The 121896-nt window shown below is 40.9% G+C and overlaps 3 protein-coding genes and 1 pseudogene across 5 annotated transcripts in view; 2 read left to right on the forward strand and 2 right to left on the reverse strand.

Annotated features, from left to right (window-relative positions):
• Tat (tyrosine aminotransferase) overlaps positions 1-797 on the reverse strand; it is a 10797-nt gene extending 10000 nt beyond the window's left edge. The window contains exons 1-2 of the mRNA XM_020176137.2: positions 641-797; positions 1-70 (exon numbers count right to left, since the gene is read on the reverse strand). The exon at positions 1-70 is cut by the window's left edge and continues 177 nt beyond it. Coding sequence (XP_020031726.1) covers positions 1-58 — 58 coding nt within the window. The 5' untranslated portion in view covers positions 59-70; positions 641-797. The remainder of the gene's footprint in view (positions 71-640) is intronic.
• A 29881-nt stretch (positions 798-30678) lies between these two features.
• Positions 30679-50223, forward strand: Marveld3 (MARVEL domain containing 3). 2 transcript variants are annotated; one of them, XM_020176140.2, is made up of 3 exons: positions 30679-31161; positions 33599-33747; positions 48424-50223. In XM_020176140.2, exons 1-3 carry the CDS (start codon positions 30764-30766, stop codon positions 49059-49061), a joined length of 1185 nt encoding a protein of 394 aa, XP_020031729.2. In that variant the 5' UTR covers positions 30679-30763; the 3' UTR covers positions 49062-50223. The 2 variants fall into 2 exon arrangements, with proteins under 2 accessions (XP_020031729.2, XP_020031730.2); XM_020176141.2 differs by lacking the exon at positions 48424-50223 and adding an exon at positions 38169-40035.
• A 2348-nt stretch (positions 50224-52571) lies between these two features.
• On the reverse strand, positions 52572-121281 carry Phlpp2 (PH domain and leucine rich repeat protein phosphatase 2). Of its 2 annotated transcripts, none has more exons than XM_020176125.2 (19): positions 121127-121281; positions 114024-114313; positions 102580-102713; positions 92591-92781; positions 83157-83282; positions 81125-81279; positions 78343-78489; positions 77737-77967; positions 75948-76150; positions 72927-72987; positions 71489-71584; positions 70104-70259; positions 67312-67512; positions 64702-64864; positions 63692-63822; positions 62977-63087; positions 62027-62221; positions 60405-60636; positions 52572-57263 (listed from the first exon to the last, which is right to left on the reverse strand). In XM_020176125.2, the coding sequence occupies exons 1-19, from the start codon at positions 121223-121225 to the stop codon at positions 56109-56111; spliced, it is 4077 nt and encodes a 1358-aa protein (XP_020031714.1). In that variant the 5' UTR covers positions 121226-121281; the 3' UTR covers positions 52572-56108. The 2 variants fall into 2 exon arrangements, with proteins under 2 accessions (XP_020031714.1, XP_073911818.1); XM_074055717.1 differs by having other exon boundaries at positions 102580-102716.
• Positions 112267-112385, forward strand: LOC141417739 (small nucleolar RNA SNORA51; annotated as a pseudogene).
• Positions 121282-121896: the final 615 nt, after the last annotated feature.

The following is a 121896-nucleotide window of genomic DNA, read 5'->3' on the forward strand; positions in this document are numbered from 1 at the left end:
CATCCAGAACAGAGGCCAGATTGCCATTGCCATTCGTCTGAATCATGTAGGGGTCCATCACTAGCAAACCCTATGGGGAAAGAAGGAGGTCATTGTGAAGTCTAGGACAATGCACCATGGGGTGGGAGGCTACATGGACCTAAAGAGAGATGACTTTGTAGGATGTATCTTTCCTACTCTTTCTTATGAATAAGGAGAGTTTAAGACGTTTTGCTGAGATGGAAAATAAAGCAGGAATCCATTCTACGATATTAACAGAGAGAGTTAGGTTGAATACTTATTCACCGTACTGTTACATATAACTATCATCCCCGCAAAAGCTTAACAAGGCTCTAAGTAAAACGAGGGAAAGTAACACAAAGTCGTTCAACAACCAAGACACCGGTATTCTCCTCCTGTCCACACAGAGACCCCAAGAAAGGGTCTCCCTAATGCTTCAACACTCCATGTCTTGCCCTCCTAGGGAACCAAGATGAACCACTCCAGATGTTATAAATGTAGTGTTAATATTTCTCTCGTTAGAGTAAAGACTTATTCCATAGGCATCTCACAGCTCTGGGTGGAAAGAGAAGCCAACATAACAGAAAGAAAAACTTAAACTCCAATCACCAACACAGGATCAGCTGAGGCTTGGATTTACCTTTCACGGACAAGAAAAGCAGCCTCCAACCAGCCAAACCTGAAAGCTGAAAGCTCACCAGTTCTTCTCTAACAAGTTACCATGACAATGAACCCAAGCTCAAATCCTGACTCCTGAAATAGTCTCCACTAGTGGGCGTTAGGTCTGAAATTTTCTGCTATTGGCTGGGGTAAGAACTAAGTCCTTCCCTAGGCCTCTTTCCTCCCCTTTCCTTTCCACTGTACAGTCTCTCACCCCAACCCTACGCAGCCTTCTAAAAAGGACTTTCCTCTCTTTAAACATTTGGAATTCTCTGTGTTAACCCCTTCTAGCCACTTGGTAAGATGTTTGAGAATATGCTTGAAGGGAGTTATGACTACAGTTGATCATTTTTATTATTTTTTTATAAACTGGGCATGGTGGTACACATCCATAATCCCAGCTACTCAGGAGGCAGAAACTGTAGGATCTCAAGTTCAATCCAATCTAGGCAGACATAGCGGGGAGACCCTGTCTCAAAAACAAAAGGGCTGGGGGCATGTCTCAAGTGGTAGAATGCTTTCCCAGCATGTGCAAAACCTTGGGTTCACTCTCCAGTGTGCAACTTTTTTGCTATGAAATAATCTATTACAATTTCAACAGTACAGAAATGTATAAAGTAAAATGTGGGAGCCCTTCCTTGCACCCCTCTACTTGTACACGCCATTCTTGTTCCCAGGAGTAGGCAGGGATAAATGTTTGGTTTAATATGACATATACTGTAAGATTTGCTTAAGATATGCAACTGTAATCTGCACAAAAGTTTGACCGTGCTCTAAGTAAAACCAAGGGAAAATTCTACCCATTCACTAACATAAATAAATGATAGATGATAGATAGATAGATAGATCTAGATACATTGATATGTCCGTATACACATAATTTTATAGATTTTTGCAACACATATACTCTGTTCTCTGACAAAATGGTTTTTGTTTGTTTGTTTTTTAATATCCTACATCTTGGGCCCCTTTCCTTATCAGTCCACAAAATTTTGGATACCAGTTATGACAAATTGGGCAAGTTGAAATAAAATGTCACTCAACAAATACCTTCAGAGTTCTGGATTTCTGAGGAAGCCAAAACCTGTGCAATTTTATCTTTATTCAATGTGTGAATTCTCTTTCATTTACCCGCTAGCGTTTCTGGGGGACTAAGATGTCAGATGGGATCTCCACAACACTAAAGCAAAGCCTGAGGTCCACAGCAGGGATCCCAGCATGTCCATGAGACTAGGAAAAATACCATCCACTACAGGTCAAGACCAGACTCAGTGACTCCCAGGGCTCAGATCCTATCTGCTTACTGCTTGGCACACACACAGTTGTTACACGAGTTCTTTTCTCTCCATCTTCTTCTCACTGATTTCAGCCCCTGGTGGGGCTGAATAATCTTCTAGTTTTTTTTAGATCTTCCATCTCTTAGCACTTTCCAGAACTTATCAAATGCATCCTCTTCCCCACTTCAGTGAAGCAAGCAGTTAGCACCTTATTTTACCAATGGAGGAAAAGTACCACCAGGTAAGGGCAGGGAGCTAACCCTTTCATTCAAGAATTCTAATGATGGAAGCCCTGACCTCAATAACCAGAGTTGCTCTGGCTCAAAAAGGTAAATGCATAGCCTTCTCTCTGGAACACCCAAAGACAGAGAAGGAAAGGCTTAGGCCAGCTCTGGCCTTTGGCACCCTATGCCAAAAGTGTCCTTGTAGACAGAAACGTACACCATAGACTGGGCAGGACCACGCCTAGTGGAATCAGTAACAGAGAGAACACAGTATGGTTTCCAAAGCACATAGATGTTTTTATCAATCTTTAACATTTATTTTTTATTTGGACAACATGTGTACACATGTACAAAGTACCTACTGGGAAAATCCTCTTTTATACTTCTATTTGATTTACAAAAACAGGACAGCAAAACAACTTATGTCACTAGTGTTATACAAAAATAAAACTTATCAAATGATTGTAAAGACCGGTATCTTATCAGTGTTACAGAACCATTCAACCACTGTGAAAGAACTTCTCCATCACCCAGAGTTATGGGGACTGGGCTAAATCTATCTGCACATTGACAAACTAATATATTTATCAATTTAATGGACCTTAAAGCCAGGGCATCATTCCACAATGGCAAAGGACTTTCTTCTTCCCTAACCCAGGAGAGGAGAGATATCTTAACCCTAAAACTATTAAATTTTCCATAAATGACAGCTACTTACAATATTAAGTAAAACAGATTTTCTTTCTTTTAAACACCTGTGATAGTATTTCAAATTTTCAGTTTGGTTATAAAAAAAAAGGAAAAATTACTATCCTGCATTTGTATTTTCATAAATTAAATCCACGGTCTTTTTAATATAAAAAGTAATTGTTGGGTGGAGACATGACCCAAACAATGAAAAAAAAAAAGTAATTGTTTCGTAGTTTTAGTTTTCAGCGAACTCTAGTGGATCTGTTTGAACCATATCTTGATATAGTACATCTAATTAGAATGCCGGCTCCTGGTTTGTGACACTGAAAAATAGGATTTATCACAACGAATAAGAGTTTGAGTTTATATGTTACATTACCACCACATATAAGAGCACATCCAGTGTGCAAAGGCCTAAGTTTTGCCAGGTGAGAAGACTGTTTCCTACATGCTTTTCCTCCCCCTGCCCATGTGTACTGGAGACACTTAGAAAAATTAACAGCGTTTATAACCCACTACCACTTTCGCACATTGCTGTGTTCTAAGCATATATTGCTTTCATTTTCCCAACAAAGTTAGGATCTTACTCTATATACATATTTTTTAACTGAGATTTAAAAAAACTCCTTTTTTTTTTTACCATTTTGAAGTTTAAAATTCAGTGATTTTAGTACACTCACACCTTGTGCAACCATCACTGCCAGTAAATTCCAAAACATTCTTAATATTCTCAAAAGAAAACCACACACATTGAACAGCTACGCCCCTCTCCCACTCTCCTCAGCCCCTGAAAATCAACAATCTACTTTCTGTCTTTACAGATCTGGCTATTTCTGACATTTCAAGTAAACAGAACCATATAATAAGTGCCTTTTATGTCTGGCTTCCTTTACTTAGCAAATATTTTCAAGGTTCATCCATGTTATAACATGTATCAAGACTTCATTGCTTTTTATAGTTAACTAATTTTCCATGGTTTAGATAGACTGCATTTTGTTTGTCTGTTCCCAGTTGATGGACATTTTGACAGGTTCCACTTTTTGGTTATTTTGCTATGAAAATTTTTAAATAATATCATGAATATTTTCCCATGTTCTGAAAAACATAAAATAGAGAAGAATTAGGATTTATTGAATAATTTTACTATTGTTACATACAATGAAGAGTTTAGTTTTTATGATAAGTAACATTGCCAAGGAATGCTAGTTCACAAACATTGCTTTATATACATATCTTATTATTTGCTTAAGATACATTTATGTACTGACTGACTGTGTTGAAAAGAATAAGCTTTGTTTGCTTTGTAAGTAAAGAATAATACATCCTAATATAATAAATTCCAGTAGGGATGTTCATAAACTGAACCCTGCTGGCATGGTGATATGTAATCCAGGCACTGGGGAGGCTGAAGCAGCAAGGACCTCACATCCCAGACTAGCCTGGGCTACATCGGGAAATCCTGTCTCAAAAATCCACAATCCACTTCATAAAGAGAAGCATCTTTAGTCATTTACTGTGTGTTCTTCCAAGCATTCTCTGTATTTATTGAATACTTATACACTGGTTTTGGGTTGCTCAAAAATATATGTGGTATATATTTGGTCTATAGTTGCATGGTCTAATTTTGTACCCAGTGGTCATAACTGACCTTTGACTCTTGAAATGGGGCTCACCAGAATTGAGATGTTTTGTTGATGCAAAATACACATCAGATTTTGAAGACTTAGCATAAGCAATATTGCAAAGCAGCTCATTCATAACTTTATGCTAATTACATATTTCAATATTTTAGATATATTGAGTTAAATAAACTGCAAAAAATTAACTTCATCAATTTCTTTTTATATTTTCTCTTTCTTTTGAAATTACTCCTTCTAGAAAATGGGAATACTAGGTGATTTGCATTCTATTTCTATTGGGAAGAGCTATTCTGCAGCTTTTTTCTATCGTTGTGCTGGGGTACATGGTGGCATTTACAAAAGTTCTTACACTGTATCAAATATATCATAGCTGAATTCACCCCCTTCTTCATTGTTCTGTAGCTTTTTAAAAACAATCTTAGTAATGTGCTGTGTGGACATTTCCATTTGCATACATCAAGAGCAATTTTGTTGCTTTTAATAGCTACATGATGTTTGTCTATTCCATTCTTGTTAGACATGGGACAGCTTTCATTTTTCCCTATTGCAAATAAAGTAGATAGAACACCCTTGTGCAACTACAATTAGAAAATTCCTCCTGTCACTTGTGGAATGTTTCTTAGAAATGGAACTACAATCCAAATACTAATAGCTCTTCCAAATTGATCACTGATAGAGAATAGGAAGAAGAGACAATACTAACACATTCTTCTTTTGTTTGCTCATTTGTTCATTTTGTTTCATTTTGCTGTTTTGAGACAGGGTCTTTCTATGTAACCCCAGCTGGACTTGAACTAGAGATCCTCCTGCCTCGGCCTCCTGAGTGCTGGGATTACAAGCAAGTACCACCACACCCAACCTACAAATATGTCTTATTTTGATAATCTCTTGGAGTTCATACCATTTGTCAAGACAACATACCTTGGCTAACAAATAACAGAAAATTAATGGAGTGTTACTGTAGAGGCCTCCAGGTGGATTGTCTCGGACGTGTTAAAAATTATCCAGTAATATGTGTTAAAGCATGATAACACAGACTTTATTTAGGACCATTTGATAGACGTAGGAACCACAGCAACTGGATTTTGCAGCAGGGAAGAGAGATTGTACTCGAGTCCCAGTATATCATGTATACATGAGTGGGAGTTTGTAGCCAAGGAGCAGAACAGGGGTCAGCGGATAGAAAATAACTAAGAGGAAACAGGAGTAGGAGGGATGCTAGGCAAACTGACCTAACAGGATCCTTATTGAAACAGACCAAGGTGATCAGACCTCACCTAGGGGAGGGTAGAGGATGAGACCTTGAGAGTCTTAAAATGACTTGGCAGAGCTCTGCTCTAAAACTGGATTTTGCAAGGAAGTCCAAAGATGGGGCTAGAGAAGGTTCAGGAGCCTGACTAAAGTCTGATCAAGCAGAGAATCTTTGTCAGAGGTCAAAACCATTCTTTTATTGGCCTTTAAAAGTCTTAGATCAAACAAGAATGAGATTTTTCTCAAAGTTAGGCTACTGTCACTGATTTCTGTCACTCAAGGCTAAGGCTCCAAGGATCCCAACTACCCATGATACCCAGGGCTAACACTCCCTCCCATGTACACATTCAGCCTGTTGGCTCTGTGACCTGTCACCACCTGTACATTAAAACAGCCTGAGAGTATTCAACTGTTCATCCCCTGCTCCCAAGGCAGCAGCAGTGTTAGCATACCTTTGTCTCTGGTTTTCCCTTCCTTCTCATTGTTTGGCCCTTGAGGTATTGGCTTTTTATTTTAGGAACTCAGATAGGCATTTTTATTACATCTTACCCAATGCTTCTGGATATTTTTGTGATTACAATTTCTCTTTCAGGTTATTCTGTCCTCAATATTGCCCAAAACTGAAGTCTTTCTTACTAATTTTAAAGGTCACTTTACCTTGTACTAAATTCCTATGTCTTCCTGAACCTGTTGATATACTCTATTCCAGAATATTCTATTTTAGAAGGATCATTTTTCAGTTTCTTTTTTTTGAAATAGGGTCTCTCTGTGTAGCCCAAGGCTGGCCCCAAACTCAAGATCTTCCTGCCTCACCCTCCCAAGTGCTGGGATTACAAACTGGGATTACCGGCTTTTACAGTTTTTAGATGCACTGGCAGGTTATTTTCAGAAAGTCTAGTTACTTTCCTATCAGTAACTGTTTGAAAATCTCAAAAATTTTTTCTAAAATAACCTTTGCCAACTTGATTGACTAGGAACAATGGGTATTAAAGCAGCTCTGTTATTTCTGACCCTGTCATTTTATGGAGGGTGAACATTTTTCATGTTTCTTGGCTCTTTGTGATTTGTGAACTATCTGTTCATGTGCCTCACCTAGCTCTCCACAGGGGACTTCTGTTTTTCTTAGATGAGACCTTGGTCTAGGGCCTGACTGCAAGACAGCAAAACAGCTGCTTTTGGGTCCTCTGTCTCAACCCAACTGGCTGAAATTCAGGTTTACAGATCAAAGAGCAGCAGGCGCCACAGGGCTTTGGTGGGTGGTCCTGCAAACAGTGCCTCTGACGCAGAATCTGCAGGGTTGAGGAGGGTGGGCGAAGGGTGAGGGGAACTGCATCAGGAGGTTGTCACCTTGGACACACCCACACCTCCGCTTGGGTGGCCAACACCACAACATACATCCCCTACATCCGTAGGGAAAACACACAAAGCAAACATGTTTTGGGAATGACAGTCTTCCAAAGCTAGTGTTTTCCCTCAATAGAAAGCAGATGGCAGGCGGAAGGAGGGAGAATGACCCTACTCTGCTTAGAGAGTTTCATTGGTACCAAGTCAACTTGACTGTGGGGCAGGGCCCAATAAATGCAGACATGACAGGCTACACCAATAGCCATGGTTAAGACCCTGAATTTAAAAAACAAACAACTGCCAGCCATAGTGTTGACTACCTCAAGAGGCTGAAACGAGAATGGCAAGCTCAGGGCCAGTGTGGAACAAACCAAGACAAAAAAAAAAAAAAAAAAAAACAGCCAAATAACTTCCAGGGAGTTCTTTGTGAAGAATTAAACTCTTGTGTTTGCCATAAAAAAGTATTTTATATTTTTAATTATAGTATTAAAAAAAAGCATTCAATTTACCATGATTACCGTTTTCAGCACACAATTCCAGGGGTATTAAGAGCATTCACATTGCTGTGGAACAGATTTCCAGAACTTTTTCATCTTGCAGAACTGAAATTCTGTAACACTAATTCCAATTTCCCCTCCTCTAGCCATTGGCAACCACCTTTCTATTTTCAAACAGAAAAGTTCTCTTTTTAAGATAATTCTACCACTTGGAGATAATCACTGGTAATCACTTGTCCATATTAATATTTTAAAACTTACATATTTTTCTAGGTTTACATCCATCTATATTCTTTATATCCCAGAGTTTTATATTCTGTGGGTCTCATTTTGGAATATATTGTGAGCATTTTCCTAAGATTATAAAAGTCTTTGTAAAGCTTCCTTTTTAATAGTTGACTTTCATTTCTATAAACCTGTTTCCATGCCCTTCCTTCCTCTGCTCATGCACACTGGACATCTGTTCCATACCAAGTCCTGGTGGACACACAGTGCTTGAATCAGCTCATCCAACCTTCACGTCCCCCAGAAGTAAAGCCTGTCTCGCTCCACCTACACTTGGACAAAACCTGAGCCCCACACGTCATCAGTGGTGAGTTGGAGTCCAAGCCTTGAAACCTAGCTTCCAATCTCACTACACAAACCCAAGTCTGCCTCTCTTTAGAGGACAAAGTGGGTTGAGAAGCACAATTCCTTCTTCCCCAAAGAATACAAAAAGTGAAACCAACAACCATGTAAGTAAATGCAAAAATGATACCTGTTGAAATTGCTCCAGGAACCAGGGGAGGGGAGGATGAAGCAGAATGGTGGAGCAGTGAATTCATGTAATATATTTGATACATTGTAATAACTTGTATAAATGCCACAATGTATCCCACCCAGCACAATACAGGGAAAAAAAAAAGTGAAACCAAGAAGGAAGAGTCAACCAGGACAACCCTTAGAAAAACAATGAATTAACTCTGGGCACTGGTAGTTCATGCTGTAATCCTAGCAGCTTGGGAGGCAGAGATCAGAAGGATTTTGCTTTGAAGCCAGCCTGGGCAAATAGTTCAAGAGACCCTATCTCAAAAATACCCATCACAAAAAAGGGCTGTCGGAGTGGCTCAAGTGGTAGAGCACCTGCCTAGCAAGCGTGAGGCCCTGAGTTCAAACCCCGCACCCTTTCCACCAAAAAAAGTAGCTGGCATTACAGGTGTGTACCACCACATCTGGCCCATTTTATTTTTTTCCGAGTTAAACAAACAGAGCTTTTGTAGTTTGGTCAGCCCTTGCATTTTATTCCTTACCCTTCCTGGAAATATTGTGTGAATGCTGGCACCCAAAATGGACCCTAGATCTTAGTGGAAAGATTTAAATAGCTCTGTAAATAAGAGGAGGATATATAGATTATAGATACAAGGCATATGCAAAGAAAGGGAGAGAGAGAGAGAGATTGATTGAGTCTCCTCTCATCAGGCCTGATTTCAGAGCAGTCAACTAAGAGAATGGTTTAAATCCTAATGACAGAAAACAACAAAACTTTTCTTTCTCCTACTGATGTTTTTTGGAATCCTGGGCTTAGGAGTCCAATCCTAAGCTTTGTGCTCAGGCTGGCGTTTGCCCTGCTATGAGGGCTCTAAGCTACATGATGGGGCTTTCCATGAAGAAGAACATCTGCTGTACCATGGCCCCAACCCTATGCCTTAGTGGGTAAGGCAAGGTCTGCCTTTGTACAAGGCAGGTAGGTGCACAGCCTGGCTTCTTTATGCAGAAAATCCTGGGTTGATCTCTATGGTCTGCAGTTCTGAAGCTTGCACTTGGCCAAGAAGCATAGGCTGTTCCAAAGGTTAAAGGATTTGTCACTTCCCTCCCCCAATAAGGCCTTAGGTCTCTCCTCACCTATTCTGCTGGCAACAAAAGCCAAAGGTGGTGCAAGTCAGCAGCCTTTATCCAAATTCACAGCTGGGATCCATAAAAGAGAGAGGACCATTGCAAGGGGGGAAGGGGTAAAACCACAGTAAATTAGCCAAGTCTGGAACATCAAGTTCCTACAGGACCATGAGCAAAACAAAGATGAGATGCAATGGGGTGTCTGGGGTTTGGGAAAAGGGGCCCAGAGCGCACACCTCTTTCAGGTGGGAAGACAGAGAATGAAAAAGAACAAGATAGGATAGGAGGAGTCAGGCTTTTCCCAAGTCAAACCTGAGGATGTGGGACTGTGCCCACTTGTCCCTGAAAGTTCTTCCACAGCAAGTTCTGCCACCAACTTTTATCCACAAACTCATTTAGCAAGTGTCTATGAGCCAGGCTGTGCTCTAAGTGCTGGAGATACAGCAGTGAAGGAAGCAAATCAAGCCCCTGCATTCATGGGGCTGACATTCCCATGGGGGATAAGAAGCAATGGGTCAAACTATGATGGAGGAGTCGAGACTGAAGAAAAATGGAGGAGGCGTGAGATTAGAAGGGTGTACTTTGTGTATGATCTTAGGATGCCCCTCCCTACACTGCAATGATGGTCAATGGGAGAAGGAGATTGCAGGAGAAGATGGACTTTCTGGATGTCTAGGAGAACAGCACTCCAGGCAAAGGGAAGGACAAACACCTTGAGGTGTTGTAACCGGAGTCTTAGCCCAGAAGTCCAACTCTGTGGGTTCCAATAATGTCAGGTCTAGTCTCTGGTCCCAAAGAAAGCAAAGGAGAGTGATGATGAAAAGGCAGGTAAGGATTAAATCAACATAGCTATTCTGAGAAGAGGGAGGATAAGCACTTCCCCCCATCTTAATGGTACTGACAAGTGAACTCAAGTGCAACACGAGTGAACCTCAAGTGCGTTAGGCTAGTGAAAGAAGCCATTCACAAAGGGCTACAGACAGGGTGGTTTCATTTCTAGGATATTCTGGGGAAGGCAAAATTATAGGAACAGAAAACAGGTCAGTGTCTTCCCAGGAGCTGGGAGTGAAGGAGAGATGACTCCTAAGAGACATGGTGGAGTTTTGGAGGATAAGGAACTAGTCTATCATGATTGTGGTGCCACCTGTAAGACCACAGACACAATAAAACTGTAGAATTCTACATTAAAAATAGTGAAATTTACTGTATGTATTTTATACCTTAATTTTTTTTAAAGAATAAAAGGTCACCTCCAAAAAACCGAATTTGTGCTGAAAAGGTTTCCTTTTTCTGTTTTAGGATCCCATCCAGGATACAATGTGATATTCAGCACCAAAAGTGTTTTTAAGTTATAATTTTATTAGGTACTTATACACCCTTATTTCTAAAATATGTAAATATAAAAAAGCACAGTGTTTTTTTATATTTTTTTAAGTTGCCATATTTTTTAAGTTGCCATATTTTTAAGTTGCCTACCTCCATAAGACCTCTTCCCTGCCTCAGTCTCCTGAGTGCTCAGACTATAGGCATCCACTAACACCCAGCTTCTGAAATACTAATGTGAAAAATGCATATCTTGAAATCAATAAAACACGCTGTACATATTCTATTTACTGTCTATATGCTCCATTAGAATGTTGATTCCAGGATTTTTGCTTTTGTTCCATGACATATCCTTGATGCCTACCATACAGTAAATGTTCAAAAACTCTTCCTTGAGTAAATAAATGAACAATAATGCTGGCACCAGTGTCAGGCACTGTTCAAATCTCTTTCCTTAGATTAGCTCTTTGAATTGTGTTGAATATTTTATGAGAATTTGAAATAAATTAGCAATAACCCAGAAAGTGCCCAGCTATACTTTCTAATACCAAGCCTGGCAGAACATAAAACTACACAACTGAACAAAGAAAAAATGATTACCATCTTTAACAGTGAACTGAAAATTTAGAAATAGTAATAATTTTATTCAACAAATATTGATGAATCCCCTTGCCATTTTTGGCACTTCTGCAAGTTCTGAACACTTCCCTTGTGTTATGTCACCCACATGAGTTCATTACTTCATGTTACTTCATCTGATTTTCACACCACCATGAAGGAGGCTCTGTGATAAGGCCTATTTGGCAAATGAGGAAACCGGAGCACAGAAAGATTAAGGAACTTGTTTCCAATGATACTTTTCAGGTCATTGGAGGGAGTTTAGATCCAGAAAGATTAAATATCATACTCAAATTAACTTCAGTTAATTGGGCTATTTAGATTCTTGGTTGATGAACATCAACAATTGAAAGGAAGGCAGAGCTGACATTTCCTGGTTGGTTTGTTTTAAGGCATTAGTTTTGGATGTCCTCACGGTGACAAGCATTCTGGTAGATGCTGGGTGGAGGCAGGTGTCCCGGATGTGGAGGTCAGAAGCTGGTAGACCAGGGACCATCACCACGGAGGTCTATGGAAATTTCAGAATGAGAGTGGAAGAAGAGAGGGGCTTTGTCCTCCCTTGAGCTAAACCTTGAAGGAGTTTCAATTTGCCAAGCACACAAGCAAAGGTGAAAGGTAGACTTACTGAAGGCCTCCCGCCAGGTAGATCTGAAGCTGGCTGCCTTCTTTCCCTTCCCTTTGAAATGGCTTTCAGTCCCCTGGAATAAGAGATTCAGCTTTAGCTCCCTATCTCTGCCAGTGCAAATATTGAGAAATACTCAGCCCAACGACCTCACTGTTGCACCTTATTACATATGTCACGGGGGTGGATCTATCCCCACCGCCCCCTGCAAATGAGAATCAGCTGGCTAAGGCAAGGCTAAATCCTGGAAAAAGAGAAGAAGAATGAGGGGCCATCCAGGGATGCAGACAGGGAAGAAAGAACCAGAAAGAGCAACCAGAGGTTGATTCTGCAAAGTTTCCTGTGCACAAAGAATATGTATAGATGGTGACAGAATACTGCCAGATGCCAGGGATAATCAATAACTCCAAGGAATGTGAACGCCAGCTGTTCTGAGGTTCTCCCATGAACTCCTGTCTCCTTTCCTTTAAAAATATGCTAAATAAAATAATAGCCCTAGGTACACACACATACATATTTCTGTGTTTTCTCAATGATCACTCTGCCCAAATGATCAATACATTTGCTTACAAAAATCACCAGACTTTCTGCTCTATTGATTTAGTTTTAGTAAGGTCTTGCTTACATGTCAGTGAGTCCTAACATGAAAATTATTAACCAGTGATTATGGAGCTTGTAAATATTTGATCCATGTGCTCTTGGCCATGCTTTTGCCACAGTGGGGACTCTTGGAAAGAGAATGTCTGTTTCTTTTCATGTTTATGCATTTCCAAGGGCAGGGACCATATTTATTTAACTTGTTTTATACAATGTGAAACAGTGCCATGCACCAGAGGTTATTTAAACAATCCAGTTTAATCAACAGGTGGATGGTTTTTTCCCAGAAAGGGTTAAAATACATCACAGCACATTACACATCATGATTTTTAATCTGAAAACAAATGTGCAATAATATTGCAATATTGATTTATAAGTACCAAGTGATCCTATCAAAGTATACATCCTAACTCATAAAAAAATGACATTGTTTTACTATATCAGGTATGCTGTTGAGATCCTCTAGCAAATTGTGTAATTCTTCTGTACTCTTCAACTTCAGAATTTATCACTTCTGTGTCCTTATACATTTCATTATTTGATAAGTCATGGTTCTCCAGATGAACCAATAGAAGAGGTATATATCCGTGCATACATAAATATAAAGTTTATTAAAATAAGGACTTGGTTCACATGGTCATGGAAGTTAACAGGTTCCAAGATCTCCAGTCAGGAAGACTTAATTGCTTTAATAAGTCTACCAGTTCAAATGCTAATCTAATTCAGAAACACCCTCACAGAAACAATATAATGTTGACCAAATGTCTGGAAATTCCATGGCCCAATCAGGTTAACAAATGAAATTAACCATCACAATCACTGTCATCATATTTTCCTTTAATTCTTCAAGCGTGGTTTCCTTTGGGTTGTTTCTTTTTTAACATAACGATTTCTTTGAAGTCTTTGTCTGCTAAGTCCAACATCTGTGTCCCTCAGAGATAGTTTCTATTAACTGATTTTTGTCCTGTTTGTGGGTCACACTTGCCTGCTTATTCATGTTTTATAAATTCTTGTTGAAAAGTAGATGTTTAGTAGATGTAACAATTCCAAATTCTTATTTTTCTCCTCCAGGCGCTATTGTTATTGCTATTTATTGTTTGTTTAGTGACTTGACTGAGCTAATATACAATCTTGTCTACCCTGCAGAGTACACTCACTAATATCTATGTAATTTCTTTACATTTTCAAGTCTGGCTTCTTGTGGGTTGAATCAGCATAGCTTCTTGTTCAGACGAAGAGTGGTCAGAGCTGTGTCAAACACTTTGAGACTTTAAGGGTTTTTTATTTCTTCTACCAGTGAGCTTCCATTTGAATTGAGGAACACATTCAAAGTTCATATGGTTTACAAATCTGCCCCATCTCTCTTTCCAGCCCGTTCATGTCACCTCTTTATGTGCACAAAACTTTACATTGTCCATGGACAAATAGCAAGCCACTCATGCACAGATCACCAGTGACAGATGGGAGTCTCTCAAGGCCCACTATGTCTCTCCCATTTCCTGATCTCCTTGTTAAATTCTGTTGGTCTGCTTCTTACCCCAACCCTCAGGATAACTATGACATTGGCCTTCTTCATTTTGTTTGCCACTAAAATCACTCCAGATTTTTAATCACACTCCCAGGCACAGGTTTTTTCCCAGGCTCAGCTGCTTCTTTTAGGGTATGGCCACTGTTGGGATTACCAGTTAAGAGAACTGAGTGAAGAGATGAGAGTAGCCTCAGTCAGAATACCATAATCTCTCACTGCTCATACTGAGGTTAAGCAGCTTTTCCCAAATAAACACTTCTCAATTTGGTATATGCTAACAAATATAAGTGTCGATTTCTAGAATCCTCAAATGGTTGTTTTAATCATTTTGTTCAGTTTAGTGCTGCTTTGGAGGAAGGAATTTGCCATTCTGCATTTCCAGAAGTCCTGGTCCCTTCCCTTTCATACTTAATCTATCACCCAGTTCCATCAAATCTACTTCCTAAATGTCTCTGGAACCAACCCACTCCTTCTCCTTATCTCCCCCATCTCCTCCTAACCCTAGCTACCATCCATTGAACTATTTCTGAAGTGCTTCCTGAGTAATCTTCGCTCATCCTAATCTGTTTCTGTAATACAGAGTAATATTGACCAAAGGTATTTTCTGATCATGTCACATTTCCATCCCTCACCTTTACATAAAAATTTCACTGTGACATGTCACAATGAAACTCCCTATATAACTGTCATAAACTAATAAAAAAGTTTTTCACTGACTTCCCCTTGTTCTTTCCAAAGAAGCAGCTACAATGACCAAAGAGACCCCAAACACCACAAAGATCACTAATTTCCCAACCTTCTGTGATTTCCCATGGTCACACAACAGGGAGTGTATTAGTCTCTTAGGGCGGCCATAACAAAATCCACAAAACTGGAGGCTCAGCCCTTGAGAACCCTCCCTTACAGGAGTTTCTCTTCTCTTTTCCTCTCTGCTTAATAAACCTCTGATCTTTCACTCACACACAAAGTCCACAAAACTGAATGGCTTAAACAACAGGAATATATTGCCTCACAGTCCAAGATCAAGGTGTCAGCAGGGTTAGTTCCTTTTGGGAACTATGAGAAAGAATCTGTTCTGTGTGTCTCCCCTAGCTTCTGGTAACCAGTTTGCTGGCAATCTTTGACATTCCTTGGCTCGTACATATGTCATCTGTCCTCCTCTTAACATGGAGCTCTCCCTGTGTGCCCATCTGTGTCCAGAATAGGGATCAAACAGCAGTGTTAGTGCAACAAGATAAAATGACAGAGAATTGGAGTTCTAGTCTGTCTGTTGACCTTGAACAGACTCTTCTGGTTTCCTTACTCCTGAAATAAGGGAGCTGCTACAGGTGCTGTCAAAGCTTCTTCCTATTGATGTCTAAATAGCATTTCTATGAAAAGTCTTAAAACATAAATTACATTTTTGACTTTTAAAAAAACCCATCAACTCAAAAAAGATCTTGCTATGGTTTATAATTTGAATGTATCCTCCAAAGACTTGCACACCAGAAACTTGGGCCCCAGTTTGGTGCTGTTGAGGTGGTAGAACCTTTAACAGGTCGGGCCTTGTGGTAAGTAATTAGTTGTGGGCGCACTGCCTTCAGAGAGGATTCATGCTGTTCTCACAGGGCTGAGTTCTCACGAGAGCAAGTTGTTACGAAGTGAGACAATCTCCCATGCTTGGCCCCTTGTGCACAGATTCCCCTTTCAACTTCTCCACCATGTTTCATGCAGTTGGTGGGGAAGAGGAGGCTCACCAGAGCTGGTATCATGCTGTTTGAACTTGCTAGCCACCAGAATCATGAGCCAAATAAACCAAATAGAATATTATATTCTTAATATTAAAGCAACCCAAGACAGACTAAGATTAATTTATTGAGAGGTCTGTAGTCCACAGAGGCTCGGTACAGAAGAAGCGGCATCACTGGATCTGGTTTGCTAGAAGGGCTGCCCTCACACATAGTGTCCCAGAACCCAGTGGCTCAGGGCTGGGATCCTTCTCAGCCTTTTTCGGAGTTTCATCACCCAACCCAAAATGCTTATTTATTCAATGTTGTGACACTGTGATTACCTCCTCGACTAGCCCAAAGGAACGGCCAAACATAGATTTACTTTTGAAATTTAATTTGGTTTTGCAAAGTTGCCCATATCTTAAGATAATGCTACCCTTTCTGACAAAGACGTAAGCAAGAGCAGATGGGAACTGGGTACCAGAACAGCTGGAGGCAAGAATTCATGAGGACCACTCAAAGGACTATTTCTAGGAAATTATAAATTGTTATTTTTATTCTCACCTTGAGCTATTTTTGTTTGTTTTTGGTGATAGTAGGGGTTGAACTCAGGGCTTTGTGCTTGCTAGGCAGATTTTCTACCACTTGAGTCACTCTCCTGCAGTTTTTGCCATGATTATTTTTGGGATAGGGTCTCCCTTTATGCCTAGGCCAGTTTCCTGTGTAACAAGGATGATGACAGGTGTGTGCCATCACCCCGAGCTTGTTTGTTGAGATGGGGTCTTACTAACTTTTTGCCTGGGCTGGCCCTGAACCATAATCCCCCCCATCTCCGGCTCGGAGTAACCAGGATTACAGAATTAAGTTGTTGCTTCTAGCCTCTCCCCTTGATCTATCTATCATAAAGCACTTTCACCATAGCAAGCCTGTAGGATGGGAAGTCAAAGTTATTGGGTACAAATCAACATTATTTGGAATAAGGGTGGTTGATTTGTGGGCAGTTTCTTGTAGTTGCTTTTGTCTCTACATTTTTCCCTATTTTCAAATGTTTCTACTATAAGTCTATGATAATTATAATGATAATAATGACTTTAAGAGAGGAATAAGTTTATTCCTTTGTTCAGTACATATTTATTAAGCACTTAATATATGCTAAGCACTGTCATCAGTGGAGCTTCCACTGGGGCTGATGATGTTATTAGGAATAATCTATTCCTAATAGATTATTTGTACCTCTGTGTCAAAGTTAACTTTAAGTAAATTTTTGAGAAGGGGATGTAGAGATAGAGATTGCAGCCTTCTGGGGATAACACGTGTTCTCCAAACAAGGAAACAAGGTTGAACATAAAGGTTCAAAGGTGCTAAACAGCCCACTTCATGTCTAGATTGGACTGGAAGCTGGGTTTTAGAGTCAAAGTTCAACATTTCTTAGTACAAGTCTACCTTTTGTATTTAATCATCTCTTTTAGGACATTGTGAAATTTATTTTGGGCATCACCAACACCAGAGTACTTCTGGTCAAGGTAGGGCTGAGAACAGGGCAGGGCATACAGCTGATGCCAGCACAGAGAAAGCCAACTGGCCACACAGAGCAGTTGATGCAAGCACTGTTCCCTTGCAAGACAGTGGCTTCACAGAGTCATCTTTCAAGGCAGCTTGAGATGAAAGGCTGGAGGGACCTGTTTTGGGATGTTGACTATGCGTCATTCCTAACATCTGAAGGCTCAGAGAACTGCTAGTTTTCTGTAGCAACTCCTGGACGTCATCACTGGAGGATACTAGGACATGCACAGAGCACTGGAAAGCCCAAGAACACAATTAGTTACACAGGGCTGGGATTTGTCATGACCATGTTGCAGACACGGGTCCCCAGAGGGAAAACAAAGTGATAAGCTCATTGAGACACAAAAAGAATCGTATGCTCTGCTCCAGGAATCCTATGCCTAGGAATTTATCCTAGAGAAATAACGTAGTGGGGAAGGCAGGGACTATGTTCTATAGTGGTTAAATTCATGGACTTTGATATTAGAGAAACCCAAGTTTTGAATTCAGTGTGTGCCCCTTAAACCTACTATGTGCCAGGGATGGTAATGTACACTTATAATTCCAGTCTTGGGGAGGCAGAGGCAGGAGGACTGTAAATATAAGGCCAGCCTGAGCTACATAAAAAGACCTTGTCTCCAAAAAAAAAAAAGCCTACTATGTAATCTTGGCCAAGTGACTTAACTTTTATTTCCTTGCCTGAGAAATGAAGACAATAAAATTTCCTACTTTACATAGTAGGAAATTGCAGAAATTGTGTTACTCAGACTTTTGGTCTCTGTAACCAAATACCTGACAATGACATAAGGGAGGAAGGATTGATTTGTGTCTCAGTTTCAGACCACAGATCGTGGCTCTGTTGATCTGGAGAGGCAGAACATGCTGGTGGTAGGAGCACATGGCAGAGGCTGGTCAACTTGTGGCGGACAGGGAAGCACAGCAAGAAGATGCTTGCACTAGCTGGCTTTCTCCTCTTCCTCTTTTATTTTATTAGGGCCCCAGCCTATGGGATGGTACCCTCCCCATTCATCGCAAGTCTTCCTCCCTAAGTTAATTTTCTCAAAAAACACCAACACAGACACACCCAGAGGTGTACTTTATAACCTCCTAGGTGTTTCTCAATCCAGTGACGTTGGCAATAAAGATTAACCATCACAATTTCACTTTGTCAACTTGATACCCAAACACATCTCCTGGGGATGATGGAGTGGCTCAAGTGATAAGAGCACCTGCCTAGCAAGTGTGAGGCCCTGAGTTCAAACCCCAGAAAGAAAAAGCAACCAAACGTATCTTCCTTAAACCATAACATTCCACTGTTTAACCAGCAAAGGCACAGCTCCAGCTCATAATTCAAAATGCACTCAGTCTATCTCCAAGAGTCCCCATAATCTTATCAGTTCCAATATTGTTTAATTCCAAGAATTCAAGGCAAGCTCCTAGCTGTGAGTCCCTGTAAAACCAAAAGGAAATTACATACTTCCAACATATGAGTAAACATTCCCATAACAAAAGGGAGGAATAGGGGTCATAGAAAGAGGGATCAGACCAATGAAAGATCAACACCCAGCAGGGTAAACACTGAACTCTGTAGACCCATGTCTGGGTTGTGAATGACACAGTGGTGTGAGCTACAGCCCACTTGGCTTCTCCCTTGGGTTGGCTCCATTCGTTGCCTATGGCTTTCTTCAGCAGATAGTCCATGTTCCTGGCATCCCTAACATCCTGTGGTCATCACTACAGTTTAGGGTTCACTCTCCCAGCCTCACACATCACCCTCTCAGGGACTTCCTGAAGGAATCCTGACCTCACCACGTATTACCTGACCTTCCAGGCCTTTCTTCGAAGTCTGGGTAGAAGCCTCCATGACCCTGCAACTCTTGAATTGTGCATTCCTGCAAAATCAGCATCACATGGGCAATGACAAGGTCAGCCGCCACCTTGAGCAGTAGCCATGCCCACTGGCTACAATGGTTTCTGAGTATCTGAGCACTGATTTTTCAATAAAATGAATCCTGGGAAAACAACTTTCTAGGTGGGCCTGTGCAAGCAGGGTACCCAGGCAGCCCTCTCTTCTCAAGGGAAAGTTTTTTAATGAGTTTACTTTTTTGTACCCTTGAGCCAGTGATGGGTGGAGTCTGACAAATTCCTGAGATGCCCTCAAGGCATCTTTCCTATTTTCCAGTGAAAATTTCTTGGCTTCATTTTAATGGCTCTAATCTTCTTAACAACCATACCTTCCTTGGCCCCAACTTTAAGCATGTTCCTTTTCTGCCCTAACTGCATGTTTGCCAAATCTTTCTGCTCTGCCTTTTGCTCCTAATTCTCAGTGTAAACCTGGCTAAAAGAAGCCAGCAGTAACCACACCATAGCCTGAATGATGGACTGTCTTGACATTTCCTCTGCCACATTTATTAGTTCATCACCTTTAAACTCAGCTGCCACAGAGTCTCAGAACATGAGCCAAAGGTAGACAAGTTCTTTGCCACAAAGTAATATGAATGGCCTCTAATCCAAATTCCAATAGAGTCCCGTTCCCATCTGAAATCCTATGAGCACAGTCTTTACTCTTCACATTCCTATCAGCATTCTGGTCTTCTGAGCTCTCACCAGAATCACGCATTGAGCTCTGTTCACAGCATTAAGGTTTTCTCTAGTCTACACCTCCAAACTTTTCCAAACTCCTCTTGCAAACCAGTTCCAAAGGCTTCTGAACTACATTATCAGGTAAAAATCACAGCAATGACCCCACTTCTCTGGTACCAATTCTCAGGAATTATCTATTTCAGCACAGTTTTAGAAATTTCAGACCATCATGGCGGGGAGGATATGGCAGAGCAGGCAGCTCACATTGTAGTGGCCAGGAAGCAGAAAAGGAGAATACCAACAGTAGCTGGCTATCTTCTTTTTCCTCTTTTTTTTTCACCCAGGGCACCCAGGCTAAGGGATGGTGCTGGCCACATTCAGGGAAAGTCTTCCCTCCTTATTTAATCCTCTCTGGAAATGGCCTCATGGACACACCCAGAGGTATACTTGATGGATGAATCTCCTAGGCATTTCTCAATCCAATCCAGTTGACAATCAAGATTAACCATCACAGAAATACATGAAACAATACAGTAAAGAGCAGAGCTTAGAACCTAGTATATAGCAATCTCAATAAAGAATATATATTGGTGGCTGACTTGTGTGACCAATAGGACATGTGGAAGTGATGGCACATGGCTTCCAAAGCAAAAGTCAAAAGGATTTGTAGTGCCCACTTCAGTCTCTTAGATCTCTTATTGTATGAAAGCCATGTTGTGACAATACTCGAGGAGCACTATGGAGAGGCTCAAGGGTACAAGAGTGAGATCTTTTGACAGTGGCAATATGAACCTGTCCTCTCATGACTGTCTCCTTTTGAGCAGATTCTCAAGTCCCATAAAGCCAAGAGGACAGCACTTTAGCCAACTTCTCAGCTGCAACCTCAAGAGAGACCTAACCACTCCCAAGTCAAGTCACTCCTGAATTTCTGACCCCACAGTGCAGTAAATAAAATAATGACATCCCAAAGATGTCTGCATACTACTCTCTGGGGCTGTGAATATGTTGCCCTTATGTGGCAAAGAAAACTTTGCAGGTATGATGAAGACAGGACTATTACCCTGGATTATCTGGGCATCCCACACCTAGTTACATGGATACTTAATAGATAGAAAAGAGCAAAGAGTCAGAGATGTGTTACAGATGACACAAGGGAGTTTTAAATGACGTGGCTATGAGCCACACCTGTAAGTCGGAAAAGGCAATGAGTGAATTCTACCCTGGCACCTTCACAGGGAACAGGCTCTGTCAGCCCTTTGATTTTGGTCCATAAGACTCCCTGCAGACTTCTGACCTTCAAAAGTATGAGACAATTTTTAAGCTAGTAACTTTGTGATAATTTATTTCAGCAGCAATAGGAAACTAATACACACACACAAAGTATTAGCTTAACAAATAATTATTGTTTTAAGCTTCAAAATTTCCAGACAATATGTTATGCAATATTAGATACTACTCCATCATTATTCATAATACCTTTAAACAAAAGCCAAATCCTAAGACCTTGACTTCTCTGGATTCATTCTCAACCAACCTATCTCAACATTCCAGAACAAAAATCTAACTTGACATCAATCTTCAAGCTCAGGAGCTCCCCTGGGTCACACTGTCACACTGCATTCTAGAAATGCTTATGTCTCCCAAGGCTCCAATTCCAAAATTGCCCAGAACCTTTCAGTTGGCCATGCTACCTGCAAGAGATCAATCAATTTTAGAACTGGTTTGCAATTTTACCAGTCTGCCTTTCCTTGGCCAAAAATACTTGAATGTTTCCCAGTTCCTTTGAGCAGTTTCCTATATGGCTGCTCCACTATAATGAGCCATAAGTCTTTGACACCTACTCACTATGAACTTGTACAAAAGTCCTACTTACAACCATTTTAAATAATGCTTTGATAAGAGAAGGGGTTTCTCTGGCAAAGGGGTTTTGGGAGCTACTAGCTAGTCCTGAGGGTTCATAGCTGGGAAGCCATTTCTGTCTTTTATAGACCCCTAATTTATATCCTTCATCTTGAGCCTTATAATTATACTGAAGTCTCTTCTTTCCAGAAAAATAACCTTCTTCCATTCTCAATCCCTCCTGGTGATAGTCTTCCTTTCTACCAATCTTCTCTTGAAATTGATTTGGCCAAGATCATTGACAACCTCCAAACACAATTGACACTTCCAAATCTTGAACTTTTTTAGTTTCTCTGTAATAAAAAATGTATAGCTACAAAAGTCTGAGATTCACTGCTTACCTGATATTCACAGAATATTGTTTTAGTATTTGTAGATCACTGAGTATTTGATACCCAGTGACTCATTGTTCCCTGACAATAATTATCAATAATTATCCTTGTTTAAATAGCTCTCAAGTCCTCTTTCTGTCCTCCATATCAGAGCCTCAGCTAGGACCTGATGTCCCTCCAGAACATTCTGGAATGTTATATCTATAACTAATTTAACCAAGGTACTTCTCTGATTAAAAGCTAGTATTTCCTTGTCTGCTCCAAGCTCTCTGAGGACAGGACTGTCTTGTTCATCTTATTCAAGTCATAATTATATCCCAAATGCCCAATAAATGATTAACAATGACAAGAATAATAGCTAATACATTTATAGTATTCATATATGCCAGGCACTGTTCCAAGTGTCTTACAAAGGTTGGTACAATTATCTCTATTTTGCAAATAAGGACACTCAGGTACAGAAAGGCTGCATAACTTCCCACACTCACCTATGTACTGTGGGAAATTCAGGAAATTTTTAACTCCAGGTGTTCCAGAGCACCTGTGATGAAAGAACTACATACACCCAGGTGGAGATGGGTGAGGAAAAACTCAGACTGAGAAAGGGAAGCTGGAAGTGGTCCTGGCTCCTCCTGCCAGCCTAAGCCTGCACTGCCCTCTGCTGGCTAGCCCTGCCTTCCCCGTAGGTTTCCTTTCCCTTCCAGAACCTCTGAGAGGAACCCCCACACCGCCCCCCCAGTATCCCCTGGTGTCTGAGGACTGTCCCTCACAGGGGATGGTTGAATGGAGCACTCAAAGGATCAAGCTAGAAATGTAGATTCTACTCCCAAATGCAGTAGAATGAATGCTCCAAGTCCAACAGAAGTGTTCATTTTCTAAAAGACAAATTTTTATTTGGATCTGTCTTACATTAGGCTCTCCTCCAGGACAGAAAATCAAATGCTAATTTACTGCCATGGCTTGGCCATGGTTTGTCTCAAAGGTCCATATTCTGGAAGCTTGGTCCCCAGTGTGGAGGTGCTGGAACCTGTAAGAGGTGGGACCTCTTAGTTTTATTGTATCTAACGCTGATACAAGATGCTATGGGAAAAAATCGAAGGTCTCTGTCACCTTCCTGAGGACACAAAATTAATCTATCAAAAGTAGTGTTATCTATTCAATGATTACTTACTGAGAACCCACTATGTGCCACGCATAGTGACAAAGAAATAACCCTGGGAGGTAAACACCTCAGAAATAAATGCTCACTTTCAAATTTTGAGATCAACAGATGAAATGCATATTTCCAACTGAACTTTGCAACAATTCAAACAAAGAGAGGCCAACCTGAGCTTCTGTCATCTTTTGCAGAGTAACAAATCACCCTCAAACTTAGAGGTATCAACAACCTTATATGATGCTCAGGAGCAAGGAAAGGATATGGGTGGAAGGCTTGTCTCTGCACCACAAGGTGAAGAGATCTGGGCAAAAAGACTCCAAGCCCAGATGCTTCCATGCCTGCGGTTGGAACCATCAGGGGCTCCTTCGCAGTTGATGCTAGCTGCTGGGTGAGATCGTGGCTGGAGTTAATGGACAGATGCCTGAACATGGTTTTCCATGTTTCCTGGATTCCTTACATTTTGTGGCTGCATTCTAGGTGGAGCACCCTCAGAAATGTCAGACAGAGCCATGACACCTTTTATTTTAAGCCTCACTAATGCATCCTGTTGCCATCTATGCAGGACCAGATTCATAGGGTTGAGACCCACACATTGCCTCATGCTTACAATGGGAGCTACTCTAGATTTAATGCTTTCCTGTGACCATCCTGAGCTTATTAATATCTGAACAAGAGACTCACATTTTCATTTTGCACTGTGCCCCACAAACTATGTAGCTAGTCCTGATTCTATTCGTCCAGGTGGTCACAAAGGTCTGCCCAGCTCACAGGACAGGGACATTGACTCTCCCTCCTGACGGGACAGGATTAAGGTTCTGGAAGAGCACATATACTGTGGTGGACTTTTTTAGAAAATGCCATCTGCCATGAAATTAAGACATAACTGAACCTTTAAAAGACTTTCATCCAGCCAGGCATCAATGGCTCATGCCTGTAATCCCAGCTACTCAGGAGGCAGAGATCAGGAGGATCATGGTTCGAAGCCAGCTGGGGAACACAGTTCATGAGACCCTATCGCAAAAAACCCTTCACAAAAATAGGGCTGGTGGAGTGGCTCAAGGTGAAGGCCCTGAGTTCAAGCCCCAGTACTACAAAAAAAAAAACAAAAAAAACTTTCATCCAACTTAATAAACTTCCCAGCTTCCCACAAAGATATGCCCAAGTCCTACCTGTTCCACAAACTCTCCTAAAGAGAGGCAAAAGGCAATGTTGATCTACCTGTATGTCCATTCAGCAAATTCTGACTATGTGCACATCGGGGGAGGATTTACACATGCACTTACAGAGGCAGAGATGCTGTTCTCAAAAGGGTTGAGGGCTCTAGTGATGGTGTGAATGAAAGGCCAAGGGAAGGCAAAGGACAAAGCATTCAGATCCCTGCAAACAACGTCCCAAGGATGTTTCAACTTTCATTTGGGAGGTGAGCTTGCTTCCTGTAGATAGCACCCACATGGCTCCCTCCCATTTATACATGGTGTCATTCCTTTATTCACTGACTAAGCACCATGTGAAGGAGGGAGCTTTTTCTCTCTCCTTTGTTGGAGTGAGCTTTCTCTTGCTCCTGGTTATTACCAAACCTAACTGGGCCTAACTGGGGGTGACTGGAGATGCAGAAAAGACACAGGATAGACAGACAGACAGAAAGTGGGATCAGGTGTGTTGGGTGCTCAGGTGGAGATGCACAACCCTCACTGATTTCTCTGTCATCATTCTTTAAGGCCTTACTCCTTGCTTCTAAAGTCTTCTTTAGGCAAATCAAAGATGGCAACTAGGGTGCAGGAGCAGACAGCGTGAGCTCCGAGACTCCAAAACTTTGCTGAGATGCTGGAGCCACACTTGGCAGAAATAAAGCACCAAGGAGAATCAAAACTTCAACATCCTAAACCCCTAGGCCATGGAAGGCTCCTCCACGCCACGTTTTACACTGAGAAAACAGGAGGGCTCCCCCCACCACCAGACACCAGCTCCAAACCTGCTTGAGAGACATTCACCAGACCAAACAGGTGAGTGCCAAACATCACATGGTATTCCCCTAGCCACCCCTGTGATAAACGAGCATAGCACCTGGGAAAACTGATCCCCCACACACAAATAAAAACTGAACAATAAACAAGGAACTGAAAAGGAACACACAGCAGAGGGGCAGGGTGCTCTAAGCACACCAGAGAAGGGGGGAGAAGCAAGGAGCTGATCTCCATGGGAACTTTCAGTAAACAAATGGCTGAAAAGGCAGACAGGTCGACAGTGGGCTGGTAATAAGCTGCTGCCTGAAATAGGGCAGATAGTGGTCCACAAAGCTCATCTCCTGAGCCAGTGAGCAACATTCAAAGTCGAATGACACTGCAAAATTGAAAAACAATCAGCAAACCATCACAACACACAGACAGCAGGGGGCTGGCTGATGGATCACTGACCTTGCCCCAGAGAAAGGGGGTGAGGCAAACAAACAAGGCCCCAGTAATCAAGCACAGTGAAAACCCAACTCCAAAGCAGGAGAGCTGGATGGCTACAGAGCTGATTCCGGAACCTGAGAACAACATACAAACTTAAACTGTCACACCCCACTGAGGGAGGAGATGACCAAGCAGCTGCCTCTGAAAGACAGGAAAAAAAACCAAACACTACCCAACTGCCTGGCGAGACTACAACAGAGCTTCTGCTTAAATACCAACACCAGAACTGGATGCTGGAGGAGTAACACCAGAACTTTAACTAAGACTGAAATTCTATTGTTCCAGAACCTGGAATTTGTTTGTTTGTTTGTTTGTTTGTTCTGTTTCTTGTTTGTTTGTGTTTGTTTGTTCATCTCCCCACATTGATTTCTTTGGGGTTTTATTGTTGTTGTTAGTTTTACTATTGTGATTAGTTGATACTAAATTACACCCAGACCAGGGACAGAAATAGCACACACACACTTAGCTACAAACCCAATATAGCCACAAAACAAAATTAAACTAAGGAAAAGAAAACAGGTGACTGAAACCACCAACTAGCCTATCAAGAACATAGTTGCACAGTACCAAGTGGAGCGAAGGGAAGACAAAAAAGGGGTGGAAACCCTTCTGCCCTCAAAAATAATTTAATACAGGATTCAGAGGGAAATGAAGAAAACAGATACCCAGTTCTGGACTCCAACAAAACAAAGATAAACGATGCCTAGATAAAAGATAAATGATGCCCACAAGAACAGTCTCACAGAAGAAATCCTGCAAGTAATCAATGAGAATTTCATGGAGACGTTACTAGATATGTTTAACCAAAACATATAAGAGGCACTCAAGGAATTTCAAGACACAAAAAATAAAGAATACAAGAAGACACAGAAGCAAATAAATGAACTCATAGGAGCCCTAAATAAAGTCTTCTTTAAAACCTCTTTTCTTAGATTCACTCTGTCCCATGTTTTCTCTTAGCTGTTCTTTAGCATAATGTCTCAGTCTTTGTCCCCAGACTTGCACAGTTTCTTTAGCTTTCTTAAAGCCTCAGTGCTAAAGTCCCAGTCCTTAGACTTGCACTGTTCTCTTTAGCTTTCCTTTAACTTAGCTTTTCTAAAGCCTATGTATAAAGTTCTCAGTGCAGACTTTTTATCAACTCCTCTTTAGCAATTCCCCTTCAGCCATTCTTTTCCCTTCCAAAAGCCTCCCAAACCAAAAAGCCAAAAGTCCAAAGCAAAAAGCCTGGCCCATCTAAAAACAAAAGCCTTAAGCAAAAAAGCTCCAAAGCAAAAGCAAAAACCCCAAAGCAAAAGCCTGGCATCCTCCTTCAGTGAGTCTTTTACATCCAGTAGTAGACAGGGTGGAGCAGTGGTTCTCAGTGAAGGGGCGTGACATTGTAACAGGTGAAACCTGCATTCCTGCTTCTCTGAATATAAACAACTTAGAAGCAGCTGTTCTGCATTTCCCTCTTCCGTGGCCAGGGCTGTGCCTATCTCCACCTTACAGATAATCTTAGGAAAAACAGTTGAGCTGCATCTCACCTTGCTTATGTCCAGTTCTCACAGGCTTCTCATAATCTGCTCTCCACAATGTGAGCCATTTGTGTTCTAGGTATTGAGGATATAGCATGGAACAGAGTAAGTCCCTGTCTGCATGGGCACTTATATTACGAGATATAGCCAAATAACAGAACTGTCAGAGTTGGGCATGGTAGTTCACACCTGTAATCTCAGCTACTTGGAAGGCAGAGATTAGGAGGATCATGGTTTGAGGCAATCCTAGGCAAAAAGTTAGGAAGACCCCATCTCAACCAACAAGCCAGGTGTGGTGCCATGCATCTATGGTCCCAGCTATGCAGGAAGTAGAGGTAGCAGGATACAACTAGAAAGGGGACACATTCTAGTGTTCTACAGCATAGTAGGGTGGCTCTAGTTTACCACTTACTATGTATATTATGAAAAACTAGAAGAGAGGAGTTCAAAAGCTTCAAACACAAAGAAATGACAGAAATGCTAATTGTCCTGATTTGATCACTAGACACTGTGCACATGTGCACTGTACCTCATGAATTTTTACAACTACTATGTGCCAATTAAAACAAAAAGGCAAGATGAGAGAGAGAGAGAGTATGATGACATCAAGTCTGCTGCTGGCACTTTGATTTTGAAATTCCCAGCTTCCAGAACTAGAAGGAATAAATTTCTATTGCTTATAAACTCCCTGGTTTAGGATTTTTTATAGCAGTCCAGATGGACTAAAACAGGCTACATTTCCAATTCCCATTTATTAGACCTCAGTGCCAAAGACTTACTGATACTGATTTTTAAAAAAAAAAAAAAGGCCAATTTTCCTGCCTCAATTGTGAATCAGTTCACTGGTGCAATTTGTTTCCAGGTTTTTCTTCATGTGATCAGGCTCACCTAACTGAGAAGGCTGGAGGTTGATTGACTTCAGGCATAGTGTGATCCAGTGGTCCGAGGTGTCCTTAAGTCTCTGGCCCTGATCTCCTAGCTCAGTCTGGGTCTGAGTATTGCCAAAGAACTGCTGTGAGTGGAATAAAGACAGGGAAGTGTACAATCTAGCTTGCATTTCTGTGCCTTGTCTGTCTTTTCCTGTATTTAAAAAATTAAAAGATGCTGGCACCAGTGGCTCACACCTATAATCCTAGCTACTCAGGAGGTAGAGATCAGGAGGATTGGGGTTCAAAGCCAGCTGGGGCAAATAGTTCATGAAACCCTATCTCAAAAAGACCCTTCACAAAACAGGGCTGGTGGAAATGTTCAGGAGGTAGAGCACCTGCCCAGTGAAGGCTTGGAGTTCAAACCCCAGTACCACAAAATAATAATAATAAATAAAAATAAAAGTTTTTAGAGATGAAAAGTTCCATGTGAAAATAATGAACAGCACAGTGGCTGAAAAGGAGAGGAGTGATCCTTTGGAGTTAATGAGTCCGGAGTCATGAGCTGCTTCGTAGTCCGGGTGATAAGGATGATGATATGGCATGGAGCATGGTACTGAAATCTCCAATGAAATGGTGAAGACACCAGGGGGCCAGTTCATGACAGCATCAAAGCAGAGCAAAAATTGAACAAATAAGCCTAAGACCATTCATACTTGGTGTAAATGTGGAAGACTTCTGACTGCCCACAACACCCCATCCTCCATGGATGGGAAGTACTTAGGACTGTACTTCTGGATGCAGTGGGAAATGAAATACCAAGGCTGCCCTACACCTAAAGCCCAGGGAAGAGATTTCCTTTTGCCAGGACCTAGGGATTAACCTTTTAAGAACCACCCAAGAGGCAGCTCTCTTAGCCTGATTGGAGCATGTGCTCAGGGCCAGGCACTGTGGTGAGATCACCTCTCCATGTCCCTCGAAGGGCAGGCCTCAGCTAAACAGCCACCAAGTGGGCCTTCAAACAGGCCTCACAACCTTACTACTTTGAAAATACAGTTCAAAACTAATTCATTGAATAACTGAGTCCCCACTGATAAAGAAACTTACCCTTCCCTTTAAGTTTTAGACAGCATCTTCTTACCTATGATCCTGTTTCTCACACATGCTAGAATGTTTGCACCACATGAGTTCACCCACTAATGCAGGTGCTCACACACATGTGTGGGAAGAATTTGCAGGTGCCAATTTTCTATGTTTTTAAATGTCTTTGCTTGGCAAAATAAAAGGCTGGCAATTCCATGTGGTTCTCTATTTAAAAAAAAATGTTTTGTGGCATGGCTCAAGTGGTAGAACACTTGCCCAGCAAGCGTGATGCCTGAGTTTAAACCCAAAAACTGCCAAAAAAAATTGTTTTGTAAATTTGGGACTATTGCAATAGATGATCTGGCTTCAGGCCCCTATAACACAGATGTAAGAGAGGGAAATGGATGAGAGTCTGGGTGTGTGGATAGGTGATGCGTGAATGGGTGGATGGCTGGGCGGATATATGAGCAAGTGGACAGGTCACTCTGGAGAAGTAAACCCAAGGTGCTGTGTAAAATTGATTCACGGCAGGTGGCCAGGGTTGGCTTTCTCAGGTTCCCAAATTTCAGAGTCACCAAGAGAGAATCTCACAACAGAAGGGACACACCAGGTGGTTGGTTTTCCCCAGGTTTGGAGCAGCAAGGTTACTGACTCCAGAGTTCTCCAGTTCTCTATCAGAAAAATCAGCCAGGCACCCTAACACAGAAACAAGGCTCTTAACACGTGGGGGACAGAAATCCCAGGCTGACTCAAATAAAAGAAAAGGTGCATGGGTTATGTGACCTCTTACAGGAAGGGCATCTTACCAGGAGGGTAGGGACTTGGTCTTAGCCATGCTATCATGTGTAGAGTTGGAGTCTCAGTTGCACCTGCGCTCTCCTTCATCATGGTGTCTTCATGAGACACACGTCTGGTTACCATGTATGATTTTGGTTGTTATTTTTGTCATGCTAATAAGTCAAAGGTTACTACAAGGTATTTCACCCTTGCGCTCTCCCTCACCATATGGAATTTGCCCTTTGTCATCTGGAAAAGTTACTAATTTTGTTCTTAAAGTAGGGCGGGCCATTGCCCTGAGTGAGTTCGATTTTAACGATGTTGTTTTCCTTGGTTCTGGCTTCCTGGTATGTCCGCTGGCACAGCTTTGGAGGCTGAGCTGACTGCTCCACCTTTATTCCATAGCCTTGAAGATTGATAACCTCACAAGACAGAGGGCAAATTTAACTATCCCAGCAAGAACCCCAGCCCTCACCCCAACTCACACACACACACACACACACACACACACACACACACACACACACACCTGCGCCCAGGTGAGCTCCCGCCGCACCGCAAGTGCGCATGCGCACAGGTGAGCCGTCCTCCCCCCCCCCCCCCCGCCCTCCTGCCCCGCCCCTGGGCTTGGCCACCTGCCCGGGAAACTTGCGGTTGGTTGTTGCCCTCCGGCCGCTCCGGAGCGGGGACACGGAACACTGCCATGGAAGATACGTCGGGGCCTCGCGAGCCCCGGGCCCGGCCGAGAGAGCGAGACCCGGACCGGCGCCCCCGCCCGGACCGAGACCGCCACCTCGAGCGACCGCGGGACAGAGCCGGGGACCAGCGCAGGGAGAGAAACGGGGACGTGCGGAGGGACCGGGACCGGCGAGGGGACGGGGACAGGAGGAGGGACCGAGACCCCCGTCAGAACCGACACAGAGACTCGGGCCACCGCGCAGGTGAACAAAGAGCCCGAGAAAAGCCCCGCCAGAGCCGGACGCGGGACGAACCCCGGGGACCGGCCTGGGACGCAGCCCCGCCCCCCTGGCCTGCGCCTTGGGAAACCCCGGAGCCGCCGCCCCAGAGGAAGGAGGGCTTCGGGCGCCGCGGACCCGAAAGGTGAGGGGGTGCACCTGCTGGGGGAGCGGGACCCTGCGACCTCGGCAAAAGCCACCCTGCGCCGCTCTGCCGCCCCACTACTTGTCCTAGGAAGCCGGTTTAAAGAAAGAAATGCCGTCTCTCCCCTTTGCACTCTCGAAAGTGCCCCAATCCTGTAGCCTGGACCCGATTAACACAGCCGAAGTAGCAGGGCCCGAGGGACCGGTTAAAGAGAAGAGGTCCCCAGGCCTGTGAAGAGAACCGTGGGAAGGAGATTGAGTGGGTGGGGCCAGCGTGAGGCCCCACCCCCTGCTCACCCACGTGCTCGCAAGCCTGCCCCTTAGGGCTTCAGACCCTTATCGGATGTTCCAAAATCAGCCCTCCCTGACTTTCAGAGTTCCCACATGTCTGGGGCCAAATAAAGTCAGCCCAGACGATTTAATAGTTTAATGTGTGGCCCCCCAGAGCTATACGCACTGCAAAAGCAGCCAGCTGGGAGAAGTTACACTTTTAACTAAAGAACTAAGTCTACCTAAAACTCTGCAGTTGATGGGCTTAGATTTGTTCCTTCTTATTTGTCAGTGGGGTCTTTCTGGGCAGCAGCTTTCAAACCCTGGTTGTCTGAGGCTCCACCCTCCAGAATGAACGAACTGCCATTCCTGCGTCGTGGAACACAGAGACTTCCCATGAGTGTTGGGGCCGTTCTGGAAGACTGAGCTCTGAGGGAGGACAAGGGGTGGCTTGGTCCCTACGACCCTTCCTGGGGAGGTAGCATTCCATCCAATTCCACAAAGGTTACGAACCCCAGATTATGTGCCCACACTGTGGACTGAATAGAGGGGATATTGCCCTGCCCTCCCCAACTAGAAAAGGACTGGTCCTACCGCTTTCCGACACCTGGCCCCTTCTGTGTGACTTGGAAGCTGAGCCCAGTCTTTACCAGCTGTGTCTACACAGCGGGAAAACTATCTTGAGTTTATGTTACATTATCTGAAACCAACTGGCATGGCAAAGGTTGGTTACACCCAGATATGGTCTTTGGCACTAGCTATTGTGTCCCTGACTAAAGCCACCTTGCACAAAACATTAAATAAGGAAAACCAAGAGCTACATTTGTAGGGTTCCTTTATAAACCAGTGCCTCCGTTCCCCCAACCCTCTCCACCCCACCCCCCAAGGAGAGTGGAGAAATATTTTTGCTTTTTACTTCTTTTGCGCACAGCTAGTTGGAGATTTGAAATCAAAGGGCACTTTATTTCTGTCTTTTATTTAATGGATGGCTGCAGGGCAGGGTGACCAGGGAGCTCTCCCCTTTCAGAGAAGGAGAATGACAGGAAGAAACCCAAACAAATTAACAGCACGGCTGCTACAGGAGAAACTTGAATTTGGACAGAAATGATCTGGGCTTCTCTAGGCTCAAGCAGGCTTCCCAGTGAAGGTGACCTCAAGCTGAGTCTGGAGAAGGAAGAAGAAGGAGGAAAGACTGCGGGAGGAAGATTAAAGGTGTTTTGTCTTGTTTGGTGATACTAGGGTTTGAACTCAGGGCCTCACACTTGCTAGGCCAGGGCTTTTCCTCTTGAGAGCCCTTTTTTGGCTTTTCAGTTTGTTTTTCAGATAGAATCTCCTGCTTTTTTGCCCATCTTGGCCTCCAACCACAATCCTCCCGTCTCTGCCTCCCATGTAGCTACAAAAGGTGTTTCAAACAGAGGAGCAGCTTCCATAGTGACCCAGAGAATTGGAAGAGCACTTCATCTTTTGGGGCACAGAGCAATTCACTGTGGCTGGGTCTGTGAGTGTGAGGTTGTGGTGTGGGAAGGTGAGCAAGGATCTCCTGTGTGGCAGGTACTAAAAGCTTTAAGGACTTCAAACCTAAGAGAAACATGGTGACTTCTACATTCTACATTCTCGAACTATCCCTGGAGCCCACCAATGAGAATACAGCCTCCCGTTGAATCTTGGCTGGAGCCCAGCCTGTGCTAGATAAAGAGGGAGGAAACAGAAAGTTCCAGGGCTGACAGAGGAAGGGATGGTAGAAGGATCTCACAGGTTGTCTGTAGCTCCGCATGCCCAAGCTAACCAGGCACTTTCCAAAGAGAATGCCAGCCTGAGCACCAGTCTTGTAAGTACAAACTAGCCTTGAAGAAATCTGGTCTGCGTTGAACTGAGCAGCTCAGAGCCTCCTGGTTAGACAGCAGGCAGACAGACGAGCATCCAGGTGATGCTCAGTGTAGGAGTTACAGGGCCTGTCGTGTGGTTGCTTAGTGGAGTTGAGTCCCATGTTCAAATGCTTTGTGGGACTACTAAATCAGAGGATTTTTCTGGAGTCTGAAATCTTGTGGCAGAGTTTGTTTCTGTTCTGTACGTCCTTCGGTGTTTGGGCCCATTACAAAGAGTTGAGACCAAATGCTGAAGAAGCTGTAGAATTGAAGGTGCAATACTAATGTGCTTTTTGGTTCTAGTGAACCCACTTCAGGGAAATATGAGCCTACTTCAGAGAGATACCTGCCCTCGCACCCCAGGCCTAGACGAGAGGAAGAGGAATATTACCAGTCAGAGGCTGAAGGGCTCCTGGAGTGCCACAAATGCAGATACCTGTGCACTGGGAGAGGTGAGGCTTTGTGAATCCATTGGTGTTAACTGTTGCAGGTGATTTGGGAATGGGCAGGTGTGAGGGGGAGGGGGTGTTGGTGAAGCAAAAACTCATCAGACTTCCCTTTTGGGTTCCTAGCATTTTCATGTCCACACCTGTGTGAGGTTCTTGCTTTCTAAAAAGAAGATAGGAAGGCATGAAGAGAATTGCTAGCTTTTCCACGCATCATAAATTTGCCCCACACAGTAGCCTGCAGCTCTGACTCCAGGTGCAACTCAGTGGCAGCAGGGTGAACCGGCTCCCCTGGCAAAGTGAGCTGAGTTTGCAGAAAGGGGAAATCACCAGAGCAAGCCGGCAGCCTGGTTGTAGCTCGTCACATGGACAGGGGCAGATGGTCACCTTGGTGACCTGATGCCCAAACACAGGACCAGTGGCTTTTAAGCTTCATTGCTGGAGATACATAGTAAGAAATAAATTTTACATTAAGACCAAGTTCACACACACAGAGAAACAAAAATGTCACGAAACTGCAATCACCCTATTAACATACCAAGTGCACTATTTTCAATTTCATGAGAAACAGTCAAAAGCCAAAAATCAACTGACTGTCTGGAAAAACACCCAGGTGATATTATGTGTCACCTCCATGCACGGTTCTCCAGGCTTCTCACCTTTGCATGGGTCCTGGCCTTGCCAGCAATGAAGAAAATCTGGTTAGTTGGGTGAGCCCGACTGTCACATGTGATTAGTGGGAAGTCTTCCTAAGCTGCCTTTGACAAAAGGGAGCAATCGTCCCAGGTCACAGGTGAGAAAGATGGCATCCATAACTGACAGTGTGGCTTGCGGTGACTTCGAAGGTGTACACGATTATAGGATTATGGGGAGCTTTGATGAAAGAGCTCCAGGCAGTACAGGTAGCTGGATCATCGCCCTACTTTCCATATGTTGCTACAACCTCATCGCCTTTAATTCTCTCAAGTCCTGAGACTCAGAGAGGTACAGTAAGTTATCCAAAGTCACAGAACTGTTAACTGAAAGAGCAGGAGTTGAAATTTAGAGCCTGACACTTAGGCCCCAAATGTTTACTAGCTTGACCTTTCTTTCTTCTTTTCTTGTTGCTAGAAATAACATGAACAAGCCAGAAGCTGGTAAACAGGTTTCCCCTACAGATATAGATATAGATACACATATATTGTGATTGATTTACCCAGAGAAAAGGGCAGGGGCCTGGACCAAATCATACCTTGATTGAGCCTTTCTGGCTGTTTGGCTTTGAGCCTAGAGGCTGGGTTTCTAAGTCAAGGTAGTGAAAAAAGCCCTTAAAAACTAACAAATGAGGACTTACAAAGATCTCAAGGTGCGCAGAGACCCATAGAAATACACAAGAGAGGACTGTGCTGAGAAACAGCCGTTCTACCCCAAGAACTTGTCTCAAGCAGGAAGTTCATGTCTGGACAAAGGTCACTTGAGGGTTGTTGGAGCCACCTAGATTCTTAGTGACTTCTTTTCCTTGTCAGTGCACTCATGCTCCTCCCAGCAAACTTCAGAAGCTGTGGCCCTCTTTAGCTCCTGGGGAGACCCAAGGTCCATGCTGATTCACCCCTAGAAAGTTTAGCGGGACACTGAGGTGACCCTCAGAAAGAGGCCCCAGATTCACTTTCGCAGTTCTCAGTTACTAAAGTCTTTAGGGGCTGAGTATAAAGATCAGATAGAGTGAAAGCAAGTTCAGATGTCACATGCATGTATCAGGCCACTGGGGAATGCTATGCGGGTGTAGGTTGTGCTCATTTATTATTTGGAGGGACAAGGGAGGAATGACAAGTGCAAGAAGGTTCACTTCCTGGTTCCTCATTTTCATTGAGCGAAGCTTCTCCTCCCCCTCTCCTTCTCTCGTCCTCTTTTGCATTAGTGCTCAAATCAAAGTGGACTGTATTCAGCTGCTAGCTGTAACTGCAAAGTATCTTTAACCACTTAACTTTTGGCTGGGTGTGATGGTGCACACCTGTAGTACCAGCTACACTGCTTGAGAGGCTGACAGGAGGATTATTTGAGCCCAGTCTGTACAACATAGTGAGACACAACCCCCCCCAACCATCACAACAAAACAAAACAAACAGAAGTTCAGTTTTCTCCCAGGATAGTTGTGATTGCTACAGTCAGTAGTGCTGGATTCTTGCTCAGAGTCTTGAGGCGTAGCTGTTGAGAGTGTTTTGAGTTTAAATTTCATAGGGACAGTTTCCTGAACAGACAGCTGAGGCTGGAGGAGTTACCAGTGCAGTCTGTCATGTTGGTGAGAGAGGGGAGAGAGAGGGAGGAAGGGGGAGAAGGAAGGAAAGAGAGAGTAAGAGCGAGAGAGAGTTAGCAGGCTTCTTCCTTTCATTCTGTTTGGGCCCTCAGTCTATAGGATGATGCCCCTATATTCAGAGCAAAACTCCCTTCTTAGTTAATCCACTCTAGAAACACCCTCACAGACATGCCCACAAGTATGTTTTACTAAAGTATTTATTTATTTATTTATTCATTTCTGCGGTACTGTGTTTGAACTCAGGACCTACACCTTGAGCCACTCCACCAGCCCTTTTTTTGTGATGGGTTTTTTCAAGATAGGGCCTTGAGGATCTATTTGCCTGGGCTGGCTTTGAACTGCAATTGTCCTGACCTCTGCCTCCTGAGTAGCTAGGATTACAGGTACGAGCACCGGTGCCTGCTTCCTAGGCGCTTCTCAGTCCACTCAAGTTGATAATTAACATCAACCATCCTGGCCAAGAGAAGAAAGACAGTCGCCCCTCTGTCGATGGCATTTGCTTGTGATTCCTGAGCACATTCAGGGTGGAAAGTTGTGTGTGGTCTTTCTCTAATTCGTATTCTCAAACCTTTTAATACTTAACACCCTAGTGTTTCCCCTGTCTACACTGAGATGACGTCATGGTTTCAACCACTGCTGACTCAAAGGGTGTTCACTCATTAACAGATGACTCGGCTAAAGGCTGAGGAGTGACCTGAAGAGAACCGTGGTTCTTAGGAGAGAGGGAGAGGGGGAGGGGCTCACTCAGAACCACATCCCTTCAAGGTCTGGGAGGGCTCAACTATGTCAACTGTGTTCAGCTGAGGCCTCAGAACCTCGGGGCCTTTATTTGAAGGATGCAATTGTCTGTCTCCACGTCCCCTGGCTGGGGATGGAGCTCTGGTAGAAGCCCTGGGTTCTACCCCCAGCACACACACCCCCCAAAAAAATCCAATTCTGTCATGTAGCAATCCATTGGAAAAACCTAAATGTCTCTTACATTGGAATGACTTAAATTAAATGTAGAGCTGGGCATGGTGGTGTACACCTATACTCCCAGCAGTAAGGAAGGCTGAGGCAGGAAAATCATGAGTTCAAGGCCATGTGAACCACACAGCAACACCCTGTCTCAATAAAATAAAAATAGAAAATTAAATAAATAAATAAATAATAAAATAAAGCTAGGCATGGTGGTACAAGCCTGCAATCCAAGTTACTTGGGTGATGGAGGCTGGGGATTCAGAGTTGGAGTCCAGCCAGGATAGTTAGTGAGTCCCTATCTCAAAAAAAAAAAAAAAAACAAAACCCACAAAATATGAAACAAAAGGGCTGGGGGTATGACTCAAGTGGTAGAAACTTGCCTAGTAATCTTGAGGCCCTGGGTTCAATCCCCCATACCACAGACACAAAAAAAGAAAAAGTAGATTACACAATAGTAGTTGTTTGTTCTTACCTAAAACCAAGCAGACAATAATGAAAATTATGAATGGGTGGGAAAATCCACAAAAAATGAACTGTTGGCTGGATTATAGGCCTTTCTCTCCCCTCCCCTTAGGGAGGATTGTGCTTTGAAGCCTCTGTTTCTTCTTCATTGTTTTTGTTCTGGTTTTGTTTGAGACAGAGTCTCGCTAGCCTGGAATTCTTGATCCTTCTACCTCAGCCTCCTAAGTGTTGGGATTACAGGTGTGTACCACCACACCTGGCTTACACATTTCTGTGTTTCTTTTTACTTACATTTCCCTATAACTAGAGAAAACAGTGATGCATTTGCCTCTGGAGGGCAAGCACATACTTGAGGGAGACATATATGAAACATTTGTTTTGGGTTTTTTTAGTCTTTTATGTGCAACATTCTGGCCCTTCTGCATAACAAGTCTTTCTTTCTCACTGGCCTGATTTCTCTCATCTCCTTCTGACCTCTCCAGATAGGCTGCTTTGCTCTTTGGAGAGTTACTCCTTCCAACCAAAAGTCTTCCTGACACCACTTTTCGAGACTCCCTGCTAGCTCCTAACGCCACCTGTGCAGCCTTGGCTGCCCAAGGGGGTGCATGCAGAGCCAGTGCAGAGCTTCTGCAGGGAGTATGCGCCTTGAGGTGGCAGAGTCTCCAAGTGCGAACCTCCCTCTCTCCAGTGGTAATGCACCCTTCTCTTGCAGCCTGTTGCCAAATGCTGGAGGTTCTGCTGAACTTGCTGATCCTGGCCTGCTGCTCTGTCTCTTACAGCTCCACAGGGGGCTACACGGGTATCACCAGCCTGGGGGGCGTTTACTACTATCAGTACGGAGGGGCTTACAGTGGCTTTGAGGGTGCCGACGGGGAGAAAGCCCAGCAGCTGGATGTGCAGTTCTACCAGCTCAAGCTGCCCACGGTCACTGCATCCATGGCCTACAGTGGAGCCCTCATGGCCTTCTCCTGCCTCCTCATCTTCGTGGGTGTCCTGCGGGTCCCATGGCACTGTCCTCTGTGGCTGGTGATTGAAGGCCTGGTGGACGTGCTCATTGCTGGGGCGTACATCCCAGCCTTGTACTGGTTCTTCCACTACCTCTCTGCTGCCTATGGCTCTGCTGTGTGCAAGGAGAGGGAGGCGCTGTACCAGAGCAAAGGGTACAGCGGCTTCAGCTGTGGTTTCCATGGGGGAGATATAGGAGCGGGGCTCTTTGCAGCCTTGGGCATTGGAGTCTTTACCATGGGAGCCATCCTGGCCATCCGGGGTTACCGAAAAGTCAGGAAGCTGAAAGAGAAGCCCACAGAAATGCTTGAGTTTTAGGCTTTAAAATGTGCTGCCAGATGCAAGGATGGAAGTTACTCTGAACCACAGTCTTTCACAAGAATTCTTTGTCATGGAACTTGCCAACCCTTCAAAAGTACCAGGCCAATGTTGGTGTGGCAGGCTCAGCTCTTATTCTCATGGAGCAGAGCTCTCTGAGCCAACCAGCTTGGGTTTCTGGAATCCTCCTCTGTTAGTGAAGAACTAACTAAAATTACATCAAAAACCCAAATGCTGAAGCTGGGCACATTGTGCACATCCATAATTCCAGCATTTGGGAGGCTGAGGCGGGAGGATTGTGAGTTTGAGGCCAGCTTGGGGTATGTAAATGAGAGATCCTCTCTCAAAAGTCAAAGAAATAATGGAGCCCAGGACCCACAGAGGAAAGACATGTGGTGCAACCAAGTGGAGCTGTTGATTAACAAGAGAGATATAACCAAGTGAACTGGAAGGACGTCATCTTTGGTGTTCAGAGAAAGCCACAGAGACTAAGGTACATTTCAGCCTGAACTGGTTGTTCTTCGTTCCCGCTGTCTTCAGCAGATTCTCCCAGCCATCTTTCTACACTGGGCTCTCCAGGCCTTCCACTCCCTTAGTTTATGGATGGAGGGGGTGGAATTCTTAGAACTACCCCTGAAGATTTTAAGTTGGAGGTAGGTGTGGGCTGAGGAAAGAAAAATCAGATAAACCCAAAAAGAAGCCATTCTGCAAACCCCTGACAAGGTCCAAAGAGCTCAGTGAGTGTTTTGTTCCCCTTGTAAATGTGCTATTGTATGAAGAACTAAACCCTGCATCTGGAATTCAGGTCCACCCAGAAGAAAAGAATGTAAAATCTTGTCCAACAGAAGAATGTCACTTTTGACCAGACAACTTCATGGTCTCTTAATGCACACTGAATTATGACTTCTGGAACAGCACCATATATTCTTGGTACAAGTGAATATGTTCTTTGCTTTATGTGAATCCAAAAACTCCAAAGAAAAATTTTAATTTGGAGGTGATTTTTTTTAACAATGTGTTTATATTATTCCCTATTAAATACAGTTTTATTATTTTTTTTGTACTTAGATGACTCCATATTTAGAAAAGGAATTATATATCCATGCTTGTATATGGTTAGAAAGTTTCTTAAACAGTATGAAAGAAGGTATTAACAGTTTCATTCCTGGAGAGATTATTGATTTTTTTGTTTTATGCATGACTTGACTACATATGTACTATTTTTTTTACCTAAAAAAAATAAAAAATAAAAACTTTGATTTGCTCTCCTCTGCTTTTGTCAGGCCCACATTTACAGTGCAAAGACAGAAGTTGCTGTCCAATTAAGCAGAATATTAAATGAGAATCCACAAACACAGCCTCACCCAGAAAGATGCTGTTTACAGTAAGGAGCTCAGTGTATTTCTGAGTCTGCATCAGCAGAGTCCGCTGCTGTCTTTCTGGAGATTTGACCCATCCTGACTTGGAGAAAATCTACAGCTAGCTTTGGTGGCGCCCTCTTCTTTTCCTCTGATGTGTGTATCTTTCTGCACTAATATCACACTTGGAAATACGTGAGCCTGTTTGGCATTGGTAGCTAAGCCAGGTCGGGCCTGACTGGTGCCTGGGATAATTCTCACGGTCATATTCCTTCCACAGACTGTAGCGCTGGGCCTGGCAGAAGACTTGTCCTTCTCTGTTGTTGGCAGCCAGTGGGGTGATGGAAGTGATCTGGATTTATTCCATTTCAGCCTCATGGATGTGTGCTATGCATCCCTGTGCCACTGTTTGGCAGACTCTGCCCTAGAAGGTAAAGGGTCAGGTTTCCTGGATTCCACAGTAGCACAGTGTTCCTGTCCAGGGATCCTTTCCCAAAGGAAAACCAGGGCAGAGAAAGGGGTTGGGTACAGGGGACCGCTAACCCCCACAGGTCAGGGTGACATCTGAGCAGATGCATCAGTGTGCTGTGGGGAGAGATTGACCAGTACTCACAGACCCTGGGTGAAGAGTGGGCACTTCAGGTCTGGAGTTACTTTGAATTTTAAGTTAGAGCAACTGGACTCCTCTAGCTGCAGTGTCCCTGGCTCTTAGGGAATTTGCGTGGGCCCCAAGAGAGATAAAATCAGAGAAGCGCGCAGCTGCTGCCTAAGAACTGTAGAGATGGTGGTTCTTTAACTGCCCTGATTGTAAGCTTCGTGGCACCCCTGGTGTAGTGGACAGTTGTCCTAACTTCTGGGAAATGGTGATTTTCATAAACTTGTCCCATTTCTTCTCTAATTAGTTTCTCACTAATCCTCTTCCAGTTTAGAAACATTACTGAGACACATCACCATCTGTCTGTATAACCGTTTGTGAGTTTCAGAATATTTCACATACAGCCATCCCTTGGTGCCCACAGGGGACGGGTCCCAGGATCCCTGCAGGGACCAAAACTGAAGGGTGCTCTAGTCCTTTAATAAGTGGATACTATTTGCATATAATTTATACACAGCCTCGTATATACTTTATTTTATTTTTGTGTACTGGGGATTTGACTCAGGGCTTCAAGTACTCCACCACTTGAGCCACACACTGCCCCCCCCCCCAGTCCTTTTGCTTTTCATTTGTTTTTCAGATAGGGTGTCTCACTTTTGCCTGGGCTGGCCTCAGATCTTGATCTTCTGCCTCCTGAATAGCTGGGATTGCAGGCATATGCCACTCTTTCATATACTTTAAATCATCTCTGGATTACTTAGAATCCCTAACACAGTGTAAATGTTTATGCAAATACTTGGTACAATGTATTGTTTAGGGAATAATGTCAAGGAAAAGTCTGTACATGTTCAGTATTGTTGGATTTTTTTTTTTATGTCACTGAGGTTTGAGCTCAGGGCCTCACGCTTGCTAGGAAGGCACTCTACCACTTGAGCCACTCTACCAGCCCTAGATGTTTTTTAAACATTTTCAATCCTCAGTTGAATCTTCAGATGCAGGACATAAAGATAGGAAGGGGCTGAGACCTTGCTTCCATTTGAGCCACACCACAGCCCTGTGGGGTGAGACTTGCCTCCTTATCTTCATTTGTCAGATAAAGTGAGGCTTAGAACATGACTAAATGACCTGGTGAAGAGCCACAAGGCAGTAAACGGTGGGGACTTGAACCTGGTGTTTCCACTCTAGGCTCATTTGCATTTCTCATCTCTGCACCTGGAGGTGTTATATGGCAGTGTGAAATGTTGTGGGCCGGTGTCAAGGGTTTTTGTCCTCACAGGCCAGAGAACTGGCTCGTGAGGCAGCTGATTGACTTGTGAGACAAGGCTGGTACACAAAGTGGGATTTATTAGACAGAAAGAAAAGGCTGCAGCTAGAGCAGTGCAGCGGAGCCTGGAAACCAGTGGCTCCCTGCTCAGGTGAAGGCTGGGGGTTTTATGGATGCTTTAACTCTGGGTTAGGGTAGGGGTTAGGTGGGTTTTTTCCATTGGCCGTGGATTTGCATGTGTGGGCTCTCGTCGATGAGCTGGTCTGTTTGCCCCTTATTGGGGGAAACAACCTTGAGCGCATTTTGTTTATCAGCCCTGTGGAAGATTTATAAGACTCTGTATCTCCTCCTCAGGGTGCAGGAATGCAGATTTATGACTCCTCCTCAGGGTGCAGGGCTCATAGTGCTCTCCATGGGGTATGGGATACTGACTCACCTATCCTTTAGGTTCTCAGAGCCAGCAAGTCCCCCTCTGAGACAGGTACCCAACTGCTGTTGAGGAGAGGGTGATGACTCATCCTGCTGCTTCCTGCTGGCAATGGGGCGATGAGGGGGTAGGGGTGTGGTGCTTGTCTCAGGGGTTGACCCGTGTAGTCTCCAGAGGCCCCCGATAGAACTGGACAGAGGGCTCATGTGTAGGCAGAGGTGAGTATTCCTTGAATAAGAGCTGGAATTTGATCCATTGTACTTGTTGAGAGCATTTATTATACAAGTCCCAAATAGGAGTATTAGAAGGACCATAAGAAGGGGGCCAGGCAGAGGTAGTGCCCAGGAAGCCCAGCTCCGTACATTGTTACGTACAAATTACTACGTCATGAATTAGCTAGCTCTCTGTTGTGAGGAGTTAGTGGGGTCTTTAATGGCAAACAGAAGCTGACTGTCAGGATGTAGAGGAATGTAAAAGAAAGTGTCCTTTAAATCTAGTACAGAGTAATATTGGGCTTTTGAGGGTATTTGAGCCATAGAGTATAGGGATTGGGAGCAATTGGTTGAAGGGGAATGAGTGCTTCACTAATGAGCTGGAGGTCTTGAACCAACCTCCATTTATTTGGCCCCATACAGACAGCAAGAATAGGAGTATTGTAGGGGGTGGAGCAACTGATTAGTAACCCTTTTTTTTTTTTAAAGGAATTTATGATAGGTAAGAAGCCTCATCAGGCTTGAGGGGATACTGTTTTTGTTGGAGAAACTGTGAGGGATCTTTGTGTTTTATTTGAATTGGGAGGGCCATTTTGGCTCACCCTACAGTTGTTCCATCAGTCCACACTATGGGATCTACGTGTTCCTGACGAAGGGCACAACAGAGATAGTCACTGGGGTGGGGGGTAGGATTTGAGCTTTTAGTTGAGATAGTAAATCCTGTCCCAGCAGGGCACTGGAGTCTCAGGGACTATGAGAAAAGAGTGACAGAAGTGGAGGTCTCCCCAAGAGCAGGCCAGAGGCCAAGTAAAATAGCATTCTAGGGGCTGGCCAGATATGCCCCCAAATAATAACCTTGTTATTGTACTGGGGACCAGGAGAGAATGCTAAGACAAAGAAATGGGCTCCACTGTCTAGGAGGAAGATGACCTTTCACTTTCCTACTATTATGGTTACCCAAGGCTCCTCAACATTGATGTTTGGAAGTGGAGCCTGGACAGGAGGCCCTGAAACCCATCAATCCATAGGAGGTGGCATCCTGCCTTCCACCTGGAGACAGGTCACTTAGACCTCCAGTGGTTACCTTTGCAGAGAGGGCAAGGTCCCAGTGAGGGCTGGGTCTGTCTCCTGGGCTGTCCCCCTCTTGGGCATTCTCTGCAGAAGTGCCCCTCCTGCCCACAATGGTAGCAAGCTCGGGATGTAGACCCTCATAGGGTGGGGCACTCCCTGAGAGCTACAATTAGGTCATGGAGTCTCTTATCCTTTTCTCTCTTTTTTAGTTACATCCTAGTTATAGTGTACAGACATGGCTAGTTTCATTAGTTGATCCAATGACTTTCCCCTTTAGCCACAGACTTTTGGAGTTTTCTATGGATATCTGGGGCTAACTGAAAAATTTATCCTTGAGGAGAACCTCTCCCACCTGTGACTCTGGATCCACTGTGGTATGTATGCTTTTGGATAGCATCCTTAAGATGCCGTAGAAAGGTAAGGGGGTTTTCATCAGGGCCTTGTACTACAGCCACCCAGGAATAGTTTAGAGGTTTAATTTTGGCCCTTTTTAGCCCTTGCACTATAAGATGGATGAAGTGGTGTCGATGCCATTCATCCCTCTCACCATTTTGATCCCAATTTGGGTCTGCCAAAGGGACTGCCTGTGGCCCCATGGGCATGGGCATATTTCTTCCCTCATTTCCAGGTGCCATGGGTATTGGGGCTCATTGTAGATGGAAATCGGCTTCAACTTGACTGGCCTGGGCCAGGACCTGTTGCTTTTCTAATGAGGAAAGAGTCTGGTCCAGGAGAAGCATGATGTCCTTGATGCCAATTCAAAGGTTTGGATCACAGAGATAAAGGCCTGGATGGACTGGTCTGGGGCATCAGTATAGCTGCCCAGATTTTTTTAAATCTCCCTTAGAGCTGATAACCGGAAGGGGACATAGACTCGCCCTCTTCCTACCACTGCCTGTTGAAGGGGGAACATCCATTAGGAGGTCTGAATATTGGGGTGGCTTAGAAGGTAGGGCAGAGAGTCGCGCAGTAGGGATGGGGGCCTTGTCACTGGTAAGAGGCTTTTTTGTCTTCCTTGCCCATGTTTATCCTGTGGCTTACAAAGAACAGCCAGTGTTTGAGTATCTACACAGCAATTATGGAGCCATTCTGGGTGGTCCTGGAGCTAAAAGAAAAGCTGTATATAGGACACCTCAGTCCACTTTTCCTCCCTTTTACAGAAAAGGTCTAATTGGACTATGGTATTATAATTTAAGGGGCCCTCTGAAGGCCAGTATTCTTGGTCACTCAAGGGATATTGAGGTCAGGCCTCAGTACAATAAAAGATGAGGGGTTTTTTTTCTTGAGATTAATAGGGTCAAGGTCCTTCCAACATTTTAGTAGATAGGCCAGCGGAGACTGCTTGGCTGAAAGACTGGAGGGGCAGGTCCCATCTAGAAAAACTTGTCAGACTTCCCTTTCTTCAGTGTCCCAACTGGGAATTGACCTGATGAGAGCAGGCATCTCTGTCTCCTGATTTCCTTCTGCTGTCTATGGCCAGGACCAAAGGAAATGTAGTAACTGGTAGGACTGCAGCCACCCTTACCTATGCAGTGAAAAACCTCTAGGATCCTGCCTTTTAGCCTTATATTACCAAAGGCAGGCAGCCTCTTTAACAAAGGCTACCTCTTTAACAAAAGGATGCATCACCTGGAGAAGTGCCTGTAAAGTTAGAAAAGGGTGCTCAGAGGGAGTCCCAGGGAAATCACCGTGCCACAAAGGGAGGACTGGTGTCAATATTTGAAGGAAAGTTTTTTATGCTGAGGCTGAAAGTGTGAGAAGTTTTTAATGAGAAGTCTAGAGACCATAGCAAAACCCTTTTTTTTTTTTTTTTTTTTTTTTTGCTGTTCCTGGAAGGTTACGTTAGTGCTTCTTGGGGTCCATAACATTGAGATAAGAATTGGCTCCAAGGGCTGGGTCAGTCAAGTTCAGGCGTGAGGTGGGGCAGGGAGCAGGGCTTGTGCAAGGCACCGCCACCCTCCCCCATGCCCTGGACCAGCGACCCTGTCTGCCCAGGCCTGCCTCTGCAGCACGTTGTACCTCCTCCTGTGTACTGGAACACTGTCAGCCACACAAAATCTCTCAGGTCACTGCCTTCAGCAGAAGGGGGTATTGACAGGTGGGAGAAGACAAAGATTGACAGGTGCCAAAACCAATCAGGTCTACTCCAACATAGCATAAGGTATACCCACATAAACCCCAGGCTCAGCCCACAGGGAGGGAGCCAAAAGTACCCCCAGAGCTGGAATTGCTGTGAGGCCAAAGTTGGCTAGCAGCTGTTGGTGTGATACCATGAGGGGAAAGTCCCTCAGGAAGACAGGAACAGAGAGACAGGGCAAGCAGCACAGGGAACTCATCCTCAGCAGAGTGTTTCCCCAGCAGGAGCATCCAGCAGGGCGCCAGAGGCTCACAGCCACACCTTAGGCAAACTCTTGCTGGTTTGGTGCTCAAGTCATACCAACCTTGGTCCAGGAGCAATGTCCCTTTGTGATCACCAGAAATGTTACATGCCGTGCCAGTGTGAAATGTTGCAGGCCGGTGTCAAGGGTTCTTGTCTTCACAGGCCAGAGAATGGCTCGTGAGGCCGCTGACTGACTTGTGAGACAAGACCGGTACACAAAGTGGGATTTATTAGAGAGAAAGGAAAGGCTGCAGCTAGAGCAGTGCAGCGGAGCCTGGAAACCAGTGGCTCCCTGCTCAGGTGAAGGCTGGGGGGTTTTATGGATGCTTTAACTCTGGGTTAGGGTAGGGGTTAGGTGGGTTTTTTCCATTGGCCGTGGATTTGCATGTGTGGGCTCTCGTCGATGAGCTGGTCTGTTTGCCCCTTACTGGGGGAAACAACCTTGAGAGCATTCTGTTGATTAGCCCTGTGGAAGATTTATAAGACTCCCTATCTCCTCCTCAGGGTGCAGGCTCATAGTGCTCTCCATGGGGGATGGGATACTGACTCACTCATCTGTCCCTTAGGTTCCCAGAGCCAACAGAGGGGATGACAGAACACCCCCCAGAAGTACACCTAAGAAAGGCCTGGGGCCTCAGGCAATACCAAATGGCATCTGACTTTAGACATGAAGATATTCGGTCTCCCAGGGAATTTGTAGGTTTCTTAAGCTTGTAAGAAACTCCTCCCAGGTGAACAGCAGGTATCTGTCTGTAGGGTCCTAGTTGTACAGATTGTCCATTTGTTCCCTGGAGCTGGTGGCCACATAACAAAGAACATGGCCACTCTTCAGGAACTGGTCTGGAAACATCTCTAGGGTATAGCAAATAAAATAATAGGGGCTGGGCCCACGGTGGCGCATGCCTGTAATCCTAGCTACTCTCAAGGTAGAGATCAGAGGATCATGGTTTGAGGCCAGTCCAGGTAAAAAGTTAGCGAGACCCCTATTTCAACTAACAAGCCTGGCCTGGTGGCATGGACTTAGGATCCCAGCTAGGCCAGAGGCATAAGGAGGATTGTGGTTCAAGGCCGGCCCCCAGCGAAAATTTGAGACCCTATCTGGAAAAATGACTAAAAGCAAAAAGGGGCAGGGGGCATGGCTCAAGTGGTAGAGTGCCTGCCTAGAAAGCTAGAAGTAGTGAGTTCACCACTAACAAAGAAAAGAAAAAAGATAAAAACATGCTGAATGGTACATGTGTTTGTTTTTGTGAAAAAAGCAGAGAAGAGGGATGCAGTGCAGAGTTGAATATGCTTTTCCCTGCACAGAGGAAGACTGGAAAGTTATGCATGTGGCTGTGAAAGTGGCTGGGGTTGGAGGATAGAGTGTACAGAGACGTGAATGGAATTTCTCAGTTTACACTTTGAGCCATGTGATTTTTTTTAAAAAACTTCACTTTGAAATAGTCACAAAACATCCAGAGAGATCCTCCTTGTCCTTGTCCTGTTTTTCTGTAGTGGTAACACCTCGTTCATAGTTTTAGTACAATATAAAGTCCCGGAGAGTGACAACTTAGATTTCACTAGTTTTGCATTCACTCCTGTGTATGTGTACATTAGTACAACCACCACCACAATCAAATCCAAAACTGCTCTGTCATAGCCACACCATCCTCTTCCCCCTCCCCCATCACTACTCACCCCTCCCCCCACCAACTACTCACCTGTGCCAGTCTCCACAATCTTGTCCTAATGAGATTGTCACATAAACAGCCTATAGTATGTGACCTTTTTGAGGCCAGCTTGTTTTCATTCATCTGCCTGAGATTCTTCCTTATTACTGAGTGGAGCACTCCATGGTAAGCTCAGCCACTGAAGGACATAGCTTGGTCTCAGTATTTGATTTTGTTGTTGTTTGGTTTTTGAGACTGTGTCTTGCTCTGTACCCCAGGCTGACCTCAGAGTCAAGATCCTCTGCCTCCTAGGTTTTCATTTCTTTAGGCTAAATGTCCAGGGGTACAATTGCAAGGTCACACGTAAACATAGTCTTAGGTACTCTGAACAGAGTGTGCTGGTTCACACCTGTAATCCCCATTGAGACAGGAGGATTGTGAGTTCCAGGTCAGCCTGGGCAACCATGGTGAGACTCTATCTCTTAACAACAGTAACAAAACCTGCTCCAAGTATTTCAGAATAGCATTTTGATTTTCCAAACACATATTAAAAACAAAACAACCACAAACAAATCAAGACCGTCAGTGCTGATGAATGACCACGGTCTTACAGTGGGGCCAGCAGGCTCCGTCTTGTTTGAGCTGGGTGAGCAAGGCCAGTGTTAAACTTGACTCTCTCTTCCCCAAGGTGTGGTGCAGATAGTGGAGGTGATTCTGAACGCGATGGTTCTCATGTGTATCGTGGCCTCCTACTTCGTCCTGGCGGGATTCAGCGCCAGCTTTGCCAGCGGTGGTGGCTTTGGGAACAACTATTACTCACCGTTTGAGGGCACCGAGCTGGAGCAGGTTCGGCAGCTGGACCAGCAATACACAGTCCTCCGGTCGCCTCTGATATACGGCGGCGTGGCTTTTTCTCTGGGGCTGGGTGTCCTCACCATGGGCGTTTTACTCCGAGGAGCCAAGAGTCTAACAAAACTGTCTGGGAAGTGGCTCCTCCTGGAGGCCACCTTCAGCCTCCTGGCGGCTGTGGGCTACTGCGTAGGCATTGGCGTTTACCTCTACGTGGCTCTGCAGATCAATGCCACGGACACTTGTAAGAGAAGAGAGAGGCTGTACGCCCGCAAGGGTCTCACCTGGATGAACTGCCAGTTGGCCGGCACTGACGGAGCAGCGGCCACCTTTGCTTGTCTTCTGGTGATTACGTACAGTGCCAGTGCGGTGCTGGCACTACGGAGCTACCGAGAACAGAAGCTCTATAAAGACAGCCAAGAAGAGCACAGGAATTACAGGGACACACCAGAATACCTGTGGTCAGGGACACTGTAAGGAGATCCAGAATGTACATGTCAGCCCACCCCCTTGGTTCTCTCAAGGAGACAGGACCTTGTATGCACACAGCGGACAACAGTGGTTTTCACATACTTGCTTTTGTGAGTGCTCACTTTTGGTCTGGTACCAGTGCAGAGTTGAGATAAAAAAGTCCGTGTTGGCTGACTCGATGAGAACTTAAGTAACAAGTGTCCACCGTTAGTGCATCAGCAAAAGTCTGGGTATATCCCAGAGCAGGGCACTCACCACACAGTAGGTAATACTGGAAGTAGCTTACTAGCCAGAGAAATTCTGAAAGTTGAGAACTACACATCAGAGGATGGCAGGGCCTGTCTACTGTCATCAAAAGAAACACGCCAGCCAGGTACCAATGACTCACACCTGTAATCCTAGCTACTTGGGAGGCCGACATCAGGAAGATTGAGGTTCAAAGCCAGATCAGGCAAATAGTTTGAGAAACCCCATCTCCAAAATAGCCAGAGCAAAAAACTGGAGGAGTGGCTCAAGTGGTAGAGAATCGGCTTTGCAAGCATGGAGCCCTGAGTTCAAACTTCAGTGCCATCAGAAAAAAAAAGAAACATGCCATGCACCCTCCTTCCTGTATTTGTTGTGAGGCAGCCTAGTGTTCAAACAGCCTTCTTCCTTAGAGATGGAAATCTGGCTTCCTGACCCTTGAAAAGAGATGCTTCTCAGGGTGGGGCTCAACCTGCCTAGCAAGCTCAAAGCCCTGAGTTCCAACTTCAGTTGAGAGAGAGACAGAGAGGGAGACAGAGATGCTTCAGCAAACATGACCTTCTTCAGGATTCCCATCTCTGGGCCCAGGGCAAATGTTTCCTGTCAGCCACTCTAGTCTCTTTTTACAATAAATCATTCCGTTCACTTTTTTAAAATATTTTACAATTTTTTAAACCTGAGGCTTCCAGATAGTGAAAAACTTCATAAACTTATGACTCATCATTGAACTGATTTAGAAAATAAAGCAGTTAATTTTACTAGACTTCACAGGCTCACTGGAGACCTCTTCATTTCTGCCTGCACCGAAAGGCCCCAGACAGCAGGCCTTCAGAGGCAGACAGTAGCCTCTCATTGCCCTGATTTAGCTTCAATGTAACAGATCTAATCCTGAACCTCCAAAATAAAGTTCTTTTAGTAATTTTAATCAAGTGTTTTATACCTGTTCATATGCCTTACAACTTAGTCTCACACCTATCAGTTCATGTCACGTGTGTGTACGTATCAGTTCATGTCACACATATCAGTTCATCTCAGTTCAACTAGAAATACTCTCATCTTGGAGGTCTTTTCTTAATGGCCATCTGACTTTGCAATGACTAATTCTTATGGTACCTGTTCAGGACAAAGGGTCAAAAGTAAACCTATACAGAACTGGAAAATAAAGCTGGAAGAAAAATAGCCAGCTGGAAATCTATATTGCTCAGTTGAGGGGTCAGCTATGCTGAGGTAGTGGCTGGTGTCCATGAAAGCGTCACTGAGTGGCAGAGAAGATTAACAACAGAAAAGATCAAATACCACCCACCCACAAGAGAACACTGCCAACACACCATTCTCACCTCACGTCTATCCCTGCAACATAACTCTTCTGGATCTTTGTCCACACTGTATCTTGGTGCTGTATAAAACGGGCTTGTGGCCTCTCTAACCCCAGCTCTATGCCCAGGCCACTTACTGTTCCTGGGGTGAGAGGCAGCACCTCGTCACAGGCTGAAGCCCTGCACTGCTAACAACACTGCGTTCTGTAATGATGCTAAAACACATTAGCAACCCTCATCTCATTCACTACCATTTGGTAGGCAGGCAGGCCAAGACTTGTTATTCACATGTTGGGGATAAGGAGAGGAAGTTCAAGGTTAAGTGGTTTGCCTAACACTTACCGTTTCTGACAGCCTGCTATGTGTCAAGCATTTACCAGCATCTCAGGTAAGCCTACAACTGATGACAGATACTAGTGTTCCCACTTAACATTTGAGAAAAAACAGCTTGAGAGAGGTGAAGCAACTTGCCTAAAGTTGCAAAACTTAGTCACACACATGCTCTCATGGACTTTAGGATACCAGGGAATTTGCATGAAGCAGAGAACATACTCAGAATTTTGTTCTTGGCACTCTGGACTAGGGAGGTATGTGCCTGAGGTACATGGGCTCAAACAGTTGTTGAACCAAGTTTTTTTAATGGTCATTTTGGGGCTGGGTATGTTGATACATGAATGTAATCCCAGCTACTTGAGAAATGGAGATCGGAGGAGCATGGTTTGAGGCCAGCACAGTCATAGTGAGACCCCATCTCAAAAAACAAGCTAAGTGTGGGAGTACAAGCCTGTAGTTTCAGTTATGCAACAGGCAGAGGTAGGAGGATCATGGTTTGAGGCCAGCCTGGGCAAAAGCATGAAACCCTATCTGAAAAAATAAAAGGGCTGGGGGGGGGGTGGTTCAAGTGGTAGAGTGGCTGCCTAGAAAAGCACAAGGATCTGAGTTCAATGCCCATTACTGCCAAAAAAAAAAAGTTCATTCTGCTAGATGAAAAGAAAACCTACAAAATGACTTCACCTTCCCAGAGATTATGGGAGACACCCAGTGGGGGCAAAGAGGGTAACACCAATTTAGAGGTTTAACTGGATGGTAGGTATCTTATATAAGCCAATGCTCACCACTTAAGTATAAAGTTGTAACACCACACCACACCATCCCATGAAAAACATGACAGCCAGTTAACCCATTTAGCTCCTGGGTCTTCATCAGCTCTGATTTATTTAGGAATTGAGTTTCTTCTGATCAGCCAATAACCTTCATATAAATAAGGGCTGTTTCCTGTTTATGTTTCTTTAAACATAAACCAAGTAAGACTATAGGTTTCTGAATAATTCTTCTTGCCATTTCAACTGAAAAGATGCTATAGTTTTGGTGTGGTCTGAGTGTTCCCCCAAGCATCCACAGGGTGGTGCTGTTGGGAGGTGGTAGAACCTTTGGGAGACCAGTGGAGGTCCTTAGGTCACAGGCATGTGACCTTTCAAGGTAGCTCTGCAGTGGGAACCGTGAGGAAGCCTGAGTTGGTCCCACCCAGCTCTGCCCCCAGTTCCTCATGTACTCACTTGCTCCCACCATCACTATCCACCATGAAGCAACATGACTGAGAACCAGCCAATGCCAGTGCCATGCCCTTGACCTCCAACACCGTGACCCAAACCAACCTCTTCTTAAGTAGCCTGTGTCAGGTATTCTGTTATAGTGACAAAAGGGTGACTAATACAAAAGGTGATCGAAAATATTTTTGCCTTAACACCCAGCTTTATAGAGACCATGCAATGTGGTTTCATGTGTTTGCTCTTATTTATCTTTCCCAAAAGCAAGAAAAAAGTAGGAAAACCCTATACATACTTTTGGTTAAGAAATTAATCCTACATACAAGTTAGGGGAAAAACTATAGCTTCATGCTAAAATAAAGTATAAAATAACAAGCATTCCATTTTAAAACAAAGGCATGAAAAAGATATTCCATTTTATTTCATTTATTATTGTTATTGTTATTTTTTACAAACAATAAATTTGCTGCAACATGCTCTGGCTCATATTGAATTAAAAAATTTAACACATTTCAAAAATATCAAAAATACACTATAATGAGTCTTAGGACTACAATACGACAATGATTGCACAAAACCATAAGATATGAGCCCACTGTCTGGATGACATCCATTGGCAACAGTGAGGGGAACCTATAGCATCTGGGAGAGGGCATGAGATTTAGAATACAAGGAGCTTATGCTGATTGGCTGATCACCAAAGGAGGGAACAGAGCAGGTTTGACTGTAGCTGCTTTTCTCTACCTTGCAAGTGCTTACCCAACAATGGGGCAGTCACTAACTAGAGAGAAAGATAACTTGCCTCAGTGATTGGGGAGTCTGGAAGACTCCACCCAGAGGGAAGTAAAAAGTGACACCAGACAGTTCTACGGTGATGAGGCAGACATCACCGAATGGCTTGGAGACTAATTCTTTAGGAATTGGTGCATTTATCTGTAACAGCCAAGTGCTCCCTTACAGAGGTCTCATTAACAATTACTGAGTAGATAAAGGAGGTGAGCCTGTGGCTTTCAAGAACCTGCTTTTGCTGAAGGTCTACATGTGAAGAGCATCATGAGTCAGTAGATTGGCCAAACCTAACTGGCTCCATCTCTTGGAAAAACAGCACTCGCTACAAACAATTGTAATAGCACCCAGTGATGACCACACTGCTCGTGTTGGCGCTTCTGTATGCCAGGAAAATGAGTTCACAGACTTATTGCACGCATATACTACAGTAGTATAATAAAGCCTTCGCTTGTGTGAGGAGTGGTAATAATTCAATGACTTGACTCTATAGTGAACTATAGCTTCATGTCTTATCAACATTCATATTTTCAGATATATATCCAATCCTTTGGGTAAAATAAGAATCCCTTGGCTGGCAAGTCACATGCATTTTCCTTTCCCTGTGGGACTCCTGAACTGCACCCTTAACCAGGAGTGTTCTTCTCTGAGAAATTCTCTTAAACTTCTCTGTTAAATGGGAAGTAAACACATATACCCAAGAATCATGCAGAGCCAGGATCTCTGTGCTAGAAATTGCCATGCTCTGCCCACCTGTCACCCAGTGAGTATAGTTCTAGGAAGAAGATCACACTCACTGGACACAAGATTACTGGCCTTCCTTGACAGCCTACTTAGGTAACACAATGTCTACAAATTACCGCATAGGTCAAAAGAGCTGTGTTTCATATTTTTGGTAATGGACTGTGGCCTTTTTACCCTCTGTTTTAATACAGAGCAACTGCAGAAAGACACCAATGAAAAGAAGTTGCAAAAACAATAACCAGATTTGGTATAACCTACATTAAGGTTCTCAATACAACCTAAGATTCCTGAAAACAACTCTATCACATAAAAGTACATTTGGAATTTCAGAGTTCTGCTGACCAAAAAGTAAGTACACTTACTCTTGGCAAGGTCATTTCAGAACTGGGTTTTGAGGTGGCTCCAATAAGTAGGGTGGGAAACAAACAAGACAAGAAAAAGGTTCATAGATAAAGGACAATATTTATAAGACTATATACTATTAAAATGGTATTTTTTCCAAAATAACTTTCATTTTTAGACATCACTATTCTATAACCAAAGGTTTTTCTGAGTAGGAAAATGTTTTATATCATCCATCACTATCATGTTGCATTTTCATTCATTTTCATTTTCCCATATAAAAATAAGGTGGCAATGCACCATTGTCCCATCTTTGTAACAGCACCTAAACTTTGTGTGAGCCACCGTGTTCCCCACTTCAAAGACCTGAGTTCTAACATTTTTTGAGTGCCAACCAGCAGTTTGACAGAAAAGAAGACAAGTGTTCCTAACAAATTGGGGACTCAAGTTCAGATTCTTGAGGGGTTGAACATGAGGCAGTCATTGGAATAATAGAAAATCCCCCATGAGTGGGCCACACTGACACATGCACATGGGCACAGGGCCTGTGAAGATGAAGAGATAGGACTATTTGCAGACTGTTATCTGCTTTTGACTATTGCTTTAAACAAAACTTCCCCCAAAATACAAAGGAATAAACATATACTTTCAACCTTATACTTAACATTTTGTTTCTGATGAAACAAATTAAAAATTGTTCCACTCTATTTTCTTTAATTGTGAAATGTTCCAAAAACATCATAGTACATTTCTCATTGAGTAAAATCAAACAACGCTAAAATTTTGTAGGAATAAGAAAGAATTAATTTTCCTAGGTAAATCTTCAAATGGAAAAAGCAACAGAAATATTTTACTAGGGCTGTGTGGAATGTGTGAAAAAAAAAATTAACAGGATTTCTGTAAGCTTAGGAATTTCTCAAGTAAGAGTTTCTCATATTGGTATTAAGCCCAGTCCTCTGAGACTACGTAAAGGTGAGTCAGCGGTTTTCAGAAGGGTTCACTGTCAAACACTATCAAGTGAGCTCTGGAGAAAGAGAAGGAACAAGTTTAACCTGTGAGCTCCATCTGCCCATCTGTTCTCAGTCAGCCTCCACCTGACTCTGATGTCTCAGAGTCATCTGGTGTAACTCAAGGTGACTTGGACACCAGCAGTGTTAGCCTTGGCCCTACCTATCAGGAGGGTGACTGCCAACTCTACCACATTAGGGAAAGAAACCAATCCCTAAATGCCAATCTTGTGATCTGCTAGGATCATAATTCCTAGCAGGTGACACATTAGTCAAGGAGTGATTCTGTTTTTCTGATTTCCCCATCTTCATCCCCAAAAGAAGATCCTACTACCCCAAGCTCCTCAGGAGCTTTCACAGTGTGACATCCAACAGTTACACTAATTTCCAGAGCCCTTCCAAGTACCCTCAGAGAAGGCTTCAACACCCAATTATCTCTCTGCCTATGGACAGAGGGGCTGGGCTGTCTCTAAAAAGATTGGCTCGAGTGCAGATTCAAAAATAGAAAGTTCACAGTCAATGAAAAGTGCTCTCATTACATTACATAAATTATCTGTTTGACTGGTTCTCTATCTCCAATAAACATCATTTTGATAGGCTATATTCTCGTAGAGAAGAATGAAAAGCCATGTGACTAATCACATCACACCCCATTAGTTAGTCTGAGAGATAAAGTGATTTCTCTGTCATAGAGATCCATCAGCAGCAATTAAAGGGAATCAACCTTCAGTTATTTCCTCCACAGAAAAAGTCCCTTTCCTGCCCAGGCAGGCAAATTCTTAAAATGATCCTAGGAGAGAAAGGGTTAATGGCAGGTGGCAGGACTGATACAGAACATCTGCTTTCTTCCCAGTAACTCTGGGAATTCCAATGCAGGTTAAATACAAAACTTAACACTGATGGCAGTACTGGCTCATTCAGAGCCAGATCCTGATAGCTCTCACCTTTTTTGGCTCCAAATTCTACCCCACTATCTATGGTTAGAAACATGGAGGCAAAGTGCCTCTGGAAGGTCCCTTCCCCAACACTACACGGTACTCCCTCAGACCACACCCACTAGGGGCAGAATCACAGCGCTGTGTCAAACTCCTCTGGGGGCTCAGTCCGATCCTCTTCACTGGGCTCGGGCTCGGGCCTGCTTTCCTGCTGCTGCTTCATTTGTTCCTTCACTTCTTCCTCCAGGTCACGCGGTACAACAAACTGATCCTCTGGCTCCAGCTGAGTGGGAGCAGCAAAATAGCCAGTTTTCCTCTTGGGTGCTTCTGTGGCCACTTCAATGAGGTTCAGGCTGTCCTCAAGGGGCACAATGGAACCATTGGAGAGCTTCTTTCCATAGAGGCAGGAGGTGGAGGGAGACTTCTGTAATTCCATTTTATCCTTGCTCATTGGCAAAAGTATGCCACTATTCACACTGTTCTGTCTTCGGATCCCAAAAAACAACCCTCTAGCATGTTCCTCAGGACGCGGGGTGGAAGAGTTCTCTGTAAGAGTAGGAGAATTCTCCCGATCTCTTCCTCGGCAGCAGTGAATATCTACCTCTACTTCTACCTTGCTACCATTGGTTATGACCCCTTCAACAGGCTGGTCATCATCACTGTCCAGGCCATTGTCAGACTGATTACTGGAGAAGGTTGCGCACGAGGGCTGGCGCTGAAAAACCCCGGAGGTGGGTGTTGGGTGGAGACTGCAGCGCCTCTCTGGCCTTGGAAGCAAGCCAGCTTCCAGGCCCACAGTGTTATGTTCATCAGAAGCGGTGGAGCCCACTTCACTGCTCACCTCTGAGGTGGACATCTCACTGCTGAACTCTGAAGCAATGCCACTACTAGAGGAAGGAGTGGTTGGTTTAGGGGTATCCTTGAGAGTGGTGGCTGAAGCAAATCCCACAGGACCTGGGAGTGTGATCCCGTTCATTTCGCAAGTACAGCCTTCCTCACCAATGTTCAAATATACCACCATTGCTCCCACGTTGTCCTGACAACCATAGCTCTGTGCTAATGTGCACAGCTTCTTAGCAGCTGCTAATGGGTCTTGAACATGACGTACTACATTAACAGCTTCTGTATATGACAAGTGTTCCCACAATGCTTTGTTTCCCAAAATCAGCAATTCATCTTGAATGGTAAGTGGAGTGGAAGATATGTGGGGCTTGGGGAGGATCCAAGGGTAGAGGTATGTACAACCCAACATCCGGGTACAGCAAGTTACCCCATTCACTTTGTTGTCCTAGAGACAAGCAGAATGCAAATTTTGAGAAACAAGCAACAATAACCTGCATTTTTTTTTTATCTTTCTAGATCATGATATTTAGGAATCTATAACAAAATATAATTGATATTATAAAACAAATGTAGAAAAAAAATCTACAGAAAATCCTAAAAAAAAAATAACATATGGTTATTATATCAAGTAGTTGAGGGAACTGAAGTTAAATCTAATTAAAAGTGACTAACAGGCACCACCATATCAAAAGACATTTATCCTAACATGAAGAACAGGTTTCAGCATGTCCTTAAACAGAGAAACATGTGTTTGAAAAACAGTAGAACTGTCATTAATTCTCCATCACTAGTGTTCTGAGAGAGGCCACAACACAGATGAATCACTAAAAACAATTTCTTGTGTAAAGGCACAAATGGGACTGAAGAGATTTCAAATGAGATAGGTTGATTCTCAGTAATTAAAGCATTAACTAAGGTCTAAGATTACTAAACCTAAAAAGGGAGAGTCTGAAATCTGTAGCACAATTTACCTACTCTGTAGGAAGTGTACCAAGAATGAACATCAGATCAAATAAGAACCCATGTGCTTCTAAGCTGAGAGGAAAAAGAATCACCCTGGTTGCAGGTTTGGAATGTTCATATGTTGGATACTTTTGTATTGATTTCTCTTCAAGAAAAAACAAATGCACTGGAGGTGTGGCCAAAGGTAGAGCACCTGCTTTGCAAGTATAAAGCCCTAAGTTTAAACCCCAGTCCTGGCCCCCCCACAAAAAAAAGAAGAAAGGAAAAATACACAAAAGCTCTAAAGTCATCAAAAAATTAATTTCACAGCTATAGCTGCTCTTTGAATGAAAACTCTGGCTTCTTATTTACCAGAATTTGTCACAAACTATAAACTTTATTTCCTTTATCTGTAAAATGAAAACAAAAGTATTTCTTTCACGGAAGTTATTGTTGAAGATTAAACCTAAACAACATTATCTAAATTCTGTAAAAACAGACAAGACAGCAGGCAGAGTGGCTTAAGTGGTAAAGTGCCTGCCTAGTAATAAGCCCTGAGTTCAAACCCCAGCACTGCCAAAAAAAAAAACCCAACCAGATTAGTCAAACAAAAAGCTGTCGTTTATCTTCCATTTGTTTTGACTGAAAGACTTTCCTAGGATTAATGCCCCTTAAGTCCAGAGTCCTAACTATATCAACCACATTATAATAGTACTTGTTGATTATGTTCTTCCTTGGATGAGATATAAGATGGATAGTACTTTTCTGACTAAACAGAGAGCCCAGAAATGGACCTATAAAAGTATAGTAAAGCTGAGCGCTGGTGGCTCATGACTACAATCCTAGCTACTTGAGAGGCTGAGATCAGAAGAATCACTGTGAGAGGCCAGTGAAACCTCTTCTCAACCAATAGTTGAGCATGCTGGTGCACAACCGTCATCTCAAGCTATGTGAGAAGCTGAGATGGGAAGAGTTGCTCTTTCAGGCCAACCTGGGAGGGAAAAAAGTTTATGATACTCTCCCCTACCACCCATCTCAATGGAAAAAAGCTGGACATGGTGTGTGTGGCTGACATTCCACAGCAATTGAGGAAAGCATAAAATAGGGACAGTTTCGGCCAGCCTGGACAAAAAGCAACACCCTATGTCCAAAAATAACCGGAGCTTGGTTTAGTCCTAAAAAAAGGACTGGGGGGCAAGTTCAAGTGGTAGAGTGTCTGCCTACCAAGCCCAATTCCCTGAGTTCAATCACTAGCACCCCCAAAATTTATCTATCTTATCTTTATCTATCTATCTATTTATCTATCTATCTATAATAAGTGATCTTTGACAAAGGAACAAAGAGAATACAATGGAGAAACAATTCTTAACAAATGGTACTGAACAATTGGACATACACATGAAAAAAATCTAGACACAGAGTTTACACTTTTCATAAAAATTAACTCCAAATGGGTTACAAACCTAAATGTAACATTCAAAACCATAAAACTTCTAGAATATAACACAGAAGAAAATATAAGTGACCTTTAGTTTGGCCATGAATTTTTAGATACAACACCAAAAGCATAATCCATAAAAAACTGACAAGGGGGACTTCATTAAAACTAAAAACTTCTGTTCTGCAAGACACTGTTCAGAGAATGGAAAGAGAAGCCCCATACTGGAAAAAAATATTGGCAAAACATATATCTAATAAAAGATCTGTTTCTAAAATTACAAAGAAATCTCTTAATACTCAACAATAAGGCTCAAAAGATAGAGTACCTATCTGGTAAGCATGAGGCTAACTAAGTTCAAACCCCAGTACAGTGAAAAACAAAACAAAACAAAAAACTCTACAATAAAGAAACAAACAAGCCAATTTAAAACCATGAACAAACCAATCTAAAATGGGCAAGAGATCTGAACAGAATCTTTGCAGTATACCATGTTCCCATATAATTGCTAATGTCTCTCTGAAAACAAAGTTATACTAATTTTTTTTTCTAGTACTGAAGCTTGAACTCAGGACCTCCACCTTTGAGCCACTCCACCAGCCCTTTTTTGTGAAGGGTTTTTCGAGACACGATCTCGTGAACTATTTGCCCAGGCTGGTTTTGAACTGTGATCCTCCTGAGTAGCTAGGATTACAGGAGTGAGCCACAAGCGCCCAGCACTAATTTCTAAAAAAGGAAAAAAGCTATAAAAATAGTAGATGCTTGATGTTTCATTATAAGAAAAAGAACACTAGAGCACACTAAAACATATATAGTATGAAGAGGAAAAATATCCTCAGACTTTGCATTTCAGAATGGCGATGCCGAACTGTAGTCTTTCTTTTCCTATTTGGAGAAACAAAACCAGATGAGTTGGGAACTAAGGAGGCATGACATTCATTTTACTTGCTAACTATTCATTTAAAGGATCACAAATTAGGGCTTTCATTTCTAACTAATTTTGTTTTCTTTTTGCTACTCACTTACTGTTCAGTAGATTTTCTTCTAAAAGCATTACTAAAACCCTATGAACTCAACATTTATCTGGATTGGATATAATTGATAAGGCATGATAGGAAGAAAATGGACCTGCACTGCCTCTGAGAAAAGCAGTCTTCACTGCTGCTTTGGACAGTACAAGTGGCTGGAAGAGAGAGAGAGATGCACCTCTGTTATGATGGCTTTTTGGTCCTTCACCCTTAGTGCTTCCTCTGGGTCCTGTTCCAGGCTGAAGACTTTAGAGAGGGGCACTGGTTTCCCACCTCTGCACAGGACTGCTTGGCACGTGCCAACGTTGGCCACTGTCAAGCTAAAACTACTTGTTGGGTCAGCAGTATCAGGGCGGATGTAGCACAAGAGAGCAGAGGAGCCCAGCTTCTGGCCAGCCATTCCCAATTTCCTGTTTAGAAAGAAGACAATGAAGACTTGGTAGCTAGTTTTAGAGGAAAGTGGAGGTCCTTCAGCTTGTTTTTTTGCAATGGGACTGTGAACCAGCCTCAGGCTTACTCACCTGAAGGCAGACTTTTGCTATAAGTATTTTGCCTTTCTGTCTCAGATGATGAAGAAAAGAAACTTTAAAAGGAGGAAGAAGACAGTGTAGAGACATCTTTCTCTACTGTTTCTGTGTCTGATTAGAGACTTTCAAATTCAGGGGTCTTAAAAATATCAGCATACCATAATCATCTGAAGGGCCTGATGATTGCTGCAGCATAGACTGTGGGCCCTGCCCCCAGAGTTTTTGATTCAGTGAGCAAGGGGCTAGCCCAATAATGTGCATTTCTAACAGAAATGCAGAGGGTGCTGAGCCTGGAATAACACTTTCAGAACCACTTAAGTTTTAAGGCCCTCATGGGAAGGATCATGATTCTCCTTGCATTTCCTCCATACACACAGTATCCATCTAACCACACTTAGGAGGCAATACAAACTCAGGGCAAATACCACACAAGAATATAGTTTCAAATCCCAGCTCTACAATTACTGACTATATATCCTCAGGAAGTTATTTCTCTAAGAAATTTCTTGATAAAAGTTGTTTTGAAAGATATAGAATGAAAAATGAGTCTGTAATACCTGACTCTTGGAAGATGCTCCCCTTTCTTGGGAAAGAAGTTCATTTTCCCAAACCTTTTATTCTGCTAAGTCTCTAGCTCAATTCTACTGTAAAACTGACTCCTTTACCAATACCTTGCTTTGTATTAGTACGATAGCTACACCCAGCTCAAGTCCATTTCAGCCTTGATTATACAAGTTTACAGCCTCTCAGTTGTTCACATCCTTTAGGCCTCACACCTAGTGTGGAAGCTGCTCCATCAGGTACCAAGAGATTTTTCAATAGTTTGGATATGAGGGTTTTGCCCTTAAGTGGCTTCAATGTTCATGAAAAGACTGGCTGGGAAAACACCAATAACACATATTCTAAATACATGGATCTGACCATCGCTCATTAACCCTCTGTAGGTCACTGACTCCAGAGAATCTTATGAAAGCCTACCACGATCCTCCTCCAAATGTACAAATACATATATAGACACGCAACCTGTTACACATAATTTCTGAGCTTCCTAGATCCTCAGCAGCTTTTGGGTTCAACAGAGAAGGCAGATGACGCCACCGGTTCTTTAAAGGGGCAAAGTCCCCACACTTCTGATGACACTAAGAGAATGATCGTGGAAGAAAGAGCAGGATCTCTCCCTGAATGTGCAACCATAAGCCATGGCCTTCTGCTTTAGAGATTTATTTCCCAAAAGTAGAGCTGAGTTAGGGATGAGTCAAACCCCCCTGCTTACCTGTGAGACACCAAGAAGGTGTTGGTCATGAACACTGTGTCATTTGTCGACTGCTGTACCTCTTCCAAAAGTACATCTGCCATTGTACACTGCAGCAGGCGAGGGAGCTCCTCATTTCGGTCCCCATCAAACATGCCATACACAGCTCCCACCCCCTCTGCAAAGTTATCCATAGCTAAGGCAGACACACACAGCCTAGAATAGAAAGATGACGACCACGACCATCAAAACAAGTTACTGGCAAAAGCATTCTTTAAAAAAGCAAGTATTAATTGAAGGTGGAGAAGCACAGTGGTAAATATTAATCTACACATGAACAGAGTCCCCAGATAAGATAATTGAGCAGCGTCTGAAGAGCTGACATCCTAAGGAAAGGGGAATTTGCCATATATGTATTTGTTTTGCAAAGGCTGGAAAGATAAGATGTTTTCTTGTCATACTGATCAAGAACTAGTACCTTCAGTCAAAGACCACCAGAGCACACCTGTGGCTGAAGTTGAGTTTATTACTTCTTGCAGCAAGGAAGAATATACATCATGGAACCCTGGGGTCTGTAGGGAACAAATTGCTGGAAGAAACCTAACATAGGATTTGGCCTTTGGTTCGACCATTTTGGGGAAAGTCTAAGGAAGTGGAGGGTTATACCAGATTGGAGGCTGTCAGAAAGCAGGGCCATAATATGGTTGGGTCTCTCAATAAATCTTATAGATAGGGAAGAAAAATTAGCATGAGGAGAAAGCCACGAGGGGTGTTTGGTATTTTGTGGACTGCACATTCATTTAGTTTTTGTCTTACTTTATCATGGTCTCAGAGGGATCTTATCTGATATTAATGTTCTGATTTGGTTTTGTGTGATAGAAGAAAAACATGGTCTAGCTGTGATCAAACCAGTCCCCAGGTGCCAGGCACTGCCTTTTCTCTTTCTCATCTTCCAGGGCCAACATACTCACTTATTTCTCTGTCCTGCCATTTCAGCCAGTCCATGGCTCCAGAAGGTTGATGTCACTGTAGAGTCTGTAGTTGGCAAAGGTTTCTGATCAATTTTCAAGGTTGTGATATGGCTATAGCAGGTAAAAGAGGGGAAAATTAAACCATATTCTCTTTTGCTTTTAACAATAAATAACATGTTTTTATAAAATAATGTCTTGACAGACTAAGATACATTTCCAAAGAGACTGAAAGAAAGTGGTATGATGAACTCCTGGCTCAAATGTAGGAGAAAGAAAAGAAAGAAGGAAGAGAGAGAAACAGGGACCAAATATTGCCACAATTAATGAACCACACTGGGCTGGAGGTATGGCTCAAGTGGTAGAGTGCCTGTCTAGAAAGCACAAAGCCCTGAGTTCAAACTCCAGTACCACCAAAAAAGAAAACCCCCAAGTAGCAGCCAACTGCCTACTTATTTTAATTATTACAATACCATGAAGTCTTGGAGCAAGAAACTTGTATTACCTCTTACGTGACTTGTGCTAGCCACATAAAATTATTTGGTGTGTGTCTGGGTAGTAGCCATGTAGCAGTCCCAATAAAAAACAGACTAACTGCTGGATAGAACCTAGGGCATTCTGGCCCAACTCATTCTGTTCCTTTAATTAAGATCTCTCCAGCCCTACAGAAGATCACAGATGACTGGCAGGCCTCAGAACACATATGGATTTTTCCTACCTAAACATGTCCAATGTCTTGTGTTCCAGAACCAGATTTGTATTTCCGGTCAGATCAAGATCTTGTAGTGTAGCAGGCAGAGCCTCTGGAATTAGGATTTCTGTCAAGTCATTGCAACTTAGGTCTACGAACTAAGAACAGAAAAATCAAAAGAAAACACAACATAGCTCATTCTCTACCCCAAACATTTACTCACTACTCTATTAGAGGGAGCTTAACTTCCTCCCGGAAAGAATCAAGTACACTTAGATCCCAAAATGAGTATCTCAGAAAAGAAAAATCTTTCTTCCTTATGTGAAGTGAATAGCTGCATTCACACTCCTTTCTTCTTCCTTACAAGGGAGGCATCTCACTCATATTCCTCCTGCTTTTCCCCCACAGAGACATCATGCCAGCATGTAAAAGTACATGGATCTGGCCTAGGAATAGTGTCTAACACCTATGATCTCAGCTGCTTGGGAGGCAGAGATTAGAGGATCATGGTTCAAGGCCAGCCTGGGCAAAACATTAACAATACCCCATCTCAACGAACAAGATGAGGATTGTGAGGGCGATGAGGATGTGAGGGCGATGTGGCTATGACATCTGTCACTCCACTGATCGCCAGGGTTGATCTGGCTGGCCAGGTGGGTGTCCCCTTCCTCCCTCACTGCTCCATGTGCGTCCCTCCCAGAGCTGCACGCTCCGTTGAAGAGGACGACCATCCCGGATAGAGGAGGACCGTTCTTCGGTCAAGGGTATACGAGTAGCTGAGTTCCCCTGCTAGAACCTCCAAACAAGCTCTCAACGAACAAGCTGGGCATGGTAATGCACACTGGTAATCCCAGCTATGCAGGAAGCATAGATAGGAGGATCAAAGTCTGAGGCCGGCCTCAGGTAAAAATCCCAACATCCTATTAGAAAAATAACTTAAAGCAAAAAAAAGGTTGTAGGTATGGCTCAAGTGGTAGAGTGCAAGGCCTTGAGTTCAAATCCCAGTACCAAAAAAAAAGAAAAAAATGTAAAAATACCTGGATCTGAGGCAACTGCAGTATTTCTGGGAAAATGCTGATGTTGTTGGAGTGTGCAACAAGGGTGTGCAGCCTTTTGCAGTTTGCTATGGTTGTAGGAATGGTTTTAAGCTTGTTACCACTTAGGTTCAGTTCTTCCAATTGCTCCAATTTATTTAGTTTGCTGAAAAAGAAACACTAAAATACCAGACTGCACCAAAAAAGAAGATGCCAAATCAGTGCTAGTTTATAGCAGCCATAGAGTACAGAAGGTTGCCTGGTCCACTGCATAAGACCAGGGCAAGGGAAACAATGAGACATCAGCCAAGCAATGGCTCACCAATGTGACTGAGCCTGCTGCATTTCAGCCTGACCTGCCACTCAGCATGTTTCAAAGCTGGTGCTGCCCTTACTTTCTGTATAGGTTTTGGTATGAACATCTCCCTGTTATGTGAATTGTAGAAGTGGTTGAAAAAGCATTGACCCACTACTACTGCAAAATTAGTTTTGGTCCTTGCTTTGCCACTAAGTAGCTGCAAAATACTGGGTATGTAAGGTCAATGGACCTTGATTGTCTCAGCCATAGATGAAGAAGTACTAAGTCATCACTAAGACTCCTTTCAGTTTTGACTTTCTTCAGTTACCTGTGCGTAACAATTCATCTTCACTGAACACTTAGCATGTTCTTATTGCAATATAGCACAATATAGCTGGGGACCATGATGCAAGTGATTCACACCATCCTTTTCACTGAACAAAGCTATCTACATAGTAAGCAAAGTATTTTAAGTCAGCCTAACATTCTTATCTAAATTATTTCAAATTGTTCTCATTTCTTTTGATTTACTGGTTTTTAAAATTTTTTACAAAAACAATGCCAGCACCACTAGCTCATGCCTATAAGCCTAGCTACTTCGGAGGTTGAGATCAGGAGGACTGTGGTTCCAGGCCAGCCTAGGCAAACAGTTTGTGAGACTCCATCTCCAAAAACAACCAGAGAAAAATGGACTGGAGGTGTGGCTCAAGAGGCAGAGCACCTGCTTTACAAGTGCAAAGCCTTGAGTTGAAACCCCAGCCCTACCAAAAAAGCTTTTATATATATATACACATACAGCCAAAAAAACCAAAAAAGTTTATATATATATAAATTGCCATAACAAGGAGAAAAAGTTTGGAAAATAAAATAAATAAATCACTAATAATGCCAGCAACCTGAGGAATTATTATAATTTAACTAAATTTCCTACCAAATTTCTCAAATGAATGTTTTATATACATTTTATATCCTACCTTTTTCATATATCACAAGTAATTTTATTGCTAGAAAATTAATACTTTTAAGTAACTAAGCTTAGAAATTTATTTTCTTTAGTACTATAATAATATATACACACTCAAAGAAATTAGAAAATAAAGACTAACAGAAAAGAAAAATCCTTTATTCCCATTACTAAAGATCTCTGATGATATTTTGGTAGATAGCATTCTTGTCTTTAAAGCATGAAACTTTAAAACAAGAGGTGGGTGTTGTGGCACACATTTGTAATCCGAGAACTTGGGAGGCTGAAGCAGAAGGATTATGATTTATAGACAAGGCTGGGCTACCTAGCAAGATCTGGTCTCAAACCCCAAACCCAAAACTGGTGCTATATAAGACATATTGCTTTATAACTTCCCTTTTTAACTTAATAATACATTTTAATGTTCCATACCCAGCTTCCACATTCTTCTCTTATATACTAGTCCCTGCCTGGACTTTTCTGAGTTCTAAGTAGAAATATAACACCCATCTCAGCCAGTTTTTTACTAGGTACCCACAACTGTACTAGATGCTGAAAAAGGTCCAAAAGAAACAAGGATTTTGATTATGCCCGTTCAACTTTTACATCAGGGAAATGGCTGCTGTAGGACTGCTATTCAGCATGGATTATACATTTTCTTTAATGTGTTACTCCTAAATTCCACTTAGTTTTATTGTCTGTAATTGGATTACTCTAATTTTATGTGATGCATTTTCAGCTTTTCATCAGCCTGCTTTTGATTCCTCTAGCAGTTAAGAGTGTCATCAAACTGGGCAAGACTAACATTGGCTTTAGCTTAGTAACCATGGTAGTACCCGACCATATTTTACAATACAGCGTTGACAAGAGAACAGAAAAATGAATCTTGAGAGATTAACTAATTTACTACAAAAATATGTATTTTTCTAGGTTGAACATTCTCAGATCTTTGCTAAATAATCAGAATTTTAAAATAAATACATTTTAAATGTAATTTCTCTGGTTACTGATACTTAACAACTGGGTACAAACTATTAAGATGAGATTTTCCAGAGCTGGGCATGGTGGCAGATTCCTATAATCCCACCTCTAAGGAGGCTGAGGCACAGGGATCACAAGTGTGAGACTATCCTGGGCTTTACAGTGAGACATTGTCTCAAAATAAAAGAAACAAAAAACAAAAAGAAAGAATGAAAAAGAAAAAAAGATTTTCCCACCAAACTAGTGAAATCACAGCACCAGTAAGTCAACTGACATAAAAGAAGTATAAAAGTTAGATAGCTTAAGTTTAGTCTAAAAAATGCAGAACTCATGTTATGCTCTGAAATGATCACGCTTTGTATTCATTCACCTTGCAGGAAAGGTCTGTAGCTGGTTGCTGGCAAGGTGCAAGATGCGCAAGTGTGGGTGCCCCACCAGGACAGGTATGCACTGATCTGTCAGGAGGTTGTTGCTCAGATACAGCAGCTGCAGCATGCTTAGACTCTCCTCTCCAGTGCACGCAGAAGGCAAAGACTCCAGACTGTTTGCAGACGCATTCAAGTATCTGAGACTGAGAAACACACAGATTTATCATGCCTCCTCAGCATGCAGTGCTGCCATCCCAAGCTCCCAGATGCAAAATCATTTCTTCCAGGTAGTTTTCTGTGAGTCTACCCAACCCAAAGTTCCTTTTACTCGACTTATGCAAGTCAAATAGAGGAGAAAGAATACAGGTGTGGCTGTTTCCTCATCCTTCTGTAGTGGACAAATTCTAACCAGGTTTCACTTTTGCCATCTATGTTTCAACTGAAAAGTCATCATCAAGTACTACAGTCAAATATATCTGAACTATGGGGAAACTCTTCAGAAGAAATTTTGTCTGAGCTGGGGTGGTGATCACACCTATAATCCTAACACTTGGGAGATGGAGGCAGGAATATCTTGAGTTTCCAGCCAACCTGTGCTACACAGAGACTTCAAGGCCAACCTCAACTACATAGCAAGACCACGTCTCAAAAAAAAAGGGCTAGGAGTATAGCTCAATGGTAGAATACTCGCCTAGTATGTGTAAGGCTCTGGATTCTATTCCTAGCACCACACACACAAAATAATTGTCTGGCTTTAATAGCAACATTATTTATTTAGCCAATTCCATAATAATCCCCTAATAATGGATATATAGGTTATTTGCATTTCTATACATAAGCTATTATGGACATTATAATGAGTACCTTTGGGCTCTTAGTCAATTATTTCTTTAGGGTACATTCCTAGAATAATTTATGAATTCAAAGGATATAAATATTTTTAACATACATTTTATGTGCAATTTTTTTTTTTTTTTTGTGGCATTGGGGGTTGAACTCAGAGCCTACGCTTTGAGCCACTCCACCAACCCTTTTTGTGATGGGTTTTTGAAATAGGCCCTCGCAAACCATTTGCCTAGGCTGGTTTCAAACCATGATTCTCCTGATCTCTGCCTCCTGAGTAGCTAGGATTACAGGCGTGAGCCACTGGCGCCTGGCTCACCATATATATTTTTAAAGCTTTTTTTAAAAAATACGTTGCCAAACTAAGCTTCAAAAAGGCTACAAATTGCACTTCCATAAGAAGAATGTGATTCACATCTTTGTCAACACTGAGTATCATGATTCACTTACTCTTTGCCAGTCTAACAGGTAAAACACATATATACATTTCTATATGTACCAGTGTTTGGTACATATAGAACATTCTCAATAAAAGGCAGTTAATATTATTAAACTTCTTGTGTTTTCTTTTTTTGTGGCACTGGGGTTTGAACTCAGAACCTAGTGTTTACTAGGCAAGCACTCTACCGCTTGAGCCACACCTCCAGCAAACTGTGTTTTCTTAAATCGTTTTCATGATGTGTGATCAACATGAAACTAACCCTAATTAGCTTTTAAGTTTACTGGGAGTAATGTGTGTCTGTCCCAAAACTGCTCTGGACAGTTAGTATTAAATAGTTCAATTTCCTTCAGTTAAGTAAGTTCCTTACTACAAATTTTAAGGCTGTAAACCAATTTTGTTCAGACTGTCATTAGCTCTAAATACAGTGTTATATATATTGCTAACAAATACTTGTTAATTATCAACTGCATCAAGACTCCATAAAACTTTCCCATACAAACTCCATATAAACCTTTTTTTAGAATTTCCAAAGATTTTATTTTGAGGAATATCCAACCAAGTGTACAGATGAAGAGATGTGTAAGCTGCAAAACAAAGAACAAGACTTGAGGGCTAAGGGCTTTTTGTATGTTACCTGTACCATATGTTGAATTACTATTGCTTATCTCTTTTCTCCATTTCCAAACTGAAGATAATATGGCCTTCTCTATATTGTAGAAGACTATCAGTAAAACTAATTTTCTTGGGTTGGGTGTATAGCTCATTGTTAGAGCATTTGCCTAGCATGCACAAGACCCTGAGTTTGAATATATTGTAAGAACATTTGTAAATGTCACAGTATACCCCCAATACAACAATAACATAATAAAATAAATAAATGAATAAATAAATAACCATGAACTTGACACTAGTACCACAGAAAAACAAAACAAAACCAAAAGAATATAGTTTTTATTTAAAGGAGACATACACATGAGGTAAACCTGACTACAGGTCCTAAAATAGGAAGACATACCATCTACTTATAAATTTATAGTAAGATGGCAAATAATACCTTTTGAAAGAATCTTATTTTTAAATGCACAGATTTCAAAGTAGGTAGCAAAAAAGCTCTAAGATAATTTGGTAAGGTTACAATTAAATTGAGTTTGGTGGTAAGTCCTTTCCTCCCGAATTCTTCCTCCCCAAGGAAACTGTATCTACATATTGTATTTTCTCCCTAAATGTCATAACTGTATTTATATTCTGAGATGAAAACCTAAACCTTTCCAACCTGTTTGAGATTGTTCACAACACAAAAACTTACATATTTGATAGTCATGGTGACTGTGAATTAAAGATTACTACCTCATGAAACACTGCCATAAAAGTTGCAGCTACATCTCCCCACCATTGAACTACCAGGTGAACTCTGTAAACACAGCTCCAAAGACCACTCCAATGACAAGTCAATGCAGTTTGTTTAGCCAATGATTCAGACTTCTGAGAAAAGAACCCTCCGATACTCACTTTAAGGCCTTGGAAAAGAGGTGGTCTGGCAGTCTGGTGAGAACGTTATGCTGGATATCCAGCACCTCCAAGGGGATGTGCTCCACCAGCACTGGAAGGACATGGATGTGATTGTGTCCCGCCATCAGTTTTCTAAGACTCAAACTACTCAGAATTCTATGGAGAAACAACAGAAAGAAACAAACAAAAACTTACTCAAATGTTTCTTTCTAAATGTATCATAGGCTATTTAACTAAAACCAGCCAACTAATAAACACATTATTTCTAGACCATACAATCACTGACAAGTGCCTGAGCCAATAAAGCAGCCATGACCAGGTTACCCATGTCACCCACCAGGAAATCACTAAGATCTTTCTGAGGAAAGGTAAATTAACGAAGACAAATGGCACAGAGGAAATCTAAAATAAAGCAATTTCCTGAACAAACCCATTTAGATTTTTTTTTAAGTCTAGACAGAAGTCTAGAGAATAGTTAATATTAATACTTAATATAAAATCTGTAATAAAAATTTAATTACAGTAAAAACTACTATTTACTGAGTGCTTAAAATGTGATAGGTCATTTAACAATGAAGTTCAGAAGGATTAAGTGACTTTGATTTGCCAAAGATCTCATAATGAATAGTAAATGGTACAGTCTGGATTTGAACTAAGAACTGACTCCAGAGGTTGTATTCCAACCTACTAGGCTACAAAGCCTCTAGTTCAATTTTAAAGACTCCATGGGCACACATTCTAGTTACAGCTCAGTGCTTTTGAATATGTAATTCCCCACCCCACCAAGCACCACTCTTTCCCCTCCTTCCTCGGAGAAATCCCACCATCTGGTAAAGGTCAATCCAAATGCCATCTTCTCTATGAGGCATTCTCTAATTATTCAAAGTTCTTCTGAATTTCTAAATAATTTTATACAGCATCATGATTAAGAGTAAAGTCTCTGCAGTAAGAATGACTGTGTTCAAATGCCAACTCCAGTCACTTCTTGGTTAAGTGCCACCATGGACAAGTTACTAACTGTTCTTAGTTTCCTCATTCCTAAGATGAGGATGACAGCACTTACATAATAAGGTTTTTAAATGATTAGGTATGATCATAAAACAAAGTTCTTGGGTGTTACCCAGGTCATAACTTAATCTATAAAATTAACTTCTGCTTCTATCATATCAGCACCCGTGCCAGTGTGATACTACCCTCTTACTAGTAAGTTTCTTGTAGACCAAGATCATGTATTAACCATCACAACATTCCTGGACACACCACACTGCTTCATTGTCAGCTGGTACTCAATATTCATTACATAACTGATAGGCAAACCAAATCAAGGAAGATAATTAAACACATACACACATACATATATAACATGTGTACTCACACACACATACCTCATAGGAACCTCTGTGAGAAGATTATAACTCATATCTAATATTTCTAGCTTCTTTGCTTCACAGGCCCAGTCAGGGACACACTCTAGCAGGTTTCTGTAGAAAATAAATAAGTAAAAGATACCACTTAAAGTGACAAGTTAGTATATTTTGGATCTTAAATATTCCCCAAAGGCAGTATGTTGAAGGCTTGGTCACCAACCTGTGGTACTAACAGTAGGTGGTGGAATCTTTAGAACGTGGGGCTTAGAGAAAGGAAGGTAGGTTGCTGAGGGTATGCCTTGGCAAGGACTACTAGACCCTGACTCCTTCTTCTTTCTTTCTTTGTTTTCCAGTTGCCACAAGGTGAGTAGTTTCCTGTACCATGAGCTACCACCATGATGATGTACCTCACCACAGGCCCAAGGTGACAAGGCAAAGAGGCCATCGGCTGAAACCTCTAAAACTGCGAGCCAAAATAAACTGTTCCTCCTTTAAGTTGCTTATCTCAGGCATTTTTGTCAGTGACAGAAATATGACTAACATACAAGTGGAATTAATTTCACTAGACAACTAGTATATGTAAATCAGCTTGTGAGCTCTTGGGGCAGGGACACTATCTCCAAAGCATCCCTTGGTATTATTACTCAGAATACAGTCAGCACTTGAGAATGCTATTAAATCAGAAAGGTGGGGGAGACAAGTACCCAAACATGTACAGTAATAACGGATCAATTATGCTACATGTTCAAAAAAGGCTTTCAACAGTAGGTAAGTGGTGAGGAAACATTTAATAGAAGTGACATTTTAAACAAACCTTCACAAGGACTGGCAGCATGGCTCAAGTGGTATAGCGCCTGCCTAGCAACTGTGAGACTCTGAATTGAAATCCCAGCATGACCAAAATAAATAAATGAAACAAAACTTCGCAGATGGGAACATAAAAGACACAGTACATTTATGTACATTCCTGATCAACAGAAGTAACAAGGTCCTGAGCAAAATCAATCTCTGTTTAAAAACCAGATTAACATCACAGAATATCAAGAAAAAGAAAAAAAAAACAAAAAACAAAAAGGAAATCTAAAACAATTAAAAGAAAATTTAAAGCCACTATCTAAAAAATAAAGAATTATCTGATTCTAATGGGCCAAAAAAAAGAAAAAAAAAAAAAATCAGTCACACTGCCATGAATCTAGAAGTAATGCTTCTTTGTTGGATCTCATCCTAGATCCACACGCTTAACAAGGAGCAACTCACAGACATCTTTCCATCCAAAAGGGTCCTTCATTTAACTGCACACTATGGCTATTAGGTTTATTCTTCCAACTCATCCTTTTGCCTTTCTCCAAATTATATAAGTATTTCAATATATTTAGATTTCTTGTTCCTCAAAACTGTCAAAGAATCTAAATATGAATAGACTCAAACAAGCACCACCCTCATAAGACACACTCACCGGGAGAGTTCCAGGGAAGTGAGTAGATTGGGCACTGGGTAGACATTCACTGCTGTCAGCCCTATAAAAAACAAACAAACAGGTGATAGTAACATTCTCTAAAGGATGCAAATGAACTATATGTAAACAAGGCAAAATAGCTTAATTAAATCACCAGAGAAAAGGTGACATCTGAAACGACTAAAGATAAAAAATTACTGGGCAACTTGCCCTGACTACTGCTTGTTGTCAATTTGTCTTGGAAAACAAACACAGTTACTAATTGAAGGATACTGTGTGCTGCTGCAGTGGACACACTAGATTAAGCACTTGTTATAGCTTTTAACAAATCAACATCTCGCTTTATATGCACCACTTTAAAAAAACAACAAAAAAACCCCACCATCATTGGGGATTAAACTCAGGGCCTTGTGCATATTAGGCAAACCCTCTACCACATGAGCCACACAGCCAGCTATTTTTATTTTTTGTTTGTTTTTTGAGATAGCTAACTGCCCAGGCTGGCCTAAAACCTGTAATCCTCCGGTCTCTGTCTCCTAAGTAGATGGGATTACAGCTACGTGCCACCATGCTTCACTCTTTTTTTTAAGAATTAAAATACTCTGAGGAGGGGAGGGGGGAAAGGGTGGGGAAAGAGGCAGGGTGGAGAAATGACCCAAACAATGTATGCACATGTGAATAAATGAACAACAACAACAAAGAATTAGAACACTACATATACTAAGAGGTACACGTCATCCTGAATATGGCTTTATTATTCCCATGGATTCTTTTATGCTCTTGTGGCACACTCACAGCTAAGAAAACAGTATTTCTCTGGGTTTTAAGTTTTGGCATAATGATCATAGTACACATTTATTTAATTATGTACTTTCTTGTTCAAAAAGTATTTCTGGACTAGAGGTGTGGCTTAAGCGGTAGAATGCCTGCTTTGCAAGCGTAATGCTCTAAATTCAAACCCCAGTCCAGGCAGCCCCCCCAAACACTTCTGAGATTTATCCAAATTAATATACAAAGCTTTAGTACATTCACTTCCCATTGGTGTGTAATATTCTATTGTATAAATGCATCGCTACTGATTTACCTATTTTCCTGTTAATAGTCCTATTTTTTCCTGTACTTTCACCACAGTCCTTGGGCAAATGTAAGCGTCCCTGGGATATATTCCAAGTAGGAAACCATGGCAGAGCATGGTTTACATGAATCTTCGACTTCTCGAAGGCACTCACATTCCTCAAGGCGGTTTTACAATCGACCCTCTCACTGGCAGTGTGAAGGCTGAGGAAGATGCTTTCCCTTCATTCTGGTTACACTTGGTATTGTCTTTTCTTTTTTTTGAGGAGTATAAAATGATATTACTTAAATTTTCATTTTTCTGGCACTTAGAGAAAACAAAGACTTTTTTCTTTCCGTCTTCAAGCACAGAAAACATAATTACAACTCTATGGTGAAGAACTGAGAAGAATAGTCTCAACAGTGCAAGGGCCTTTACACTGAAAACTATTGGAGGGGGGGCATGGGAAACTGGGGGGAAGGTGGCCTAAACAATATACACACATGTGAGTAAATGTAAAAACGATAAAATAAATAATTTTTTAAAAGAAGATACCTAGAAAGCAACATCCCAGAAAAATAAATAAAAATTGTACCACTGGCACCACAGGAAAAACAATTATTACTGGAGACTATTCCTACTGAAGGTAGGGACTACTCACTCTAGAACTAAGACAGCACAAACTTCTGGAGCAGGGATTGGCAAACGTTTTTGCAGAAAGCTAAACAGTAAATATTTCAGGCTTTGTGGACTAAATACAGTGTCTTACTATTACTCAATGCTGCTACAGTGACATAAAAGCAGGAATGTGTAAACAAAAGATAAACATATCACTGTGGTTGTATTCCAATAAAACTTTATCAATCAATATGGAAACTTGAATTTCATATAATTTTCACATCCCAAAAATGATTCTTTTGATTTTTTTTTTTACCCAACAATTTAAAATGTAAAAATCATTCTTTGTAGGCCAGACTCAGTCCCTGCACAGCAGTTTGCCAATCCCTGTTTTAGATGCCTATTGATACTGTTTGAACATGCTAGTCCACCTACCCAGCCCACTGATTTTACAAAATGTCTTTTATTATGCTCATTAGCCATCTCAAAGTATCTAGCCATGTCTTTTTTTAAAGTTTTTAAAAAATTTTTTATTGTTGTGCTGGGAGTACATCATGGCATTTACAAAAGTTCTTACAATATATCAAATATATCATAGCCGAATTCACTACTTCCATCATTCTCCTTTATCCCCCTCCCTCCATTCCCAGAATAGTTTCAAACAGGTATCATTTTTCCATTTACATACACGTATATACCATATTTGTACCACAGTCACCCTCCCATGCCCTTTCCCTACATACTCCCCTCCTCCACTAGTACCAATGCCCCAGACAGGACCTCTTCTGCCCTCCTGTTCTCTGATTTTGTATAAGAAAAAAGACATTTTTGTTTAAGATTGCTGTACAGGGAGTTTCCTTGTGACAGTTCCATGTATATATGTATTATAACCCAAATTGGCTCATCTCCTTATTTTTCTCCTTTCTACCTTAGTCCCCCTCCTCACGGTGATTTCAATGGGCTTAAAAATTCTATATTTATTCTTATATAGGAAGTATATCAACCATATTCACCTTCTTAGCTTCCTTCTTTTACCCTCCCTCTCTCGTATGTGACCTCCCCTTAGCATGACCTATTTTTCAGAATATTGCTTGTATTTGTATTAGGTCTATATTCCACATATGAGAGAAAACATGTGACCTTTGACTTGCTGAACCTTCTTGCCATGTCTTTTTGTGCATATCTCACATTTAAGTGTCGACAGCAAAGTTAAAAGATAAAGTGAAGTCTCAATAAGCCACAACCTCCATTTCGCAGAATGGTTGAACAGGACCACAGATGCCTTTCTTCTTAGAAAGCTCACACTAGAGCTGAAAGAGAAGAAACAGGAGGAAGGATACAGAACTCACTGTTTGAGTTGGCGTAGAGAGTTCGAAGGGAAAAGCCACTGAGTGTTAGCTCCCTCAGCTGGTTCCGCTCACAATGCAGCTGCTCCAAGCCACATAAGGAACTAAGATCCAAGTCAGTCAGCTGATTGTCCCGCAAATCCATGTGGGTGATGTATTTATTTCCCTCCAGATTTTCAAGAACCATGCCTTTCAAATGGTTCATCCTTAATATTCAGAAACAAAGAAATAATCAAAAATAAATTCTACTAAGTGTGTTTACCAAAAGAAAAACTGGAGAGGTGTATGACCCCTTTCTCTTCACTAAATAACTTAGGAATTTCACTACTTGTCTTACTTTGCAAGGTATTGCAGAAATAACCACAGATGACTTGTAAACAAGACACAACTAAGTTAGACAATCCAGACTAGCAAACATATATACAAATTAAATAAAGAGAAGGAAAAAAGAAGTCACAGGTAAACACTTTCATTCAAATACCTAGTAAGGTTAGGTGGGAATGAAGGACAAGAAGATGAACACACTTTTGGATGAATGAATAGCTAAGCAGTCACAAGAGAGAACAGCTGCCCCTCCTTCTCCCATTGCTGTGTCTGCTCTGTCTCTTGTGCTAAGACTCATATGACACTAATGGAGAAGAAAATAATCTGTACATACACAAAATAGTTCAAACAGAAACTCTAGAACATGACTTCTTGGTTCTTTTCTGTACACCTATATGATTTAATACAGGCAGGCCTGTTCTCCTTTTCCTGTATTTCAATAAATCTTTTACTATGACTTTACAAGGTACATTAAGGGCTTCCTATAAATGGTAGACCTTCTAGTAGATACTCTATCATCTTCCTTTAAGAAAATATTGTGACTAGCCAGGAACAGGGGCTCACCCTTATAATCCCAGCTACTCAGGAGGTAGAGATAGGGAGAATAGCAGTTCAGCCAGCCCAGGAAAAGCTCAAGAGAGCCCCCCCCATCTCAATCAACAAGATGGGGTGGTGGCATGTGCCTATGGTCCCAGCTATGCAGGAGGCAGTAAGTAGCAGGACTGTATTCTAAGGCTAGCCCCAGGTAAAAACACAAGATTCTACCTAAGAAACAACTAAAGTATAAAAAGAGCCTGGGGCATGGCTCAAATGGCAGAGAGCCTACCTGGTAAATGCAAGGCTCTGAGTTTATACCCCAGTACCTCAAAAAAGAAACAAACAAACAAAGAAAAGAAAATATTATGACTAGAAAATAAATTCCTATAAAAAATCTTAGTACTAAAGCCTTGAACATATCAATTGTAATACAATGTTATCAAGGAAAAACCCAGCAATTCAACAGGAAAATGGTCAAGCTTATGAAAAACTAAAAACTAGTAATCATATACATATAAAAAAGATGCTCAACCTCATTCCCTAAGTAAATAAATGTGAATTAAGACACTGAAATACTATTTTCTACCTTCTATTGCCAAAAAACAAACAAAAAAGATTCCTAAAACCCAATGTAGTTTAAAGATGTGAGGAAATGGGAATTCTCATAAAATGCTGCTAAAGGGTTATGCAGAACAACCTTGTCAAAGGCAATTTGATAGTCTCTATCATGGGGTACACCTACCAGATAGAATCCTTAAACTCTCTGCTAATGGGTGATAAATGAAGTTTTACTAGAGCGTTGATAGTATCTATTTCTATGCTGTTCTAAAATCCCAATGTTTTAAAGAAGTTTTTAAGAGAAGACTTAAAGGTTCACAAGAGTCAAACTAAAGGAAGCTCTGGTAATAAAAAAAAAAAAAAACAGCCTCACCTTAAATCCACATGCTTGATATGGCTCATCCTGGTCAGCACCCCTAAATTCAGGACTTCCAAGCAATTTCCTGCCATAACCACTTTATCTAACATCGTGAGTTTCTCATAAACCTCAGGAATTTGGTTAAAGTTGTTGAAGGAAATTCCCAAGGAGGAAAGCTGTTGCAGATTTCCCAATTCTTCAGGTAAAGTAGTCAGAAAGTTGCCATCAAGACAAAGGGTTTGGAGACTGAAGGAGGAAAAAAACAAGTCTATCTTATTAAATTTTCATTCAAATGGATTCCTGATTTATGCCACTAGGTTGTCATCAATCTCAAAATGTTAAAATATCACAACTCTCAACCCATAGATTTAACAGATGAGTTAGACACAGTTACTAAGGATGGCCCTCCAACATTGAAGAGTAAGGGCCTCTGCTGTTGAAATGGAGGCACTGGTCAATTCTGTAGGCATGGAGAACTCTGGGTCAAAAAACACTGCTGACTAGCATCCTAATAGTTACATTTTTTACTTCAAAAAGTTCAAGGTACTACCTTAATTCCAAATGCTAGACAAGTTTATTCTGCAAAGGAAAAGAGGAATCTAGAAAAAGTTAGATACTCACTTTAGCAGATTGCCAATCTGACTTGGCAGGTCATGAAATCCATTACAGGAAAGGTTGAGCTCAGTCAGGGTAGAAATCTCACATAGCAATGCAGGAAACAACCCAAGTTTATTATGAGACAAGTTCAGGCCCTTCAGTTGAGAAAATCTAAAGGGCAAAGACAAAAATATATACTATATTTCAATAAATCAGTTATATGCCTTTATAAAGGACATCAATGGCCTTTAATGATTTTTTTTTTTTGGTGGGACTGGGGTATTTGGGGGTTTTGTGAGACAGGGTCTCACTATGCACAGCCCAGGCTGGCTTCAAACTGGTGATCCTTTACTATCACTTGCTGAATGCCTGGATTACATGCATGAAGTACCATGACCAACTAAATGATCAATTTCAAATGCCATTATAGAATTTCCAAAAATATGTACTCAACACTCACTACATGCCAAATGTTGTGTGGGCCCAAAGGATACTAAGATGACTAAGTGCAGTCCACACCATCAAGGAAATTGGGGCTAGTGTGACAGAAGTTCTCTTCTCCATAAAAAGACAGAAAATCTTGAAGAACAGCTCTCATGCTGGTGCAATTCTTTTGTATCAAGTGGTATTCAATATTTCTGAAATATTTTCTGTAATTAAATTCCTGCATGTAGTATACAAAAGTCTTAGAAAAGTTAACCAACTCACAGGCAAAGGAATAGCTAAATGTAGATCAAACCCCATTATAAGCAACTTCTTTTATATTGAAATTACATTGGCTCAAAAGTTCCTTGAAATAAATGGACCAAATGAGCTTGAAAATACGTATAGAACAGCATTTTACTATAATGTGATCTGACACAAAACATGAAATAGTGTTTTTAATGCTTCTCTTTTGTTTGTAGAAGTAAATGTAGCTATAATGTCTTGCCTAGAGACAGTATGGCCAGAGTGGATCCACATGAGTCACTTTGGGAGCATGAGAGTATCACTTTTTGTTACACAAGTGCAACATGCTAAGGTTGAAGTGTTGCTCTTTGTAATGATGACCCCTACCAGCTGCTTCTAGATTTGAATCCTTGGTACTTCACTCTAATGCTCTCCCAAAATTCAACTTTTAGGATGACCTGCCTTTGATTACTGATTATATTCCTTTGACCTGGTGCTTTGAGTTCAGAATTTCTGATTCAGCCCTCTAACTGCATTAACTGTTTTCATAGCAATTCAGAAGAAAATACTAGAAACTGACTTCTTTAACATTACACAGCTTGTATTCCTTTTTATATATAATAATTATTTTTTTTTCTTGGTGTTTGAACTCAGGTCTACACACTTGCAAAGCAGGTACTCTATGCTTGAGCCACACCTCCAGTCCATTTTGCTCTGGTTATTTTGGAGGCTGGGTTATCAAGAACTATTTGACCTGGCTGACCTCAAATCTCTATCCTTCCAATCTCAGCCTCCCAAGTCATCAGGATTACAGGTGTAAGCCACCAGCACTCAGCTTATATAAAACTATCATTAAAATAACTATCTCATTACTAAATGCAGGCTTATACAAAAAACTTTCTAAAACACGGTATCAAATGAGATAAAAAGTTTTTCTGGAAATTATTCTAGAATTATAAGCTATTAAGGAAGTACATAAAATGTCATTTTAATGTATATTATCATTCTAATCATCATGTAATTTAAACCATTTTAAATACTTTAATTTCCGATTTCTCCCTTTCCTACCAGAAGCCCAGACAACTACTTATGCCACATATTTACTTGTGGGCATCCACAAGTAAATCCATTCTTAACTGGAAGAGTAATAGAGAATGAGGAGAGGATAGAAATGTGGAACATATTCTAACAAAGGAGACAGAAAAATATGTAAGTCATAGTCCTATAGAGATGAAATGGTTCCTTTATTAGAAGAAAAGGTTTCATAGGTGACAAAAGACTTAAGAGTTGGGAGTAGCAGATACAAAGGAAAGGCAAAGCTCTGCCTCTGGAATTTCAGAAATTAGGCCTGTTTGCCTGAAGTCCTTTCAATTTGATACTTCTGATTCAAAAGCTACCCAAAAATTGGATCCCCCACACTTATAGATCATGCTCCACTGTCAATGATTTACATGAAAAGCTCATCCAGATCAACAGCAACTCACAGTTCCTCCATAACAGAAATTTGCTCAATCTTGTTTTGCAGCTGGCAAGAGGGAGCAGGGATAAGAAGGTGGGAGAATTGTGTGATTAAAAATTTTTACTTTCTCTTCAAAAAGGAATGGAAAATTTAGTATACATATAAAATAATAAGTGCTATGGTTTGGATGTGGTTTGTCTCCCCAAGTTTCATATGCCGGAATCTTGGTCCTGGCAGGGTAGGAATAAGAACTGGTAGACCTTCAAGAGGTGAGGCCTAGAGGAAGGTGCTGACCTCAGAAGAGATTAATGCTGGTCTCATGAAGTGACTTAGTCTCCAAGACAATGGGTTGTTATAAAACGTTAAGCCTAGCCCCCTGAATCTCTCTGACCTCCTGCCTTGCCCTTCCATCTATCCTTCTCACATGGGCCCCACCATGATGCCTTCTGCCATGATGTGATATAAACAAAGAGGCCCTCAGAAGCTGAACTGATGGGGCCATCTGATCTTGGACTTAAAACTTCTTTTCTTTATACATTATCCAGCCTCTGGTATTTTATTAGAGAACTGAGAAATGGACTAATAGAGTAAGTGTGCTTATTTAAAGGTATAATTCACTAAGATACTGATTATAATTTGGTCTGAACATATTGGCCTGGAAACCTATTTTCCACATACTTGTAGAGTGTGTCAAGGCCCCCTGGTCTTTCTAATTGCATGAAGTTGTGTCGCAAGTTGAGGTAGGTGATATCTTGACTGTAGAAGAGATGTTCAGGAACCTCCTCCAGGCTGTAACATGAGAGGTCCACGGTACTGATTCGCTGAGACACCACCTGAATAAGGTCAAAGAAAAGAGTTTTCTAAACTAGTACTGAATGTTTTTTACCTTGCATAGAACAGAATGGTATTTGCACAAAAAGGTACTGACTAAAACTAGGAAAGATAAAAAGGTAGAAAGCCAACTGTTCATTTATAAGAAACAGTTCATTTTTACTATTCCCTGAAATCATAAACTGCTTGAAAAAGAAAGGTATAAATGCTGTGATGTCTATACAAGAGCAAATATACATATAAGTCATAATATATTTATGTATGTATAAGTATGTATCATAAAGATGGAAAGTTAACATTTCATACAAAGAGTAACATTAAGATGATTCAAAGTAACTGTACAAAACTCTTGAGAGACAGTATGATTTGAAAAGACATGGCCTTTTGTAGCCGTACCAGCTCTGCTACTAACTAGAACAGCTTCTTCATCTGTTGCAAGGATAAAATTAAATAACTAAGCACATAAGCACACTACTGAGCTTACCAGATGCTCAAAAACATTAACTACTTTTTTAAAGAGCAGAAGAATGGGACAGTTTTTTAAAAACTGAAATCAGTTCTATTCAGAGCAGACTTTATAAACAATACAATAAAAAATCCAATAGAACCGAAATCAGGTTTTTATTTCTATAATATATGCTAATGAATGACTTGTGAAAATGAATCTAAACATACAAATAGTATATCACTGGAAAAGTCACTCCTACTTTGAGGTATGACATTACACTGTAACAATGGCTTATATAAAACTCTCCAAAGATAGCTAAGAAAACAAGAGAATTTGGAAATCAAAGTACACTTTTCTAGTTGTTCATCTTTAATGGCTAAAAAGGAAAAATTATGCTAAATGGCTAATCATCCTCAGAATATACGGAAAATGGCTGGTGGTTTGTGACAAACTTAAAAGTCACTGTTCACCAACAAGCTCACATTTGAAGTGGCTCATCCAGGCTGTTCTAAACACAGATCAAGAGGCATGGGCTACAAGTCAGGGAACAGATACATTAATCACTGACTACCATGGCAGAAGGAAAGCCATGTGTCTATCGTGCCTCAATTCCTTCAAGGGTCAAATCTGTCTTTTTTTTTTTGCGGGGGCGGGGGATGTAGTACTGGGGTTTGCATTCAGGGACTCTCTACCACTTAAGCCACACTCCTAGCCCTTTATGCTTTTATTTTTCAAGTACGGTATTGTGATTTTTGCCTGGACTAGCCTGGACCTTGTTATTCCTATTTATACCTCTCAAACAGTTGGGATTACAGATGTGTACCACCATGCCCAGATTTTTTATGGAGATGAGGTCTCACTAGCTTTTTGCCTGGGCTGGCCTTCAACCAATCTCCATCTCTTCTTTTTCTTTTCTTCCTTTTTCTTTTTTTTGCTAGGAAGGTGCTCTACTATTTGAGCCACTCTGCCAGCCCCTTTTTGTGTTGGGTATTTTCGAGAGAGGATCTCATGAACTATCTGCTCAGAACTAACTTCGAACCTCGATCCTCCTGATCTCTGCCTACCAAGTAGCTAGGATTACAGGCATGAGCCACCAGTGCCCAGCCAAATCTCCACCTCTTAAGCAGCCAAGATTATGGTGTGAACCACCATGCCCAGCCGAATCGCATTGTGTTTTAATTCCTTCCAAGGCCTTGCCTCACAAAAAAGGTACAGAGTTACCTAAAATATTTCTGACAGCATCTTGTACTATGCAAATATAAAAAATAAGTTAAAGACCCAGTGAATTTCCATTATATTCATTAGACACTAAAGACCTAGAAATAAAATTCAGAATTATGACTTGCTGTCTTAGAAGTTTAGTTTCAAACTACATTTCTGTTGGGCTTCTACATCCTTATCTTCACATCAAGACATCTAATCATGTATCACCTTAGACGCTTGCCGTTGCCACCTCTGGTACTCGGCCAAAGTCTCAAAGCTGATGTGATAGGTCTGGGCTTGGGCTCCAGCTGAGCTGAAAGCAAGGGAGTGTTGTCGGCGTTTCACTTCTTCTATCTGAAGATGAAAGGGGGAACCAAAACCACTAAACAGAAATCCTCATCAAGAAGCATAAGACAAACAATCCAATTTCTTAACATGGTAAAGTATGTGAATAGGGATTTTGCCAAAGAAGATATACAAGTGGCCAATAATCTCATGACTGGTAATCAATCTCAACAGCCAATAAGGAAATGTAAATCAAAACCACAATGAGATACCATTTCACATCCACTAAGATAGTTAAAATTAAAGCACAGATAATAGCAACTAATGTATAACAAGTATTGATGGGCTGGAGGCGTGGCTCAAGTGGTAGAGGGCCTGCCTACCAAGCCAAAACCCTGAGTTCAAGTTCAAACCCCAGTACCAACAAAAAAAAAAAAAGTGTTGACAAGGATTCAGAGAAACTAGAACTCTCGTGCACTGCTGGTGTGGACACTTTAAAAACAGTCTGGCAGTTCTTCAAAGGGTTAAACATAGTTGCTCTATAACCCAGCAATTCCACTCTTACACTTATAGCCAAGAGAACTGAAAACATCCATCCACACAAAAACTTCTACATGAAGGGTCACAGCATTATTTACAGTAGCTAAAAAGTAGAAACAACCCAAATATCAATCCACCAATGAATCAATGCATAAATAAAAGGTGGCATATCAGTATGATAAAATATTATTTGGGCATAAACAGAAACAAAGTACATGGAAAACATTGTCTTAAGTGAAAGAGACCAACCACAAGGAATCATCTGTTTTATGATTTCATTTATATGAAATGTCCAGAATTGGCAAACTGTTAAAGAGACAGAAAGTAGATCTGTAAGTTGCTCAGGGTTAGGGGGACATTAATAGGATGACAACTAAGGGGTGCAGGGCTTCTTGGTCGTAAAAGGCTCCAATGATGACTACGGTGATACTTGCACAAACCTGAGTTTCTAAGAGAATGTGCCCACACATCATGGCCTGTGTATACTGTCCTCCCCCAACTCCCAGCCTTCTGCAATGAGTCACACTAACAAACCCACAGAGTAAACAATAATTCCAACACATTAACTGTGCTTTTGCTCTGTCACCAACATCTAGGTAGCATATCTCTTGTCCTTAATAGCTCAAAGTCAGAAGGCAGGACACCAGCACACTATGTCCTCCTTCCTACAAGGGACCTTTATCAAGCGATGAGTCCCATGGAAACCTCTTCCACTAGGTTTGAAGAAAAAGCAAGAAACTCCCCTCTCCCACTTCCTATTTGGGATGGTGGTAGATTTTCACAGCATAAGAACAGCTGTTCAAAGAAATTCTCACAGGATATGGCAGCACATACCTGTAATTCTAGCACTCAGGAGTCTGAGGCAGGAAGATCACAAGTTTGAAGCCAGCCTGGGCTACATTAGCAAGATCCTGTCTCAAAACAAAACAACTCTCCCTCAAATTCTTTTTTTTTTTCTTTTATTATTCATATGTGCATACAAGGCTTGGTTCATTTCTCCCCCCGCCCCCACCCCCTTCCTTACCACCCACTCCACCCCCTCCCTCTCCCCCCCACCCCGCCCCCTCCCTCTCCCCCACACCCCCTCAATACCCAGCAGAAACTATTTTGCCCTTATTTCTAATTTTGCTGTAGCGAGAGTATAAGCAATAACAGGAAGGGATAAGGGTTTTTGCTGGTTGAGATAAGGATAGCTATACAGGGCATTGACTCACATTGATTTCCTGTGCATGGGTGTTACCTTCTAGGTTAATTCTTTTTGATCTCACCTTTTCTCTAGTACTTGTTCCCCTTTTCCTATTGGCCTCAGTTGCATTAAAGGTATCTGCTTTAGTTTCTCTGCGTTAAGGGCAACAAATGCTAGCTAGTTTTTTAGGTGTCTTACCTATCCTCACCCCTCCCTTGTGTGCTAAAGCTTTTATCATGTGCTCATAGTCCAATCCCATTGTTGTGTTTGCCCTTGATCTAATGTCCACATATGAGGGAGAACATACGATTTTTGGTCTTTTGGGCCAGGCTAACCTCACTCAGAATGATGTTCTCCAATTCCATCCATTTACCAGCGAATGATAACATTTTGTTCTTCTTCATGGCTGCATAGAATTCCATTGTGTATAGATACCGCATTTTCTTAATCCATTCGTCAGTGCTGGGGCATCTTGGCTGTTTCCATAACTTGGCTATTGTGAATAGTGCCGCAATAAACATGGGTATACAGGTGCCTCTGGAGTAACCTGTGTCACAGTCTTTTGGGTATATCCCCAAGAGTGGTATTGCTGGATCAAATGGTAGATCGATGTCCAGCTTTCTAAGTAGCCTCCAAATTTTTTTCTAGAGTGGTTGTACTAGTCTACATCCCCACCAACAGTGTAAGAGGGTTCCTTTTTCCCCGCATCCTCGCCAACACCTGTTGTTGGTGGTGTTGCTGATGATGGCTATTCTAACAGGGGTAAGGTGGAATCTTAGCGTGGTTTTAATTTGCATTTCCTTTATTGCTAGAGATGGTGAGCATTTTTTCATGTGTTTTTTGGCCATTTGAATTTCTTCTTTTGAGAAAGTTCTGTTTAGTTCACTTGCCCATTTCTTTATTGGTTCATTAGTTTTGGGAGAATTTAGTTTTTTAAGTTCCCTGTATATTCTGGTTATCAGTCCTTTGTCTGATGTATAGTTGGCAAATATTTTCTCCCACTCTGTGGATGTTCTCTTCAGTTTAGAGACCATTTCTTTTGATGAACAGAAGCTTTTTAGCTTTATGAGGTCCCATTTATCTATGCTATCTCTTAGTTGCTGTGCTGCTGGGGTTTCACTGAGAAAGTTCTTACCTATACCTACTAACTCCAGAGTATTTCCTACTCTTTCCTGTATCAACTTTAGAGTTTGGGGTGTGATATTAAGATCCTTGATCCATTTTGAGTTAATCTTGGTATAGGGTGATATACATGGATCTAGTTTCAGTTTTTTGCAGACTGCTAACCAGTTTTCCCAGCAGTTTTTGTTGAAGAGGCTGCTATTTCTCCATCATATATTTTTAGCTCCTTTGTCAAAGACAAGTTGGTTATAGTTGTGTGGCTTCATATCTGGGTCCTCTATTCTGTTCCACTGGTCTTCATGTCTGTTTTTGTGCCAGTACCATGCTGTTTTTCTTGTTATTGCTTTGTAATATAGTTTGAAGTCAGGTATTGTGATACCTCCAGCATTGTTCTTTTGACTGAGTATTGCCTTGGCTATTCGTGGCCTCTTGTGTTTCCATATAAATTTAACAGTAGATTTTTCAATCTCTTTAATGAATGTCATTGGAATTTTGATGGGAATTGCATTAAACATGTAGATTACTTTTGGGAGTATCGACATTTTTACTATGTTGATTCTACCAATCCATGAGCATGTCTCCCTCAAATTCTTAACAGCCCAGCTTTTATGAAGATGTACTCTTTTCTTATCTCTATTATTTACATATATATTTTATATATATATATACATACATATTTTATATATACTATATATATTTTTGGTAACAGTGGGATTTGGACTCAAGGCCTCACACTTGCTAGGCAGGCATTCTTACCACTTGCGCCACTCCACCAGCCTCAGATGTACTCTTTTCAAAGTCATACATCTTACTTTGATATGTCATAGCTACTGAATCTTGGCACATCAGTTGGAAAGTTACAAGTTATAACTTGTAAATCATTACATTTCTGGTGCCAACTAAAGACTGAATCAAGTGGCAGAAATACAAAATACTTTAAGCAAAAAAAAAAAAATTGAAAAAATTCCTTAAAATTAAATAATTTTCATAACATTCAATCATAATATTCATAACATGACCATTTTTCATTAATAAGTCAGTGCAATTGAATGAGTCTGTGCCAAAACAAAAGAGCTTATTGAAATGAAGAATAGTGTTCCAGAATAATCTTTCTTTAACATACTATGGACTGTTTCACACAGTATAGAGAACCACGTCAAAAACTGAGAAAGGTTTGTCAATCTACTAAAGTTAAGTTTCCTTTGTAATTATGTTAATTTTATATTACACATGGCAACACTACATTGTTATATATGTACATACAACTTTAGAATTTTTTTTTCATTTTTATTAGCATATATTCATTGTTCAGGGGGGTTCATTGTGCCAATTTGAAGTTTTAAATATTCATAATAAAATATTCCTTTCACCATTTTGCAGAGAGATTTTTTTTTAAATCACCACTAATGCGTTTTCCATTTAAGTTTTCTGAAGGAAGGTCAGTTTTACTGAGTTTAAACATACCAAAAATAAAATTCAGATTTTCAAATCCACTGATTTGACGTGAACTGTCAGATGAATTTTTATAAATGATTAAAATGTGCAGCCCTATGCCCCCCAAAATCTCCCTTGTCCCCTTTGCAGTCAATCCCCTCCCTGTAACCACTGATCTGTTTTCTATCACTATATTTTTGCCTGTTTCAGAATGTCATATGAAAGGAAACATACAGTAAGTGGACTTTTGGGTCTGGCTTCTTTCCCTTAAATAATGCTTTCCAGATTCATCCTTGTTCTTGTGGGGTTGGGGTTAAGGGGGTGGGTGGGTGTGCGTGCAGCTCATTCCCTTCCACTGCTTAGCAGTATTCCATTGTGCAGATCACATTTGTCTATCAAATCACTAGTTAATGAGCACTTGGGTTGTTTCTGGTTTGGGCTATTATAAATAAAGCTGCTATCCACCTTCACTTACAAGTCTCTGTAAGGACAAATGTTTATTTCTCTTGGGTAAACAACTAGGAGTAGAATTGTTGAGTCATCTGATAAGCACATGTTTAATTTTACAAGAAAAGAGCAAACTGTTTTCCAAGGTAACTTCGTTCCAATCAGTGACATATAAAAATGTTTCAATGCTCCATATCTTTGCCAAACTAGGTATTCATCAGTCTTAATTTTAGCCATTATAGTGGTATGCAGTATCTCACTGTGGCTTTTATTTTCATTTTTCTAACAACTAATGATGTTGAAGACTTTTTCATGTGTTTATCTGTTGTCTGTATATCTTCTTGTTAAAAGGTCTGCTCAAATCTTTTGTCCAATCTATACTGGGTTATTTTTCTTTTTATTACTTAGTTGCAAAAATTCTTTATACACTCTGGATACAAGTTCTTTGTTGTATGCAAAATTTCACAATAAGTTTTATATAGGGTTGGTGGAGTGGCTCAGATGATAGAGTGCTAGCCCAACAAAAAAGTTTCATATGATATTAATATAAAATATAACCACTCAATTTTTTCTTGCTTGCTATCTAACTAGTATATATTTTCCTATCATTTCATTTTCAACCTTCTCAGAGTAGGTTTTGAATATATCTCTTATAAACAACAAATAGTATTTTAAGTAACATAATCTGATAATCACAATTACTGTGATCACTGACATATTTGAATTTATTTATATCACTACAGTTTGTGAAAATTTACTATGCCAATTATTTTACTCCTTTCCCCAAGTTTCCCTATCTTCCTTCATAGTTTCAGTCTTTGGTATTCTTTTTTCCCCTTTTTTACTTTTAGCAATTACCTTTAAATTTTTTAATTGATATTTTGACAAATTTTCTAATAAAGTTTAAAATATTTTGGTGTTTCTATCCTCTCATCTCATGATTTTTGAGCACATTGCCACATCTTATACTCTTCTTTAGAGTAGTCTGACCTTAGAAGAAATATGAATGTTTAACCTTACAATCACTATTAAATTTTCTACCATATTTTATCAATGTGTATACTCATCATTATTTTCCTTTTCCCTTCCCTCCCCCTCCTCTCCCCTTCCCTTCTTTCTCTCCCTCTCTCTTTTTTTGGAGGGGAGGGGATCTAGATGTATATCTTTCAGTAGTTCTTTCAATGAGAACCTGTCAGCTTCATAGTCTTTATACATCTAAAAATGTTTCATTTTGCTTTGACTCTTTTAAGATAGTTTAGCTGGGTATAAAACACAAGTTGCCATTTAGTTATTTTCTTTCAACAATTACCTTTTTTTTTTTTATGATAAGGCAACTATTAAGTCTGTCATTCCTTTGTAGATAATCTTTTTCTCTTTGCTGCCCACACTGGCCTAAAACTCCTGGGCTCAAGAGATTCTCCTGCCACAGCTTCCCAAGCAGCTAGGACTACAGACCAGAACTACCACACCTGGCTTTCTCTGAAAACTTTCACATTTGCTCCTAACCTTTATGTTCTGCAATGTGTCTAAGAAGGAATCCAAAGAAACTAAAGCAGATACCTTAAAGCAACTGAGGCCAATAGGAAAAGGGGACCAGGAACTAGAGAAAAGGTTAGATTAAAAAGAATTAACCTAGAAGGTAACACCCATGCACAGGAAATCAATGTGAGTCAATGCCCTGTATAGCTATCCTTATCTCAACCAGCAAAACCCCTTGTTCCTTCCTATTATTGCTTATACTCTCTCTACAACAAAATTAGAGATAAGGGCAAAATAGTTTCTGCTGGGTATTGAGGGGGGGAGCGGGAGGGGGTGGAGTGGGTGGTAAGGGAGGGGGTGGGGGCAGGGGGGAGAAATAAACCAAGCCTTGTATGCACATATGAATAATAAAAGAAAAATGAAAAAAAAAAAAAAATAAGAAGGAATCCATATACTTTTAATCTAAGCATTCTTGTTTGTCTTCATTTCCAAAAATTTTTCAGTCATTATTTTTTCAGCTCTTATTTCTCTCTTACCTTTTGTTCTCTATTCTGGAACTCATATAGCCTGTATACGAGTCTCTTTTAAGGGCTCTTAATTCTTTTTTTAATCTGTGAAATTCCTGAGTACATTGGTTGATTATAGTGGCTTAAGAAAAGCAAAGTGGGAATGGGGGGAGTCAGGAGTCAGTCCAGGACTGGTACAGCAACTCTCTAACATCAGCAACTAATCAGGCTCCTCCTGCTTTCCAAACAGCCACACTTAGCTCATGGTAACCACATGACTCCTTGATCTCCAACAATGAGGGACTGTGTTCTACAAAGGGAGGTAGAATAGAACAAAGGGTCAAACCATTCATGTCTACTCCATTTTAAAGGGTTTTCCCACAAGTTTCACCTGGAAACTTCTGTTTATACTTACTAGCCATCCCTAGCTATAAGAAAGGGTGGAAGATAACAGTTTTTGATCTTGGGCCTCATGCTAGCCTAAACGAAATTCTGTTCCATTAGTAAGAGAAAGAAAGAATGGATAAGAATCAATTTACTTTAAGGCCACAGGTGGGCTCAAGAGGTAGAGTACCTGCCTAATAAGCACAAGGCATAGTTCAAATCCAAGTACCATGGCAGGCAGGGGAGGGAGGGAGAAAATGGCTTTACGCTATTAGTCAATTTTCACTGTATGATTTAGAATTGATTCACTTACTAAGTTTTAAATTTAATAACTATATTTGCATTTCTAATATTCTAATTAAATCTTTTATAGCTACATATTCTTATTCCAGAATTTCTTTTCCTTTTCCATTCTTCCATTCTGTCTCAGAAAACCCTAAACAAATTTATTTTCAATATACTCATTTATAGCCAGGAGATGGTGGCTCATGACTGTAATCCTAGCTACTCAGGAGGATCACAGTTTGAAGCCAGCCTAAGGCAAATAGTCCGAGAGACCCTATCTCAAAACAAAAACTTCACAAAAAAAATGGCTGGTGGAGTGGTTAGAGGTGTAGGCACCAGTATCACAAAAATAAATAAATAATAAATTTCCATCTCAAACTGAACTGGGCTTATCTTCTAATTTTTTTGTGGATCTCTTCCCTAACATATAATTTCCAAGTGGTTTTTTTTATTATTATTATTTGCAAGCTTTTTAGATGGGAGGTTCATTTTCTTTCTTGATCTTACTCTTTTCCCTGCTTCCTTTCTACCAATCCTCAATCTTATCTTCACTCACCTTTTCCCTCTCAAGCAATTTTACTTTCTTTACTCTGTCCTTCAGCCTGCAAGAACAGAACCATGTCGCATATTGGCAGTGGTAAGTTCCTGCCCCTTGGTTGACAATGGAGCTACATTCATTCATTAAGCCAATGGAGAGTTGCTTCAATTCCTGGTCACGGGCCATGTAACTGGACCCTCCTACATTTTTAGGACCCTATCAAGACACAAGGCTTGATTTCAGCCAGTGGTTAGTAGTTTTTGATTTTAGCTTTTTTAAACTATGAGCCTGGCCTAAATCTCCCATCATGAGCAGAGAATTTTTAGACCTGCATACTTAGAGCTGAACTCTTAAACTGAATACCTTCCAGACTCAAAGACCAGCAGGTTCACAGATTCAGACCTACTAACGACCTTATGTTTGTACTGTATATTTCCAGACCCAGATATTCTTTACACTTATTTATTTGCTTGTTTTTGTAGTACTGGGGTTTGAACTCAGGCCCTTACACTTGGTACACAAACACTTGAGATACATCTCCAGTCCTTTTTGAGTTAGGTTATTTTTCAGATGGAGGTTTTGCTTTTTGCCTGGGGCTGGCCTGAAAATATGATCCTATCTTGCCTCTCACTTAGCTGGGATAACAAGCATACATCATCATGACCTGCTTATTTTATTGAGATGGGGGGTCTCGCTAACTTTCTGCCTCGGCTGGCATCAAACTGCAGTGCTCTCAGTTTCCACCTCCCAAGTAGCTAGGATTACAGCCCAGAATGAATATTCAAAGCATGACTTCACAAGGCCATTTTGTTTGGAAGTTCTCTTAAAATCACATTAGTTATGCCATTCAAGATTCAAAACAAAAGAAATAAAATTATATATAGCTTTCTATAGGAATAAGTCATTCTGTTTTTCTAACAGGAAGTGAATTTCTTTTCTGGGAGGGCAAATCCTCTAAGATAGATGCAGAAATAGCACATCTCCCTGGCTGCTGCACTGAGGCATATGACTACCCAGACTCTAGATTTTAATCTAATGGGGAAAAAGAGGAAACTGAAAATAATCTATTTGGTAAGGTTTTGGCAGCTCCTTCTAGTTCCCAAGACAGCTTCTACTCTTGGTGTTACCAGCAACAGCATCCAGTGCCTATCAGTGGAAGCGAGGGTGAAAATCTTCATTGACGGTTCTGCTGCAGGAGTTGAGGAAATGGATGGCCTCTGAACCTTCCAGAGAGTCTGTGATACAATCATTAATGATGCTCATATTGGCTTCTTTGGAAAGATAGGGGGGAAAGCTATAAAAAGCATTTGTGATATTTTCTTCCTTTTTTAATTTTCTATGCCGAGGATCAAACTGGGCCTTTGCACATGCTAATCAAGTGCTCTACCACTGAGCTACATCCTTTGACTTAATTTTCTTAATAATCAAATGAGTAATTCATCTTTATGAGTCTTACCTTCCCCCCAACCAGAGGCAAAATGTGCATCTTTCCAGTTTGACAATCTTTCACTGAGGAAACAATAAGGCAGGTACCACAAAGAACAACTAGGCGTTCAGCCCACTTATGCAGCTGGGTCTTTCCCTTGCGTACGTTATAGATGCCAGACAGTAGGATTCGATCCAGATGATCCATCTGGCATGGTTTTTCTGAAAAAAAAAAAAAAAAAACAGTACTTCAGAATCCACCATTAAAATATTATAACATTGGAAGGGAAAATGCAAGCATTATCTGCCAGCATTCAGCAACTTTATTTATAGATATAGATGCAAGCAAGCAATATGGGTTTTACAAAATAAACTCTCGGTCCTAAAATAATACCCACCATTGCACTCACATAGTGGAAATACTTGTGAATTATAGTCTACAAATCAAGACTTTTACCTCAGATGTCATTGTTAACTCTTTAAATAGCCTTCTCTCATACAGACACTGCAGAGAAAGGCAGCACGGCACAGAGGTTAAGATCATGTACTTTGGAGTCAGGCACACTCGAGTTTGAATCCCAGCTCTACCACTTTGCTTCCTTGAACTACCCAATCTCACTGAGCTTTATTTTTCTCATTTATACAGTATGGATTTTACCAACCTATCTTGGTTTGGATTTTATTAATCTCCTGCCTTCAAGGTGTTCTTGTAAAAAACATAATATGAAGAACCAACATTTTAGGTACAAAAGCAGCATGGAATCAATGACAGCCACTATTGAGATTAGTCTATTTTAAAAGGAAGAAAGTAAGAACCGTAGGAGTTCTGTACACAATTCTCCCTCTCTGTCCCTCACAAGGAAAAACTTATGGTTGGTATTTCAATCAACATTTCTCATGGCGTGATGGCAGAAGCAGCACACATGCGCAAGTTTCTCTTTCTTCATGTATCCTTCCTCCCATCACAAGTCTTCATATGACTAAACACAGTGAACAAAGAGCACATTCAGACAGAAGAGATGGCAAAAGCACTACCAGAAACAGGTAAGTACCATTCACAGAAATAAGAGGAGCAGCAGGAGTGTGAGGTGGTATAAATGGTAAACACAGAGCTAGGAAAACCAGAGTGTTCTTTAAATAGCCCCACACACTGGTAGTGTAACCTTGGGCATCAGTCGGCTCACTTAACCAGGTGTTTCCTCATAGGTAATTTTAGGACTAGGGGCATGGCTCAAGTGGTAGAGTACCTGCCTGCCAGGTGTGCAGCTCTAAATTCAAGACCTAATACCACCAAGAAGTAAATAAATAAATAAAATCTTGTATGTCAACAGCAGACTTACTGGATGGCCATTTCTCCTTCTATTGCAAGCAATCCTTCCACCTATATTCTAAATTCCATCTTCGTCAGGGAGTTTGGTTCTCTCAGATCTACATTTTCTAAGTTCTAGTTCCACATTTCCAACTACCTACCAGACATCTCCAATTGCATGTTCACCACCACTTAAAATTAAACATGCCTAAATCAAGCCATCATCATCCCGGTAAACCAGCTCTTCCCACAACTCAAGTCTGTCATCTCCCAAAGTCACTCAGACTCAAAAATCACAGTCTACTTCAACTCTTGGGTTCTCTTCCTCAACTTACTTTTTCAATCAACTATTAACTCTTGCTGATTATTCCTTTGAAAAGTCTCTTATAGGAAGGATTGTTTCCCACTCCCTAATTCAGATCCCTTCTGAATTATCCATACTGGTACAGGATTCATCTTCCTCTGGCTTGCTTGGATCCCTTCACCTTCTGCTGCCACTTGGCAATGAAGGTTAAACTGACAGTACACTCACAGCTCCAATCTAGACTCAGACTGCAATGAAACATGCAATGAAATTCCTAACCCCCGACTTCTGTCCCTTTTCATTTCTGCTTACTAAAATGGTATATTTTTAAAGAAACAACTCAAATATTACTTTTTCCCAGAGTTCCCTGATTACTGAAGAGTTCCCTGATTTTCCAGAGAAGAACACGGATAAGAAACTGCCCTATCAGCTACCAAAGTATATCACATATATGTATATGTGTTTGGTATTGGTATAAGAAAAGACAAATAAATCAAGGAAACAAGATCAAGTCCAAAACTAGATCCTTGCCTACATAGGAACTTAATTTTAAAAAGGACTTATATCCCTTACCTTATGCTGTATTTTAAAAATATAAAAGTTCTGGAATAAAATTCATAGTATCTTTAGGATGGACATGGAATATAAAAGCATAGTAAGAAAAATTGTGCATAAAGTTTTAAACTTCTGCACAATAAAAAATAAGTCAAAACTAAAAGTTAGGGCTAATGAAGTGGGTCAAGTAGTAGAGCGCCTGCCTAGCAAAGTTTGAGGCCCTGAATTCATATCCTAATACTACCAAAACAAACAAACCCAAAAAACTAAAAGTTGCAGGCTAAAAAATTCAGCATCCAAAGGATGTATATTCAGAATACAAGCTCTTAAACCAATTTGAAAAAAGAAACAGAAATATATATAAAATATCAATGGGTAATGTAAAAGAGAAGAAATCTAAAGCTTCAATGAAAATATGAAATAATTCTCAACCATACTAAGTAATCAGGGAAACAAAAACAAACAGTTCATGCCTATAATCCCAGCTATTTGGGAAGCTGAGATCAGGAGGAGGGAGGCTCAAGGCCAGCCCGGGCAAACAGTTCACAAGGGCTCATCTTCAAGATAACCAAACAAAATGAACTGGTAAAGTGCCTGCTTTGCAAGTGCAAAGCCCTGAGTCCACCAAAAAAAAAAAGGAAAGAGAAAGATACATTCATCTTACAACATTAGAATAAAAACTTAAAAAGATGTGGGCAAAGGAGTACTGTGAAATACTGACTAAATACAGAAGGTTTTTTTGCAAGGGCTGAGAATGAGCTCATTCACAGAAGATGGAACATGTTTCACCTTGCATGCCTGAGGCCATGGGCTGGATCCTCAGCACTGCTGGGTGGAGGGGGGGAGGGCAGAAACTGTACTGCAGTAGTTAACTACTAATGTTTTTAAATGAAAACATCCTATGACTCAATAATTTCATGTTTAAAGATCAACTCTAAAGAAGCACAAAGTACACCAAGAGTCACTTTTTTTTTTAGAATGCTATTTATAACAGGAAAAAAGAAAAAAAACAACAACCCTGGAAACAATGTAAAGTCCATCACTAGACAAATAGTCAGACTATAAATATCATGAATAAAATTAATGATATTTAATATGATGAATCTTAAAGAAATACACAGATATTGTGGCTTTGCAAATACTGATAAAGATCTCTAAGACACACTATTGCTGGGTATAAAAGCATGAAAACCAATACCAATTGATATCATCTATGTACATAAAACCCATGTATTTCTACAAATATATACTACATAGAAATAAAAAGTTAGAAAATCCTGAAGAAATACACAACAAATTGATAGCAGTGGTTATCTATAAAGTAGTTAATGGACTTGGGAGGTAATCATAACAAATTAAAACACTACAGATAGTGATCTTATATTAGTAATTTACTTGTGTAATTAAACACAATGTTTTTTTTATTGTTTTATTATTCATATGTGCATGCAAGGCTTGGTTCATTTCGCCCCCATGCTCCCACCCCCTCCCTTACCCCCCACTCTGCCCCCTCCCTGTCCCCCCTACCCCCTTAATACCCAGCAGAAACTATTTTGCCCTTATTTCTAATTTTGTTGTAGAGAGAGTATAAGCAATAATAGGAAGGAACAAGGGGTTTTGCTGGTTGAGATAAGGATAGCTATACAGGGAGTTGACTCACATTAATTTCCTGTGCGTGGGTGTTACCTTCTAGGTTAATTCTTTTTGGTCTAACCTTTTCTCTAGTTCCTGGTCCCCTTTTCCTATTGGCCTCAGCTGCTTTTAAGGTATCTGCTTTAGCTTCTCTGCGTTAAGGGCAACAAATGGTAGCTAATTTTTTAGGTATCTTACCTATCTTCACCCCTCCCTTGTGTGCTCTCACTTTTATCATGTGCTCAGAGTCCAATCCCCTTGTTGAAACACAATGTTTTAAAAGGGAAAATGTATAAATAGCAATTACAAATATGAAATTGCACATAAAATTAGACTAGGAAAATACAGAATCATAAAAGTAATTGTATGGCCAGGCACTCACACCTGTAATCTAGCTACTCAAAAGGCAGAGATCATGAGAACTGAGTTTTGGGGCCAGCCCAAGCAAATAGTTGCAAGATCCTAACTTGAAAACAACCAACACAAAAAAGGGCTGGTGACTGACTCAAGTGGTAGAGTGCCTGCCTAGCAGGCATGAGCCCTGAATTCAAATCTCAGTACCACCCAAAAAAATTAAAAGTATATTAGTGTAACAGGATGTTTTTCCATGATACTACTTCTACATTTTAACAAAGAAGTTTAAATTAAAAACAAGAGATTGTACATTCTGCAATTTGGGGCAAAGATTAATTTAACAATGAAACCTGATATTGGCATAAGTTTTGGAAAATGAGTACTCTTAAATTCTATTAAAGAAAGTGCTTACTGATATCATCTAACATTAGGAAAGTTTAGTCAAAATTTAAAATGTATGTAAGTAATCACTCAAAAATTCTACTTAAAAGAATAATGTCCTCCTCTTTCAACCTTAAAGGGTAGATGTTCCCTGATGTGCATAATAACCATTTCTTTACTGTCTTTATATTTTTACCAATTATGCAAACATTCTATATAAATTATAGTAGACTAGGTTACCATAACAAACAGGATATAATGACTCGAATACAACAGACATTTAATTCTATACAGGTGGGCATTCTGAGTAGCCAGGAGTCAACACTATCATTCAGAAACTCAGATTGATAGTGGCTCTGCCTCTTTCAACACTTGACTTTAAATACTGTTCACTGTCATTCCTAGTCCCTGGGAAAGGAAAAGAGCACTGGGCACAGAAAACAGGTGAAGAAGTGGCACTCATCAATTCCACCCAAACCATGAAGAAAATATTATTCTCTGTACACACCTAACTCTAACAGACTAGGAGATGAGGTGAAGCTGGGCAGTCATATGCCAACTCCAACTCTATTATTAAGGAAAAAGGAAAAGAACAGATTTGGATAGACAGACAGTAGTACTGCTATATATCTCTAAACAATATGGCTGAGATTTACCTGTTTTTAAACTTTAAATGAATGGAAACATACTATATTATTCTTTTATGTCTGGTTTGTATTTATCCTCTTTGTACAAAATGTTCTTTTTTGCAGGGAGGAGGGGGGTAATGGGGTTTGAACTCAGGACCTACACCTTTAGCCACTCCACCAGGCTTATTTTTGTGGTGGGTTTTTTCGAGATAGGGTCTCACGGCTCTATTTGCCCAGGCTGGCTTTGAACTTCGATCTTCCTGATCTCTGCTTCCTGAGTAGCTAGGATTACAGGTATGAATCACTGGCACACAACTTTACAAAACTATTTTAAACAATGTGTGCAGAGAATGTGGTACAGAAAGAAATGCCCAGTTAGAGTTATGCCATCTGAACTATGACTTCCAAAGCAAATCAGACTCTCCAGACTCCACTTCCTTTTACACACAAGTAAGAATAAGAAGGTATTGATTAATGCACTTCCTTAATCTGAGATTGATCATGCTATCCACTCAACTTTAGTGAAAAAAAAATGTTATTTCCATGGTAGGTATGTATGCATTTGCAATGCTGGAGATTGAACCTAGGGTTTCACACATGTGAGGCAAGTGCTCTACCACTGAGCTATACCTAGTCCTTTTCCATGACTTTTATCCCATGAATTTGCACTCAGTCATTCCACTCACTTTTCTAGGGCACTCCCTCTCCAGCCCAACTGGTAATTAGCAATTGTAAAAAGGCTGCCCTGGGATACAGAACATAACAACATTAACTGGTTTGAACTTAGACCCTCATGACCTTGGCCTCATCAACATTGAATTCTAACTAAGCTGACTCACCAAAGATTCTACACATGACATATTTAAAGCTGATTACTCAGCTCTTAGCTTCAAAGAGATACTTCAAAACTATCTTTCCTTCTGTTAACTGTGATTGTCTCTGGATTAGGAATTGAGAAACATGAGAGAGAAACATCCTTTTTTGATGGTTTTAACATGTGTCCACATATTCTCTGATATGCCTCCCCTTCAAAAATTGGAGCCTAATTCTCTTTACCCTCTCTATAGGGTGGGTTGTGATTAGTGAGTCACTTCTTAACAAACAGGAACTGATAAAACTGATGATGACTTACCATAAAAGACATTAAGGCCTCCATGTGTATGCATGCATGTATGTGTATATATCTCACCACTAGAAGAAGCTAGCTGGCATGTTGGGAAAATAGTTCGGCAGCCCTATGGAGAGGTCCACAAAACAAAAACCTGAAGTCTCCCACCATGTTGAGGAATTGAGGCTGCTAAGCAATGGCCAGGAGTAAGCCAAGTTAAAAAGTGAATCTTCTGGGCTGGGGGCGTGGCTCTAGCTCTAACATGCTTGCCTAGAAAGCTTGTGGCCTGAGTTCAAATCCCCAGTACTACCAAAAAGTTTTGGGTTTTTTTTGTATTTTTGTTTGTTTGTTTGTTTTTTTCCTTAGTACTACCAAAAAGTAAAAAAGTTCATTAAAAACAAAAAATGAATTTCCAGCCCCACTCAAGCCTTCAGATATTTACAATCTCCTAAGACCCAGCAACTGCTCCTAGATTTCAAACTCATAGAAACTGTAATTTATTATCATTTTCAGTCACTAAGTTTTGAAGCGATGAGCCAACAGATAACTACTTCACCAATTTATCTACCTACCCTCCTACCTACCAACCTACTATTTCTTGCCTTTTGGTTTTGGTATTAGACACGCATATTGCCTATTTTCAAAAATAATGAAAAACCTCCTTCCTGAGCATAATTTTCTGATTCTAATTATACTAGTTTTTCTACATTAACAGAGCTCACTTTTAGAAAGGTTCCATATCTAACACTCACCACCACCATCAAATGTACGTACTACAAACCACTCTTAGTCTGTACTGAAAATAAAGAGCGTTATAAGATCTTGGTCATGCTATAATTTACCAAGTTGTGGTAGAAAATTAGTAGCAGCAGAGCCAAGAAGTCTCAATAGTAGCTCAATGGCATTTTAAGGCTCAACTTTCATTCTAGAATGAAAATGTATAATGAAGAATTTGGTCTGTCAGGTAAGAAGCATGTTACTGTTGCAAGTGTTTTGTTTGTTTTCATTAGAGGTACTGGGGTTTGAACTCAGGGACACACATTTGCTAGGCAAGTGCTCTACCACTTGAGCCATTCTACCATCCTTTTTTTGTGTTGGGTATTTTTCAAGATAGGGTTTCTCAAACTAGTTGCCTGGGCTGGATTTGAACTGCAAGTCTCCTGACCTCTGCCTCCTGAGTAAACAGGATATACGCATGAGCCAATAGTACTGGCTTCAAGTTTTGTTTTGTTTTAAATCAAGTTTTACAATACTAGATGGGCTGCACCCTTAACCTAGTATTAATGATTTTCTCAGCTTTAACTTCAGTGTGGCAACTCTTCTCCCTCCATGAACTACCAAAGGATCTTCCTTATATTTCCTTCTGGTACTTACTTACTCATCCATTCACATACTCTCATGTCATTCAAGAACTATGCATGTGTCAATATATTTTTTTCCTTCCTTCCTTCCACACGTGCTAGGCAGGCAGAGATACCACTTGAGCCGCTCCACCAGCCCCTATTTTCCTGTCTCTCTTACATAAGAAGTAATATACTATATACATACTTTTGTATATTCCTTTCACACTTAACTGATGACTAATGTTACTCCATTTCAGCCTATAGAAAAACAATCACCCCCCCTCCATTCTTTTTTTTTTTAGGACTGTGAAGGACTGTAAGAATGACAGGTGCTATACCTTAAAGGCAAGTATTATATAATTTCAATATGTCATTTCAAAGTCTAATTCAGGGGCGATACTACTAGGTATTAATTTTTTTTTAATTATGGAACAAGAAAGACACTACCACAATAGTTCAACCACACATTTAATTGTGCTGTGATACACATTTAATATGGGCATTACCAGAAAATACAAACAGAACCTGCAAACTAACCTAGAAAATAAGTTATTCTCTAATTATAGGATCCAATGTAAATGTTTTTACATTTTCTGAGAATAATTCAGAAAAGGCTCAACAGATAGAGCTGAACATTTATCCCTTCTTTCCTTCCTTAAATGCAATGCAGATTATGATTCTGAAATAGAAACAGTATCAGATAACCAATGCTACTTTTCTTCCTACAGTAACCTATTTGCTAAATAGAAAATTCTTAGCTAGTTTCCTCAGAGATAAAAAGCTAAAGCCAGGCTTTGGGGGCACACACTTGTAATCCTGGCACTCAGGAGGCTGAGGCAAGGAGGAGTCATGAGTTCTAAGCCAGCCTGGGCTACATAATAAAATGTCTTTAAAAAAAAAAAAAAAAAGTTAAACCCTGTATTGCTCTAAAAATTACAAAATACAAAAATCACTTAGCCTTTAGTCACAGTAATACTTAATACAGAAGTGTGTTACCATAATTAACTTTTTGTGTGTGTATAGTGCTAGGGATTCAGCCCAGGGCCTTACACATGCTAGGCAAGCACTTGAATACTGAACTACATCCTTGGTCAGAATTAACTTTTAAAATTTATTTCTTCCTTAGATTTAATTCTCAAAAGCTGATACTACAGACCAGTATGGCTAACCATAAAATTAATATTAATTTTTATATTAATTAATTTATATTAATTAATATTAAATTTTATAATACTAAAATTAATATTAATATATCTGGCCAAAGGTAAATAAGAAAAAAAAACTCATAAGAATGATCTTTACAGCTGAGCACCGTAGTGCATGAATATAATCACAGACTCTAGTGGAGGCAGGAGAATCACAAGTTCAAGACCACCTGAGCTACACAGTGATCTCAAAATAACAAATAAATAAATAAACCTTTTCGAAGAGGTGAAAGGAAACAAAAAACAAGATTACAAAGCACAGGGCATTTCAAAAGATAGAAATTAATGGGATTTTAAAAAAAGGAAACTAACTTTTAAGAAACTTTATGTCATAAAATACTATGATGAAAAATTGTAAAACCTTTTGTGAAGTGCATTTAATAAACTGGTTTATCACATAATGTTCATGGATTGTATCGAGAAGTATGCAGAAAACAGTCAATAAATTAAGAAATGAGAGTACAGATTCTCAGCACATGGTTATGCTGACATACATTAATAATTTAACCATCCTGGCTCGAATGTTTAGTAAGGTCATATCAATTCAAAACTGTAGGCGTCAAATAGCTCTGTCACTTACTAGTTATGTGACATCAACCACATTACTTAACTTCTCTCCCTCAGTTTTCTTTCTGTAAAACGGGACAGTAGTTCCTACAGCATGGAGTGGCTATAACGAGTAAATTGATCAGTTCATAAGTATAAAAGCATAATAAATACTTAGTGAGCTAAGTATAATTAGAAAGTAACATTCATAAGAAGTATCTCACTTTAATACGTCTAAATTGAAGTGATCAGATGGTGAAAAACAGTCTTCACCAATATACAAATCGGACTCAGCAAACATCAAGTTCAACACTACTGAACTATCCAAAAGTTCATAGACTTTCAAGGAATTTAAAAAATTAATACTGAAGCATGATCTGATCAAGATTCTGTCAAAGGTACAAAAATAGTTATAGTAAGTTAGCAAAAAATAAGAGTAAAAATAAAAAGGAAATGTATTTTTGCTAATACTTTAAAATCTTCCCTAACTGACTTTTTCTTTTTATTGTAGTTCAGTCATTTTTAATTGCATTAGTTAACTGGCTTAAAAATAGCTTTTGTTAAATATTTTTTAAAAGCTGAAGGTACAGAAAAACACAAATAATCAACTTAAAAGCAGTTAACATATTCACAAAGCCATTGATAAATTCTTACCACCATAAAATCGAATCATACAGCCAAGGTCAGGATTTGTAGCCTCCTCCTGTATGCGCACAGGGTCCTCGAATCCCAGCCTGGACAAGTAGTCATAAACAATCTGCAGAGGTTGTTCAGCAGGTTCCAGTCTCCTACTTAGACAATTCAAAAGAAAAAATGTGGTAAATAATAAAAATGCTTTGATTTTCTCTAATCTTTCAAAACACTCTTGCATTTTATTTCTAGGTCAAGATCTTTAACATCATAAGGAACAACTACCAGACAAGTAGTTTTCAAAGTTTTGGTCTTGGGGGTCTCTTTATGCTCTTTAAGGAGTTCCAAGACCTTCTGTTTACGTGGGTTATATCTATGATAATTACTGAATTAGAAATTAAAATTAAGAATTGCCAAAGATTCATTTGTTTACCTTAAAATAACAATATATTCATGCTAAAATTTTTAAAATACGTTTTCAAAAATAAAACAAGTTTAGTTAAGAGTGGTAACGTTTTACATTTTTGTAAATAACTTTACAGCTAGTTTAATGGGAACACAGCTACATTCTCAAATCTGGTTCTGTATTTAAACTGCTGGGATAACATGTCATGCAACATCTAGAAAGTTCCAATGCATATTCATATAGGATGGCAAGTGAAAAAGAAAATTAATATGTTACTAAAACATAGTTTTGGTTTCACACACCTCCATAAAGAATCTTAGAGACCCTTCAGGATCCTTTGAGAACCTCTGATCTAAATTAAAAGTCAGCAAAACTATGAGATATAAAAGGTTACACTTGGCTATAACTGACTTCATATAAACTACACACAAAAATATAAATGGAGACTTTGGGGTTCCCTACTCTGTCCCAGGCATGATTATTTCCACTAGCTCCATATAAGTACTTCCATAAGAACTGGAAATGAATAGCCCAGTAATTCCCCCAAATCATTCTACTACATGGTCCACGCTAAAATCAAAGGTAAAGCTAGAATATCTAGTAACCATTTATGGCCCCTGGAAACACCGAATATTAAATCAGAAAGACCTGAAATACTTCAAAAATATTTAACAAAACAAAAATATCAATGCTGCAGCAGTTATAATAGTAGGACAGATCTTTTACCATGCTTTTATCAGAAAGCAAACAGTAATAAAGTGGCTAAGAATATGGGTTCCAAAAGTGAGCATGACTGGGTGTGCATCTCAGTTCTGCCATTTAGTAACTGTATGCCTCGGCCCAAGTTATTTAATCTTTCTTAAATTCCTCATCAGTATAACAGGGAAATAAACTAAAAATATAACTCATAGGGTTGCTATTCAATTTATCTATTTACTTAAAAGATATTATATAACGTGTAAAAGTGCTTAAAAATATCTTGCATGTAATAAATGTCCAATAACATGTTAACAATCATAATTTTTAAAAACATTGTAAGATTAGAGTGACATTTTAATTACATTAAGAACAGCGTACCTCTTAAGCTGGCATAGTGGCTAACGTGGTAGAATGCCTGCCTCACAAGCATGAAGTCCTGAGTTCAAACCCCAGTACTACCAAAAAAAAAAAGAAAGAAAGAAAAAGAAAACACAGCATCTCCCCAACCTGAAACAACCAAAAACCAAGCACTACAGAAAGGCCTCTGCTTAGCTGGTTCAAGTAGTAGAGTGCCTGCCTAGCAAGCAGAAGGCCCTGAGTTCAAACCCCAGTGCCACCAAAAAGTCTATGTGTGTTCAAAAGACCTTCAGAAACATTTTTTAAAAGGATAATGATTAGAAAACTCATGAGATTTACCTGGTGCCAATGGCTCACACCTGTAATCCTAACTAACTGAGAGGTCAAGAGGATCACGGTTTGAGGCCAGCCCAGGCAAATAATTCATGATACATCTATCTCCAAAATAACCAGAGCAAAATGGACTGAAGGTATGGCTCAAGCAGTAGAGTGCCTGCTTTGTAAGTGCAAAGCCCTGAGTTCTGATTAGAAGAAACATAAAATACTTCCCTCATCATGGCAGGATTATATGAAGGATGTCTGTATTTTATAGTTGAAGAACTAGAAAAATGCTACTGGCAATAAGATTAAGTAAAAACTATACAGTAAGCCTGCCTTATTCACAGATTTATCAAGGTAAAAGGCGGCATGTCCTTGGTGGAAGTCAGGCGGCATTATGGGGAAAATGAGTGGAGCATCTGCAGCATTTGAAATAAAAAGCATGAGATAAACTCTAGTTTTAGGTGAGCTGTATTGATGTGTGCAACAGTGATTGCTAATGTGAGTAACGTGATTTGAAGTTATGGATGCTCAGACCTACTATATGTACAGTATAGGGAAATTTGAGTAATTTCGGAATAATGAACACTAATGCATCCTGAGCATTCAGTTTTTCTTCCACAGTGGTCTCCTTGGAACCAGGGAGGCCAAGGGTCTACTATAATGAAATAGGAACACTATAGAGCTGCGTAAAAACAAGTGCATCAAAATGAACAAAAATAATAGTTTGAATAGAAATCAAACTACTGTGAAAAAAAAAAAAAGACAACTACCTGCCCTTCTCCTTATTGCACAATCTTTTTTGTTTGCTTACTTGTTTGTTTTGTTTTTTTGAGACAGGATCTTACTACATACTTACAACTCTCAATTCTTCTGCCTTTGCCTCCTGAGTGTTGGTATTACAGACATGTACTGTCATGCCTAGTTACGCTCAGTCTTTTAGCTTCCAGAAACTATGAAATACACTCAGAATAAACTACCACAAAGAATCAAAAACTACAGCCGGGCGCTGGTGGCTCATACCTGTAATCCTAGCTACTTAGGTGGCAGAGATCAGGAAGATCAAGATTCAAAGCCTGAGGCAAATATTCCTGAGACTGTACCTCCAAAAAAAAAAGCTTCACAAAAAAGGGCTGGTGGACTGACTCAAGGTGTAGGCCCTAGGTTCAAGCCCCAGTACCGCAAAAAAAAAAATTTTTAATAAAAAAAAAGAACCAAAAACCATATGATCCAAGAACAAAAAGCCCAGAAAGAGTGATACTGGATACTGAATTTAGTAGAAATGGCAAATATGCTTTTTCAGACTAAAAACATCAATTAATCCCTAGCCAAAAAAATCAAAATTTGCAATGGTCTGTAACAATGTTAGGCATTTTCCCAGTACAATGGCAGAATTTTTCTAAGAAAGATGCGTTTAAAAAGGGATTTCTAATATCCTGCATCTTTGGTAGAGGCAACTAGCCATACAATAAGAAAAATGACTAAAGGAGGCTTGACTTAAAAAAAGATACATCTTCAGATGTCAAAGAGGATCAGGCTTACTCTACATTGCTCCTACAACTAGAAGCAATGAGAAGTTGCACAGGTAGATGTGGACCAAATATAAGGAAGAATCTCAATGATTAGAGAAGCTTAATAATGAAGAAGACTGTCTCAAAATTGCTCACAGAACTAGAGAGCTAACTGTCACAGGTACTTCGAAGAGACTCTTACAGCAACAAATCTGGAATATGTCCATATCACCATACGGAATGAGTCTATGAGGTGTCTAAAACGCCTTCCTAATAGAATGCAAATTATATTTGAACCCTTCTATTCCAGAACACAGGATTCAATTATTTAAATACTATAATTCCATATAATGATCACAAGTTCAAAGTTATACTTTAAAGCTCTCACTTGCTCAGTTTTACTGTTTATCACTAGAAAACCAACAGAAACAAAAACATCCAAATACTGACATATTTTACATGACCAAATTTCCTGGCCTAAATAAAGATTTTATATTTTGGAAGCCCTCCTTATATAGTCCCACTTAAAGTATTTCCTCTGTGATAGAAACCACCACATCTGCTCTCATTAATCTGCTTTCAAAATTTAGTATAAGTGAGTAAATAAATAATTTTACAAGAAGTACAAAAACAAGTAAAATGAGAGTCTAATTCCCCTTACTTATTAAACTCACCTGCTTAAAAGACTAGAGCATGGAGGAGGAAAATTCTGTAATATGCTTACAGCCCAAGTTTTGTTTCAAAGTTCTAAAAGTTTAATAGGCTAGTAATTAGTTATCTGTTAAATCTCTCACAAATCAAGAGAAATTATATATTGCAAAAAAAGATGTAGAAGAGAATAATGCTAGCAACAAAAAGTTACATTCAGCATTTGAATTATTTCTACTACTGCTTTAAGGCAACAAATAAGACTACTACAGACCACGGAAATCTGAATATATGTGAATGTGACAGTCCTCATCAAACCAGCCAGCTGATGCAGCAATGCTAGCAGATTATACCCCTTAGCCAAAAAGTATTTTTTCTGTATTTCATTTATTCTAAACAGACCTCACAGTTATGATACCCATACAAGAAGAGTACATTTCATTCCAAGTATCATTTCACAAGAGTTCTAGTTAGGGGCTGAGGATATAGCTCAATGATAGAGCACTTTCCTAGCATGTAAAAGGCCCTGGGTTCAATCCCCAGCACTGCTCCCCCCCAAAGAAAAAAGAAAAGAGAAAGAAAGCTATAGCCAGGTATGATGGCATATACTCTTGTAATCCCTGCACTTAAGAGGCAGAAGCTGGAGAATCATGAATTTCAAGCCAGCCTGGGCTACATACAGAGACCCTGTCTCAAAAATAAAAGCAAGCTGGGAGCAGTGGCTCACACTTATAATCCCAAACTACTCCAGAGGCTGAGATTGGGAGGATTAAGGTTTGAGGCCAGCCCAGGAAAAAAGTCCTCAAGTGGGCTTGAGGTCTGGCTCAAGTGTCAAAGCATCTAACTAGCAATCTTAAGTCCCTGAGTTCAAACCCTAGTGCTACCAAAAAAACAAAAGAAAACAAAAAAAATCCCTAAAAAGACAAAAAAAAAAAAAAAAAAAACCCAACAACCAACCAAACAAAACACAAATTATAGTTAACAATAGCAGGCAGAAGCATTAAAAATAGCAGGCAGAAGTATTAAAAATCCAATACATTTAATACATTGTATTAAAGCCCTTAAAAAGAGCAGCACAGCAGCATTCGCTCCATCAAATTTAGATTAAAACTCAATCCCTGACCACCTATAAAGATAAAATCTGCACATGTTAAAATCGATAGTACAGAGACTAATTAAAACAGTAACAATTAGAAGATTAGAAGATTTCATTCCTAATGCCATGCTGAAGATGTATGAGGTGTTACAAAACAATCCCTATTTTACAAATGAAAATGTCATGACAAAACCCCTGTATGACCACCATATACTAATAAAAGTTTAATAAAAAGCAAGAGCACACAAGGGAGGGGTGAGGATAGGTAAGACACCTAAAAAACTAGCTAGCATTTGTTGCCCTTAACGCAGAGAAACTAAAGCAGATACCTTAAAGCAACTGAGGCCAATAGGAAAAGGGGAACAGGCACTAGAGAAAAGGTGAGATCAAAAAGAATTAACCTAGAAGGTAACATCCACGCACAGGAAATCAATGTGAGTCAATGCCCTGTATAGCTATCCTTATCTCAACCAGCAAAACCCCTTGTTCCTTCCTATTATAGCTTATATTCTCTCTACAACAAAATTAGAGATAAGGGCAAAATAGTTTCTGCTGGGTATTGAGGGGGGGGAGCGGGAGGGGGTGGAGTGGGTGGTAAGGGAGGGGGTGGAGGCAGGGGGGAGAAATGAACCAAGCCTTGTATGCACATATGAATAATAAAAGAAAAATGAAAAAAAAAAAAAAAAAAAAAGAAAAACGAGGTCCAGAGAATAGATCACAATGGTACACAATGACATCAAGGTTTAAATTCATGTCAGTTTCATTGCAAAACCAATCTTCCTTTAGGCAAAATTTTATACTGCTAAAATAATTTATGCAGAAGAGAGCTCAAGCACTTCATTTGTCAATTTATTCATATCATGGAACCTAAAAGGTCATGTTTAAAAATTACTGTATTCCATTATATCTAATACATATCACTCAAAAGACACACCATTTTTTCATGTACCACTGTTGTTCATAAAAAAAAGAATATGACTGGCTTGCCTCTGGTTCCTGGGAGATGCTCTAAATCCTCAGTAGTGGGAGTGTCTCTGTAATTCACAGACCCCTTGAGTTAACCCTGAGTTTATGCTAAGACAAGGTGCTGTACTTTCCTGAGTTCTGTTGAGTCTTTCCAGTGAGTTATTAAACCTGAGGGGGTGATGGAAACTTACATACTTGTAGCCAGTTGTTCAGAAGTACAGGTGGTCTAAGGACTCCTGAAGAGGTATTAGAGTTTAGTGTAAAGGCAGTCTTGTTCTGTATGACTACCTTAAGCAAAAAATATCTTTTTTCAAAAATGAAGGACAGGAAAGTAAAACAGGTCCTGTAGGGGTTGGTACCAGTAAGGAAGGTAAGGAAAAGGTGAAGGAGGGTAAGTATGGTAGAAATATTATGTACTCATGTATGAAAATGAAAAAAATGAGATCTGTTAAAAAGTATTCTAAGAAGTGAGGAAGAAGGAAAAAGGAGAATGATGGAGGGGATGAAGTTAACTAGATATATTGTAAGCACTTTTGTAAACGTCACAATGTACCCCCAGTACAACAATAATATGATAATAACAACAAAATAAAATTTTTTTTAAAAAAGGCAGTCTTGTTGGGGAACCATGCCCTTGAATTTGTGAAGTCAGCACTAACCCTGGTGGTCAGGGTCAGAAGTATATTGCAGTAAGCCAGACAGTGTCAGAATAACCATAAAGAAAGAATAAACAATGTCAATTAAACTAAACCTATCAACTAGATGATACATGCTGATTTCAGAGGTACTGAATGTAAAAAAAACTATTTAGAGGACAGTGCTGGTGGCTCATACCTGTAATCCTGACTACTTAGGAGACTAAGATTGGGAGGATCACAGTTCCAGGATAGTTCTGGCAAAAAAAATTTGTGAGACACCCACCCCCCCACCTCAACGAAAAAAAGGTGGGCATGGTGGTGTATGCCCGTCATCCCAACTACATCAGGAAGCATAAATAGGAGGATCCGCAGTCCAGACTGGACAAAAAGCGATACCCCCTTCTCCCAAATAGCCAGAGTAACAGGGGTTGGAGGGGTGGTTCAAATGCTAGAGCACCTGCCTAGCAAGTACAAAGCCCTGAATTCAAACCCTAGTACCACAAAATAAAAAAAACCTGTTTCAAAATAAAAAAATTATTTCAATTATTTAGACTTCAATCTCCTTTTCCCTTCCTCACTGGTAATCAGTTTGGTATCTATCCAGAAACCGAAATTTTCATTCCAATTGGTAAAAAGGACTGGGTGGTGTAGCTCAGTGGAAGAGCCCTTGCCTAGCATGCAGGAAGTCCTGGGATGAAAGAATGGAAGAAAGGAAGGAAGGGAGGGAGGAAATATACATATATTTAGCAAACAAAATTTTGATGATTGGCAGGAAGACACTTTCTACTCAGTAAGAGATTAGAACTCAGAAGCCCAAATCCTACTGATGTTATCTTCTATCATAAACATACTATTAGTTCTCAGCTTATCTTAAAAGATAGTTATCAAATACTTAGAAATCTTAGCCCTTTTGATTACTAAGAATAATAGCAAATATATGACCATGAGTCAAAGGGCAATCCATCTTATTACATATGATCTTGTTACAACTTTTCAAACAGAAGGCAATGATTACAGTAAGCTTTACTGGTGAGTCATTTTTCACTTAAACAGCTCACCAGAAAAAGGACCAAACAGTATAAGGTAAGGAGCAGTAGACCGGGAGGAAAGACACTTGTATCCCAAATGCACCTCTGCCACCAGTCAGCTTCAGGAACACTCATTCAACACCAACTCTCTGGGCCTGTTTCACCTTTATAAAACAAAGGGAAATAGTCTTAATAATTCCCAATAGGAAGTTCCTGGCTTTGGAGTGAGGAAAATCCTTTGTTGTTTCACATATTAAACACATTAAGCCTCTCCATCCCCTACCCCCTAAATATTAGTGACTCCTTTCAGCAGTTGTGACAACCAAAGAACTCTGCCCCCACACGTAGTTTCGCTAGATGATCTCTCTAAAGTTCCTTCAAATGCTAAAACTGTAAGTTGTAACCCTTCAATTATACTCAAGTATAATTTTAAAAAAAAAAGTAAAGAAAGATCATTTAGACAAAGCATAGATTTTGATCCCAGTTATCCACTTTGAGAACCAAGCCAAGGAAAGTCAGCAATGCAAAGATTTATGAGCAACAGTTTAGTCAAAACAGCATTACTTCTAAGAGTTGAATGATTCAAAACCATCCACATAGGTAATATTTATTAAGCACTTGGGACTGGGGGTTGTAGCTCAGTGGTTGAACAAAAGCTTAGCATACTCAAGACCCAAGGATTAATCTCCAGCACCAAAAACAAGAGAGAGAGAACACTTAAGGTGACAGACATCATTCTCAGTCCTTTACTTCCTTGCTACTCAAAGTATAGCACATCACTTAGAACCTTAACAGAAATAACACAATCTTAAATCCCATCTTAGATCTACCAAATCAGAATCTGTATTTTAATAAGCTTCCCAAGTAGGCAGTTTAAGAAGTACTACTTTACAAGAATCAATTCAGTTAATTGTCATAACATGTAATCAACGTAATTCTCATGACAATTCAACAATTAAAATACTATTTTCCATTTTACAGATCTGTAAACTGAGACACAGCATTATTTGCTTATACAGTAATTTTCAGGATTTAAACCCACACATTTGTTTAGAGGATATGAACCTAACCACTAAACCATTAAAAACTATTCAATTTTTAAACAATATATAGTATATTCATAAAATAGAATATTCTATTGCTATTCAAATCTGTATCTACAGAATTTCAGTAACACAATGAAATTAAAATGATCTATTAAATGAAACAGGAGGACATAAAATTGAATATATGCTATGAGTCCAAAATATGCATGGTCAGAAAAAGATCTTGGGGAAATAACTGTTACCAATACAGGTTAAGAGAAGGGGACCTGGTATCAGAATGCCAGGTTCAAACTCCAGCTCAACTTCTTCCTAGCTGATTATTCTCAAGATGCTTGGCCCTCTTAAGCCTAACTTTCCACATCTATAAAACAGAATTAGAGGTAACCGATGTGAAGCACAGCATTGAATATTATTTCTCTTAATGCCTTTTCATTTTCTAAAATTTCTTCAATAAATATATATTAGAATTCAGTAATCAGCAAAAAAAAGTTCTCAAAAATGATAATGCCTTAGATTGCCAACTATCTTATAAAAGGCTATTTATTCTGGAGAAAGTACCTACTCCTCAGATTAGATAATAGAAGGCTGAACTCATGCAATTAACAGCTGAGTAAAAGATATAAAGAAGATCTTGAACTAGGCATAATTAAGCAGTAAAACAGAGAAACGGGAGCTGCTGGATCAGCAGTTCGCAGGACCTGTACTCAGAAGGAAGTCATCATCTACCTTGAATATTAGGCAGTACTTGCCTGACCTTGAGAAGGTTATTGGACCTATCTCAAAGCCTCAATCTTGCTCACCTGAAAGAAATGACTATCTCCCTTAGAATTCTTGTAAAAATTTAATAAGAAAATGTACATGAAGCACTAACCACACTGACTAGCACAAGCAAGCACTATCATCATCATTAATCATCCTTAGTTGTGTAACTTCTTGAGCTACTTCAGAAAAGAAAAAATATCCATTCTGTCAAAGCACAGTTGAACAGTGTTTTCATAGGCCTCCTGGTGCTTACACTAGCTGTATAGAAAGAAAAAAGGAAGCAAAGTAAACCCACCCCATATACAACTCAGCCTAGGCCCTGTGCCTGGTCTGTATTGTGAATGGAGAGACATGAGGGTGGAAGGGAAAAAAATAGTGTTTTCATTATTTTCTAATCAATTATAGCTTCAAAGAGCTATTTCATTACAATTATCAAGGCTACAGGGCTAAAAACAAACTTTCCACTTTGAATACAGTTTAGCTTCTCATAAGTAAATAAACTATATCACATTTGGATTCTTAATTACACAACTAGCAGGAACAGAACAATTACTGAGGCGGTTTCTCCATATGTCCAGTTATCTTTGTTTAAGCAAACATTACTAAACAAATGAGTAAGTCATATGCTTAAATAAGTGAACTCAATCAATCACTACCAGCTATAATCTGGGTCAAGGCTTTCCACCTGATAAAATTAGATCAGAATGAGTGTTAAGATTTAGAAAAGCCAAAGGATCACCTTGTCTGATCCTTTCACTGTATGAATGGATTTAGAAAATGTAGTTAACTGGCGAACAAGGAAAACATTCAAATGCTAATCTACTTTTTCAGGACTTTGTCCAACCCCAACAGTAATACAGAGTAAACTTCAGTTTACAATTTTTAAATGACATCAATTTTTAGCTCAGCTAAAGGTGTTACTATTATTATCACACTTTTCAGGTGTAAGTGGGAGCTTCATTTCTCACTCTAACTGTACTGAAGCCACAGCTTTGAATTGTTTCAAGACATTATTACAGGGAATGGGGAAAAGAAAAACAATGGTCAGTCATTTAAAGAGCTCTTATTGTATGTAATTCAAAGAACTAATAATTTTTTAAAATCTGAATCAAAGCATTCATATGCACAGTATTAAGACTACTATAAGAATATTTTTCTTATTGATTATATAAAACACTTAAAATATGAATCAACTTCATTCATCAACAGAAATGAAAATTAAAACAATAAAATAGCAAAATTTCTATTAGATTTTCAAAAATCTAAGCCACTAGACTTGAAAAGAGATTGTCTTAAGAATGAGCTGGAGGAGTGGCTCAAGAGGGAGAGTGCCTGCCTAGCAAGCATAAGGCCACCCCCAGTAAAAAAAAAAAAATTAAAAAATTAAATTTAAAAATACTTAAATTTAGATATCTGATGCACGGTGTAGTCCAAATAAAAGAACTATTAAATTTTCCTTCATGATAGTTTTAAATTTAAGAATCATACAATCAGCATTCCAAGGTCAAATTTTTTCTCAAGCCGAATAATTCCATATTCAGCATCAGTTTACCAAGATACAAGTCTTAAAATTTAGGCTGGTGGAGTGGCTCAAGTGGTAGAGTGCCTACTTAGCAAGCATGAAGCAGAGTTCAAACAACCAAAAAAAAAAGTTCACTTCCAAGCAGTACTGTATGTTACTTACATTGCAATAGAATTAGAGTATTAAGAGTAATAAAAGTCAGACCTCAGGACATGTTCACAGGCACATACCTGGAATCTCAGGAGGCTGAGGCAGGCAGTCAGACTGAACTACATGGAGATTATGTCTGTCTGTCTGTCTCTCTCTCTCTCTCTCTCTTTCTTTTCTTCTTCTTTTTTTTTTTGGTACTGGGCTTTGAACTAAGGAATGTGCCCTTGCTAGGCAAGTGCTTCACCACTTGAGCCATACACCAGCCCATGAGATACCCTGTCTCTAAAACAAATTAAAAAACCCAAATACCTCAGACCTTACCTGACCAGGTCTCCATGAAGCTGTAAATAAAGACTTTCTCTTCCCTCTCCAGCACATATTTCTGATGCTGGTGTCTCTACTGTGCAAAGGACAAGATGTAAATCAGAGGAGGAGCAAGAAGTGGAGGAAGAGGAGGAGATGGTGGTAGTTGTAGTGGCAGTGTTGGTATCTGATCCATAAAGGTAAACACAGCCTCTCTTCACATCTTCTCTCAGCCAGTCTCTTTCTCGAGAACCAAACCTACTTCTTCTATTCAAACAATTTCTGCTCCCATTGCGTTTCATATTTCTCTAAAAAATATCAAGAGAAAAAAAATCAACAGATAGAATTAGACATGGTCTGTCTTTACCTCACCTCTCTCTTCTATATTTAGCAACTCTGCCCAAGCATCTTCTCCTCCTCCTGCAGGGTTCCCATGTCCACAGTGCTCATTCTTAGCCTAAGATAACTTTCTTTTTCACTAGCCTGTTGACACCTCCATTCATCATCTCCTCTGACCTTCACTTTTTGTTTTCAGGAAAGTGTTAAGAATAACAAGGGGGCAGGGGAGATAAGAAAGAATAACAGGGTGAATTTGGTCAAAGTACATTATAGGCATGTATGGAAATATCACAATGAAACCCCTTTGTACAATTAATAAGCACTAATAAAAAAGGAAAAGAATAACAATATTTTTATGTACTTACTACCTAACTTGCACAAATTTCTAACATTTTGCTAAATTTAGTTCAGATCATTATTCTAAAGAATATATATACAATACATTCCCATATTTACAACCAACGCTACCTGGTACCACATCACAATCCCTCCTGCCCATCTCTCCCCATGAGCACAACACACTACTGTATTTGATATTTATCACTCCATGAGTTTTTATGTTTGCCATATATGTATACCATAAAGTATTTATAGTATCATTTTACCTGATTCAAGACTTTATATAAACTTTAACATACTTATGTTTCACTCTGCAATTTTATTTGGTTCAACATTAGTTTACAGATATCTATGTTGATACACTCAGCTCATTCATTTGAATATTCCACTGTATGAATACACCACAATTTAGCCACTCCCCCAATGAAGGCATTTAGTTTCTTTCCAATGTTTCACTGCTGGAGACAATGCTGCAATAAGCATTTTTTTAAAAATTCATCTGTCTTTTAATGCAAATGTGTCTGTTTCTCATAGTCCAAATAAGCAAATACAGTATTGGCACAATATTGCACAAATATTCTTTCCATCCCTGATATGCTTCAAAAAATTACTGTTGCATTTTATAACCAAGGCATGTGAAATTTACATATTATGAAGCCAAGCTATCTCAAAGCAAAAACAACTGCTTTAGTCAATATAAGTTTCTCTAAGGGCAAGGTGATGCACACAAATAATCCTAGGCTGAGGTAAAAGGATATCTCAAGTTCAAGGCTAGCCTGGGATACATAATGAAACCCTGCCCCAAAACAAACAAACAAGCAAACAAAAAACAAGTTTCAAAACTTCAGTATTTGTCTCCTCTGCTTTTATGATGGGCCACTTCTACTGTTTGATCAAAAAGAACTTTCCACTGACAATTACACTGACACACCTCTCCTGCTTCACTTCCCAATGCACTTCACTGTGTTTCAATAATACCCACCTGCAGCTCCCTAAACACAGTAACTATTCCACACTTCTGCGACTGGTCTGAAACATCTTTCTCTACCTTGTCCACATGCCCAGCTTTCCTTCAAAACTCTACTTGGTATCACACTCTCTTATGAAGCCTTCAATCTCTCCCATCCCTATTCTCCTGTCCAATCTATTAAGAATTGACTCTACCCTCTCCTCAGAACTTCTTCACTTTAAAAATACTTCTAATACTTGTGCATGACAATGGATTTTAATCATTTGATATTTCTCCCTCTCTTCTCCACAGAGAGCCTATTAGAGTATCTTAACACAGACTGTCACAGTTAGATGCAGAACTCAGCTGACATCACAGGAATTTATACCTAATTTGTACTTTAGCTTAATTAGCTCTGGTAAGAAGGTGAATAAACTTGGAAAAAATTCTCCTTTTTTGTAGCAAACCCTACAATCTTTTCTTTGCATTACTTGCAAAATGAAATAAATAAAATACTTGCACTAGTATTCCTCATTGGAAAACATAAGTACCTATAAATAAAGAAAATATTAGTTTTACTGAGATTAAACAGTTGAGGGTAATTGTAATACTTAATAATAAATTGCTAAATTAGGTGGCACATGCCTGTAATCCCTGCTACTAAAGAGGCTTGAGGCAGAAGGACCTCAGGTCAGGGCCAACCTGGGCTACATAGTGAGACACTGTCTCTAAATAGTAAAGAAACGGGAAGGAAAACTTAGCTGGTATTCACATATGGAAAGAAAGAAAAACAAGAGTAAGAATGGTCTTAATGTTTAAATTTAGGATAACACAGGTAAATTGATCATATTGCAGATCTTGGGGATATGAAGAACTAGAGTATCCTATCATGTATACTATTTATTGATTCTGACTTTAGAGAAGTAGGATACATCCCTGCCATAAGTGGAAAGTAGGCCTCCTTTGACATCAAGTGTATTTTCTCAAAGCTGAATCTCAGCTTTAACATCTCAGAATTAACACAGGGCTTTTAAGTGGGGTACTGGTGGCTCTAGCCCGTAATCCCAGCAGGACTGCAGTTCAAGGCTAGCCTGGGCAAAGTTAGTGAGACCCCCCCCCCGCATCACAACCAAGAGCTGGGCACAGTGAGTTTAACTACAGGGAGGCCAAGATCTCAAGGATCACAGTTCCAGGCAAAAAAGTTCAGAGACCCCATCTCAATGGAAAAAAGCTGGGAATGGTGATCCACTCCTGTCATCCCAGAGATAGCAGAGACCCTAAAATACGAGGCTTAGGCTAGCCTTAAGCAAAAATGTGAGACCCTATCTGAAAAATAACTTATGCAATAAGATGGAGGCGTGGCTCAACTGGCAGAGCACCTGCTTAGTAAGCATGAGGCCCTGAGTTTATACCACAATCACAGACACACACACACAAAATTAGCAATAGACTATTTCTGGCCACTGCTGAATTACCTAGTGCTTCCTTCTTCTCAGAATGTCTTACTCCACTGCCTAACACATCAGGTAACTGCCATAAAGACTAAGCAACCAGCACTGCAGAAGACACTATCCTCAAAGCTACCGTTGGCTTTGAGAATCAAATTCCACTAGAATTGCTAGATAGAGAACAATTTATTCTCTCCCTTACTTCTTAAAAAGCTGTTATCACAAACTTATCTAAGAGTGAACACAACTATAATCATCTCTCACATCAAGCAAGTATATAAAGAATACATTTAAGATTTAAAGATCTTTCAGGATTGGGCATGGTTCAAACAGCAGAGGGCCTGCCTAGCAAGCACGAGGCCCTGAGTTTAAACTCCAGTACCCGCCCTCCCAACCCCCACCCCCGCAAAAAAATTAACAGTTCTTTCAGGAAAGCAGCATTTTTTAGAGTAAGCCACAAACTGAGTACCCACTACTTCAGTTTTATAATTTTAACTCTTAAAAACATAAAGATAATATATGAGGGCTGTGGTCAGTCCAAAGGTGGTAAACTAGTAAACACCCATATATATTAACTCTGAGACGTGTATGGTAAAAACAGGGTTTGGCAAAATAACTCTTCATATTCAGTTCTATTGGAACATGAATTACTTTAAAGTGGGAGGCCAGGGGTGGGGGTGTTCTGCATTCAGAATTTTATAACAATAAGGGCCCATCTCTGGGAATATACAGATTATAGACTATTTGGAAGGGATGGAGAAAACCGGGATAAGGAAGAATATTTCATTCATCAAAAACATTTTGGTATTGATTGTTTAAAACCATGTAAACATAGTATTTTGATAAAAATGTAAAACTATTCTTTAAAAAAATCTCATGGCATTCACCAACTAAATAAATTGTAACTTCCTACCTTCTACAGATGGGGGGGATGGGAAAAAACCTAATCTCAGGCTGGTGAAGTGGCTCAAGTGACAGAACATCTGCCTGGCAAGTGTGAAGCCATGAGTTCAAACCCCAATACCACCAAAAACACAAAAAACTAATCTCAAAACTGTAGGAAACATCTGAAAAACTTACATACCTATGTTTTAGTAATTTGCTAAATGAATTTGGAAACTTTTTTTAAAGATATAGTCTTGGGGCTGGAGGTATGGCTCAAGCGATAGAGCCCCTGCTTTGCAAGCACGAAGCCCTGAGTTCAATGCCCAGTCCCACCAAAAAAAAATATATATATATATAAAGTCCCACTATATTGCCCAGACTGGTTTTGGGAATATGGGCACATACTACCATGCCCAAATCAAGGACATATTTTGAACAGAATTTTCCAGTACCCCATATAGATGGACCTTATTTAGTCTGGCTAAGTTATAATGGCTTGGTTATAGTAGGCTTTTTATGAAAACTTCTATTTGATAATAATGATGTTCATGATTTGGTATTAGGTATAAAAGTTACAAAAGGAATAGAAAGTCATTTTTTTTTTGGTGCTGGAGACCAAACACATGTGCTCTACTACTGAGCAACACTCCCAGCTCAGAGATACACCCCTAGTCTGGAAAAGTCTTTTTTGTAGGGTCTTCAGACAAAATGTGTGGGCAATTATGACTTTCTTTCCAGTTCTAAGGGCTTCTACTTACTTGTATTCTTTTCCAGTTTCACTTTACACAAAGTCAACTACTCAGTCACTTAAGAGAACTTCTGTATGTAGAACATACAATATCTGTTCTCCATGACCATCCCACTTACTTACAAGGACTAAAATGAAAAGGCCTGAGAGACAGCCATCCTCTCCAATCAGGAGCTCACAACCAGAATCAAGCTCAATGACTAAAATCTTTCTAACAGTTCTGAAACTGGAACTTCAGGGAACCGGTGGAAGGTTATCTTCTGTAAAGTTCCTCATTTCTCAGCCTCTTCTCTCTCATAATTTACTCCCTCACCACCAAAAAGAAAAGGCTGTTACAAAAAAAAAAAAAATGCCAAAAAGGGAGTGGTGGCTCAAGTAGCAAGCATGAGACCCTGAGTTCAGTCCCCAGTGTCCCCCAAAAAGCAAAAATTGTTAACCTTCCAGGTCAGAAGGCATTACATTCCTGTCAGACCTGCTATATCCTGATAAACCAGGCCAAATGAACTTCTGTTTTTATTGAGTTCATTTACAATCTACATTTTTGTGTTTTGATTTTGTTTTGTTTTGTAGTGCTGGAGATTGAATCTAGGGCCTTGCGTATGGGAGGCAAGTGCTCTATCTTTGAACTACCTCCCCAGCCTGATTTTGTCATTTTAAATATCCAAAAGAAGTCAGTGCGGGTAGCTCACACCTGTAATCCTTATTACTCAGGAGGCAGAGATCAGGAGGATATAAGCTCGAAGCCAGCCCGGGGCAAACAGTTTGTGACACCCTATCTCGAAAATACCCAACACAAAAAAGGGCTGGTGGAGTGTCTCAAATGATAAGAGTGAATACCTAGCAAGCACGAGGCCCTGAGTTCAAACCCCAGTACTGCCAAAATAAATTAATTAAAAGAATTTGGGGAATTATATCCCAATTTATGGTTAAATAATTTCAATAAGTAAGTATAAGGTTGGACTGAAAGTGTGGCTCAAGTGGTACAGCACCTACTTTACAAGGCACAAAGACCTGAGTTCAAACCCCAGTTCCACCAAAAAAAAAAAAACAGGTATAAGGTTTAACAAAGAGGTCTGAGGCAAACTCCAAAAGGTGATTTCTTTTAAAGAGTACTGGTTTATGATGTTACATGATTCACTAGATCCATCAAATCTATTTTTTTGACGTTCCCATCTTTGTGATGTCGCACCAATAATCTTAGTAACAAGAAAATACTGCTCAACAACAATCTCAGCCCCTACTACTTAATGTATTTACTTTTAACACCCTGTATTTTCATTATTTTGCAAACTATTTTTGAAACGCATCAAACTTGTTTTCTTTCCCCTCTTCCTTGGCAAATTATATATAAATCCTGTCCGATTCCTCTTGTAGAACTCGAGAGGAATTCCATTCCACCTCGGGAAGGCCACCGAGTTTACACATTTCACCTACAGAAAAATTTCTCAGCAACTATTTCAAAGGCTAGTAGAGAACTCCACCCACAACCCCTCCCTTTACCCATCTTTCCCGTCCCCTCCCCGCCTTCTGCATTCCTTCTGCATTTAAACTTCTAGTCATCACCTTCAAGGCTCCACTCCCCTCTCTCCTGCATCTGCTTTCAAATCCTCCCACTCCCCCTAATTCCTGCCAAAAAGCCCCGCTAGCTGCCTGTTGCATAACGGCTCCCCCATTGTCGTCTCCCCGGGATCGCCAGTCCGGCTCCCGCGGGTAGGAATGCCCCTTGCGGCCCAGGCCCTCCTCCCTTTTCTTGAACGCGCGCAGCGAGTCCCAGTGGGGACAGCAGCTCCGTCAGGGACCCTCCCTCCGGGCGGAGCCGCCGCCTCTCGGAGCCAGCGCCGGGTCGTAACTTGGGTAGGGAGCCCCGAGGGCAGTGTGCCCGCTCCATTCGGCGCAGCCCGCGCGCACCGGGGCGCCGGGCCAATCACCGCCGCCATCCTCCCGCTAGGGTGATGTCTTCAGGTGTCCGGGGGGAGAGCCCTGCATACTTGCAGCCCCGCTCCAGCCAGAAGCGGCCCGCCCTCGGAGCAACCCCCGGGAGCTGGGCGCCGGGCCCCGAGCGCGGCCGAGCGGAGGGAAGCCGGCCGCAGTGGCGAAGGAGCCGGTGGGCGGCAGCGGCCGGCGGCCCGAAGGCGTGGGCCTGCCTGGCGGGTGGCGCGCGGCCAAGGATGGGCAGTATGGCGGGGGGGGGGACAAAGAGGGACACGGGATAGGGACAGAGGCTGCCAAGGCCTCGGCGGGGGCGCGGCGCGGAGGCCTTGGAGCCCCACGCTGGTTGTAAAGCGGCCGAGCAGCAAAGCCGACCCACTGACGTGAGGCGGGGGACGCCGGCTGCCTCGGGCACCGTGCGGGGCGGGGGCGGCCTCGGCGTTTCCCCGCTCCCTCTTAACCCACCGCTCGCCAGCCGCCTCACCTTCAGGACCCGGATCCCTCCCGGCCGGCGGCTCGAGGGCGCTTCGGGCGGCTCCGGGGGCTCCAGCGGCCCCGCGGGCCCCGGCTCCACCTCCCCCATCGGAGGCCAAAGCTGTACAGGGACACCCCGCCAGCACGACGGCGCGCGAGCCTCGGCGGCGCGCGCGAGCAGTCGAAGGCCCCGCCCCTCGTCCCGCCCTCCCCGCCCCCTGGGGCCCCGCCCACCGCAGCCCCGGAGAACCTGCGTAGCTGCAGGCTAGGCGTGGATGGCGCCGCGAAGCCGCATCCAGGCCAGCCGGCGGCAGCCGAAGGACAGACGGGCGGAGTCTCTGTCACCGCGGCGTGGACTTCTGCTGCCCGTCGCCCTGGGTTTGGAGGACTGGGCTGCAAGAGAGGCGATTTGCTGCTGTCCTCGCTCTCGAAGTAGCGGCAAGAGAAAGGGGCAGGTGGGGGTCTGTACCTGTCCACCTGTCAACTGCGACACTGACGGTGGCTCATGTTCTCTTTATACTCCACTCGCTAAAGCCTTTGAACGAACTGTTCAGAATATCCACCTTAGTAAGGTCCTTTCTTTGGCAAATTCAACCCAACCTCGTGTACCAAAACGTCTCCTCACCTTCCAGCCGTATGTCAACCTTTTCAAGTGGCAAAGAGAACTGTTCTGGGCCTTAAGAAATAATGTGGAGCCTGACACCGGTGGCTCACGTCTGTAATCTTAGCTACTCAGGAGGCAGAGATCAGAAGGATCGTGGTTCGAAGCCAGCCAGGGCA

Source organism: Castor canadensis, chromosome 15 (assembly GCF_047511655.1).
Source record: "Castor canadensis chromosome 15, mCasCan1.hap1v2, whole genome shotgun sequence".
NCBI classification, from domain to species: domain Eukaryota; kingdom Metazoa; phylum Chordata; class Mammalia; order Rodentia; family Castoridae; genus Castor; species Castor canadensis.

Excerpts from the sequence above, each read along its gene's own strand:
- Marveld3 (XM_020176140.2), top strand. The coding sequence starts at position 30,764 with ATGGAAGATACGTCGGGGCCTCGCGAGCCCCGGGCCCGGCCGAGAGAG. Across the intron at positions 31,162-33,598 it reads GGGCGCCGCGGACCCGAAAG|TGAACCCACTTCAGGGAAAT; the intron begins GTGAGGGGGTGC and ends TTTTGGTTCTAG. Across the intron at positions 33,748-48,423 it reads ATACCTGTGCACTGGGAGAG|GTGTGGTGCAGATAGTGGAG; the intron begins GTGAGGCTTTGT and ends CTCTTCCCCAAG.
- Phlpp2 (XM_074055717.1), bottom strand. The coding sequence starts at position 121,225 with ATGGGGGAGGTGGAGCCGGGGCCCGCGGGGCCGCTGGAGCCCCCGGAG. Across the intron at positions 78,490-81,124 it reads GGCCTTGACACACTCTACAA|ATTTTCTCAACTGAAGGGCC; the intron begins GTATGTGGAAAA and ends TTTGCCCTTTAG. Across the intron at positions 62,222-62,976 it reads ATGGCAGGACAGAGAAATAA|GCTGTGTGTGTCTGCCTTAG; the intron begins GTGAGTATGTTG and ends TTTCTATTCTAG.